This window comes from Sphaeramia orbicularis, chromosome 15 (genome assembly GCF_902148855.1).
Source record: "Sphaeramia orbicularis chromosome 15, fSphaOr1.1, whole genome shotgun sequence".
NCBI lineage: Eukaryota > Metazoa > Chordata > Actinopteri > Kurtiformes > Apogonidae > Sphaeramia > Sphaeramia orbicularis.
Window position 1 is genome coordinate 17,663,908 of NC_043971.1, and position 132,192 is coordinate 17,796,099.

General features: G+C 36.3%; 6 protein-coding genes across 13 annotated transcripts; 3 read left to right on the forward strand and 3 right to left on the reverse strand.

Moving 5' to 3' along the window:
* Positions 1-1,619: 1,619 nt before the first annotated feature.
* LOC115434095 (alpha-internexin-like) lies at positions 1,620-15,890 on the forward strand. 2 transcript variants are annotated; one of them, XM_030155782.1, is made up of 5 exons: positions 1,620-1,954; positions 5,155-5,385; positions 8,942-9,469; positions 13,913-14,037; positions 15,470-15,890. In XM_030155782.1, exons 1-5 carry the CDS (start codon positions 1,658-1,660, stop codon positions 15,678-15,680), a joined length of 1,392 nt encoding a protein of 463 aa, XP_030011642.1. In that variant the 5' UTR covers positions 1,620-1,657; the 3' UTR covers positions 15,681-15,890. The 2 variants fall into 2 exon arrangements, with proteins under 2 accessions (XP_030011642.1, XP_030011643.1); XM_030155783.1 differs by having other exon boundaries at positions 1,621-1,954; positions 15,466-15,890.
* Positions 15,891-18,473: 2,583 nt separating this feature from the next.
* pcgf6 (polycomb group ring finger 6) lies at positions 18,474-28,837 on the reverse strand. 2 transcript variants are annotated; one of them, XM_030155785.1, is made up of 18 exons: positions 28,802-28,837; positions 28,135-28,267; positions 27,981-28,023; positions 27,789-27,947; positions 27,351-27,627; positions 27,060-27,237; positions 26,863-26,939; positions 26,656-26,743; positions 25,426-25,502; positions 24,571-24,670; positions 24,301-24,397; positions 23,911-23,966; positions 23,758-23,817; positions 23,353-23,464; positions 22,628-22,655; positions 21,780-21,878; positions 19,594-19,680; positions 18,474-19,499 (listed from the first exon to the last, which is right to left on the reverse strand). In XM_030155785.1, the coding sequence occupies exons 5-18, from the start codon at positions 27,564-27,566 to the stop codon at positions 19,449-19,451; spliced, it is 1,326 nt and encodes a 441-aa protein (XP_030011645.1). In that variant the 5' UTR covers positions 27,567-27,627; positions 27,789-27,947; positions 27,981-28,023; positions 28,135-28,267; positions 28,802-28,837; the 3' UTR covers positions 18,474-19,448. The 2 variants fall into 2 exon arrangements, with proteins under 2 accessions (XP_030011645.1, XP_030011644.1); XM_030155784.1 differs by having other exon boundaries at positions 27,789-28,023.
* A 2,161-nt stretch (positions 28,838-30,998) lies between these two features.
* Positions 30,999-36,952, reverse strand: LOC115434097 (polycomb group RING finger protein 6-like). The gene is made up of 8 exons (XM_030155786.1): positions 36,577-36,952; positions 34,793-34,871; positions 34,525-34,621; positions 34,133-34,188; positions 33,996-34,055; positions 33,576-33,690; positions 32,822-32,843; positions 30,999-31,604 (listed from the first exon to the last, which is right to left on the reverse strand). The coding sequence occupies exons 1-8, from the start codon at positions 36,727-36,729 to the stop codon at positions 31,515-31,517; spliced, it is 672 nt and encodes a 223-aa protein (XP_030011646.1). The 5' UTR covers positions 36,730-36,952; the 3' UTR covers positions 30,999-31,514.
* Positions 36,953-38,982: 2,030 nt separating this feature from the next.
* LOC115434094 (zinc finger protein 836-like) lies at positions 38,983-41,851 on the forward strand. Its single transcript, XM_030155781.1, has 2 exons — positions 38,983-39,297; positions 40,401-41,851. Exons 1-2 carry the CDS (start codon positions 39,105-39,107, stop codon positions 41,606-41,608), a joined length of 1,401 nt encoding a protein of 466 aa, XP_030011641.1. The 5' UTR covers positions 38,983-39,104; the 3' UTR covers positions 41,609-41,851.
* Positions 41,852-50,084: 8,233 nt separating this feature from the next.
* On the reverse strand, positions 50,085-76,051 carry LOC115434099 (RING finger protein 122-like). 4 transcript variants are annotated; one of them, XM_030155789.1, is made up of 7 exons: positions 75,144-76,051; positions 70,091-70,240; positions 62,795-62,837; positions 62,650-62,691; positions 58,819-58,901; positions 56,271-56,385; positions 50,085-50,630 (listed from the first exon to the last, which is right to left on the reverse strand). In XM_030155789.1, the coding sequence occupies exons 2-6, from the start codon at positions 70,198-70,200 to the stop codon at positions 56,283-56,285; spliced, it is 381 nt and encodes a 126-aa protein (XP_030011649.1). In that variant the 5' UTR covers positions 70,201-70,240; positions 75,144-76,051; the 3' UTR covers positions 50,085-50,630; positions 56,271-56,282. The 4 variants fall into 4 exon arrangements, with proteins under 4 accessions (XP_030011649.1, XP_030011650.1, XP_030011648.1 ...); XM_030155790.1 differs by having other exon boundaries at positions 56,264-56,385; XM_030155788.1 differs by having other exon boundaries at positions 56,251-56,385.
* Positions 76,052-93,024: 16,973 nt separating this feature from the next.
* Positions 93,025-130,797, forward strand: xpo1b (exportin 1 (CRM1 homolog, yeast) b). Of its 3 annotated transcripts, XM_030155774.1 has the most exons (25): positions 93,025-93,413; positions 98,467-98,598; positions 99,046-99,147; positions 102,930-103,002; positions 105,039-105,100; positions 106,359-106,403; positions 110,437-110,618; positions 111,679-111,727; positions 111,847-111,966; positions 112,240-112,368; positions 112,455-112,613; positions 113,418-113,615; positions 114,103-114,241; positions 116,038-116,219; positions 116,337-116,493; positions 117,121-117,284; positions 117,422-117,556; positions 117,909-118,092; positions 119,641-119,747; positions 120,168-120,362; positions 121,982-122,150; positions 123,545-123,679; positions 126,536-126,695; positions 128,215-128,311; positions 129,361-129,507. In XM_030155774.1, exons 2-25 carry the CDS (start codon positions 98,473-98,475, stop codon positions 129,505-129,507), a joined length of 3,216 nt encoding a protein of 1,071 aa, XP_030011634.1. In that variant the 5' UTR covers positions 93,025-93,413; positions 98,467-98,472. The 3 variants fall into 3 exon arrangements, with proteins under 3 accessions (XP_030011634.1, XP_030011635.1, XP_030011636.1); XM_030155775.1 differs by lacking the exon at positions 93,025-93,413 and having other exon boundaries at positions 98,473-98,598; positions 129,361-130,797; XM_030155776.1 differs by lacking the exons at positions 93,025-93,413; positions 98,467-98,598; positions 99,046-99,147 and adding an exon at positions 100,527-100,570 and having other exon boundaries at positions 129,361-130,797.
* The last annotated feature ends 1,395 nt before the right edge of the window (positions 130,798-132,192 follow it).

Consider the following 132,192-nt stretch of genomic DNA (forward strand, 5'->3'; position numbering starts at 1 on the left):
AAATGCTTGACTTTTAAGTGCAGTTTACTCCTAGCACAGGTTTTTGTCATGATAGCGACCCCTTATTATTATTTCTAGTGCAGTGGCAATGACTGAGGAGGGATTATTTTATGTAGTTTGTTGTTTGCTCTGCTTCACCTTTTTTTTTTTTGTTGCTGTTGTTTTTTTTTAACACTTTTCTATGGTGCTAGTTGCGTTTAATTTACACCTATGCTTACCAAAGATTTCTTTAATGACCATTCAGCACTACACTTGTATTATTCTGAGAAAACTTTAATAAAAAGATCTTGATTAAAAAAAGCATCTGAAAAGGACTTTAACCCTTTCATGCACAGTGGTCACTCCAGTGGACAGTTCTTCTCCAGCTGTTCTCTTGTATATTCAGGGTTTTGGTTGTTTTAGTTCCATATCAGCCGACACAGTGGACACTTATGCACCATCCCATAATTCACTGACATTCAGACCATTACTGTAACTTGGCTGTTCTTGATAAACCTGATCTGCAGTGACATGTTTCAGTGTAAATCAATTGCTAATTGTTGTTAGACTGTAACTGACAGGTATTTTTTAAACTTTTTTTTTTTTTTTTTTTTTGCATATTATCTCCATGCAGTGAATAATAACTAGTATTAGAGTATGTTCAAATGTGAGAAAACATCTGATTAGCAGCATTAAAAATGTTTTTATTGCACAGTGTTCCATATCATTTTCTGATATTAGATTTTAAATACATCTTTCTTTGCTTCAAAAATTAAATACATGGTGTCCAGCTGAGTAGAAATTTTTGTAATGTTTTTTTTTTTTTTTTTAATCGATCGCATTGGGTTTTTTGGTTTTTTTTTTTTATGTCTAAAGAGGAATAAAAACACTGCAGAACAATATCTTGACTAAATTTCACATAATTAGTGCATGAAAGGGTTAATTCATGAAAAAATCTAAGGCTGAATATCACTTGATTTGTATTTGATAATTTGTAATGTGGATTACATTTTTATTGTTTTTACTTTAGTTTATGATTTCAGTTATATTGTTGTTTTTTTTTTAATTCTTTTTTTGTGTATTGTTCATTTCGGTGGAGGTATTCATATAAGCCTTCTTTTTTGGCTTCTAACCTCTCCGGCACAATTTTGTTGCTTGTTTGAATGTTATTGTTTTTTCCATTGCTGTTTTTATTTTGTGCAAATAAATAAATAAAAATAAATAAAAATCCGCATGTGTTCAGATGTATTGCCACAATAGTCCAAATACAGTAAAAGTAGTGTTTTATTGTACCACTGTACTCTCTACATCTCTTGGATTTCAATGTGGTACATGCATGTTCTTTGCAGCCTTCCACTAGGTGCTGCTGGAGGGTTCCATCTGCTGGTGTTAAAGGGAAACAGTGACGAGGAGTCATCCATGGACAGTTTTACGCATCGTTTTACGCACGCTATGTACGAGCCATGGACAAATCTGGCAAACTTTTACATTTGCTTTTTGTTTGTTTTTTGTTCACCTCAAACAGTACAAGCTCCTTCAACAATCTACACCTGCACAAACTGATCCTGAACCGTGCTGTGCCATGCGTAAAGTGGTTGGCTCCACCTGCGTCCTGGGGTTTATAAGCCGGTGCAAAGCTGTTTAACTCATCCAGTTTTATCCCTGACTCAGAGCAAAGATGAGCTTCGCGGACCGCTACACCTCCTCGTCCTACCGGAAGATTTTCGGGGATTCGCCCCGGTTTTCCGCCTCTTCCTCCCGTATGAGCAGTGCGTCCGCTCGGGCCTCCCCGGGGCTCAGGGCCGGGGCCGGGTCGCGCGTCAACAGTGCGTCCTCCATGGCCCTGTACAGACGGGCCGGCCGTGCTTCCAACTCTTTCTCTCTGATGCCGACGGACTCTGTGGACTTGGCCCAGACCTCCGTAGCCAATAATGAATTCAAAGTTATTAGAACCAACGAGAAGGAGCAGCTCCAGGTACAGCTACAGTAACAATGGCACCTCTTTACATATTATCAAGACTTTAGACACTGAGGATTAACCCTTTCATGCATGAATTATGATAAAACAAAACAAAAAAAGTACCTAGATTTTGTTTACATTTATTTAATTTCTCAAAATTAGGCTAAAGTTAAAATGTTTTTGAATTTTTTTTAACATATGGTTTTATTTAGTAGATATTTTTCCTCTTCAGACCCAGGAAAGGACCAGTTTGGGCTGTTTTTAAACCTTTCATGTGTGAATTATAAGAACCTTAATCAAGATTTTTTCCCCTGAGTGCTTTAAGTCAACTTTAGGCATGAAAAAAAAAACAAAAAAAAACAATGTGATTGAAATTTTTTATGAACCTATTTTTCATGGGGTTACAAAAAATGTCCCCTTAGCTGGACACCATTTAATTATTTTAATTTTTGAAGCAAAGAAATATGTATTTACTGATATACTGTGTGAAAACTATGAAATAAAAAACATTTTTAATGCCGCTGATCTGATGCTTTCTCACATTTTATGGTAATTATTATTCACTCAAATAAAATGAAAAAAAAAAAAAAAACAACAAAAAAAACTTTTGTTTTAAAAAAAAAAAAAACAAAACATGGTTAATTACAGTCTAATACCAATTAGCACTGATTTACACCCAAATATGATAGTGCAGATCAGGTTTATCAAGAACAGGACAGTTACAGTAATGGTCTGAATGTCAGTGTGTGGGATGGTGTATAAGCGTCCACTGTGCTGGCTGATATAGAACTAAAACAACAAAACCTGTGACTATACAAGAGAACAGCTGGAGAATAACTGTCCACTGTAGTGACCAGTATGCATGAAAGGGTTTATTTATTATTTAAACAGGTCCACCTATGAGAGTTACAACCATGAAGGTGACTTAGACTTTTGATCTCTTAATTCACTAGATTTTAACCTTGAACATGATCCCATGACCCAGCTTGTACTAATACAGTTACCGAAGAACAGCAAAATGAGCAGAAAATTTACCCAAAAAATTCTCTCTCTTTTTGGTTTAAGACATTAGGGTCTCCGTTAGATCAAATTTTTTATCTGCTGTCAAAAAAAAAACAACCTTTTCATTGAGAAGAAAATGTTCAGACTGTAAAGGCTCACTGTAAATATAATGCACATTTGTGATAAAATAGATACATATTGTAAAGTTAATGTTATGCAATAAGTGACTGGAATAATAGGCATGAAATTATGAGAAAAAAAAAATATTTGGATGTTGTTTCTGGTTGAAGGTCTTATTGTTTTTAACTTAAAAAGGGAGCTGCCCAATTCTGTTTATGCCAAAAAGGAACATTTTGGATCCAAACTGGTCAAGAATAACATGAAGAACAGCAACATTTACCTGAATTGAGGTGAAATGGACTAATCAACACTTATTTAACAATATCTTTAATAATGACAAGGGTGATCAGTAGTGACATAACCCTCAAAGACCTAAACATCTACTGATCTCACATGTTTAGAAACTTTAGAAGCACTAATTCTATCAATACATTTAATAATTCAGGTACAATAATGTCTTTGCTTTTCGGCAGAATCAGATGTCTTATTTGGATGGTCAGAGACTCTAATGAAAATAGGACAAACCATTCATTTTATGCAACTTAGACCGATAAAATTAATGTAGTTTGACATATGACAGTGGTTATAGATGATAGTTTTTATGTTCAGTACTTACTATGTTTTAACCTTTGAATTTTTTCTGAGCATTAATAAACATCTAAATCACAGGTGTCAAACATGCGGCCTGGGGGTCAAAACCGGCCCACCAAAGGTTCCAATCCGGCCCGCGGGATGAATTTGCAAAGTGCAAGTTAAGGCATCAAACTCAAAAATAATATAATAACTTATATATAATGACAATACCATTTTTTTCTCTTTGTTTTAGTGCAAAAAGCATTAAATAATGAAAATGTTTACATTAACACACTATCCTTTAACAATAAAATGTGAATAACCCGAAAAAATATGAACAACCTGAGATTTTTAAAGAAAATGAAGTGCAATTTTAACAATATTCTGCCTGTTACTAAAAGTTTTGTGTTTTTGTAGATCTGATCTGTAATGTATATGTATAAATGATAAATCGAGGCATAATATTGATAAAATTGTATTTACATTTCTTAAATTTCTTTTTTTTTTCTGGTTATTCACATCTGTCTTGTTTGGATAGTTTATAAACATAAATATTGGTATAATCGAATGTCATTTTTTGCACTAAAACAATTTGGAGTTGTCATTATTTATTGGCTACCATGGTATTATTTTACTGGTCCGGCCCACTTCAGATTAAATTGGGCTGAATGTGGCCCCCGGAAGAAAATGAGTTTGACACCCCTGATCTAAATGATCAGTAAATTAAATATAGGAAAAAAAAAAAAGATTTTGAAAAAATGCTAAATGCAGAGGATAATATGATAATATGGTGATAAAAAGTGATAAGTTACTTAAGAATGGTTGAGCAATATGGTCATTTTTACACCTAGTCCTCTTCTTTGTTTTGTTTTGTTGTTTTTTTTTTTTTTGTTTGATTTGTTTGTTTTGTTTTTTTGGCTTTTTTTGTTTTTGTTAATGGAGAAGGTTGGTGTACTTTTTCTTGGGTTTATTTGCATATATAAAAAAAAAAGGAAATTGTGCAACAATTTATTTTCAATTGATGTGTCACATATGATAGTGTTTGTATTGTCTAATTTCTACGAAACTCCAAATAAACAAAGGTTGGGAAAAAAAAGGAATAGTTGAGCAAAAATAGAAATTTATTTGGCGGTTGCCATAAAAACAATTGGAGAACTCTAAGGGTTGAGAGAATTATCATTAGTGTCTGTTACTGTTGTTCTGGATTCATAATTTAGATCTTTACAGTTTGATTTATTATCAATACTAGAATCAAAATTGCTTTTAAAGCTGTTCTATACCTGCAGAATTATCCACACAGTGAAGTATGTTGAAGTTAAAGAGCAGGGGTGGAACAAATATTTAGATCCTTTAATTGTGCTCAGAAAATACTCTGATGCTACTAAAAAAAAATATGCCTTGAAAACCTTATTTTTTCTACAAAATTAACATCTTTAGAGGTTTTCACTATAAATTAAAGTTGATTTTATGTTCAAACCTCAGTGAAAAGTTTGTTTTTGTCATGTTTCTGTGTTTTGCAGGGTCTGAACGACCGCTTCGCCATGTTCATAGATAAAGTCCGACACCTGGAGCAGCAGAATAAAGTTCTGGAGTCTGAGCTGGTGACGCTGCGACAGAAGCAGAGCGAACCGTCCAGAGTGGCTCAACTGTACCAACAGGAGATGAGGGAGCTGAGGTCAGAGCTGGAGGAGCTGAACCGGGACAAGAACCGCATCCTGATCGAGAGGAACAACCTGGAGGATGAGCTGCAGGTAAAACTGATGAGGAGGAGATCTGTCACAGAGGAAGAACAATTTACAACTGAACTATAAACTTTTACCTAAAATGAACTTTGGCAGCAGTTGTAGCCTAGAAAGTGACTGAGCAGAGAAACTGTTGGCTGATGTGCCCTTGAGCATCAACCCCCTACATATGCTCTGCTAGTGAAGGGTTAAAAATGCAGGGGGTCAGTTTCAGTGTGAAAATAAATAAATACTAACCAAAAAAAAAAAAAAAAGCTCCTAGTTTCCTACAGAATGAAATACAGACCCCAAGTAACAATAATATAAATGTGATTCTACAATGTAACTTGGAACTGTATTTTTATTAACTGTAACCACACTACAATTACAAGTACAGTTACAACAAACTACAGTCACTTATATTTTGTTCTCCAAATACATGTTTTGTTACTCTCTAAAACTGGTTCTAGGCCAATATTGACTGATAAAGTCTACCACCATATGAGGCTCTACTGAGTGGCTTTAAAATCTGCAAAAAAAAACAAAAACAAAAACAAAAAAAACCTATTGAAAGGTACATAATGTAAGATTTAAGGAGACTTAGAAGAGTCTCATTTCAGAAATAGAATAGAATAGAATAGATTTTATTGTCATTACACAGGTTGTGCAATGAAATTACAGGTGGTCTCTGGCAACAGTGCACTATGTGACTGTATACAACATTTTTTAATACTCCAATTACTACACATATGTTTTTATTAGTGCATAATCACACAAAAGCAAGAAACATTGTGTTTTAGTTACCTTAGAATGAGCCATATTTCTTCTCTAGTACTTCTTCTTTTGCCATTTATAATATATAATACAATAATATAAGCATTAACATATATATTTTTAATAGACTAAATCTCTGTACACATCTACTCACTGTATAAAACTACAATTTGCACTGTACATATTACAAAATAAATCCTCACTGTAAATAATATATACATAAATTTACAGGGTGGGGAAGCAAAATTTACAATGAACATTTAGTTGTTTTTTCTCAGCGGGCACTACGTCAATTGTTTTGAAACCAAACATATATTGATGTCATAATCATACCTAACACTATTATCCATACCTTTTCAGAAACTTTTGCCCATATGAGTAATCAGGAAAGCAAATGTCAAAGAGTGTGTGATTTGCTGAATGCACTCGTCACACCAAAGGAGATTTCAAAAATAGTTGGAGTGTCCATAAAGACTGTTTATAATGGAAAGAAGAGAATGACTATGAGTAAAACTATTACAAGAAAGTCTGGAAGATACTATTAAAGAAGAATGGGAGAAGTTGTCACCCCAATATTTGAGGAACACTTGCGCAAGTTTCAGGAAGCGTGTGAAGGCAGTTATTGAGAAAGAAGGAGGACACATAGAATAAAAACATTTTCTATTATGTACATTTTCTTGTGGCGTGGTGTAGTGTGTAGTTGGAGTGTCCATAAAGACTGTTTATAATGTAAAGAAGAGAATGACTATGAGCAAAACTATTATGAGAAAGTCTGGAAGTGGAGGAAGTAACAAAAAATGTACCAAAGCTTTTATTAAAGCTCTCAAATCCAAAATCCTAAAGGATCCAACCAAATCCATGAGAAAAATGGCAATTGAAGTTGAGGTAGACAACAAGACCGTTAGAAATGCAGTAAAATATGATTTAAAGTTAAAATCTTACACAAGAACACCAAAACACTTGTTGACAACAGCAACAAATCCAACTGTAGCAATTTTTGGGAATCATGTTTATGGCCGCCTTCTAGCCCAGATCTAAACCCTCTGGATTATGCTATTTGGGGCGTTTTAGAACATGCTACCAATAGAACATCACACAGCAATGTCGACTTTCTTAAAGATACTATTAAAGAAGAATGGGAGAAGTTGTCACCCGAATATTTGAGGAACACTTGCACAAGTTTCAGGAAGCGTGTGAAGGCAGTTATTGAGAAAGAAGGAGGACACATAGAATAAAAACATTTTCTATTATGTCAATTTTCTTGTGGCAAATAAATTCTCATGACTTTCAATAAACTAATTGGTCATACACTGTCTTTCAATCCCTGCCTCAAAATATTGTAAATTTTGCTTCCCTACCCTTTATATTGTAACTCTTTAAAACCTATCGTGTCATCGCTGACACACCCTGCTCAGATACATTTTGGATGGCTGTAACTCTTTCGCTGTTTGTGCAAGTGGAAAAATTCCAATGGTTTCTAAAACCTGAGACATTGTGCTTTATAGGCTTTATTGGGTCATTACAGTAATTTCACCCATGCATGTACAAGAAGCTGGAGAATCCATTTTAGCAGGATTATAACATGCCATAAATTGTAAATGACTGCAAGATTTTGAAAGTTCTAAGTGTTCAGGAGACATGGGCAAAAGGACTCATTCACAACATATTGTCTCACCTTTTAATAGTCAAAATAAGAAAAAAAGTCCAGACGGACCATTTCAGGCATAGGGTTTAAAGGGTTAATAGACCAGATCTCTGTACACATCTACCCAGTTATTCATATTTATCTTATACTATTCTCAAACCTTTGTTGTCCTTGTCTCAGGCTGAATGTTTGTTTAGATTAAGTCTATGTTTAAGTGTGTTTGGGTTTATGTTGAAATTGTACGGCGTGAGCTAAGAGAAACTGAAGCCAAATTCCTTGTATATGTTCACATACTTGGACAATAAAGCTGATTCTGATTCATTTCCTAGATGTTGAGGTCCAGTGTTAAATGCAACACCAGTGAGTTATTATCCCCCCGACAAAAAAGCACATGACAGAGATAACAAACCTTGACTAAAACGGTTGTTTTGCTTATTTTGTAGCCACCATAGGGGATGATGAGGTGAAAGCAGAGTGCAATCTGCAGCTTCACCACTAGATGCCACTAGGGGTGTGTATTGGCAAGAATCTGGCTATACGATACAAATCACAATACTAGGATGACGATACGATGAATCATGATATATCATGATACTGTTAAAAAGGCAATTTTTTGTTTTTCTTTTCTTTTAAATGATTATTTCCTTGAAGAATTGAATCACACCCAAAATTTGCACAAACACTTGATACCTTTTTATTTGATCACAACAGGTTCTAATGCTATATCACACAATTTTCCTCTGTTAAAACTTAAATTATGTTTTACAGACATTACAGTTTAAGATCCCGTTCAAATGTTCATATTCTATTTGTTCATAACTAACATCATAACATTATTTTTGTGCAATCCCAACAAAAAACAAACATCTGCCTCTCAGACAGTAAAAAGTGCTTTTAGGATGCTTCAAATAACCATTATATAATAAAATAGTGGTAAACAATAATAAATAAAATATATACTGCATTTGAATAAACCTAAAAATATCGATACAGTAATTTTTGATATCAATACAGTATCGCAAAATGAAATATCGCGAGATATTGCAGAACTGATGTTTTCTTACACCCCTAGATGCCACTAAATATTGTGCAGTAAACCTTTAGGATTCTTTCATAACCGTCTCATCTTTTCACCCTGCAGTTGTTTCTTCATTTCTTACATTTCAGAAGCTCAATGTGAAGCTCGATGAAGAAGTTCGGATGCGGGAGGAGGCCGAGCAGACCTTGAGGGTGTTCAGGAAGGATGTGGACGATGCAGCCACCGTCCGTCTGGACCTGGAGCGTCGAGTGGAATCTCTGATGGATGAAATCTCCTTCCTGAGGAAAGTCCACGATGAAGAAATCCAGGAGCTGAGCAGTATGATGGAGGCCCAGCAGGTCTCTGTGGAGCTGGAGCTCGCCAAGCCGGACCTCACCTCAGCTCTGAAGGAGATCCGGAGTCAGTACGAGTCCATCGCGTCTAAAAACCTGCAGTCGGCGGAGGAGTGGTACAAATCGAAGTTTGTGAGTCTGAGCGACCAGGCCACCAGGAGCAATGAGGCCATGCGGGCCAGCAGGGAGGAGCTCAGCGAGTTCAGGAGGCAACTGCAGTCCAAGACCATCGAGAACGAGAGCCTGAGGGGCGCCAATGAGTCTTTGGAGAGGCAGATCGCAGAGATGGAGGAGGCACACAACGCTGAGGTCACAGCTATGCAGGTAAGAAGAGATTCCAGAGTAGAAGACAAAGACCACAACCCCTGCAGTTCAGTATGATGCTAGAACAGGTTCACCCAAAAGAACTGAAAAGAAGATTTCACCCACACAGAAACACACAGTCTAAGGCAGGGGTATCAAACTCATTACATACAGCCAATTTGAGCTTACTTGAGCCAAACCAGAAAAATAACAGCATAATAAACTATAAATAATGACAAAATTTTTCTCTTTGTTTTTGAGGAAAAAGCAAAATTACAGCATGAAAACCTTTATATTTATATACAGTCCAGTGGCGGCTGCTCGTCTTTCAGACAGGAGAAGTTCATTGTCGGCCTACATAAAAAAAAAAAAAAAAAAGTCAAGTTATTTAAACAAATTCAGCCCTCCATTCCTTTTTAAGAAAATGGTCAGTGACCTTATCGTACCAAGAAAACAAGAAAACGTTGAAATTATGTTAAATTGAAACAAGGAAGTACAATGAGTGTGTTTTATTTACAGTGCAAGAAATGTACAAGTAATTTCGTAGTGGATTCTCTCTCGATTTCACAGCAGAATGTGCGACGGTATTAAACTGAACTCTGTCAAGTGAAGGCGTAGATCTCAAAATAGCTGTCAATCAAATAGGATTCAGCCTTTCAACTGATCCTCCAATCAGCACGTGGAAGCCTGGAGTCCAGCCCAGCCAAGCTCCGCCCACAGCTCCATTCACCCCCAGAGACGCCGAGCGTCCGGGGGCGGGACAACATAATGGCATTTATCCAATTACCGTCCAGTTTTGAGGCAATGAAAAAAACTGTTCCACTCAGTCCCATTGAAGTGCATGGACGCCGGGCTTCAACGGGCAAATGCACTGAGCAGAGATTGAGAAACAGCGCAATGGGAATGTATGAGAAGTGAACAACATCGAGTCTGTTGATTTGTGATAAAGCTGATTCTGAACGAACTCGTCTGTGAGATGAACATGTTCTAACACATTTGTAGTCAATGAAATTTCAACACAACTGTACATATTTAATTATTTAATTTTCGTAATTTTAGGGGAAGCGCAGTCTTTGAGAAATCGCCTCTGATACAATCTTTGACAGTAAATTGTGAACAATCAGAAAAATAAGTGCAATTCCAACTATATTATGCCTCTTCTCATCATTTCCACATGTTCATTACAACTTAGAGATCGCAGTTGGTCGCAGATCATTATTTCAATTTATTTATTCTTGATAATGTGTAACTGCGACTCAGTATGTAATCATTGCATCCGCTTAAAGGTTTTTAAATAGGCACATCCGCGAACAAGCGGATGTTTCATAAGAAAATTAAGTGAAAATTTTAACACTATCATGCCTCGGTTTATCATTTACACATGCACATTATAACTTACAGATCACAATGTATCTACAAAGGCACAAAACATTTAGTAACAGGCATCTGGAACTGAAAAATAAAGTATTTAACTTCATAATCCAAACAACTCAGTGACGCTCTTAACTGTCAATGTCTTTTGTGTAATTTTTGCATTTTGTGAATTCATCTCAGGGGCTGGATTGAACCCTTTGGATTAGTGGTTCTCAAATCCGGTCCTCAAGGTCCCCTATCCTGCATGTTTTAGATATGTCCCTCTTCCAGCACACCTGGAAGCCATCACATCATTATCAGGCTTCTGCAGAGCTTGGTGATGAGCTGATCATGAATTGAACCAGGTGTGCTGGAAGAGGGAAAATATGTAAAACATGCAGGATAGGGATCCTCAAGGACCGGATATTAGAACCATTGCTTTGGATGACCAGTTTTGGTCCATGGGCCATTTGTTTGATGCCCCTGGTCTAAGGCCTTCTTTAGGTGTGATGTTTGAGCAAGATTACATACACATACATTTCTGAATCTCATGTGTAGTTCACATATGTAGACACCAAAACAGTAAAAAAAAAAAAAAAAAAAAAAAAAAAAACATTTCACAAAAACATGTGTACATTTTAAACCAGTGATTTAAATCTACCTTTTTGTCTCTTCACATCTTAGAAAAAACGTCCAGTAGTAGGCTTACATTTTAGGTTTCTCAGAGTTCTTGAATAGTTCCAGCAAATAATAAGTGTTCCCTCTAAAATTCTCATATGGTTTCATTTCATTTTAATTGTCAAATCATCCAATATCTCATCAAAAATCAAAGAAAAATTCCCAAAACTCGCTACTGATTCTTTTATGTTTCTTTCCTTTTTATAGTAACACCATGCAATAACACTGGATCTAAGGACATTATTACATAAGAATCAGTCTGAGGGACCTAACCAGGAAGTCTACTGAAAATATGGCACATGGGAATTTTTATTTAAGTAGGATTTTCCATGCCAAGCCTTTACTTTTGATGGAATATTGTTTTTACGTCATTGAGTTGAAGGGATTATATTTTGCTAAACCCACTTTTAGTTAACTAACCCACTTTGGTACATTTATTTGTGTTTTTGCACTCTAACAGTCCATAAAGTTTGAATTTGAACCCTCTAGATGCTGCAAAGCTATCTTTATATCCATTTTGGCAAAAGTTGAGTGGATTTCCATGACCCGTTTTAATTCCTTCTTAATTTGTTACGTTTATAAATAGTTACATCACGACATTTGCGCATATAAGGTCAAGACTTCCGACAAGTACACCCTAGTTGTTTATCAGCAGCAGCGGTTGTAGTCCATACTGAAAATATGTCCAAACTTTAAGCCAATTACTTAAAATGTTCAGTTGTTGGTTGAATGGGACAGAGCAGCTCAACCAACAACCTGGAGGGGGCGGGGCATGAAGTGGCTCATGTGCATTTAAAGGGCCAGCACTCAAAACGGTCTTTATGGTGTCATTACTCAGAAATAGGGTTGAAGATGGACCTGTGGAGTTCAATTAAGGAAGAATTCAGACCCAAGCAAAGCATTTACAGTTTATCTAGACCACAGGGAAGTGTTTTAAAATGTATAATTCCATTTTAACCCTTTTATGCATACTGGTCACTACAGTGGACAGCTATTCTACAGCTGTTCTCTTGTATATTCATGGATTTTTTTTGTTTTAGTTCCATATCAGCCAACACAGTGGACACTTAGGCATTATCCCATACACTACAATTTATACCATTACTGTAACTTTACTGTTCTTGAAAAACCTCATCTACAGAAACATGTTTGAGTGGAAATCAATTGCTAGTTGTTATTAGATTGTAATTAACAGTTTTCTTAAACAAAAAGATTTTTTGTTTTGCATATTATCTCCATGAAGTTAGTAATAACTAGTACCAGAGTATGCTAAAATGTGAGAAAACATCAGATTAGCTGCAATAAAAACATTTTATTTTGTTGTTTTCGCACAGTATATCACTTTCTGATATTGTGTTTTAAATACATGTTTCTTTGCTTCAAAAATTAAATGCGTGGTTTCCAGCTGAGTGGACATTTTTGAAACTATATTTAAAAAAAAAATAGGTTCATTAAAAAAATTTCAGTCACATTGGTGTTTTTTTGATGCCTAATAAAAACATTCAGGAAATAAATCTTGACAATGGTACTCAAAATTCATGCATCAAAGGGTTAAAAAAAAAAAGCAAAATATCACTCCTTTAATACTTTAACTTTAGATAACTTTAAAATACACTTTCAAGGTCTGTGAACGTTTTAAAGATTGAAACTATTTTCTGATATATTCCTGTTCTTACATCATTTTATTTGTTCAATGAGAAGTGACGGATTTCAAAATCAGCAGCATGTCCATTTAGTGTCAGTAACGCAGACTGTCTGACACAGGTTCAAGGTCATCAGAAGTCACAATATGAACTCTCGCGTGTGGAAATGACTAATGAGTTAAGAGGCACTGACTGAAACAATCCTACAGAAATGACAGTGCGTGACAATCAGATTAACTTCTAACCCGGCTAAATCGGATCATGGAATGCCACCTGCTTTCACTGCCCTTTCAGAGACGGTAAAGAAAGATAGGCCACAAGATTATTGTATCCTTTCCAAAAAAAAAAAACAAAAAAAAAACATGTTAGCTGACAAACGACACTTCAAACAGGCTAATGGGAAATGTTAAACCATCGCACTGGAGGCTTAAAATGATCATTTTTGGAAAAGAATTATGCAGTGTGTAAATGTTGTACTATCCTTATATTTCTGTATTCTATATAAATAGGTTCGTAAAGAGGATATTAGTTGAGGACAGCTGTTCCTATGTGAGTTATGTTCATCATCACACTTTTTTTTTTTTTTTTACTTATACTCTTATTGATGTGTGCTTTTTATAGCTTCGTTTCACGAAAATGATTGCATTTAGAAATTTCACTGTGCAACGTACAATGATGATAAGTATTGTATTGTATTGTATTGTATTCTCCATGCCAAAGTGTTCTTAGGTAATGGAAGTGCACTTAAACCTGGTGATACTATCCTTGTACTCGCTGTCTATTGTAACAGGACACTATTGGCCACCTGGACACTGAGCTGAGGAACCTGAAGGGTGAGATGGCCCAGCATCTGAGAGAGTACCAGGACCTGCTCAATGTCAAGATGGCTCTGGACATCGAAATAGCCGCTTACAGGTGCTGACTGGATTAGTAAAATAAATAAATAAATAAATAAATCACTCATTAATCCAGGGGCCACATACAGTCCAATACGATCTGAAACGGACCAGACCAGTAAGATAATAGGGAAAATACCCTATATATATAATAATAATAATCCAATTTTTTGTCTTTGTTTTAGTGTGAAAAAAGTAAAATTGCATTATGAAAATATGAATAACCTGAACAGCCATGTACAACCTGAAATTTCTCAAGAAAAAGAAGTGCAGTTTTAACAATATTATGCCTCATTTTGTAGATCAGTGGATCTACAGGCATAATGTTGTTAAAATCATATTTTTCTTAAAACAAATCAGGTTGTTCATATTTGTTCAGGTTTTTCATATTTTATTTTGAAAGGATAATTTGTCAGTGTAAATATTTTCGTAGTGTAATTTTACTTTTTTCAAGAAAAGGGTTATCATTTTGTAGGTTATTACGCAATTATTTTACTTGAGTTCACATTATAGTGTATGCATCCCCTGAATTAAAATGAATTCCACACATTTGACTGTTAAAATCTTCTGTGTTAATTTTTGCATTTCGGAAATTCATCCCCCATATTGACCCTTTATAGGTCACTCATAGAAATACTCTGAAATTCAAACTTCAACCATAATGTGCTACTGGAGGACATAACAAGACTTCATTACTTTCGTGAAATTTTTCAAAGTTTTTTATTGTTATGTAGAAAATCAAGGTTAATGAAGTTACCATATTTGGTTCCTTACCCATAAGTGGCAAAAAAAATTAAATACAAGAAGTAAATATAAAAATACAAGAAAAATACATGTAAGGTGTTAGAAACATTTATTTTTTAACATTAGAGCATCACTTTTAGAGCACTAGAAAAGCACTCGGAGAGCACAGACCAAGGTAGATCAGTGCCCCCACCACCACCACCACCACCAAAATTTTATAATTTTTTCCTTGTGCCAGTATCAACATGTCCTGAAATTTTCATCCAAATCCGTCCATAACTTTTTGAGTTATCTTGCACTTGGACAGACAGACAGACAGACAAACCAATGCTGGCAAAAACATAATCTCCTTGGCGGAGGTAATAAGTGCTGACCCAGACCCCTGTCCACATCCACATGATCCCTTTGAACATCATTCCTTACATTAGTACAATTACTTCATGGTACCTAACAAAGCAGGTACACTCACTGTTCATGCAGAGGTGGACCTTACAGACCCTGTAGACCACATTGGACCTGACATTGACTCGCTGTCCTCACTGGAACTGTTGCTTTCACTGTCCTGTAATGTGTGCAGAAATGACCAAAAACAGTCACTTGACCAATAAAGGGTTGATATTTCTTCCAAATGTTTACTGATGTAGAGCTAGTCTTCATTTACACATGTACCCAGTGTGTCATTTGTTTCTTTTGGTCTTATAAGGAAGCTGCTGGAGGGAGAGGAGACCCACTTTAACTCAGGAGTGTCATTCGGAGCCTCCAGCTACAGCTACCAGCCCCGAAGCTCAGGAGGCTCCTCCAGAAGCAGCCAACGGGACAAAGAAAGCACCACGAAGGAGAGCTTCAAGGAGGAAAAAGACCAAGCGGACATCAATTCCAACAACTGAAGACACAGAGATGGAGAAGTCTGGACAGTGACAGATGATGAAATACTGTGTACGTGTAGAGAATATTAGTCACATACTGTACGTGTACTGGATGTTAAAGCACTGACACGACTGTAGGTTTCACCAACGAGCTGTTTTTTGACCATAAATAACGGTTTCAACCAATCAAATTATTGTAAATGAAATAACTGCAACAACAGAAGACATTAAACAGAAAATGTTACAGATAATGATGTGAAAATTGAGTCGGACACACTTAAAATTTTACACAACATGAAATATTTGCAGAAAAATCTTTTTTTGTGTAATTCAATGACTATCGTTACATCTTATACTTGAATCATGTGTTTCTGATTATTCTTATGTTAACCTGAAGACTTGGTTTCTGATCAATTTCCACTTTGCTGCAGATGTACAGTTGCAGAAAAAATTATTAGACCACCCTTGTTTTCTTCAATTTCTTGTTCATTTTAATGCCTGGTACAACTAAATGTACATTTGTTTGGACAAATATAATGATAACAACAAAAATAGCTCATAAATGCACTTCTATGGGGGTTAATTTGACCCGATGGCTGTTTTAGGTATAAATATGCATATTTTTTAATGAAGATAATGTAGATGAGAAATGATTTTTTTTTCAGGTATCTATAAGGAAACTGATAAAAGAAGTAGATGCAATAATGACATGAATATCAATAAGATCTTATTAATTCCATCCCTAGCTTTACCACATACTGTCGCAGAAAACATTATTAGACCACCCTTGTTTTCTTCAATTTCTTGTTCATTTTAATGCCTGGCACAACTAAAGGTACATTTGTTTGGACAAATATAATGATAACAACAAAAATAGCTCATAAGAGTTTAATTTCAGAGCTGATATCTATCCATTTTCCATGGTTTTCTTGATAACAAGCAAAATACTTCAGTTCTTACATTAATATCTATGGCACTGTACTGACACAAACAGTGCTTTTAGGCATTCCATGTTTTTTTTTTCTGTGTGTTTTAGTCACATGATACACACAGGAGTTAGTACATGATTGCATAACCATTGGTTTTTGATGACTTTTGATGGTCTAATAATTCTTTCCGCGACTGTAGACTGTTAATATCTTGAGAGCTAATGTTAGTGCGCTGCCTATTTTTGGTTGTTGTCAGCGTGCCAGAGCTGGACAGTCCGTCAGGGTTTAATCAGTCACCAGATTAACACTCGAGTACATGCTAATCAGTTAAAAAAGGATGACCAACCAGTGTTCATTTTCACTCTGATGCAACAAATACAATTAAATGAATGACTAGTTTCCAGTTTTGAGTCCTCCTTCATAAACATCCATAAATATCCATTCTTAGAAGCTCATACTAATGGGGGGGGGGCTTAATATCAAATACCACATTAGCCCTGATTTTCTGATGCAACAAGATGTTCTAAGCACTCTTGTGTAATTTTTTAGAAATTTTCATCCAACCCCCCCCCCCCCGAAAATTACTTTTTTAACTGTGAAAATCACAACTTTCATAGCTTCTCCACTCATTTGTCCACCACAATGTATAAATATGTTCATGATGGGCTGTTTCATGACCTTGTAAGTGCCATATTGTATTGTAAGAGTACTTTGTACTATGAAAAGTCTAATGTCAAGGACATGTTGTAGGTTAAAGGTCACCAAAATGCCTATTTTTTTTTCAAAAATTCACACCATTCCGACATTTGATCAAATATGTCCTAAGTCCTCTTCGCTCTGGTTTTCTGGTGGGATCCCTCAAGGTCTTTGGCCCTTTCAAAGCCACATTAGAGACTAAATATTGCAACATGTACATTCCATTTGAATTTGCCATCATTAGTGTGTTGGGAAACACTAGCACACATTTTGGCATTCATTCATTTTCTGAACCCGCTTTATCCTCACTAGGGTCACTTGGAGCCTATCCCAGCTACTAATGGGCAAAGGCGGGGTACACCCTGGACATGTCGCCAGTTCATCCCATGGCTGACATATAGAGACAAACAACCACTCTCACATTCACACCTATGGGCAATTTAGATTAACCAATTAACCTGTCAGTGCATGTGTTTGGATGGTGGGAGGAAGCCACAGTACCTGTAGAGAACCCACGCAGACAAGGGGAGAACATGCAAACTCCACACAAAAAGGTCCCACCCCCATTATAGAGGACATTTTTGGGTAAAATTAAGTTTCTTTGTGATAGACACTTGGCATTTCTCCTTAAGTCTGATTAAAGATATTCTCATTCAGGCAAATTGAAACACAGTGCTAATGTTAAAACTTTAAAAACTTTAACCTTGAGTTAAATCACTTTTATGTAGTAAATTTAAAAAATTAAATATGGGATGGCTGCAGGTTTGAGGACTTTTTAAGTCATTTTTCTTCTGTCAAATTTAAGACCTTACATCCACATACATAACAGAACAACTCAAAGATATTGTATTGAACCAGTCTTAAACTATGTTTCAAACCAGGTAATGTTTCATTTCCATTTTTCTATAACTGTTTCTGCTATTGACGTTCAAGCTGCTAAAGCTCACACCTGAACCCCTACACCCATGAATGACTGTTTAAGGCTCCACCCATCCCATTTTTTATGAAAAAACACAAAATATTCTCTACATAGTTAAATTCTTTACAGATATCAAATATGGTGATATAATTTATTATCTGTGGAACTTAATACTTTTGCGTGCCAGATTTAAGGATTGTCAATTTTAAGGATGATATTCAAGACTTTTTTAGGATTTGTGGACATGCAAATAGTAAATGTATTTTGTGACAATATTCAATCACTCACTCTCAGTCTCTGATGATTTGAAACAGATTTTATTAAGACAGTGTCATCGGTTGAAATTGCAGTCTTTACAAATGTTAGCAGCTCTTACATCACACGTATAAACCAGCAACTAAGTGTAGGTTTTAAGTTGTACATAAACAGACCTTTGGTAGTTTCCAGCCCTTTGTTGGTATGAAAAACACACCCAAACTTAAAAAAGTAAATAAATAGAAAAATAAGAAGTCATCCCTGGTTTCTTATCAGTCAGGAGAACCCGACTGATGCAGGCGTTGTGCTGCATTCACAGACAAACAGGTAAAGATTTAAGGAGTTTTAGGTTGACAGTAGTACATCATCATAAGGCTTACCTATAAAAGGTGTTTTCACAGTTTCTATGGTGATTTTCTGTTTTTGCTCATCAAACATGTTTAACAATATGAAAAGTCTTGTTCATTTAGTTGACGCTGGAAATAAAACTTTACAAAAGCTTCTCCACCCAGTTTTAATGCAGCACATTCATTGGCATCTTGAAATATAACAATGACCTTGGCAAGTGAACAGTTAATGCTGCTTTTTTAAGTCCAAAATGCATATTTTCATTCAAGACGAAAAAAGGAAATTTTAACCCACCACTCTATAGTTATATTTAAGTTAACCTTTTGTTATCAACATCCATCGAAAAATTTATATGGCTAGTGTGTGGTATTTATAGCACAGCAGAATTTTTGTCAATAAAATCAAACAAAACACACGTTAGAGAGTTGGCAGTGGCAGCAAAAGTCTGATCAATGAGACAGAAGCAAAAGAACTGTAAATAAAAGGAAACAAACCAATAATTTACACATTCACTCAATTTGTTTCTACGTTTTTCTGCTTCTGTGAGTTTTATAGTCTCACATAGTTTTGTTTGATTATTATCAGCAAAAATCTGATTCCACAGACTTTAAAAAAGAAAGACCCTTATATCCCCCATGTCATGATTTTTTTTTTTTTTTTTTTTTTGTGCGGCTCAGACCTGGGAGGGTAGGACCAGGCCAAAGTGAAGCACCAACAGACCATCCTAGAAGATAATGGAAACAAAATCAAAGTTTTAATAAAATGTCATGATGAAAATAGTACGTTTTTCCTACTGAACATGTGCTCGTAGTGCTTACCTGTAGCGCCTCTTCACCCACTGCCTTTTGTATGTCTTTGAGTGATTGATAGTGATCCAGAAGATGATCTCCACAAACCACATCCACCTGCAGAAATCACAGAATTCAGATCAGACTCCAACACAGGTCAACTGCATATAATCTGAATCAATACCACTCTACAAAACAGAGATAACTGAGTGTGTCCATATTTTCTTAGTGTCAATACAATACAAAGTGCAGGAAAACACTTAACAAGGACTATACAATTAATCAAATCACAATCATATTTGCAATTTCAGCCAGTGCCATTATATCATCACAAGGCTCCAATTTAGAGACAGTGAGTAAAACATGCAAAATCAAAGCCACTTTTTCTGCATTTGTTTAAGTTTGTAGGTTTGAGTTGAAAATAATAATCAATGTATTTTCCATGGTAACCACTGAATAGACTCATACTGCCCACAATAATTATAACATGACTTTTTCACCACATCATGCAGCCGTCTACTAAACCAATAAAGACACTGTAGGTTAGAAAGTAACTAAAAGAAGCAGACTAAAACTGTTAGAATAGTTAAGATACGCAAAAGGGCCCAGCCAAGCGAAAGTGAACATCAGGGTCAATTTCTTTTTTCTCTAAAACAATATTTGTGATTATTCAGTATGAAAGACATATATACCTAGTTTCTAAAATGGTGTTTATTTAATTTGTACCTGAATTACAACTGGATATATAAGAAAATATATGAGAATACAGTGTAAATTAAGAACAGTGAAGGTTGTGAATGAATGTAAACAGCATAAATTCGGAATGCAAATAGCAGTGTGTAAATAAATACGTTCAAAATTTGCCTTTGTCTAATCTTGTATTTCATAATAATCAAATACTATAATGATTTTGAATGTTATTTATGATAAAAAACAGGAAGATGTGCATTAAATATAGTTCTGAAACATATGTGGCCAAAGCAAGATACTTTTATCAGTATCTTAATAAAATCTTTGATTATTATTATGGTGCATTACACAAACACCCCACTCCATTAGTTTTTAGGATTCTCACTCCATTACCATGAATTAATGTCTTTTAAACCTCAAATAAAAATGATATCAGTTTCTTTTTTGGATATAATGTACTTTCATATATTAAGAAAAGTGTGGTATGTAAAATATTTTCGCTTTCCTTCAGGAACAGCATTTTTGGGCATTTTTCCAAACCTTGAATAACTGCTGTATATTTTTCCTCACTCCGTTACTTTGTTAATGATGATAAATTCATGTTTGTATTAAATATTTGGTTATTATTCCTTGATGGCATGTTAAAGTACTTGCTTATACCTACAATTTGAGCTATTACAGTTGCTGCTAAATTAATTTTTAAAAACAGATATGGAATGATTAGTATTGCTGCACAGTGCTTTCTCACTCTGTTACTTGTTTGGCCAGGCCCAAAAGTGATAGAAGAGGTTAAACATCAGTCGTGGCTCAGTCTCTCTGTCCTCTGTAGGTTTGTCCAGACAGGACAGTACACTGCAGCTCTGACAGGAAGTCGGCATAAGCTCCTAATCCTCACCCACGTGTTACTAAAAACAAAATAGACCAAACTCAAACTGACTTCAGCCTGCCCTCTTCAACAGTCTCAATCCACTGAGCTGAGACAGACAGCTGCTATCACTGCACCAATTATTTGACGGTAATCAGATTAAGATCGTCCTCCTTTAGATTTAGAGAGCCTGCTGAGTTTTGACCTGAAGAGCTGAGCCTTCTATGTTGAGCTTTGTGAGTGTTCACCAGTTGTCTGCTTAGAGTCACACACAGGTGAGATGTTGGGAAAGTAAAACAGGAGCAAGTCCAGATGTTTTTATCACCCTGGTCTTCAACAGATAACAGGTTCAGTTCCCCAATCAGAAAATGAATGAGGTCTGTCAGAGTGCCAGTGAAGGGCAGGTGGGTGGCACACCTCTGATCAGAGGGTGTTACTGTTGTTTTTATTTGAATTTCATGACTACATGAGTGCACACTACTCTGTAACACCTGTGTTTCTTGATATATCAGGAGACAGAGCACTTACTTAAACACCATCAGTCTGATTAGTTTCTATTTATGTCTACACTACGGCAGCTTCCTATGCCGACTTTCCCTTAAGTCTGTCTTAAGTGACAGCGGGATCAGGACCAGTTCATCTGAAAACCTGGCGAACTCACCTGGCAGGTGGGGCTGAGCTCCATCTTCCTTCTGATGAACAGCTCCACGTGGCGGATGGTGGCCTCTCCTGATACACGGACGTACCGCCTTTCTAATGGCTAAACAGGGATCACAGGGACCACGATGAAAAGGAGTAAACACATTCACAAGAAATCCATTATTGCAGAATTACAAAAAAATTAAGCATTTATCAACTATACCACTTTAATTAATAACAGAGCAGCTGTCATGTACTGGGTTATCAGTTTGTTAAAACACATACAGTGGTGGCAAAAATTTTGAGAACACCAGACAGTACAAAATATTGATATTTTTTTGCCTATCTTAATGGTCATGAAACATGCAGATATTTGTTCTGAACACAACAAATATGTCTTTTTTTTTTAAATTCACTTTTAACTTTAATATTTACTTAATGAGCAGGATGGGCCTTGCACATTTAACAGAATCACACAGCTGAGTCTAAAGGCTCTTGAATCACCACTAATTTAACTATAATCACACAAAGAATTCGGCTTCTTCTGTGAAGGAACATGATTGTGTGACATTGAATGAAATAAGCTAATACTAGCTTTTTTTTGAGGAAAATTACCTAAATCTTCTAATAATGGCTGCATTCTATAGTTCACAGAGCATAATGATGACTTTGTAGATATTCCATTTGTTTTATGGTTATTTTAATGGCCAATTAACAAAACAAACAGATGAAACCTTAAATATGCCAAGTGTTCTAATAACTTTGGACATCACTATATAGAATTAATGCTGATGTTGTAAAAGACCATGGAATACACTTTGATAAAAAAAAAAAAAAAACATATTTATGAATGTTTTGCTTTTTCATTACCTTGTAGTTATTAATCCCCTCTTCTGCCCTGAAAAGAAAGAAGATGTCAATTCAAGTCCAGCTTTACTCATCTCAAATCAGTAATCAAGGTAAAACAACAGGACCATCTGGTGGCGTGACTCTCCACCTGCATGTTAATATCCTAAACTAACTCTCATCGACAAAACAGATCCGTCAGGAGCCATTCATTTGGTGTGTTCAGTTAGTCGTCAAATTATAATGTCTCACCATCAAGGGATTCTATGAAACACTTCAGCAATGGGATATTTTTTACACTATTATTCTTTACACGAAATTCTAGTCATTAAAATAAAGAACTGATAGAACACAAATAAATTCAGATTGTAAGTGGCTTTTTCATAGGCTGTTTTCTCTGCAGGAAAACCACAGGTAATCCTAACAGCACTAATATAAAAATGCATACAAGACAAGAGTTATGAAGTACTTAATTTAAAAGGGACATATGAAAAGTCACTAGATGACAGTATTACACTGAATCCACAGGGTAACAGATATCCACTGAGAGTCCATGAAGGAATAAGCTGATGATGGATTTTTACCATAAATTAAACCTGCTTACACAAGCTAAAACATAAATTTGAATGAGTGTGAACATAAAGAATTACACTTTCACTTAAGCATTTTCTGCTATAATTTGTCAAAATGTCAACTGTGACAAAGGTGTGTAAAGGTTAATAATCACTGTACTGTACAGAGATGCTCACCCTACAAACTCCAGCAGCAGTGACACATCCAGTTCAGGGGGAATAGTGAATACAGACTGAGGAACAGTGTCCTTCTTCTGCCTCTTCAATACAACTGGAGGAGAAACTATCACTGCATGGGAACAAAAGACAGGAAAATGTTTTAATGCAAACACTGGGAAGAATCCATAATTTTACTAAGAATTTTTAGTTTTATTAGTTGAAAATAAAGAGAAAACAGAGCTGCATCATTTTGGTCCTGATGAATGTACAACCAGAGGACATCTGCAGCTTGTGGATGTCTTTACTGTTTAACATGTTTGTAGTAAATACTCCACAATACAAGGAAATTCTGATCAGAGCACTTCGTTGGCAGCTTTAGTGATTGAAAACTATTGATCACAGAAGATCACAACTTTTTTTTACCTGCTTTAGGCACCTCCAGACCTCTGTCTCTGTAGAACTTGCACATCTGCTCTCTTTCCACTGTATGTTATGAAAACCTTCATTAGAAATTAAATCCCCAAAAAACTGTAATACATTTATCACCTCTGAAATCAATGTATGATATTTACTTACACTCCTCTAAGAAGGGAACCATTTTGTAAACAATATCCTGCAGCTGTCTGTCTGGCCTACACAAAGACACAAAGACAGACTTGAGTACGCCGATTGTTAATTATGGGTTTTATTTTGCGACAGAACAGAAGTGACAGAAGTTTATATTTTTAACTGCCACAAAATACATTCATTAAGAGACATTACACAGATGAATCAAAACCAGACACTTGACAGTGACTTCTTCATGTAAACAAACTTTACTTAGCATTTTCGATAATGTATATGTTCAGGGCTTTGATTGTGATGGGCAATAATAGAAATGGTGAATCTGTAATGTGTGGAAGATTTAATACTGTTTACTACATACAAGTGGTACTGTAAATCTAACAAGAGTACATGGCTACCTACCTGATATTGTAAAGTGGTTGTGTCTGGTGGACTATGATGCTGCATGTGGGACACCTGTTGCTGTGGAAGAAGTGCTTCACAATGCAACTTTTGCAAACTGGTGGAAGGAGAAACACAATTTAAAACCACATTAAAAGCCAAGGAAAAAACCTGGAGCCTGACTAACACATTCCATATTTACTTAACGCTAGTTATAAAAATATCACTTTGATACAAAACTGTCCCAGCTCTACATGTCTTAACCTTAAGTAAATATCTATTGTAACTTACATGTGTGCAGACATTCTGTGATGGTGGTGGCGTCAATGAAGAAGCCGCAGCAGAGGGCACAGCGGATATATGGGTAGAACTGGTTAAGAGGGAGTTTGCACTGCAGAAAAAAGCCACACGAAGCAGAACAGAGTCAAAGGTTATGACATTGTACAAAACAATGCAGTTGAATTCATGCAACATGAATTCCATGGATGCAATATCCTTCTACCATACAATGTATTTATTTGGCTGAACCTCCATTAGCCACTAGAAACATATATTTCCTGGGATTATACAAGTAGTACATTAAGTCCATCTATATGGACAAAAACACTCTAAAATCCCTATCAGTCAATATTGACAGTTTTCATAATAGATGTCATATCATTTAATTCAACACTAGGTTTTTGTCCTGAGTTTTGAAATAATTTTTCGCTTTCAATGTTTCGTCATGGACACAACATGACAAACATTTGCCAAATAGACACTTGAGAAATCTAGAGGTAACTACAACATCCAAAGTCTGTTTTCAGTGATAGGAGCAATGTAAATGGTGGTGATGGTCACAGTTCATAACATATAACACAAAGGACACAACTAACATTCAACCATCATTCTATAACTGTCCATACCTCTTTTTTCTTTTGTCTTTCATTATAGACATTAAATTCAACAACTTTTCCAAAACTGTATACGTTGTTTTCAATGACATGACTATCCTTATACTTTCATGAATGTGGGGTCCATATTAATAGTCGCCATCTATCAATATACAGGCAAAGTTTACAGTTGCAAAATAAAAGTCAGTAATCTAGCATATTTAATTATTAATAATCTGGTAGAAGTTGTTAGATAATCAGTAAACAATCATACCTCGTCCTCGGAGTCACTCCAGTTTGTTGATCCATCTTCACTTCTCTGACCAAACGGAGACGAAGACATTCCCGACCCTTGAAAATAACCGAGAACCTCAACAAACCTCTTATCTGTCGTATTATGTTGTTTGTTCGACGGTACGACTCGCTGAGGTTGTTCTTCCTTGTGTCCGGTTACTTTGTGATGAGTTAGCTAGCTGGCTAATGTTAACTAATTCGATTTACATATAAAACGCATGCGCACTTTTAGTTTGGTTTGATAGTGTTTCGCGTCGTTTCGGTTGGGCTGGCCACGTCTCTGTGTTGCCCCAAAAAAAGGACTTTTCAGCGAAATAAAGTTACTTATAAACTTTGTATTGACACTATTGTATGGCTTTGCATTTCCCTCGCTCGTGCTTCCACCTGACCATGAGCAACAAGTTCTTCTTCTTTTGTTTAAGGCGGGCACTACTTATGGTTTAAACTGCAATAGCGCCTCCTACCGGACCACAGTCAGCCTACATTAGCGCAGTGGTTCTCAATCCTATTCTGTGGGGACCCCCTTTGGAATGATGAAAAATCTCCAGGTCCCCCTCAATCCCAACAACATTGTAACAGCGGTGCAGTTATAACTTTTACTGAAACAAACATCAATACTGTAACAATCCTTTTTGCTTTTCCTTGAATAATTTGTTGTACAAATTAAAAAACACTTTTGAAAGATTTTTTGCTTGAATAATACAAATAAACTCAACCAGACTGCTCCCTGAGATAATATTTTTCCAAATAAAAAATAGGAAATGTGCAATTATCTTACAACTATGACAATAAAGTTACTTTTTTTAGAACAACAAACACATTTTGGTAACAAAGATGAACATTTTAACAATATCAGTGGCTCCAATGAGCCCATTTACATTGCACATCTCAGAACATTAAAGTGCAAACTGTGCAAAAACAGAAACATGGGACATTTTTCTTTTCCAGTCCAATCCTTGTCCATTGTCCAAACCTAAACTCTTTGTCTAGTGACAGATCACCATGGCAGTAAATTTGTTTGTTGTACATCCCTAAAATGAGTCCAAGGTGCTCCAATGCTAAAACATTAGTTTCACCTTTACTTTTTATTTTAATATTTTAAATCACTTTTACAGTGCAGAAACTAAATAAAAAAAAAAAAAAAAAAAAAAAAAACACAGTATAACAAGGGGGGATGCTGTTCCTGATACATTTGACTGCTTTTCCGTACCTGATCTGATATCAAGAATTAGTGTCCTTGAATATGATCCATTTCTCCCATCTTTCTCCATGTAGTAACTACCCCCAACCTCGTTACTCTGCAACCCCCCCACACACAGAAGAAAAAAAAAAAGACATTGTTAGAATGATTGTAATGGATATCTATTTTGTAATTTCACTGAGTAACCTTGTTAAAGATTTAATTCCAAACACCCACCTGAACCAACTGGATGTCAATAACTGTGTTTGTGTTGAGGTCCATCATGGTGTAACTCCCAAACTTTGCAGAGTGTCCTGATAAAAATGTGTTTGAAACATCATATTAGTCATTATACATCAATACTTTTAGACTACAAGGGGCTGCACAAAATCTCAAACACTTATATAAACAGTTCTGCTAAGAATTAGAAATACCTGGAGAGTCAGCCCTCATGTCACCACCAACTATCAATCTGTTCTCCTGACTGAGCCGCTGGAGCATCATATCCTGTGATGTTTTCCAGTGGTGAATGACTGCAGGTTCAATGAAGGATCTGGCATGGCGGCGAAATGTGTTATGCTGAAACAATTGTAGGTCCATTGCCTTGAAGACCTGTTTGCAAAGGAAAAAACGTTTTTTTTATTTTCATAATGCATGTAAATTGATCAGAATAATATCTAGACACATAATTAGAACTGAAGGAAATGCAGTTGCACATCCGTTACCCTTGCAATTTTCAAGAAAGATGCACCACTCAGGTACACAGCTGCAGATAGGTGGATGTTCCCTGCTGGCGTGCTTCCGAGAAAAGGCTGGCTGTTCCAGTGTCTGTAGAACTGGCAATGAGGGCACTGCTGATCCACAGACAGGAATGTCCCCAGCTTCCATGTTTTCACTTCACATTTCAGTGTGCAAACAGGACAGGCAGCAAATAACTCCATAATGGAACTCTTGTAGACGATGTATTTCTTTGTCTTGTGTGGGTGAGTTGATGACTCTTGTCTGTATATATATATATATATATATATATATATATATATATATATATATATATATATATATATAAGGAAAAGACATTGAGTAATTAAACAGCCCAAACTCTCTTCAGTGTGTTATAAAGATACACATTCATTCACACAGACAGGCAGATGTGGATAACTTACGACAAAAATGTTGACTCTGTCAATGTGACAGAATCTGCAGGATCATATGTGGAATCTTGTCCCTTTGACGCTGTCAATGAAGAGGTTCCCTCTAATGGGTCTTCCACCAGCTCCTCTTCAATGTCCAGGCGACGTCTTTTTGAAGGTCTCTTTATTGGTGTTGATGAAAAAGACAAAGGGTCTACACTGGATGTCCCGACACCAAAATCCTTGCAGGACACAGTAGCTTGGACACCTGCAAAGAACAATGTATTCTTAATAAAGAAAGTCTATGTAGACAACAAAAATAAATGTAAATGGGCAAATGATTACAGACATCAAAACACTTTGTTTTGTTTGTACATACCTTCACTTCTCAAGTGGGACTGAAAAGTCCTCAAGGACAGCTGTGTGCCTGCAGTCCTTGTCAGCACTGGCTCAGTTTGGCATGCAGCATCTCTTGATGTTGACACCTCGGTGGATGTGCCTGATGTGCTGCCCTGTATACGTAAAACAAGCTATGCTGTCAATAGTGTCACGTATTCTCCCGCTATATATTAGTAACGAGAATACGCTGAAAAACACGGGACTTATCTGTTCTGAATACACAAGTCACCTGTCTGAAATGCCCCTCTCTCGTCTACAATACACATGTCTCAGACAGAACGTCTTTCCAAACACTGGCTTTCTTTGCCTTGAGGCGTGATTGAGCCCCGACGGAAAACGGCGGTGTTGTGTCGGGTTCGTGGACCTGACACGGAAAGACGCCTGCCGTCACTAATGCAGGCAGCTACTAACAAGCTTGATGCTAACTATACTGATGCCAACCACAAAAGGCCAGTGTTCAAAGTAGTTCTGTTGAATGTCTCTTGATATTATCAGCTCTTGCATGTTAACGGGGACGCAAACGTTAGCAGCAGTAACCGAGCTATGTTAGCTGCCATGCTAACGTTAGACGTACACATCAACAACCACCAGCTTATCCGTAATGTAGGGTTATGCAGTAAAGATACAAAAAAATGATAAGAACTTACATCTCCTACACTTGTACTTGAGTCACGAAGCGTTGGTACTGCGTCCTTCTTGATTCGGAGTCTTTGTGCTAAGCCGGAGCTGTATGGGCCCATGTTCGAAAAACACTCGTCCGTGAAATGCCGCGCACACACATACAAGCGTTTGGGAATGTTGTTTGGTACATGACCATCAAAGATAGAATCCAGCCACTTTTTACGGAGAGGCTCGGAAGTGGGGAGCAAAAATAAACTTACGTGTTGGTGTGTGCAGCCAACAACACCACAATTTGCGTGTCTCGCCTTCGCCATGTTTGTTGTCCAAGAGGTGCTTTCCCAGGGCGGGGTTCACCTTTTCATGCAGGGTGGGGGCACAGTCAGGGGGAGGAGTTAAATCCGTTTATGTCGTCATAAGCGGACCCAACTCAAACTCGGCCGTTTGAGCAGGCATTTTCACAACATGTGGTGTAGCAAGGCAGGGAGGAAACAGACGGTTTTCAAACTCGAACCTCATAATGAGGCTACTGCAACACACACTACTATAAGAAAACTTTCACAAAGTGAGATTTGCATAATATGGGACCTTTAAAAGTTCCCATCTTAATCCTCAGATGAAATGTTAATTTTTCCAGGGTATATATTTCCTCTATTATGTCCACCCATTGTTGTGGTCGAAGAGGGTCACTTTTTAACCAGTTCCTCGTGACAACCTTTTTGCAGGCAAGAATCAACATTTTAAATAAGTGTCTTCTCTTTTAATTACATCTTCAGGTATTTGACCATGGTAGATAGGCTGGGGGTCAATCGGGATTTTATCATTTAAAATACTCTCCATTGTCTGAACAACATGGTTCCAAAACATTTGCATTTTTACACATGCCCAAAAGATATGCGAGTGGTTGGCATTCATGTGACCACATCCTCTCCAGCATTGCTGCTGTTTTCCTAATTGTTTCCTTTTAATATTTGGTGTAATAAAAAAGCAAATGAGGTTTTTCCAGCCAAATTTGCGCCAACCTTTAGAGCTGGTGGATGTTTGCTGCGTTTTACATATAGAATGCCACTCACTTTCAGACAGAGTAATATTCTGATTCCCATTTCGATTTAATGTAAAATGAATTCACACCATTACATTTTTGTAGACCCTGATATAGTTTAGACACAATCTTAGTGGGTGTGTGTTTGTAAGCTCCTGTGAAGACCTTAATCAGTTCACCGCCCTCTGATAAGTTACTCTTTATCTCCCTGTCAAAAAAAATGTTTTACCTGTAAGTAGATATTAAATGTTTTTTTGTTTTTATATTAATTGATGGAACAAATGTGTTCACTGCATGGTTCCCTGTACAAATCTCGCCAACACCAAACATCAACGCATTAGATATGCGCTGATAAAAGAAAAGTATTACTGGACATGAATTTACTTGTGATGTCACTATTTAGCTTTACATTATTGATATATTTGTATTTCTTTGTATTTAGCACATACTTTTTATTTGCATTGCATGTAACCAGCACTTTAATCTCAACAAAAACAAACACACAGAAAACCATATATTACTCATTTTTTAATCAAACTTTTATGTGTCATCTTTTAGTCTGATGGCTTTTAGTGTAGTCTTCATTCATTCACTCACACATTCAACTGCAAATAATGAAATTTGAGGAAGCATTTTACAAAGTAACAGAAACAATACAACTAAAACTGGAAAACTAAAGACTGAAGAACTATATACACTATGTAAGTGACTCCCAACCTTTTTTGGCTCATGACCCCATTTTAACATCAAAAATTTCTGGCAAACCCAGACATTCAAAATGGAGACATTTTCTTCCTAAAATTAAATTGTTTTTGCTTGTGGACACCATACCATACCATACCATACCATACCATACCATACCATACCATACCATACCATACCAGCTGCTTCCCACAGACAGGACAGTTCACCCTCACCTTCCACAGGTGGTAGGGCATCCAGACCATCAGTCCGTGGGTAAAGAAGCGGTCTGGTGTTGGCGTTTGGTGGTAAATCCGCTCCAGGACTGGAGGCTCATACCACAGCCTCAGATCTGGTCGCAGTTTGCCAGAGAGAAAAAGGGTGTTGGAAACCCACCTCTGGTCCTGAACAAGGAGGTTTTTCCTCATTTCTACTGGCAACCAGTATGCAGCTGCAGCCCCAGCATTAGCTGAGTCCAATTCTTCAGGCTTATTCTATTTAGAAGACAGCGATAACATTTTATCTTATTAATACACAACATACTAAGCATAACTAACACAACAGTCGTTGCAATTAATAGACTGCTGTACTTCTATGGGGTTCTGCCCTGCTGGTGTTCGCAGCAGAGCTGGGGGTCAGTTTAATTTACCGTGATGTGGCAGGCACTAAAGATTATCTTACCCCTTACCTTACCTAAAACTTCAGCTCCTGCTAGTTAGCTTAATTACTTACATACACAGAATATTATCACGTCTATAAAGAACCCATGATTCAAGATAAACCCCCTGGTTTTCATTCAACATCTGCAATAATTCTCAAAGAAGGCAACTAGCAATTTTTAGCTAAATTGACTTTAGCAAAAAGAAATACTTCACAACATGATCATGCTGCTATGTGTGAAAGGTTATTGTATTCAGCACATACCTTCTAATTGTAAGAAACATCTTATCAAAATTCACGTACTTTGAGATGCGTTGGATCTCTCACTAATAGCTGTTTGACTGGAAACAATACGGTCACTATGGAAACGCTCTGGACAGTGCATCATCCAATCCACAATGGAAACTAGCACTGCAACTGGCAATGTCAAGCGTCATCTCACAAAACAACTGGATGGAATTCAATGTGACATTGGACAGGAACATATATGAAAGGCGAAAAGATTAGAATAGAAACAGACTATCATGAGTGAAGATATAAGCCAATGTAGAATTATGAGCAAATAAGCATTTACCAACTATAATTAACCAACTTAACCAATAATAGAGTAGCTGCCATATACTGAGTTATCATTATATTAATACACATACAGTGGTGGCCAAATTATAGTATATAAAAAAAAACCCTGACAAACATATAAATATCGACATTTTTTGCTTCAAAAACATGATTTAATTTCATAATGTTCATGAAACATGCAGATGGTTGTTCTGAACACAACAAATATCAGATGAAGTGAGTCCTGCTGTTTTTTATCCAGTTTTAACTTTAATACTAACTTAATAACCAGGATCAGCCCTCTACATTTATCAGAATCACATAGCTGTGTTAAAACTCTTGAATCACCACCAATTTAACTCCGATCACATTTGACAGTGATCATACAAGGAATTTGACTTCTACTGTGAAGGAACATGACTGTGTGACACTGAGTGAAATAGGCCTACTTTAGCTTGTTTTTTGTAAGTAATATGACCTAAATCTCCTTATGATGGTTCTATTCTATAGTTTACAGAGCATAATGATGACTTTGTGGATATTTCATTTGCTTTATGGGTATTTTAATGGCCAATTAAAAAAGAAAACAGATGAAACCTCTTAAATATACCAAGTGTTCTAATAACTTTGGTCACCCCTAGATAGAATTAACACTGATGTGGTAAAAGAACTTGGAATACACTTTGATAAAAAATATACTTATGAATGTTTTTGCCTGTTTCTGCCTGTCTCATCCAGCGGGATGGACCCCCCATGTGTCCACCCTACTGCATCCTTGTAGACTAGAACTACATCTGCAAATGGACGTCCATCAGTCCTGCTGCATCTATAGCCTGTCCGTCCATGGGAGTGGATCTCTCCTTCACTGTGGTTCTCCCCGAGGTTTCTCCCTTTTCCCACTGGGTTTTGAGTTTTTCCTTGCCGAGAAGGAGGGTCTAAGGACGGGGGATGCCCTGGACACTACTCATTTTCTTGCTGTTCATTTGACTGTTGTTTACTCTAACTGACTCTGTAAAGCCCTTTGAGATAACCTTGTTGTGATATTGGGCTATACAAATAAAGTTGAAAATTGAATTGAAATTGAAAATTTTGTTGTTTTTTTTATTACCTTGAAGTTATGCCCTTCTGCCCTGAAAAGAAAGCAAAGGTCAATTCAAGTCCAGCTTTACTCATCTCAAATCAGTAATCAAGGTAAAACAACAGGACCATCTGGTGGTGTGATAGTCCACCTGCATGTTAATATCCTGAACTCACTCTCTCTCATCGACAAAACAGACCTGTCAGGGGTCACTCATTTGATGTGTTCAGTTAGTAGTCAAATTATAATGTCTCACCATCAGGGGATTCTATGAGCTGCTTCAGCAATGGGATATTTTTAACACTATTTTTATTCTTTGCACTGAAATTCTAGTTATTAAAAAATACGAACTAATGGGACAGTCAAAGAAATTCAGATAAGTAGCTTTTTCATAGACTGTTTTCTCTGCAGAAAAGCCACAAAATGAAAGAGACATATGAAAACTCACTAGATGGCAGTATTGGACTGAATCTAAAGGGTTCCAAACATTCCCTCTGACAATCTATGTGGAAATGAGTTTTATAAAGAAAAGTCAAAGTATCTTTTGGTGAACTATAGTAATCACCCACTCAGCATGCAAGGTAATGATGGATTTAACCACAAGGGAAACCTCTGTACACAAACCAAAACCCTTGAACTCATCCACTACAGAGAATGTAGCCAATGTGAACACAAATAATAATACTTTCACTTAAGGATTTTCTGCTATAATTAGTCAAAATGTCAGCTGTGGAAAAGGTGTGTAAAGGTTAATAATTGCTGTACTGTTCCTAGAGATGCTCACCCTACAAACTCCAGCAGTAGCGACACATCCAGTTCAGGGGGAATAGTGAATACAGACTGGGGAACACTGTCCTTCTGCTTCTTCAACACAACTGGGCCTGGAGGAGAATCCATCACTGCATAGGAACAAAAGACACACGGAAGACTTAATTCAGAGAGTGGAAAAAATACATCATTTTGCAAAGTACTTTAAGCTTTGTTAGTTGAAAAAGTAAGAGAAAACAGGGATGCATCATTTTGGTTCTGATGAATGTATAACCAGAGGACACCTGCAGCATGTGGATGTCTTTACTGTTGCGTGTGTTTGAGGTAAATACTCCACAACAATACAGGGACATTTCTGATCAGAGTACTTCCTTGGCAGCCTCAGCGATTGAAAACTTGAAAACTATTGATCACAGAAGATCACAATTGTTTTTACCTGCTTCTGGCACCTCCAGACCTCTGTCTCTGTACAACTTGCACATCTGCTCTCTTTCCACTGTAAGTTGTGAAAAACGTTCTTTAAATTTGTGATATATATATCATCTCTGAAATCAATGTGCAACATTTACTTACACTCCTCTAAGAGGGGAACCATTTTGTAAACAATATCCTGCAGCTGTCTGTCTGGCCTGCACCAAGACACAAAGACAGACTTCAGTACACTGATTATTAATCATGGGTTTTGTTTTTTGACAAAACAGAATTGATAAAAGATTACATTTTTAACTGCTACAAAATACACTTACTAAGAGAAATTACACAGATTAATCAAAAGCAGACACTTGACAGTGACCTCTTCATTTCAACGCACTTTATGTAGCACTTCCGATAATGTATATGTTCAGGGCTTTTATTGTGATGGGTAATAATAGAAATGGTGGATCTGTAATATGTGAAAGAAAATGAATACTGTTTACCATGTACACATGGTACTGTGAATCTACAAAGACTACATGGCTACCTACCTGATATTGTAAAGTGGTTGTGTCTGGTGGACTATGATGCTGCATGTGGGACACCTGTTGCTGTGGAAGAAGTGCTTCACAATGCAACTTTTGCAAACTGGTGGAAGGAGAAACACAATTTAAAACATCATTAAAGCCACAGTAAAAGCTGGAGCCTGACAATCACATTCCATATTTACTTAACATTAGTTATAAAAATATTACTTTGATATAAAACTGTCCCAGCCCTACTTGTCTTAACCTTAAGTACATATCTATTGTAACTTACATGTGTGCAGACATTCTGTGATGGTGGTGGCATCAATGAAGAAGCCGCAGCAGAGGGCACAGCGGATATATGGGTAGAACTGGTTAAGAGGGAGTTTGTAATGCAGAAAAATGCCACAAAAAAGAACAGACAAAGGTTACAACATTGTACAAAGCAATGTAGCAGAATTCATGCGACATGAATTTCATGGATGTAATATCCTACTACAGTGTTATGTATTTATTTGACTGGTTCTCCATAAGACACTACAAATGACTAATTTTCCTAGGATTATGCAAAGTAGTACAGTGGGTCTAAGCTATAAGGACAAAGGCACTTTCATGAAGAAAATTTCCTGTTTGTCAGTATTGGCAGTTTTCAAAATAGATTTCATACCATTTAATTCAACACTAAGTTTCTGAGGCTTTAAATGTTTCTTCGTGGTCAGAACATGACAAACATTTCCTAAATAGGGAAACTTTTCAGCTAAAATTTACTTAGGGGGTCAAATGAGTGGCCATTTTTGTAAAAAAAAAAAAGTTGTAAGAAATGCATAGAACTGTGTTGAAATAATGCTAATATATTTGTGCACAGACTACTGATATTATTTGACAGTGGAAGCTATATTTTCAGAAATATTGGATTTTGAATAGCACGTGTATGTGAAAACTTTTGCTGGTGGATGGATGTGACAGTGGACGGACGTGACATTACCCATGATGATCTGGTCAGTACCAGTACTTTATTAGTAATAAACTTATATACTTACTATTGCTAATTATCCTCTTATTCATAAATGTTAGTATTGTGGATCTAAACCAATAACAGCTGACACAAAAACACAAAATGTGGCAGTGGACGGATGTGACATGGTTGTTCCAGATCCCATCAAACTGATGCTCGGCAGCCATGTCACCGTATCCAGAAATGATCCCTGTGCAAAAACTAGTATCATAATTATTTACTGTATAGTTTATCATCATACTAAAGAGTAAATAACAATACAGAATTGTTATTTCTTTATAAAAATGCTTATTATTAGAAACCTGTTGATTTAAAAAGTGACATGTGACATCCTTAATGTATGTATTGGCGTAACATAAGCAGGATGGATCAGCACCATACTCCATATTGCAACCTGTAAAAATAAAACATGTGATATGTAGTACATAATCTTGTAAGAAAAACTGGGGAATCTAAAAGAATAGAATATTTGTTTTTCAGGTAAATTCAGTTAAAATATAACTTGGCCATTTGTGACATGAAAATATAGCATTAATTGTGATGAAAATGGACATTTTTGACCTGTAAACATAGTTCATATGACCATCAACATGTTGCAACAGAAGTGAAATCCTGTAAATTTGCATAACTTGCATTTACCAACACAAAGTTCCTTTGGGGATTCACTTATATTGATTTATTATGCACAAAGACATAAATAAGCCCTCTAAGCAAATTTTAGCCGTTTTAAGAAATGTAGAGGTAACTACAACATCCAAATATCAGTTGTAATGATAAGAACAATGTAAATGGTGAACACAACTAACATTGAACCGTCATTCTATACTGTCTTCTGTCCATATCTCTCATTATAGACATTAAATTCAACAACTTTTCCAAAACTTTATACGTTGTTTTCAATAACATGACAATCGACTTTCATGAACGTGGGGACCACATCAATAGTCACCATCTATCAATTTATAAGCAAAGTTTATAGTTGCAAAAGACAACTCAGTAATCTAGTATTTAATCATTAATAGTCTGGTAGAAGTTGTTAGATAATCAGTAAACATTCATACCTCGTCCTCGGAGTCACAGCTGTTTGTTGATCCATCCTCAGTCCTGTGACCAAACGGAGACATTACTGCCCCTTGAAAATAACTGAGAACCACAACAAACCTCTTATCTGTCGTATTTTTATGTGTGGCTTTATGCTGTTTGTTCGAAGGCATAACTCGCTGAATTTGTTTTTCTTATGTCCGGTTAATTTGGGATTTCTTTGCTAGCTGGCTAATTCAATTTACATAAAACGCACGCGCACTTTTAGTTTAGTTTGATAGTATTTTGCGTCGTTTCGGTTGGGTTGGCCACGTCTCTGTGTTGCCTCAAAAAAGCACTTTTCAGCGAAATAAAGTTACTGATAAACTTTGCCTTAACACTCCTGGCTGTGTGTACGGTTTTATATTTCCCACGCTCGTGCTTCCACCAGACAATGATCAACAAGTTCTTCTTTTTTTGTTTTATGGTGAGTAGTAACTACGGTTTAAGGTGCAATGGCGCCTCCTACCGGACAACTAATTACGTCATCAATAATGGACTTTTTTTTTATTGCCAATATACAAATATACAAACAACATGGCATCCGTATTAAAGAAAATACAAAGTAACGGGTGCAAATAGGAATACATATGTAGATGTCAACAACCATGAACACTGCAATTTTTTAAGAAAAAGAAAAAAAAAATTAAAATAATTAACAAATAAAACGTCAGCCAATGAGAGTGCAGTGTCACAAAACGTCAGCCAATGAGAGTGCAGCGTCACAGAATGCCAGCAAATCAGAGCGCAGCATCACAGAACGCCAGCCAGTCAGAGCGAAGCGTCACAGAACGCCAGCCAATCAGAGCGGAGCGTCACAGAACGTGAGCCAATGAGAGTGCAGCGTCACAGAATGCCGGCCAATCAGAGCGGAGTGTCACAAAACGTCAGCCAATCAGAGCGGAGCGTCACAGAACGTCAGCCAATGAGAGTGCAGCATCACAAAACGTCAGCCAATCAGAGCGGAGCGTCACAGAACGTCAGCCAATGAGAGTGCAGCATCACAGAACGTCAGCCAGTGAGAGCGCAGCGTCACAGAACGTCAGCTAGTGAGAGCGCAGTGTCACAGAACGCCAGCCAATGAGAGCGCAGCGCCGCAGAATGCCAGCCAATGAGAGCGCAGCGTCACAGAACGCCAGCCAGTGAGAGCGCGGCATCACAAAATGTCAGCCAATGAGAGCGCAGCGTCACAGAACGTCAGCCAATGAGAGCACGGCGTCACAGAATGCCAGCCAATCACAGCGGAGCGTCACAGAACGTCAGCCAATCAGAGCACGGCGTCACAGAACATCAGCCAATGAGAGCACAGCGTCACAGAACGTCAGACAATGAGAGCGCAGCGCTACAGAGTGCCAGCCAATGAGAGCGCAGCATCACAGAACGTCAGCCAATGAGAGCACGGCGTCACAGAATGCCAGCCAATCACAGCGGAGCGTCACAGAACGTCAGCCAATCAGAGCACGGCGTCACAGAACATCAGCCAATGAGAGCACAGCGTCACAGAACGTCAGACAATGAGAGCGCAGCGCCACAGAGTGCCAGCCAATGAGAGCGCAGCATCACAGAACGTCAGCCAATGAGAGCGCAGAATCACAAAACATCAGCAAATGCGAGCACAGCATGACAAAACACCAGCCAATCAGAGCACAGCATCACAGAACGCCAGCCAATGAGAGCAGAGGGTCATACAACCTGAGAGCCTGATCCTTAGTTTTTCTCTTTCCTGTTGGGGTGTTACACAGTTATAGCATACATTTTTGTAATAAATAACTTATATATACAAATGCAATGTAGAACAACATCACTTTCATCCAAGTACATGCAGTACGTTATTATATTAAATTTATGGGCTTCAATTTATATTTTTCTTTTACTTTGTCATGCAACCTATACATTGAACCTTAAATTTCCTCTATGGGGATGAATAAATTCTATTCTATTCTATTCTATTCTATTCTATTCTATTCTATTACACCACATAATACCAATTTCTCTATTCTGCTCATCATGGTTGTGTTCTTACAACATTTTACAACTTGTTACATGCAGATTAAGAAAGGGAGACAAAGGTTTTATATTCAAAATAGAACAAGTAAGGCAATATAACTTTACTAAAATTAAAATACAGTACAATCAGAGATAAAATGCATTGAATCTTACATAATTTGATGAGATGGACTGAAGACAAATAATTAAAAGTGCTGCTTAACTGAAAATAAATTGTTATTACACATGTGTATTGGTCTATGTACATTTTTACAATAGATTTAGAAATCCTCCAGTACGAAGAACCTGGACCAGTGAAAATAAAATACGAGGGTAGGAACCTTCTACGTGTTGCGCGTGTTGTGGAGGGGAACATAAATAAAGACGGACAACGTTCTATTTAGTCGTTCCGTTAGTAAATGGCACAGGACTTCAGGGGTATCGCGTCATGTCTGACTTAAACTACCTGTGGAATAATGTATTTTTCTGTTAATGGTAGGAAAACTTAAATTGTCGGGTGAAAATGTCTAAATTCCACACGCTGAGGTCCTCGGTGGAGCAGAGACTGACCGAAGCCGCTCAGGAGATATTTACCCTGTTCGAAAGAACAATAGCAGAGTACGAACAGGAACTTCGTCTTTCACAAGTGGAAAACGAACGAAAACAGGAACTGCTGGACTCTGTTTTGAAGCCACAAGTGCAGTTGCAAAAAGAGGGTATGTTCTATTGTTTGTTTGTTTTTTGTTTTTTTGTCTTTTCTCTGTAATGCTCTAATTTTCTGCTAGTCAAAATGGACATGCTAGTCTTCCACATAACACTGGTCTAACAGTAAAACTAAATAAATAAATAAAATCTCCAAAATAAAAAATAGTGAAAGTTTGAGTCACTAATCTAGAATTTTTTTTTTTTTTTTTTATCTAAATGTGAAATTCTGAAAACTAATGACAGAATGGGTTTCACTCAAAATTAACGTTTGTCTCAGAGCTACCAGATATACAACAAAACACTGCCTACACATTACAATACATTCACTTTACAGGTTCTTTTTAGTAGATTACTTAAACCAATAGATACGTGTAGTAAAACTTTATTATATACATTAAAAATACCAGATAATTAGCACATTTGCTTACAGTTCATCTTATTAAAGTATGTAAGATTAAGCATATTTAATCAGTGAGGCAGATCATGTCTAAAAGGAAAAAAAAAAGTGTAGTCAGTTTTCCTGGGACAAATGTCCATTCTGCAGTAGAATTCCTACTAGTAAACACAAGATCAAATCCATTTAAATCACTCTTAACACAATTTTAATATCAGATCCAAAATGATGTGTTGTGATATTCTTGAAAATGAATGTAGCTGTTTTTTGAAAAATATGAGACACTTGTTACAAGACAATATCGATTTCTGCCTCATGCGGAAAACAATCCAGCACAGAGAGCATATTTTCTATTTCATTTCTACTGTAAAGGCTTACAATTGGATTACTTGTATCTTTAGGACATATCTAATTTTTAATTTCACCATATGTTAACAGGAATTGGTCTGCTTTCAAATGATTCATATTTTTATTGGTTTCTTTGGTTTTACTGAATTACCTCTTATTGTTTGTTTTTGCTTTTATTGCCATTAAATGCCATTTTCCAGAATGAACTGAGGCTTTCACCGTAATATATCCCAAGATTAAATAAGGGTTCTAATAATTACAATAATAAAAGACAGGAAAGATGGTAAAATCAAAGAGAGGAAAACTGACATCTTACACTTTACAACATGCTGACAGTTTGTGTGTATTACCTGTATATTCTATGTCCTGTAGGTGTCCTGCCTGTATCTGTAGTTAAAGAGGAAGTCCTCCCTGAGCTGCAAGAATGGAACCCCAGTCTGGACCAGGAGGACCCAGAGCTATCCTGCATTAAAGAACAGGAGAAGGAAGTGGAGGAAGTGTGGCCCAGTGAGGAGGGTGAACATCTTCAGGGACTGGAGGAGGTTAACGCCATCAACGTCCAATACACTAATATCTCCGTAAAGACAGAGAATAATGAAAAGAAACTCGAATCATCACAGAGGATCGGAGAGGACACAGATGAAGACTGTGGAGGATCAGAACCAGTCAGCAGCTTCTATCTAGATTCATATTTACTACCAATTAGTAATGAAACAAATGACAGTGACAAGTGGACACAGAGCAGTGAACCTGAATCAGATTTGTTCATAAAGATGAAACCTCCAGCCTTCAGTTCAACCACACAAATGGAAACAGAAGCTGATAAAGCGGACTGTGAAGGACCAGAACCAGACATGAACCTAAACCCCAAAATTGACCATGGACCAGTCTTACCAAGTCAGTTTTCCGAGTCCATGTGTGGAAAAATCTTTGATGGGAAGAGTTCTTTAGAGAGACATAAGGACAATACTATTAGATTTTCTCTGAACACAAACCTTACAGGTCACACATCTTATTTAGTTGAGACAAAAGTTACAACATCACCTAATAATAAAACAAAAATAAATGACTGGGGATGTAAAATGAAACAAAATCACTGCTCTCAATACGGTGAAGCATTTACACAGAAAGTGCCTGCTCACACTGGAGAGACACTGTTCATCTGTCCAGTTTGTAAGAAACATTTTGCACAGAAAAACTCTCTTATGAAACATATGGAAAATCACACAGAAAAACCCTTTAGCTGTTCAGTATGTGGTTTGAGATACGCTTTTGAGTCGGGGTTACGTAGTCACATGAAAGTCCACACAGAAGAGCGACCATTCAGCTGTCCAGTGTGTAAGAAGCAGTTTAAACAGAGCAGTCACGTTAGAGAACACATGGTACTTCACACCGGAGAGAAATATGTTTGTTCAGTCTGTGGTAAAAGATTTTCTCACAACTCAAACTTACATCGTCACATAAGGATCCACACAGGAGAGCAACCATTCAGCTGTACAATTTGTAAGAAACAATTTTCACGTAAAAGTTCTGTTCAGATGCATATGGGAATCCATACGAGAATGAAAATGCTGAATTAAATTAATGTGCTGCTCTGGCCCCGCCCCATGCGCTGTTATTACATGTCCAGTATCTTCTGCACTGGAGTTTGAAGAACAGTAACAAGTACAGTGTGTTATGTGGAGCAGAGTCAAGAATGAATGAATATTTTTATTTTGGTTACGTGCAAAAACACAAGTATGTGTGTGTGTGTGTATATATCAGCCTGACATAGTGATGGTGGATAAGCATTGAAAGACAGCGGTAGTGATAGATGTAGCAATCCCAAGTGATAGCAACATCAGAAAGAAAGAGGACGAGAAGCTCGAGAAATACCAAGGGCTGAAAGAGGAGACAGAGAAAATGTGGGGTGTGAAGGCAACTGTGGTACCTAGTAGTGATCGGGGCACTAGGGGCAGTGACCCCCAAACTGAGAGGATGGCTCCAGCAGATACCAGGAACAACATCAGAGATCTCTGTCCAAAAGAGCGCAATCCTAGGAACAGCTAAGATCCTGCATAGAACCTTCAGACTCCCAGGCCTCTGGTAGAGGATGCAAGTCTGAAGGAGACACTGCCCAGGTGGGCGAGAAAAAGATTTATATTTATATATATATATATATATTTGTATGTATATATATATATATATTTGTATGTATATATATATATATATATATGAATATGATTGTATTATTTTGCACAATGTGCCTGTTTATTGTAAGAAGCAGCACTGTTTTTGGTGCAGTCATCATTTTTCTGCACTATTGCACACATACATGAGCTCCTGCTGTTACATGTAAACAACAGCAAAGGACTTCTGTATAATTACTTGCTGAATATTCGGGGTGTAACGGTATAGAATAATTTAACTTTGTTATGTTTTCGGTACAGGGGTCTTCGGTTCTATACATTTTCAATATGTTTTCGGTACAGTGAAGGAGACCAGTGAAGGGTGGTGGTGGTAGCGGTGGTGGTGGGGGGTATAGAGGGGGTGCGCTCCGTACCTACCAAAAGTGAAACTTAACACGCTTCAAATGTCCGACCCAGCTTCTATGCCTCTGTTATACTCTCTGTTGTCATGTTCACCCCCCCTTATTGGTGCCCCAGCCACAGAATAAAGTGTTTGGGGTTTTTTTTGCAGCGGCGATGAGAATTCAGCAGCGGTGCCGGAAACCCTGTACATGGGTTCTGCTTGCGGCCGTCCTGTTTCCCAAGTGTTTGCGTTCTTCACATAACCTAGACATATTCATTCGATACACCTCCTTTTTGCATCGAAGGCCCCAACTGAAACAGTGTGGTACAAATGAGTGCACCGATATACCTATCAAATATGTATTTTGGTGACAATCTATATTATAAAAGGAAGTGGACACTGTATGTGTGTGTGTTTGTGTGTGTGTGTCTTGGGCATAACACAAAATCTAGAAAGAGGTGGCTGCTACAGTTTGGCATATGTAAGTATCTTTGGTCAAGGAAGAGACTAGCAAAAACAGCAAGTTGATAGGACTAATATTTTGGGAGATTTAAGTAATTTTGGAATACAGTAGCCTTACAATCACATTGCTATGCCCAGAATCACATGAACGCTTTGGCGGTACAGCATGCATGATTACATAACAAATATCTATGCTGGGGGACTGGGATGTTGCCCCTCATGGTCAGGATGTGGATTTTAAAAACACCCCCTCTTTTCGCATCCCACCATCGGTATTGACAATGATAAAGTCCAGGATCTAAAACCCGTGGTTCCCCATGGGTCAACATGCTAATTAATTTTAAATAGTCTTTTTACAGTGTGTTTACATCATTCATGTCATAAAACCTCTCAAGTTTTTCCTTGTGCCTGAGACTCATTACATGGAGGTGGGGGTGTTTATCTTAGTTTTCATGAGGCCAGTACATTCACATACCCTGAAAATTAGATCCAAACAAGCATGAATGACAAACACGATTTAGTGCTTGTCTTGTTAATGTTAAGTTGCTCTAATTTGTCTTCTTTCTTGCTACAACTACATGTCTCTTTTTAACAGTGTTCAATAATATTTGCAAACCTACACAACATACGTCTACAGCTAAAGACATTAATTCTTCAGAATGGAATCGGTCTTAAAAACTCAGCCAGTGTAATTTACACTTGATGCCTGATATGTTGTCTTTCACTCCCAAGGTTCTTTTCCTTGTATCAGACATTCTGCTTCTTGATTGGATCCCTGTTTTGTTGTCTTTAACACTGTCAGCTTCAAGTGGAGCAGAAGCAGGTCATGTTGCATTTGGCATAAGATAAAACTCAGCTTGTTTATTTACTGCTGCAAGGTAAAAGATCAGATACTGACCACTTTGTGCATGTTGACAAAGTGATACAGTGACTAAGAAACCCAGCGGAGACTGGGTATGTGCAAAACGATTAGTCTAACCGGAAACTGCAAAGGAATGAAACTGAAGTCACTGTAGGATTTCACTATTCTTAAAAACATGTTAAAAATGAGAAGTATTTTGTTAGAAGTTAAATTGCAATGTATAGTTTTGGGCCATTTATTAACTCACGAAAGATCTAAATCACCACCTGTGACCAAAAACATCTTATGATCTAAAATGTTTGATAACTTTAGGATCACTACATTCACTAAAACATTTAAAAATCATGTAAAATGCAGTTTCTCAGCTTTTCTCTAGTGTCAGATATGACCAATATAAATGCACTGTCATTTTCTGCAATAGTGATATGTCAGTACAGTGATGTAGTTTGACAATTGGCACCAGTTGTAGATACTTGTTTTGTTTAGCATGTCAGTTTTGCTTCAGTTTTATTTCTTCTGCTATAATAATTTTTTAAGGTTTTATGAAGATCTACATCAGGGGTGTCCAATCCTGGTCCTCGAGAGCTACTATCCTGCATATTATAGATGTTTTCCTCTTCCAACACACCTGACGGTCGTTATCAGGCCTCTGCAGAGCTTGATGATAGGGTTATCATTTGAATCAGGTGTGTTGGAAGAGGGATACATCTAAAACATGCGGGATAGTAGCTCTCGAGGACCATGATTGGACACCCCTGATCTACATAATCAGTAAATTATACACAGCAAAATACCTAATTTTCACAGAACAACACAGAGGATTGTCATGGTGCACTCCTGCGTTGCCACAGACCCCTCCCTCAGACTCATCATTTTCGCCTGCTGGCACCGCACCTGGAGCAGATCACCATTAGGAGCCTTTACAAGTGGCTCCTCTGGTCTGGTGTTGTGCTGGATCATTGCTGCTGTTGGTGTCACTACTCTCCATAGCCTTACCCATGGACTGTTTTTTCCTTGTCACATCTTATTTTTGTTAATAAACACTTTTACTCTACTCTGTCCTGACAAGGATAAAATGATAGTGATAAATTATTTCAAATTTAAATGTAGAGAAAAAAATAATTCTGAAGGTAGCACAAAACAGTCCTAGGCTTAGATGTTTGAATTGATTTTTTAATTCATCTGAACACTGTTACCTGGGACATGATGTTAAATATTTTGGGTGGTTTTCTAGTTGGTGAGTCTACACCAGGGGTGCCCAACCCTGGTCCATGAGAGGTACTATCCTGCATGTTTTAGATGTTTTCCTCTTCCAACACACCTGACAGTCATTATCAGGCTTCTGCAGTGCTTGATGATAGGGTTATCATTTGAATCAGGTGTGTTGGAAGAGGGATACATCTAAAACATGCAGGATAGTAGCTCTCGAGGACCAGGGATGGGCACTCCTGGTGTAAACTCACCAATCAGCCAACACATTCTGACCACTGACAGGAGAAGAGGGAATAAAATTGATGATTCCATTACAATAGTACCTTTCACTGGGATAGCTATATAAGGCAGCAAGTGAACATTTAGTCCTCAAAGCTGATGTGATGGAAGCAAAATGAATATGATAACTGAGTGACTTTGACCAGGTCTATATTGTAATGGTGATGACTAGGGGTGTAAGGAAATATCGGTTCCGCAATATATCGCGATATTTCATTTCACAATACTGTATTGATATTAAAAAGTACTCTATCAATATTTTTAGGTATTTTTTCAAATGCAGATGTTGTGGAGGTTCATTTTGTTTTTCTTTCTTGTTTATATTTTATTCATTATTATTTAACACTCTTATTAAATAATGTTAGTTCCTTTGTTGGTATTGCACAAAAATAATTTTATGAGGTTAGTTCTGAACTAATAGAATATGAACATTTGAACACGATCTTAAACTGTAATGTCTGAAAAACAGAATTTAAGTTTTAACACCTTAAAAATTGGTGATATAGCATCAGATCCTGTTGTGATCAAATAAAAATGTGTTTAATATTTGTGCAGATTTCTGGTGTAATTCAATTCTTCAAGGAAATAATCATAAAAAAAAGAAACAAAAAATTGCCTTTTTAACAGTATCATGATATTTCAGGATATATCATATCATGATCCTAGTATTGTGATTTGTATCGTATCGCCAGATTCTTGCAAATACACAGCCCTAGTGATGACTGGGTCAGAGCATCTCACAACTGCAGGTCTTTTTGGGTGTTCCTGGTGTGCAGTGGCTAGTACTGACCAAAAATGGACTAACGAAGGACATACCAATCTCAGGACATTTGATCATCTGTGGGAGGTGTTGGACAATTAAATCTGATCCATGAAGGTCCACCTCTCTACTTCCAGGACTTCAGGGATCTGCTGCTAATGTCTTGGTCCAGATACCACACACACCTGCAGTGGTCTGGTGGATTCTAGGCCTCAGGTCAGAGCTGTTTATGTGGAAAAAGTCAGACTTAATAATGTTCTACTCCCATAGATGGTGGATTGGTTGAAATCCTGTTTTTGTTCTTTTGATACTTTTGGTAGGTAAAAACTACTTTACATTGAAAATGAACAACATCTGGAGATTCTCTGATCCAGTGATTTGACCTTCACAATTTCATCCCTTTTCAAAGTGTCTCAGATCCCTACTCTTGCCCATTTTGCTGTCTAACAAATCAGCTTTGAGGTCTACATGTTCACTTGCTGCCTAATATATCCACCCACTGACAGGTCCCACTGGAATGAGATAATCGACATTATCACCACTTTTCCTGTCAGTGGTTAGAATGTAATGGAAAATCTGCGGAATGTCTGTGGAAAGAATAATCAGGTTAAGACTGTTGAGATTTCTGCCTTTTCAAGTATTTGTCTTTTCGGTAATCACACCATTAGTCACTGTCATTAATCAAGATCAGTTCCTCTGAATCCTTCCATAACACGCTTCTTGTACAAAGATCCTGATGTCACTGCTTTACAGGGAATTTCCAGACATCTGCTCACAGCGGTAATAGCTTTGAGTGTCTGTAGTGGTACGGGAATCACATCTTGGAGCTATATCAACTTATATTATCTTTTCTTGTGGGAAAGAGGTTAACCCCATTAAAGCCGAAGCATAATTAACCAAAAGTTCATTCTTGGTTCTTTAAGTTATGTGGTAACTGCAGCTCCACTGCCAAGTGGCTTTTAGGGGATTACTTGGAATTCCCAGGAAGGGACAAATGTTACAGGAAGTGTTGGTCTTGTGTAATGATTAAGTGATTAATTAGAAGACTTTATGTTTTTTTTTTAAAGTTCAGAATGAAAAAATAGATACAGAATGACAAATAAGTGGAAACTGGAACAGAGGAAACTACTGTTACAATGATGTATTTGATTTAAAAGTCTCTCTGAAGACTAAAATGTCTTCCATGAGTCTGGTTTGCCCTTTGGAGAAACATTTGAAGGTACCGCATTCATCTGTACAAACAAGAGTAAACAAACACCACAGGACCACACACGCACCATTGAAAACCATGTCTACTAACCCCATGAGATGAACATATTTCAGTGCAGATGGTTCGACATTATCCCAGGAATAAAGATGTTGGAGTTCAAAAAGTACAGCCTCGTATTGACACAGATCTTACCTTTTGGGATAATGTGTCTAACAGCTGTTATAACTGTCAATCAAAGTTCCTAGGATTTGCAGGCGTTCTCTAAGGTGGTCTTGGAATAACCTTCTGAATATTCCAGACCTTTATGTTTTTGTCTCCTTGGGAGTAATTATTTAACTGCAGAGGGTAATTTCTATTCCTAGCTGACTTCTTCTCATGTACTTTTCCTTCTGTTCTCCTGTCATTTCTTTTACATATTGTTTTCTAAATTCAATACCTTTTTTGACATGTTTCAGGTTTTAATTTTGCATGGACTGGTGTGCCTTTCTGGTCAGGTCTGACTCAAAAAAGAGATTTATTCTAGGTTTAATAAATGTTTTCTAGTGAGATGGGATAAAATGGAGGAAAAAGGAGAAAGCCTTATAACCCCAAAGTAGAGCATCCAGGCTGTAAAATGTCATATTGCACAGTTGTTTTGTTGCAGAAGAAAGGGTGCACCTCATAAAAGCGATGGCACCGTGAAGTAGAAGAATTATGTGGCTATTTCGGAACACTATCTGAAGACTTCAGCCAGTGGCAAATGCTTTTTTTTGTTTGTTTGTTTTGTTTTGTTTTGTTTTTTTGAGCAGGACAATAGTAAGTGTAGCTCCAAAATAGTACCAATGTGGCTTAAGGTCAACAAAGTTTTGGAACAGCCATCACAAAGCTCTGACCCTAATCCAAAAGAACATTTGTGGCTCAGTTGCACAAGTTCTGCAAGAGTGTTGTATGAAGTTTGTGGTAAACAAAGAATGTTTGATTCAAGTAGGACAAAGTAAAAGCAATGCCACTGATTTTTGAAGTTTTGACTGGTCGCCTAAAACTGATTTTGATTTGAATGTAGGGGAGGTTTATATAAGCATTTAGCTTCTATAGCCTATTCATTCTCAACATAATTCAGTCAACTGAGTTAAAATTAGCCTTATTATTTTTATTTTATGTATTACGGATGATGACTGAATAAACCTAAACCTGAAACTACTGACTTAAACAAAATGCATGTAAATGTTTGACCCCGTGGGAAGGTGATGAAATGAATGAAAACTCCAAATTCTCTCTCCTATTATTAGAAAATTCACATCATTGTGACATAAGGACAATATAATTGGGGTTATTTAGCCAACAGAGGAAAAAAAAAATTAAGAAATGAGGGAAATAAAAGCTTGAATTCAGGTGGATGACCTCTGTACTAAATTCTATACTCATTTATAAGTAATGTCTCAAAATACTTAACTATTATCCAGAAACCTCATGGTGGTAATTTAGAAAATAAGGAGTTGAGAAACGCAACAGGGATCATTTTGAATTTTTGGAAAAAATATCATGTATCCCAAAAACATCTGGTTAATAACATTAGTGGGTAGTATTACACCTTCCTTTTTACAGCCTGCATTTGATATGAAAGAGCAACTTATTTTTTATTTGAGGATAAACACCTTTTGTTTCAGGCACATTCATATCAGATCAGATGTAGCAAACCCTCCCAGCTGAACACATAAAACACACCATAAATATGGGTCAGACAGCACAATGGTAAACCTTTGCATATATTAAATAACCTTATATAAAACAGCAACTGCAAAACTAGAAAAAAAGACCTTACGTAACACTTTAAAGTCAGGAATATTTAAAACATTTACAATTTACACTGTACTTAACCCTCCGGTATCCCATCCAGCAAGGCCCTTACTAAGCACCAAGTGTGACTATTTGGCACACTTGTGGAATAATGTCAAAAAAATTTTCATACAGTTTGTTTTTAATTCTTTTACACTTTTTTCTATTTCATCAACTTCAGCCGTAAATAAAAATACCAAATACTCAATAATTGTCATATTTTTTAACCCTTTAAATGCTGTGTTTGTAATCTAAACAAACCATTTTTTTGGATGCAAAAAACACACAAAAATATTTTTTTTCAATATACTACATAAAAAGTGGATTACATATTATTTGATTTTTGCAGCCTGGCATATGTCAATGATTAACAGCTACATCGGTTAATTTGCATTATTATTATTGGCGCTAGGTCAAATGTTCAAAAATACTAGCATCCACCACCAAGCGTACGTAAAATGCACACCTATAAATCAAACTATTCAATATTATATAGTGATTTATTTTTCTGCTCTAATTTGATTTTATTTTTGTGAATCAAGGTCAGCCCTAATCATACATATCAAATGGAAGAAATAGTGCATTTTAGGCACACTTGGGAGACAGATGCTAGTCTTGTAATTTTCTTTTGTTTCCAATGTGCAAATTTTAGTTGGTGGCCAGAATTTTAAAGATCATGCAAAAATGAACAACCTTTGAATTCTAACCTTATTTAAATTGTGAAAAATAATTTGAAGTTTTTTAAAATGAAATGCAAAGTGTGCCTAAAAGGTGCACCTGGATACCGGAGGGTTAACACATGATAAATACATCCTTGTTTTGCACCTCATTAAGAAGCTGTCTCAAACAGGCTCTTTGTATAAGTGCAGATTATAGAACAGTTAAATTTCATTGAAGGACAGTCGAAATGTTAGATCTGACAAATGACAAGTGTTTAAGCATCACTAACACACTAAACCTTTTATTGAAAGCCAGTTAAGATACAAAACAATTCCTTAGAAATAACTTAAAACCATGTATAAACATTTTTGATTTTAGTAACTGAGTCACTTTAGCAGGTATGTGACAACATGTGTTTTTTTCTATCTGGTGTCCACATGGTTCGGTCCTCTCACAGACTCCCAGCTTGGCAACATGTTCACATGGAGTTGGGTGACTGCTGTGAAGGAAGATTACAGCCAAAACACACACCATCTCTGTTCCTGCTTACTTCTAAATTGCTCCTTTTATTTGGATGTGTTCTCGTCCCCATTGCACAGCTTTATTTGAAGTCTACTTTTGCCCCCGTGTCAGGGGTGGTGGTGCAGAGCTGAAGGAGGTTCTCATCTCTTCATAGCCGACGTTCTGGTGGAGTCTTGTTTCCAAGCTCTGGGCTCTTATCATGATCGTATCATATCATATTCACATGGAGCCGTTTGTCACTTTTGGGCAAAGTGCAAACAAGCAGATTGTTGTGTTGTCCTACAAACACTTCTAAGAGGCAGAGCAGTTCTGGAGGCTGAAATGATCTCATTAGCACCAACGCTGCACATTAACATTATCAATAATGTGAGTAGTGCAAGTAACTGTTTGGATTATCCCAATGTGGGTGATATTAGTAAGATGAGACCCTGTCTTACATGCATTTTATTTGTGGGGTTTTTCTACTATTTCCTTCTTGGATAAAGGTTTTTGTTTTTTTTTTGGAGCCATCTACGGCTCTTATTAAAATTAAAGCTGTGCGAGGCAGAAATCAGGGGTAAACATTAACCCTTTCATGCATAGTGGTCACTACAGTAGACAGCTATTCTACAGCTTTTCTCTCGTATTTTCATGGATTTTGTTGTTTTAGTTCTATATCAGCAAATACAGTGGATGCCTATGCATCATCCTATACACTACAATTCATACCATTACTGTAACTTTGCTGTTCCAGATAAACGTGATCTGCACTAACATGTTTGAGTGTAAAAAAAAATTGATAATTGTGATTAGACTGTAATTAACAGGTTTTTTTTTTTTTTTTTTTTTTTTTTTTTTTAGTTTTTGGGTTTTTTTTGCATATCATCTCCATGAAGTGAGTAATAACTAGTGTTAGAGTATGTTAAAATGTGAGAAAACATCAGATTAGCAGCATTAAAAATGTTTTTATTTCATAGTTCTCACACAGTAATTCAATAAATTCATGTTTCTTTGCGTCTAAAATTAAATGCATGATGTCCAGCTGAGTGGACATTTTTGTAACTCCATGAAAAATAAGTTAATAAAAAAATTCATTCACTTTTTTCACGCCTACGGTGGAATAAAAACACTCAGGAAAAAAAATCTTGATTATGGTTCTCATAATTCATGCAGGAAAGGGTTAAAATACACACCGTCTTCCTTCTGCAGTTGTTTTCTGCCCATATCAGTTGACTAAATATTAAGCCACAAACCCAGCCACAGGTTTTTGCTGCTATGAAAACGTGAAGCCAAAATACCACCTTTACTGAAGTAGAGACATACACAAAAATGTAACAATGATCAATAATTCACCCATAAAGACCCAGTGTGACTTTTCTGTCAGTTCCCAAATACATTTTTCTCTCTATTTAACCTTTCCTAAATGATTTATCACTATTTTATGATAATATTATCGTCAGCATTTTGCATTTTTTCAGTGAAAATCATCTATTTTCCTATATTTGATTGATTGATCATGTAGATCAGGGGTGTCAAACTCATTTGAGTTCAGGGGCGTACGGTTTGAGTACAGACTAATATGTTATAAAGTGGGACAGACCAGTAAAATAATATAAATAATAGGATAAGAACTGATAAATAATGTCGACACCAAAGTTTTCTCTATGTTTTTGAGTGAAAAAAGTCAAATTCCATAATGAAAATGTTTACATCTACAAACTCTACTTGAACATAACATGAACAAAAATGAACAAACTGAAAATTCTTAAGAAAAATAAGTGCAGCTTTAGCAATATTACACTTAAGTTTATCATTTATACGTGTGCATCATAACTTACAGATCACAGTGGATCTATAGATACACAAAACATGTAGTAACAGGCAGAATATTGGTAAAATTCTACATACTTCTCTTAAGACATTTCAGGTTATTGAAATTTTTTGTAAAAGGCTAGTCTGTAAATGTAAACATTTTTGTGTAATTTTACCTTTTTTACACTAAAACAAAGAGAGAAATTTGTGGTTTTCTTTATTTATAGGTTATTATGATAGTGTTTTATTGGTCTGACCCATTTTAGATTGAATTGACCTAAAATGATTTTAACACCATTGATTGTTGATATCTTCATTGTACTTTTTGCATTTCATAAATTCATCCTACGGGCCAGATTGGACCCTTTGGTGGGCCGGTTTTGGCCCCCAGGCCGCATGTTTGACACCTGTGATGTAGATGTTCCCCCAAGTTCAAATTAAAGTTGAGGGTTGTTCTATCAAAAACAGAAAAAAACTGAAGAAAAAGTGGCTTTATCAGCAGAAACTCTCATTAACTGAACATAAACCAAGTGTGTCCATCCACTGTCATTGATCCAACTCCATGGGTTTTACTGTTGAATCAATGTTGTAGAAAATGATGACGTTTCCACATTCAATACGGAGCCTCTGAACGTCCAAATGAGTCATATCTGATGACTATGAAAAAATGACAAACTGCATTTTACACCAATTATTTACATGCATTGATAGGATTAGTGGATGAACAGTTATTAAACAGTTTAGATCAGTAGGTGCTGTTGGTCGACAGTGGATATTTGGGTCTTTTTGGGTTAAAGTTGTCAATCACATATTTTATCCCTTATCTGTATAATTTCGCCAAACGCTTCCATTGCAGCTGACATTTCATACAGCCTCTAAACGAAATAAAAAGTAGGTGCTGAGGTCTCTCTTCCTGTTAGACTCCTTAAATTACAGTATATTGATTGGTGTTGATTGAGAAAAAAGTTCTGTACACTGACGTTTTTAAGGCCCTTCCAGTCATTTTGCGTCTAACTGAGCTACATTTCATAATTAGACCACATACATTCTAGTGTCAAACATGTTATAATTGCCTTAACGAAGTGACATTTATTAATTTTCATTGCTACAACACTGACATTGTACTTGTTTTCACTATCTAACAAGGCTTCTACCACTGCAGCCTGAGTTCAACTCCAACCCAGACACTTTACTGAATGTCACACAAACACTAAAAATTCCAAAAATATACTGTATAATTGTGCATCTATGCGGCCGAAAATATCCAGTAACAAGAAAACATGACAACAATGCTAGCTGCAGTGACTATAAAATGAAAAATGTAGGCCGCAAACCCCAGAATTATGCATCAACAATCAACTTCCTCCTACACAACAAGGCTTTAGATTCCAGGAATGCCATATGTTTGACGCTGTATGTACGAGAACCACTGTCTCCCAGCAGAGCAGCATGTCTGAGGGTAAATGTTTGAAGTTATAATAACATTGGCGCTACACAGGCAGATTTACAGTAGCACATTGTTCCTTTGACCAAGAAAACCTAAAAGAAACGAATTGTTATATGAATAATCCCAAATATAAATATAAACGGACCAGTAAGGCTTTTATTCACTTGCCTTTTTCGACTGTTTCAACACGGTTTTCCGACGGGATCAACATTTTCTTTTATTTATTTCTATAGGAATTTTACTTAAGCTACCTCCCTACTTTTCAGACCTGCTCTCCTGAAATACCAGTGACCATAACCATAACCATCGTACCCACTCACAGTTGCTGCTCACTTCACATAAACCAAAGATATGTACTGAGTTATGAAGGTCTACTTTTAGTCACTATGCACCATATACTCAAAACTTGGATTCAGGAATCCATTACATTATCCTCATTAATGCCACTGGGACACTTTAAAGGGTTAATTACTAATTTTATATGTTTAAATTTTAGTCATTTTAATTTTATTTTAATTAATTATTTAATTTATTCATTTAATTATTGTTGTTTTTTTTTTTAACCTTTTATCTTATGGAAACTTTTGTAATTGTTATTCCAATGTCTTGTTTCATGTTCTTACTATTTTATTTTATTTTATTTTATTTTATGTACCTTAGACCATTGAAAATGAAGGTTTCCCCCAGTGTGTTTTCTGAGATTTTAAATAAATAAATGATGGCAATGACAATGATGCTGATGAACCTTTTTTTTCCACAAAGAAAATTGATCAGGAAACTGATAAAACACATAGAATCAACTAACTAGTATTATAAAATCTTACTAATTCCACCCCTTTCCTTAACTGATACAACCACTTATATAAGTCTACTTGCTCTGCTGGTCATTACAAGCTGATCTCTTTTTCAAGTATCCCTACTACTGAATTTGCATAAATGGCAATTCAAATCAGTCTAAAATTACAGTGAAAATGGGCATTAGAAGAAAATATTTGCATGTTCGTTTGGCTTATAAACTATCTCTGTCTGTCAACAAATGCTTCTAAAAAGGCAGAATTTTTAAACATAAATGGTGTGAAAATTGATGCACTTCTATGGGGGTTAGTTTGACCCGATGGCTGTTATAAGTATAAATATGCATATTTTTAATGAAGATGATGTGGATGATGAACCATTTTTTTCAGGTATCTATAAGGGAATTGATTAAAACAAGTAGACGCAATAATGGCATAAATATCAGTAAAATCTTATTAATTCCATCCTTAGCTTTGTCACATACAGTCGTGGAAAAAATTATCAGACCACCCTTTTTTTCTTCAATTTCTTGTTCATTTTCATGCCTGGTACAACTAAAGGTACATTTGTTTGGACAAATATTATGATAAGAACAAAAATAGCTCATCAGTTTAATTTCAGAGCTGATATTTATCCATTTTTCATGTTTTCTTGGTAATAACCAAAATCACTTCAGTTCTTACATCAGTATCTATGGCATTGTTCTGACAAAAACAGTGCTTTTAGGCATTCCATATTTTCTTTTCTGTCTGTTTTAGTCACATGATACACACAGGAGTTAGTACTTGATTGCATAACCACTGTAACTGATGACTTTTGATGGTCTAATAATTTTTTTCATGACTGTATATCCACTTGTATGAGTATGCTATAGTGATGTGACGTTCACGAACGAATCGAATGTTTTGAACACCTTTGAAATGAACGATGGGAACCAAGTCTTTGTAAAGAGCCGTTCTTTTTTTTTTTTTTTTTTTTTTTTTTTTAAGGAGGGAGTGTCCGATTGCCTGTCAATTTAGCGTCACTGGGGAGGCATTGACTTTATATACAGAGTAGAAGTGAGAGAACTCCTGATGTGGTATCATTTTGATATTTACATTAGAGATATCAGGTATTTTGCAATGCTACTTGAAGTATTTTATTTGCACTACAGTTTTTTAGGTATTTAAGTACTGTAATTGCAGTGATTAATCACTGTTGTGTTTTGTGCAATTTTTTCCGTATGTTTACACACATTTATTGTTCTTGTTTTGAGGAGAATAAAATGTTATTTCATGAGAAAATGTTTTATTTTCTTCTTCATTTTTAGGCTACAGACTAGTCCACATAATGTACTGTAATGTTTTTTGTCAAATTCCAGCATTTGCCTAATGTCACCTCTCATGTCATGTATTTAGCCCACACATTTGAACTAACTATTCTTTTTTATGGTAAGATAATATTTACTGCCGCACCAATTAAACACCTTTAAAATGTAATGTCAATCTTCACATATAGCCTATTTAGTCATTAAAACATTGGTGTTTCAAAATAATGCAAAAAAAACATAAAAGAGCCAGTGTTTTGAACGGCTCTTTTCAGCGAACGGCTCCTGATAGAACGGCTCCCTTCAAAGAGCCAAAAGTCCCATCACTAATGGTCATGTGACACTAATCTATCCTCAGCATCCATTTTTCACAGTGTATAAGTCACAGGGAGCAAGAACTTCAAAATGAAAATACTGCTTTATTGTTTTAATTTAAATCCCACAGATCTCTAGCCATACATTTTGCCTACAAAGCAGCTCTGCCTCAGAAAAGGTTCGCTTCGCTAAAACATCATTTAGTCGACCATGAAACTAGACCCTCTATGGTGAAGGTTGTTAATCAGCTGGAGTGTTGGGTGCTGTGGACATACAGTACATTCCCCCCTCAGACCTCCAGGAGACTCTACGGCTGCTCAGGGTCTGGTGGGGGGTCGGGCTGGAGACGACAAATGGGCTTGTTGCACATGGGACACACGCTCCTAATTTCTAACCATTTTAGCAGACACCTGAGGGAAGAAGACGAGAGGAAAACAATGTTATCCAGAGAGAAACAGACAAGATACAACAGCACAATCCAGGCATGTGAAAAGCTGAAATGAAGCTGTAAAACAGGACGGGTCTGACAGACTATTTATACACCTCTATTGGTGATACAGGTTAAGAAATGTCAGTGAGAGAGACAAGCAATTTGGTCTAACAAGCACTGTTGTCATTGTCACGCCTAAGCTGCAGGGAAAAAACAGGATTCCGGTGCGTGCATCACACGTGTTTTAACATGCACTGGTTTAGATTATCAGGAATTTTCTCTAAGGCACTCAAGGAAAAAAAATACTGAACACATTTTCCTCACTTCACTGATGTCTTTCAGTGTGAATAGAAATGGAAAAAGTCATTATGAAAAGGAATTTGTTATTTCTATGGACTGGTGTATCAAGATTTATGTATCACCTGAAGCTGTTGTATCCTCAAAACAGCCAAATGGGCCAAATATACTCATAATCAGAATCAGTTTATTTGCCATTTGCTGAAAAACTGCATTGGAAATGAGCTGCAAGAGCTCAGCATAAAAATACATGAAAGACAGTAACATGAGAAAAGGTAAAAAAAAACAAAAAAACCAATGAAAAATTACATAAATAAGAGTATGCCATTCATGTTCCATTTTTAGTCCACAGAAATGTCCTTTGTCATTATAAGTCACTCTCTTCACTACCTTGAATGTCTCATGTCATTACATGAGTTTGTTTATTCATCTCCTGTCATTTATAATTCACTATCCTGTTTTGTATTTAAAGTAACACTAATCAATTTGCATAGACGCCAATATAAATCGGTCTAAAATTAACCCATAAAGACCCAAACAACCACTGGTGACCAAAATTATTTACCAGTATAAAATATTTGATAACTTCTGATCCGTTAAACCCATCAATACACACAAATAATTGATGTAAAACACAGTTTATCATCTTTTCATGGTCATCAGATATGAGACCCATTTGGATGTTCAGAGGCTCCGTAGTTACCATGGAAACACCATCATCTTCTACAACACTGATTCACCAGTAAAACCCATGGAGTTGAATCAATGACAGTGGATGGAGACACTTCATCATGTTCATGTTCAGTAAATGATAAATTTTGTTGAAAAAGCCCCATTTTTTTTTCATTTTTCTCTGCTTCTGATATTATGACAATTAACTTTAATCTGAGCTTTTATGAACATCTACATGATCAGTCAATTAAATCTGAGAAAATACCTGATTTTTATTGGAGAAACTTAAAATACAGAGGATAATATTATAATAAATGGTGATAAATTGCTTCAGAAAGGTTAAATAGAGATGAAAATTTATTTGGGAACTCACGGAAAAGTAGCACTGGGTCTTTATGGGTTAAAGCGAAAATGAGTATGAGAAGAAAATATTTGCATGCTAGTTTTGTTTATAAAACTGTTTCTATCGCTTTTTTCATTGTAAACTGTGACAAAATGATAAATCATACATATGTAACAAATGCTGTTTGCTCAAAATGTTTAACCCATTAAGACCCAAATAGCCCTGCCGATCAAAAGCATCTACTGATGTAAATGTTTAATAACTTCTGAACCATTAATCTTATCAATATGTTGAAATAATTCGTATAAAAGGCAGTTTGTCATCTTTTCATGGTTATCAGATATGACCCATTTGGATGTTCAGAGGCTTCGTAGTGAACGTGGAAACACCATCATCTTCTACAACATTGATTCACCAGTAAAACCCATGGAGTTGGATTAATGACAGTGGATGAAGACACTTGGTTTATGTTCAGTTAATGAAATATTTGACGAAAAAGTCACTTCTTCTTCAGTTTCCTCTGTTTTTGATATAATAACCCACAACTTTAATCTGAGCTTTCATGAACTTCTACATGATCAGTAAAATTCAAAATAAAAGTCAAAATAAAATAAAAGAAAGAAATAAAATTACTACTACGACTACTACTACTACTACTACTACTACTACTAATACTAATAATAATAATAATAATAATAAATAATAGTAATAAAGAAAATAAAATAAATTTTACAAAATAAAATTCAGGAAAATACCAGATTTTCACTGAAAAAATGTAAAATGCAGAGGATAGTATTATCATAAATGGTGATAAATCACTTAAGAAACTGCCACAAAAGTAGCACTGGGTCTTTATGGGTTAAACATAAATGGTTTAAAAATCAATGCATTTCTATGGGGGTTAGTTTAACTCTGTGGCTGTTACAGTGATACATGTGCATATGTTTAATACATTTATCTTGACTGTATTTAACAATTGGGAATGTGGCACAACAAAAATTCTGGGAAAAGTAAAAAATGAAGTCAATTAGTTATTGCTGCAGTAGCTAATAGAAGTCATTGTGTTTGTTTTTATGTATCAGTCTGAACAAAAGAACTTACTTCTTGTGAAAAGCGTGGGAACATGGACACACTCCGAGCTCATCCCTGCTGCGAAACTCTTCTAAACACACTGCACATGTTTGCTGCAGACAGACAATAAAAGTCAGCTTACATGTTTTTAATTAATGAATGCCTGTGACAAAGGCAATTTCAAAGCTCTTCATTCAGCTTTATGACCAGATTCTATCACTGGGATATATGAATGTACTTCAATAATGTAATTAGGTTATAAATAAACAGACATCCACCAAGGCAACAGTCCACTCATCTTCTCTTTCCACAACATTATTAAACCTTCCTTCATTCGTCATTTGGTGCCACTGGACAGTTTATTATTTAACTGTATTTCTTAGTCAGCCTGTAGCTTCCCGATGTTAAATAACGTTAAAAACAAAGCTACGTGTTGGAGCTATTCCAACACTTAAACCACTTCAGTTTTTTTAATAATCCTGTAGCACATGAAATTCTACACGACACACAAACTGGAGTCATTGCATGCACTATATGGACAAAAATATGAGACATGTAACATACCATAACCATTCACATTAACCCCTTAACGCTTGAATTTATATACAAGTATATTCTTTTTAAAAAAAATTATTTGTGTTTTTGCTTTCTAGTAGATGCTAAATTAAGTGAAGATTGTTAATTTGACTATAGCACATAAAATAGTTAGTTTTGTGTATGTTGCATATTTGAGACAACAGGCAATAAAGGTTAAAAAAATCAAACAAACACATTTTCTGGTCTCAGGCATGGAGATGAGATATTGATGCTACTTTATTTTCAGTGTCCTGACCGTAACACCAACTGTTTTAATTATTATTATCCAAACAAACAGAGCTCAAGGTCAGAACATGATAAATATTTCACAAATCTGGAGGCTGTAAATGTTTTAAATCAGTGGTTCTCACCCTTATTGTTGCTGCTGTTTTAGAAGACAATGTAAATACATCCCACCACATGATAAAATAAAAACATTTAGCTTGATAATATTTATCATGATATTAAATTATATCATGACATTTGATATTAACATTTTGTAATCCAGGTCCCTGTTCGAAATCAAACACCTGAATTTAATATATCCTGATACTTTTGTTCATATTGTGTAGACTGAACATGCAACAAGGAAAAACAACTTTAACAAAACATCTGTTGATAACTTTTTTTATTTTTTTATTTTTTTATCTTTGATGAAAATATTAGCTTTTTACTAATGTTGAAATTTCCTGTCACTACTGCTCTTACAATGCAATGGGAGTTAGTCCCATTGTTTCCTATATGGTTGCGATAACACTAATAATTCACTATTATTCTGAATATGATAATACTCTGAATTTGATACAGGTCTCTCAAACACATCATTCTTTTTGGATTTTGCGAATTAGGCCTCATTTTCTATAAGTGGTGTGTGATATGCTGATACCATTTTGGTTTTAGGATTATTCTTATATTTACTTGACTTTCTGGACTTAAATGGAGTTCTGTTGGAATATGCAGGTAGTATGTAGTCTGTGTCACGTGTTTACATTCAACTCTGTATGTTGAAACACAAACTGTGCAGTACTTTTTCAGGCTTGAGAACAGATGCATGAGAAAAAAAATAGCAAAGCCCACACCTACTTTAAGCATTATGAAAGAGTCAACAGGAGTTTTTGATATGCAGAAATCCTGGAAATGTTTCAAGGAGGCAGTTGACAGATTGATAAATGGAGGATGTGTTCGCTTAGGGGATATTAATGCAATATTCATTTTCAGCCATGCAAACAACTTACTTGGAATATTATCTTTTTGGTGCTCGTTAACATATTGTAGTAGTCGAATATCAAATCTAACCTTTTCAGAATGTGACAAAAAAGACACTGTAAGATGACCGGAGCACAATGTTGCTTAGTCTAATTTCATTAAAATGCATGAAGTTGAAGTGACATTTGAAGAACCACCCTTGTTTTCTTCAATTTCTTGTTCATTTTAATGCCTGGTACAACTGAAGGTACATTTGTTTGGGCAAATATAATGATAACAACAAAATTAGCACATAAGAGTTTAATTTCAGAGCTGATATCTAGCCATTTTCCATGGTTTTTTGATAATAACCAAAATCACTTCAGTTCTTACATCAATAGCTAGGGCATTGTACTGCCAAAAACAGTGCTTTTATGTACTCCATGTTTTCTGTTACGATTCATACCAGTGTTGACCGGCTCCTCCCTCTCCTCAATTATTCTGGATCAGAACCACCTGCTGAGCATCGCACGGCTGCAGCACATCATTATGTAGCCTTTGTAAGGCTTGGTGTTGTAGCCGTGTGACTCTGGTCCATTGCATCTCCTCCACCTTTTCCATAACCCGGACATTTGCTCACTCAGGACTCTGACCCAGGTTTTTGTTTGTTCCATGTTTTCGTGGATATTTATTGTAATAAACGCATTTTTCTCCCTTCAGCACTGTGCTTTTGAGTTGACTTCTTTCCACCTACGTGTCATTTTCTTTTCTGTCTGTTTTAGTCACATGATACACACAGGAGTTGGTACTTGATTGCGTAACTATTGTTTTTGATGACTTTTGACGGTCTAATAATTTTTTCTGCGACTGTATTTGTAATTGGAAATTTTCACCCCAGGTTCACTTAGATATACAGGAGCTAATATGAAATATTGTTTTTCAGGCTTGATTACAAATGCATGAGAAAAAAAACAGTCCACACCTACTTTAAACATTATGAAAGAGTTGACAGGTTTTATTGATATGCACTGATGTTGGCAAACTTTTAAGGAGGCAGTTGAAGGATTGATAGATGAAGGCTGTGTTTACCATTAATATTAATGAGACCCCCCCCCCGAAGGGAAGGCAAGGGGTATTGTTTTTGGTTCAGTTTGTTTGTTTCTTTATTGGTTTTTTAACACTTTAGTAGCAAAACTATTGGTTGAATTCATACCAGACTGGGTTTGTAGATTGCCAGTGAGCCAGAATAGATGTCAATACATTTTGGGAGATGCAGGTCAAAGTTTAAAATCTTTTTATGATTTTTTCAAGACTTCCCATTTATTTATAATAAGCGAAATACATGCGAAGGATGGGGTTTGTTGTGCCTGGCACCAATTGTTTATTATTTTTCATATAATATTATCTTTTTGTGCATTAGCATATTATAGTAATTAATCAAATGTAGAAAATGAATGGACAGATTATAAAAAGGTGGGGGTGCAATGTTGTGTTGTCAAATGTCATTAAGATGCATGGAGTTAAAGTGACATAAATTTACATTTTAGAAAAAGAACAAACAGATATATTCCTATATGGAAATCTCCGGCTAAACTTCATGTAGATAGAGCTAATACCCATGAAGCACAGACTTCTCTGTTGTTAATCTAACATATGAATGGGATTAATGGTGTTTACTCAGCTGTCAGTGAATTATTCATTGTCATAAAGGGATAATTACTGTTTACTGAGTCTTTGAACTTAATGGCATCGGATGGTCTAAAACATGTTTGATTGGGTGGTTGAGCTTCAATAAGGTTTTTTTCCTAGACAATGGCGTGGCTCTTTAAGTTAATTACAAGGGCAGCATTTAATGCTATAATTTAACAACTTTTCCAACAGTAATGAAAAGGTTTCTTGTTTTTTTAGATAATTACAGATTAAGCTTAAAATATGTTGCTATAATTACAGTATTACTACAATTTGTAACATTTTAAACACATGAATCATTAAACTATAATAGTTTCCACATTATTTCCTCGTTCAGCCATGTCATTGTGTGTTTGTATATGGTTTGTCATTTGTCATTTGTCCATCCCATTCATACAGTATTAAACTTACTCCAAGAAGGCTCATTTTTTTCCCCGCTCCTTTCAAAACAACCTATAGACAAGAAAAAAATGTATGATGATATGCATATAAAATCACAGAAACAAGTATAAACATTAGGTCTGAATAAGACACAGGTCAAAGATGTAGATGTTACCTCATTGTAGACGTACTGTCCTCTCGCAGCTTTTCTTCTTACTCTGCAAAAGTACAGACAAAACAAACTTATTTGGTGGCAATGTAGATCCATAACAATTCTATAATGTACTTGTTGGCAACATATCTTTCTTCACTGGGACATGTCCTGTCATGCAGTATGAATAAGTCAGGATCCTTCTTCAGGCACTTCTGGAATTCACGCGTCACATTCAAGTAACAGCCTGTGCAACTCAAGCTTCCTTTATGACTCAAAATGGGCTGATCTACTGTATAGTATCTTTATATACAGCTCTGGAAAAAAACATAAGAGGCCATTGCAATTTCAACTGAAATCAGCATGTCTGCATGTTTGACAGCCATTCCATTCCTGTGTCTGTTCAATTCCAACACAAGCAAATCTTATTCTACTTAATAAACACCTGATCCATGTCGTATTTAACCCATACAGACCAAAACATCCACCGGTAACCAATAGTATGTACTGATGTAAACTGTTTAATACCTGTTGATCCACTAATCCTATCAGTACATGTAAATAATTGCTGTAAAACACACTTTGTCTTCTTTTCACAGTCATCAGATATGACCCATTTGGATGTTCAGAGACTCTGTAGTGAACGTGGAAACACCGCCATCTTCTACAACATTAATTCACCTGTAAAATCTGTTGAGTTTGATGAATGACAGTGGCTGGAAACACTTGGTTTATGCTCAGTTAATTACATTTTTTTGTTGAAAAAGTCCTGTTTTCTTCATTTTTCTTGGTTCCTGATATATTATGACAGTCAACTTTAATCTGAGCTTTATTTATGAACTGCCACAAAAGTAGCACTGGGTCTTTATGGGTTACGAAGGAGAAGTATAAAAACCACTACTGTGGCCATCACTATCTTCTTACAAAAGGTCTGGCTGGGTGGCAAAAACAGTGCTATTAGTAATGCAAAAGTAATTGGAATCAAAAAATAACTATTGAAAACTACTGGACTTCTGCTCTGACAATGTTCCCAAACTTTGAGGACTGGTTTTTCTATCAGGACAATGCTCCTGGCCTTAGCTAGGTCAATAAAGGTGTGGATTACGGACCACCAGATGAAGACCCTGTCATGGCCAGCCCAATCTTCAGACCTGAACCCACTTTGAAAACTTCTGGGGGAAGATGGATGGACACAAGCCATGGAACATTGCTGAGCTTCTTGAATTTCTCTGCCAGGAGCTGCATAGTCATCCAACAGCCAAGACATATGAAAGTTGTCATTGAAAATCAGGGCTATTCCAACAAATATTGATGTGTGAACTTTTAGGTTCAAGTTACAACATTAGCTATGTGTTGTTGAGAAATGAAGATGAACTGGTTTTCTTTGCATCATTTGAGGTCTGAAAACACTGCATCTTTTTGTTATTTTGACCAAGTCTCATGTTCTGCAAATACATGCTCTAAATAGCAATATATGTATTTGGAATTTGGAAGAAATAGTATTGCTAGTTTAGAGCAGCAACCTTTTTGAGCCATGGCACATATTTTACATTAGAAAAATCACAAGGGACACCACCAAAAAAAATGTCACAAAAAGTATATTTATTGAAATATTGTGGCATGTTTGTTGCAGTGCATTATGGGTAGTGGGTATTTTGTTGTAAATATGTTATTTTTATGTGCAAGAATTCAGCAGGGTTGTTGTGTTAGTACTAGTTTTGACTTAGTATGTGTATGGCAATGTTTATTGGCCTTTCTGTGTATTTTTTTTGTATTTTTGTAATTTCTAAAGTTGCACCCTGAGTGAGAGCCATAGGCAGAGCAATGGCTATCCTGTTACAATAATTCTCATTTGAACACATATGCTTATTGAATTAAAAGCATATCTGCGATTTGCACACCACACAGAGTTAAATTCTTGAGAAGCTTCAACCTGAATAATAATACAATGCAAGTTTTGTCCCAGTTTAGTCACTCAAAATGCAACCTGGGCCTGTTTACTTGAACACAAAGCTGATGTTCTTGCAGGAAATGAAGAAAGACAAACTAATCATCCTCAACTACTCTGAGTCTCTGTCTTTTTTGGGGGGGCCGGGCATTTGGAAAGTTTGGAACAAGAAAGCTTAGAGGGGTGAGTCAACGACCCCTCGGACGGACCCCCGAGGTCCACTGTATAATAGTATGGGAGGCACCCACCCCAACCCGATACTTGGGGTTTGTGGGTAACTCGCTGATCCATGCATCACTAGTGAGGGGAGCTTCATTAACAGAACATACCGCATCATGGCCAGTTCACTTTCACTTTTATTTTGCAAAGGGAAACAGGAGACTGTTGTTTTACAGTGGATCATTAGTGCATGCTGTCATATGTATCTATATCACACTGCTCACTTACAGTACCAGTCAGGTGTAATTGGATAATTTTCCACGGCACACCTGATGATTTCTCACAGCACACTGGTTGGGAAACACTGGTTTAGAGAATAAAACAAAAACGTTCATTTAGCTCAAACACATACCCATAAATGGTAAAATCAGAGAAAGAGGTTATTTTGCAGTGGTCTCTAATTTTTTTTCTAGAGCTGTATGTACTAAGCTCCTGTGTAAGAAATCTTGATAAAATTATTCTTTACTTAGTTGAGGTTTCTATTGTAAAAGTCCAATATATGACTTAAGTAACCATTAGCAGAGAAGTTTTACCAACACAGGAAGACAGTAGGAGGTATGATCTAAAAATACACGCTCTTACTCATCACGATTGGGGCCAAGCACTTTAACCATTGCATTTATTTTTACATGTATGGCTTGAGTTTTCTCAACTCATGACCTAAAAGTGGGTAGTGGACACACTCTGAGTGGGTCACTATCTTATTTTGGGCTGTTATTTTGGCAAATGTGCAGGGTGTTGGAAAAACGACAAGCTTAGATGACATTTTTTAGGTAGTGCAAATATGACCCTGGGTAGAGTATGTTAAGTGTAGATGTATAAGCACTGACAATAAAAAAGAACAGGTCAAAACTTAGATTTAATTTTAATCCAATTCTCAAGGTTTTATTTTATTTTTAATGCATACATGGTTATGTTAATATCATCATGTAATGTGCTCTGACTGTGGGAATGCAAATGTATACTGATTTAAAGCCTTACAATAGCATAGATACTTACATATATACCTATAGAGTTGGAATAATTTTGTATTCTGGCACATTCCTGTTTTTTTTTCGTATTTATACACCTTTGACCATGTGCAATGATTACACACTGAGTCCCAGTTACACTTTATATATCCAGAATAAATCATATTTTAAAAATCATTTTATGTGACAAAGTAAAAATATTTAATTTCAACTTTATTTGTAATAGCATATGTTCTTGGAAAATATATATCTGCTACTCTACATATTAAACTCTATTAAAAGTAGGTCATGATTTAATGAGCACAAGAAAATTTGGGTCCAGAACTGTGACCTGTTGAATCGGTATGTTCCCAGGTCTTAAATCAGAATAAGTCAGATTAATGTGATTGAATCCATTTCTCCAATAACATTGTCTTCGTTCTCACATTCCTAATAACAGTCATAATATGATGATGACTGAGGTTTTTCTGCCACTTCTCTGCTTGTTTACAGCAACAACAGTGTGTTATGCCAACTACAGTTCACTTAGAAATCCAGTCAGCAAACTCCCAGCACAACAGTGATGCTCCTGAGATAAGAAGTATTGAAAATTAACCATGCAACTTTACAGATCAGCAATAACAGTTTGTCTATAATGACCTTATCAACTTTCTGATACATTTAACCCATTTGTATCCGTTTCCATATGATTTTTTCCCCTATATTTAACCTTTCTTAAGTGATTTATCACCATTTATTGTAATATTATCCTCTTTAGTTTGAGTTTTTTCAGTGTAAATCATGTATTTTCCAATATTCAATTCACTGATCATGTAGACTTTAATTAAAGCGCAGAGTAAATTTGAAGGTTATTTTATTACAAACAGAGAAAACTGAAGAAATAGTGATTTTTTCAGCAAAATCTATTATTAGCTGAACATAAAGAAAGTGGAACATGAATGTTGGAGAAGATGATGGCATTTCCGCTGTAACTATGGAACTTCTGAACATCCAAATGGGTCATATCTGATGACCATGAAAAAAATGATAAACTGCATTTTACACCAATTATTTACGAGTTTTAGTGGATCAACAGGGATTAAACAGTTTCAGGAGATGATTTTGGTAGATGCTTGGGACTTCATGGACTACTTAATTAAGTTTCATGACAAATATTCAGCTTTGGACACTTGATACTAGCTAAAAAAAAATCCCTTTACTGAGATACTGATAAGTGTCATTTATCAAAGGTAGCTCTTTGTCCTGAGTAAAAAGCAGTTCAACATTCCTACAAATGGCCTGTAATGTTGTATGCAGTTGGTTTGTACTGCTCAAACATTAGGTATAATACTGAGATAGTTATGTATAATACTTAATGACATCTCACATTAGACTCCCCATGGTGGTTACAAGAAAATACCATCCTGGGCATTTACATTAAGCAGATAATATCTCAGGTCGACATTCAGAACATAGTAGGAGACAATAATATACCTTAACACTGTAATAAGACACTCGTAAATCACTGCAAACTGGACCCCCCACCACCACCTCGTGTTTGATATAAAAAAGTTGTCTTTTCCTTAACCCTACCACGGGAACCTAGGGATGATATCATCATATCGCTGCAGGCTATGCAGTGTACTTTAAACGACCCAAAGTCCATTTAAGGTTCTTGAAATGCCCTGCTGACAGTAAAAAAAAAAAAAAAAAAAAAAAAGAACACAACATAACCTCCTGTATAAGCAAAACTTGAACAGGTTTTTCTAGATAACATGGAGGTTCCACACTGATACAGTCCCAACCAGTATCTAAAGGCTTATTTCTTTGAGTCTTTGTGTTTTTCTGTGCATTTTTTATTTTTTTTTATTTGTCTTTTTATGAGCAGTTTTTCTGTGCATTTACAGATGATAAGAAGCCATGGTATGTAGGCACTAATACAGTGGTTCCCAACCTTTTTTGGCTCGTGACCCCATTTTAACATCACACATTTCTGGCGACCCCACACATTCAAAACGGAGACACTTTTTTGCTAAAATGAATTTGTTTCTGATCATGTAATAGTTTGCTATACTTTGTTGCAAATAAACGTTAATTTTAGACAACATTTAGTCTATATAATGTATATTATTATGGACGGAGGCAGAAAAGCCAGGTGTAGATTACTGCACAAAGGGAGAATTTGATTTGCCGTGGTCAGGATATGTACAGTCAGTCTAGCTTGGATTTACAAGGCTGACAATTAATACTGAACAAACAAGAACTCAAACTATGAATTATGAAAGAGCTGCAGCATCTGAAACCGACCACAATGAACATTTGACAGATAAACAGAACTACAATGCTTCGGTTTCAGACTCTCAGTTTGTCACGTCTTTCATGTATTGGGATTGTCTCTCTCAACTCTATATTTTTTATTAGTAATTTTATTTTTATTTTTATCAATTACTAGAAATTTCAGGCAACCCCATTTGAATTCCAGGGGACCCCACGTGGGGTCCCCAAGGTTGAAAAACGCTGCACTAATATGAATATGTTGTTGGCTACATGATGAATATTATGAGATATGCAGTATATACCATAAATTCAGTGTTTTATATTGTTTTTATTACTACTACTGATTTACTGTAAATGATTTTGTTGTTCTCATCTTACTCATTTTTATCTTATGTATGGTATCTTAACTAACTCTCTTAACTAACTAACTAACTAACTAAATGAATTAATGAATTAATGAAGAAATGAACAAGCAAACAAATTAATAAATAAATAAACATGTATTATGTGAAATTTCAGTTTCAGTGAAAATGCATATGATTTTATGTAACTGGTACAAATCTGACTGCCTTCCGATACCAAATGATTAAATTTGTGTCAAGATTAGCAGCAAATCTAACACCCACTTGCTTCTAAAAACTGAGACTGTGGACTTAAGTTTTGTGTCATGGGTGGAAAGTATTCTCCACATGTTGAACTCAATAAATTCCTGTCTCATGCAAAAAAAACCCAACAAAACAAAACACTGCAGTATATTGAATACAGAGGAAAAAACAAATTTAGACCCTGAAACAGGAAGTGGTGTCATATTTTTTCTACCAGGTCAGTTGATGTAGATGGTGTTTTCACTAAATTAGTGTTAGCTTAAAGGAGAGATATTTTGCTTTTTTAAATGGAATTATGCATTTTAAAACATTTCCCTGTGGTCTACATAAACTGTAAATGCTATCCTTGGGTCTGAATTCTTCATTAATTCAACTCCACAGGTCCATCTTCAATACTATTTCTGAGTAATGACACCAGAAAGGTCATTTTGAGCACTGGCCCTTTAAATGCAAATGAGCCACTTCACGCCCCACCCCTGCAGGTTGTTGATTCATGCTGCTCTGTCTTGTTCAGCCACTTCTGTTTGTTAATACAACCAACAACTGAACATTTTAGGTAATCGGCTCGAAATTTGGACGTAATTTCAGTATGAACTACAATCGCTGCTGCTGAAAAACAATTATGTCGTACTCTGAGAAATGTTTGTCGGAAGTCTTGACCTTATATGTACAAATCTCGTGACGTAACTAAATATAGATGGAACAAATTAAGAAGGAATTAAAACAGGTTGTAGAAATCCACTTGATTTTTGCCAGAATGAATATAAAGATAGCTTTGCAGCACCTGGAGGGTTCAAATTCAAACTTTAGGAATAGGGTCCAAATACACAAACAAATGTACCAAAGACTAATAAAAGTAGGTTTAGTAAAATATGACCCCTTTAACTCCTCACTAGCTTTCTCACCAATCAAATTATTTCTCAAAATGGAAGATGGCGACCATCAAGAAGTTGTGTCTTCAAGAACCTCACATCACAGTGGCTTGGTACAATATTTCTATGCAGTCTATATTTTGTGCTTTGATGTTTCATTCTAGCAATCCTCACAACCTCCGTCCTCATGCAAGCACAAAGCCACATCGAAGTCTAGGCTCATAAATATTAATATCCAAAATGGCTTTTTTTGTGCAGCCGACAGCATAAGTGAAAGGTAAACTCAGGTAACGAGTTCAATACAGGAGGAACTTTGCTTTGAGGCTGGGCGGGGCAGCTAGAAATTCAGGTTTATGTTGAATCTGTTGGATGGACTATTTTAAGAACAGGCTGATGTGGGTTAACTGGGAGCTGCTTTTCAGTTTTATGCATATCCGCCCTGTTTGTACCTGATGAAACAGCAGCAGAAGATGAGACAGGGCATGACGAGGAAGAGGCTGATGCCGACGACGATGATGTAGACATTGAGCGGCAGCTGGAAGATCTCTTCGGACACCATGTTGGAGTCGTAGTTATGGAATCCAACGGCACATAGAAACCTTGAGGTGATGCACAAGAAAGAAAGAAAAAAAAATATTTTATGGAAAAACTAGCGAGAGTGATGTCCCACCTACTGATATGTGAAATGTTTTTGTGTTTTGACCGTCTGGGCCACCGTAGACATGAGGTACAATGTGTCTCTGTGTTCAACAAGTGACTTCAGTTGCATTGACATAACACGAACTTAAGAGAGAATATGGTATAAATATGGATAGTGCCTTCTTATGCTAGTGTACCTCATACATATTTAACCCACAGACTCAGTGCTACTTTTGTATCAGTTTCCCAATTTATTTTTCTCAATATTTACCCTTTCTTAAGAGATTCATCATGAATTATTATGTCATTATCCTCAGTAGGTATTTTCTCAGGTATTTTCCTTTTTATAATTTTGTGATCATGTAGATGTTCATAAAAGCTCAGATTGAAGTTGAGGGTTATTAAATCAGAAACAGAGAAAAATGAAGAAAAAGTGACTTTTTTTAGTCAAATCTTTCATTAACTGAGTGTAAACCAAGTGTGTCCATCCACTGTCACTGATCCAACTCTATGGGTTTTACTGGTGAATCGATGTTGTAGAAGACGATGGAGTTTCCACGTTCACTACGGAGCCTCTGACTGTCCAAATGGGTAAAATCTATAGACCATGAAAAGATGACAAACTGTATTTTACACCAATTATTTAGATTTATTGATAGGATTAGTGGATCAGAAGTTATTAAACATTTCAGATCCATAGATGGTTTTGGTCTTTGATGGCTGTTTGGGTCTTTATTGGTTAATTGCTAACTATATGTTTTTAATACAAAACAACTTATGGAATGTATGACATTTACTAACGCGAGTAACTGAATTACACAGAGCTTCACTCTGTTAATTAGTTTTGTGGCATTTACAGAACGTCTGCCTGTCCTCAAAAACTATAAAAACTGCAAATCACAGCACTGTTGAAATGTTACCATATACTTATTCATGCAGTCTATCGAAATTTGGAGGTGATGCATGAAAAAGAGGCAAGAGGCTGGAGTTGTTTTTCACTTTTTTTTTTTTTTTTTTCTCATTAAAGAACAACAGGCTAGTCAATTAAACCAGAGATCCAGCTAAACTCTTCATAAGGAAATCAGAGGCTGTTATGTTTGAATGCAGACCTATTTTCTGAAAACAGTGTGTTGAACAGTTTGTTTTATTAATGATTATTAACATATTAACCGTAGACTGGCAAAGTTTAAGAGTATAGAAGCCAAGAAGCCAATCTCAGGCACTTTTTCAACAAAAGCTTTCAGTCCATAAAGCTGAAAAATCCCACACCATCAATATGAGCTGTTTTACAGTAGCAACGACTATAGACACAGATAAAACTGTGGTGTTGGGAAATTCTCTTGCAATTGAACAATCACTTGGCTTTCAGTTCTCGGCAATAAACAGTTTTTAATCAAGTTCACCTGATAAGATCAGAAACACGCAAAATGAATAACATGAGTAACAGCTTGAAATGTTACAACATGTGGAACCCATTTACACCAGTTCTGCAGTCTGTTATGTAGGTGAACACATGCACTTTTGTGTCTTTTCTTTATGTCGATTAAAAAGTAGCTTAGTACATTAAGCACGTCAGGAATCTACAGCCGCAGCTCAGACATCTGCTCTGGTATATCACAAGGAACTATTGTAAACGTTACACAGAACACTGGGCGATACCATTGGTTTACTGTGATGCATGTGTCTAAATTTGTAATATAATTAACTGCAGGTTAGCAGTTGTGTTTTGAATAATGTCAAAATGGCCGAGTTAGTTCAGCCGGAACATCTTTGGTCAAACTAACTGATAAGAAATAACTGATAAGAGGGGACACTGGTCATTATTTGTGGTTTAATAATATATGGGATAAAAAAAAACAAAAAAAAACAGATTATTGGACTTTATCTTTTCTATTATGATTTCACAAACTTGTCACGCCTGACAGTTCACATCATCTCATCATCATCACAAACCAATCAAAATGGTGGTTCTTACAAATATTATCCTTACAGGCCAAAGCTTAAAATTATGAGTTCTGACTTTAAGGTAGGTACAGTACATAGCTCTGATAAAGGACACATTTACATATTTGTTTTTCCAAGTCTGTCCAGTATCGTCAGGTGTCCCATTATGGTAGAAACAGGTTTTACTTGCTGTAACTGGATGCCGTCAATGTATGTGATGGTGGACAAATTCTGCAAAAATGTACCGAGAAGGGTGCAGGAGTCTTTCAAAATAACACTAGTTTCACTCTTATCTTGTCTTGACTCAGAAACCTCAAATTATCTTATGAAGAACTTTGGATATATTGAATTTTGCAACCTCCCACCATCACTTACACTAATGTTATAATGAGGGGCTGAGTGAATACAGAAAAACGCAGTGTGACTGGACTCATTTCTGATGCAAACTTGACAGTGATTGGTCAATACAGTCAATTACCCATGTTACATCACCAAAAAAAATGGCTGATAAGATGGATTTCAATGTTAACACAAACCTCCCTGACTAACACAAATCGCCTTCTGGAAATGTGTGAACTTTCATTTCCTGTGAAAATGTATTAGTCTACCCAGCAACTGATTCCTCAGACAGATAGTGAGACAGGTTTGGGTGAATCCAAAACTTCATTCTGCTATAGTTTGACTGTAAACAAGCCAGAGCTGTGCCAGCGTGTCCTCACAGGCCTTTATATCAAACATTAACTCACCATGCATCAGTGTCTCTGCGTGGCAACACCGCACTGTGCCTGTGTGTGTGTCCACCCCCCCACAGTGGGGATGTGGGGTTGGATTTTGTTGGTGTAACTTGTAAGGCCTGGCACACATTCCCCACACTGAGTCTGGAAAGCTTCTTGTTTCAAAGTGCAATGTAATACTGCTCACACTGTAAGGATTGATGAGCTGCAAAAAGTTTTTGAGCTTGTATGAAAGAGTAGATAGAAGTCCAAAGGGGTAAATTTGGATGTACTTGTATTTTAACTAAGTACTTCCATTTTCTTCTACTCCACTACATCTCAAAGATAAATATTGTACTTTTTGCTGCACTGCATATGTCTGAAAACAGGGGTACAAACTTTGCTGGTATTCAATGTGATATCAATTATAATGTGAGAATACTCTCTTTTTAAAATATCATGGGTTGGAATAAAAATGCATTACTACCAAAGTGAGAATAAGCCTATTTCTGAGCTCTTATTTTTAGATAAATGGCTCTCACAGGAACCGATGACACTGATGAAATTACTGAACGTTGAATATGTTCCATCAAAGTGGATTAAACTACCAAAAAGTCTATAAAGTAGTTCAGAGCTTTAGAAACAATACAAGATGCTCGTGACATACATTTGATCTTATACAGTGTAAAATATCTTCATGCTTGCTTTAACTGCAGAGAACTTGTTTTACACATATTTTAAAAATGCATAGGTCCTGCAATAAAAAAAAAAACAGGTCACTCTCATTTTACTGCACTTTTACTGCCAACATTACGTCACATAGGAATGTGTTCCACTTGCGTCTTGACCCTTTCTCGTCAGTTTGGGCAGACACAAGTCCCACCATGGCACTTTTCATACCACAGACGACACACTTTACCCTTACACTACGATAGTTAGCGAGGTCAAATGTACAGAACTTATGCCACTGTTGCAAGCTCCCAGTTCAGAGATCATTCTCTAATAGGCAGAGGTCAGGGCAAACAGGAGGCTGCAGGCTCGGTGTACAGTGGGGGGAGATTTGAGAAGGGCTTTACATGAGGTTTAGGGGGAACGAGAAGGCTGCTGTAATCTTAGCACAATGTTAGTAAATGATTGATAGAGGAGCGCTAAAAGGGAGGCCAGTGAGCAAATGCATGCAGTCTGGATGACATGAATACTCCTAAACCAACAAAAAACTACGTAAATAGATGTAGGTTTAAAAGAAATTTGAGGTTAGGTCATGACAGAAGAACACAAAGAATGAAAAGTAGACGTTCAAATGGAAGCAAATGCACCAGTGGTGGATTTTCTTCTCATCCTTTATACATACATATATACGTATACATACATATACATATATATATATATATATATATATATATATATATATATATATATATATATATATATATATATACAGGGTGTCCCATAAGTCTCCATACATAGGAAAAATAAACGTTTCTTGACATAAACCATTTTTATTTATATAATATGCTCTATATGACTGCCATTTTGTCGGGAACACATTTCAATGCATGTCTGCTGAAGAACTATAAAGAAGAAATATAAAGAAATACATGTTAGAACCATATATGTATGGAATGTATCTCCTATGTATGGAGACTTATGGGACACCCTGTATAAGTAAACTTTAATTAAATATAATGTATTTCCAGCCAAATGTGCTTAAAGTATAAAAAGTCATGTGGTCCCTGTCAATATCAGATATCAGTGATGGGTTTGGATTGGTTTTACTGCTGCATTTATGTGCATGTTGCATATTACTGCTGTACATGTGTAAGGCTGAGCTCAGTTGAACTATTTTACTTAGCGTTTGGTTGTTAAATCACCCGCAGTGCAATGTATTTTACATGATCAGGTCAGACAAAGAGGCCTGTTTTTAATTTTTGTGTGAATTTTCCAGTAAATCTGAGAAGGTTTTTTCAAAGTTTATTTGGCTTTCAAAGAAGGGAAATTTACTTAACCTATAAAATGACATTTAACCTTTCAGTTTATCACAAATCTTAACACTTACAGTTGGGGGATGTGTGGTTTTCAGCGGGCAGGAAGAGGGTGAAAAACTGTCACACAAACTGAGTAAAAAGTACAATATTTTCTAATGAGATGAGACAGAATGTGTGTAAAAGTAACTTGCCACATTCTATCACTTCACAAAAACACCTACCTTTATACCATTGAAGAGGTTGCTTCAAATGTGTGGTTGTTTAGATGGAAAACTCAAGGGAGACATGGGGATCACAGCCTCTCCAGTGTCATGATCTCATGTCCACTTGTTTGTCTGGGGCTAAAACGGATGTGCTGTAGCCTGGTGTATCCTTTATAGCGCTGAGAACAGATACAGTGGTTTAAGTCCTTGTTGTGGTGGAGAAAAGCAGACCTGATTAAAGACTCCGAGTTACCCCGAGAAGACATCAGACAGCCCTGCTCATCTGAGAAGTGTGATTTACAGCCAATAACATGAGACAAAACTACTGATTCAATCCAGATTTATCCTCCAAAACAATCAGAGAAAAGAGATTTAGGAAGATCTCTGTGTTCCCTCTGCATGACACAGACAAAACTGATGAGAGGGCGTAAATGTCACTGGGAAATAAACTCCAAATCTGATCCAGTGCTGAGGTTTGTAAACCTCTGGCCAAGTGCTTTGTCTCCACTTCAAATCATTGTCACAGGGCTGTCCTTGCTTTCTTCTCCTGTCCAGACCTCCACGTTGAATTCCCTCCTCTCTGGCTGGGAAAACCTGCCAATTATGGAGAGACAAAGGGGAAGGACATGGATGGGTTCCCCCCCGGCAGCTTCGGCCAGGGAGTCAGCCTTCAGCGCTGCTCTGGAAAGCAGCTCCTCATCTCCTCCCCTGTCCTCCTGCTCACACAACACAAGAGTGGGGGGGATAAATATAACACAGGGAGATAAAAGGGATAACAATGTGAACACAGATCCACTCTGACACGTTCCTCCTAATCTTGTGTTTTCTTTCTCTCACATTCACTCCCCTCTCCTTGTCCTTCCTCCTCGTCTCTCAGTCCCTTCTCCACTTTTCGTCCTCAGCCTTCAGTTTGTAAACAGATCCCTGCTCATGTGATTCGCTGTCTGCATCACAGCTCTGCTTTCACCGCCCCCTCCTTCCTTCTTCCTCCCACCTCCCACTCTCTCTCTCTACTTCTCTTTCTTTCTCTCTCTCTCTCTCTCTCTCTCTCTCTCTCTCTGCCTTTACCCCTTACATTTTGGGTTTTTTGTCTTCTACCAACCCCTTCCTTCCTTTGCAGCTGCAAACTATTACTGAAGTAGCAACAGAGCAGATGGCAGACAGGCAGATGTGGAGGCAGACACAGGGCATCTGTCATATCAAACAGTTTGATTGATTACATCTATTAGTGGAACTGATCACTACTGACAATGTTCATGGGGAAATCACTGGTTGCTTCAAAGAGGTGATGCCCAATGTTCTAGATCAGGGGTGTCAAACTCATTTTCTTCCAGGGGCCATATTCAGCCCAGTTTGATGACCAGTAAAATAATAGCATAATAACCTATAAATAATGACAACTCCAAATGTTTTAATGCAAAAAATAACATTAAGTGATGAAACTATTTCTATCCAAAACAAAAAAGATTTGAATAACTGGAAAAAAGAAAAAAAAAAGAAATTTCTGAAGAAAAATAAGTATAATTTTATCAATATTATGCCTCAACTTATGATTTATACATGTGCATTCCAGATCAGATCTACCAAGGCACAAAATAGGCAGAATATTGTTAAAATTACACTTATTTTTCTTTAGACATTTCAGGTTATTCATATTTGTTCAGGTTATTGACATTTTATTGTTAAAGGATATCAGAATTTAATGTTCTTTGCAATAAATTGGTGTTGCCATTATTTAGAGGCATAATATCATATTACTTTTCTCACATTAAACCAAGAACCAAGATTATTTCTAGGTTATGCTGTTATTTTTGAGTTTGATGCCCTTGACTGTTAATATCTTCAGGGTAATTTTTGCATTTTGCACTTTGTAAATTCCTCTTGCGGGCCAGATTGGAACCTTTAGCAGGCCGGTTTTGGCCCCCGGGCCGCATGTTTGACACCTGTGTTCTAGATCAGTTAAATGTATTTAAAAAGGTGTTGGATTTAGTTTGTGTCTTAATATTTCACAAATATCAATTTAGAGTCACCAAGTTTGTAGATATTTCTATATCTCTAGATAATTTATCACATTTTCAGTTTGTTAATCCTTTCATGCATAGCAGTCACTACAGTGGACAGTTATTCTACAACTGTTCTCTTGTATATTCATGGGTTTTGTTGTTTTAGTTCCATATCATCCAACACAGTGGACACTTATGCACTATACCATACACTGCAATCCATACCATTACAGTAACTTTTCTGTTCTTGATAAACCTGATCTGCAGCAACATGTTTTAGTGTAAATCAATTACTAATTGTTATTAGACGGTAATTAATCGTTTTCTTACACAAAAAGTAGGTTTTTTTGCATATTATCTCCCTGAAGTGAGTAAAACCTAGTATTAGTGTATGTTAAAATGTAAGAAAACATCAGATTAGCAGCATTAAATATGTTTTTATTGCATAGTTTTCACACAGTATATCACTTTCTGATGATGTGTTTTAAACACATGTTTCTTTGCTTCAAAAATTAAATGTATGGTGTCGATCTGAGTGGACATTTTTGTAACTCCATGAAAAATAGGTTCATTAAATAAATCTCAATTGCATTTTTTTTTTCACATGCTTAAAGAGAAATAAAATCACTCAAGAAAAAATATTGACTAAGGTTCTCATAATTCATGCATGAAAGGGTTAAATTACAACATGTAATAGTCAAGTAGTCAAAGTAACAGTCAGTATTGTGTTTGTTGAGTAAAATATGTTTATGGTAGTTCTGAGTGTATGCGTATATTCAGTATCTGCATTTTCTTTTTTATTAGGATGGATTAAATGCAGTGAGAGAAGGAAGTTAGCCGTAACCTTTACTATATGTATGTAGTGTATGTGTATGTGTATTTGTATGTGTATGTGTATGTGCAGATATGTAGCTATAAATATAAAATAAATTATTAGAACACTTGTCATATTTAGGAGGTTTCATTTTTTAACTTGACCTTTAACCCATAAAGACCCAGTGAAACTTTTGTGACTATTACAAAATATTTTTTTCTCTATATTTAACTTTTCTTAAGAGACTGATCTCATCTTATGCTGACATAATCCTCTGTATTTTGTGTTTTTACAGTGAACATCAGGTATTTTCCTATATTGAATTTGCTGATCAAGTAGATGTTTATAAAAGCTCAGGTGAAATTCAAAGGTTATTAAATCTAAACAGAGAAAACTGAAGTAAAAGTGACTTTTTCAGCAAAATATATCATTAACTGACATAAAGCAAGTGTCTCCATCCGCTGTCATTGATCCAACTCCATGGATTTTACTGGTGAATCAATTTGTAGAAGATGAAGGTGTTTCTACATTCACTACGGAGCCTCTGAACGTCCAAATGGGTCATATCTGCTGACCATGAAAAGATGACAAACTGCATTTTACACCAATTATTTACATGTATTGATAGAATTAGAGGATCAGCAGGTATTAAACCGTTTAGATCAGTAGATATTTTTGGCCGCTGGTGGCTGTTTGGGTCTTTATGGGTTAAAATACTCATAAAACAAATGAAATATCTACAAAGTTGTCATTTTGTTCTATAGACCATAGAACAGAGCCGTCATAAGGAGATTTAGGTCATTTTTCTGACAAAAACAAGCTAGCATAGGTCTATTTCACTGTCAATGTCACACAATCCTGTTCCTTCACAGAAGAAGCTAAATTCCTTGTGTGATCATTGTCAGATGTGATTGTGGTTAAATTGGTGGTGATGGTGAGTCTTGGGACTCAGCTGTGTGATTCTGTTGAAGGTACAAGGCCGATCCTGCTCATTAAGTAAATATTAAAAACAGTAGGACTCACTTCATCCAATAACTGTTGTACTCAAAATAACCATCCGCATGTTTCATGAACATTATGCAATTAGATGTTGTGGAAGGAAAAAAAAAAAGTATTTTATTGTATATCAGTATTTTCAGTTAGGTGTTCTCATAATTTTGGCCACCACTGTATATGCGTGTGTATATACATGTACATACACATATATGTACAATTATTATTACTATTTTTTCTTTCTATTTAACTATTTTAGATTCATTAACCTTTTTTTTTTTTTTTTTAAATCTTTTTTCTGTTTTCACATGCTTGAAATAAATGATCAATCAAGTCAATTAACTTGAATTTTTCATTTAAAACGTTTATAAACAATTTTAGGAGAAATCATCGAACATTAAGAAGACTTTTGTTGATAGCAAAAATGTCTACCACCTGGTTTCAGTACATTCATTCATTTATACACAGCTTTTCTTTTTAGTTTTTTTTTTTCCCGACATGCTCCTGAAGTAAACTGAAGAACAATTATAAGCATTTTCTAAGTTTCAAGGACTTTGTAGTTGGCAAAGGTTCATTTTGTATCACTGCCAAAACCTAAGGTCACAACCATATGATGTTCTATTTACAATATTTATGTAAATCTTGTGACCAATGAGAGATCTCATGGAAATAAATTCAATGTGGTAACACAGTTTATTTAATGATAACGTAACTTTAAACGTTGCTTCCAGGTCTCTGTCATGTCACATCTGTCACAGCCCTAAGTTGGTAATTTCTTGTTGAAATACAACCCATATTGAGCATTTTATATATTCTGATTTAATGTTGTGAGAACCAGCATATGTTAACTCACATGAGTGTTTTTGCCGTGTTGCATCGCGCTATCTTGTTTTCACAGTTTTGAATTTTCTCCAATTTTTATTGTCTTACATGTTGCGCTGTTGTTCCATCCACTTTTATAATATTCATATTTTCTTTAATTTGTTGCAGTAGTTCACATTTCATGTGTTGTTTCATTTGTTTGTTTGTTTGTTTCACCTCTCTGTGTTTACTTTTACCACCTATTGCATTAGTTTTAGGTCCTTCCTCCTTTTTTTTTTTTTTTTTTTTTTTTTGCTTTTATTATCTATGTTTATGATGTGATGTCATTGTTTATCATACTTTTATTGGGATTGGATGTTGACCTTATTGATTTTTGTTCATTTGTTCATTATTATCTGTTGTTTGTAAATGTGCTATATAAATAACCCTATAATGCCAAATGTATCGTATTTGATACAGTATCAGTGCAATATTTTTTCTTGAAAAACCTGATGTATACGATTGGATACATGCAATACACGGATAATCCACTGGGGGGGAGGAATTTATTCACTAGAGGCCTTTCCAGTAACACTACAAGATTGTGATTAATAAGGAAGGAGGCAGAACTTTGCCAATTTTGAAAAGGAATTAGCTATTTGTTTGACATGTTTGTGTTATATTATGTTTTTTTATGTTCAAAAATAATGTATTTTTGAGCTTTGAGACCCGATGTATCAAATATGATCCAAAATTGAAAGACATTCATGGAAATTGATATTTGAAAAAAAAAAAAGTTTTGGTTGTTTAGATAGATAGATAGATAGATAGATAGATAGATAGATAGATAGATAGATAGATAGATAGATAGATAGATAGATAGATAGATAGATAGATAGATAGATAGATAGATAGATAGATAGATAGATAGATAGATAGATAGATAGATAGATAGATAGATAACTTTATTGTCAGTTCCAAATAAAAACAGAAATTCATCTTTTGTGTGGTTTTAACTAAACATAGAGAATCAGTGTTCAGTTTCTATGCTCTGGAACATTCTATATCTGGAACAAACTACCAGAAAATACCAGGTCTGCTGAGAGTCTGAGTTCTATTAAGTCAAGGTTAAAGTCTCACCTGTTCACTGCTGCCTTTGACTTAAAGGCTTTTTACTTTTTAAATTTCATATTCTCTTTCGAAACTCTGCACTGCGACTTACTTTAATTTTTTTGGGTTTTATGTGTTGTTTTCTTACTTGCTGTTTTTAATCATCTTTTACATGTTTCTTTTATAGTGTTTTAAATGTGTTTCTTTTTCCTTGTCGTTGGATTTCAATGTCCTGTGTGAAGCACCTTGAATTGCCTTGTTGCTGAAATGTGCTATACAAATAAACTTCCCTCGCCTTGCCTTTAATGGTTCAGAATTTATAGGGTTAAAGATGATGATGACGATTACAATCATATCAATGGTCAATGAACAATAATCTTAGAGCATATTGTACCTCTAAACTGGTGCCAACGTGGATACAGGTCAACAAAGTGTGTCCAACGGAAAGCCCTGACCTTAATCCAACAGAAAATGTGTTGGCTGAACTGAAAAAAAGCGGGTTCATGCCAGTCCACGATATATCTATCTGACAGACATGTTTGCAGGTAGGAGACAGGATCAAGATGACATCTATGATAAATGTACTGCTCAGATAAATAAATCATCTGCCCGGAGAGATATGAGTTGACATAAAACATGACGTTTCCCGTCTCTTGTCCAATTTACGCTTCAGCTTCTGTGATGAGCGTATTGACACTCACCTTTCCAGCTGTCTGTTATGTGTTATGTTTTGTGTCTTCATTTCAGTTGCCCTCACCTAAGTAAACGAACCAAGCCAAAGCAGCAAAAGCTCCTTAAACCAAATCACATAACAGAAAAAAAAAAAAAATGCAGCTCTTTAGTCTGGCTGAATGAGGATTAATTCAACTAAACAATTTATTTCGTCATTCATAGCTGCTTTAGCACATTGAGCTCAATGTACCACCAGCACAGATACTCTTATTTCAGCTCACCTTAATACATATATTTAATAGAACAGGTTTTTTTTTAGGATTATTAATTATATTTTTTGATACAGTATGAACTTTGAATGGAAACTGAATGAAAATATGCAGTATAAGAGAAATAAACGTGTGGTAATTACAGTAAGACACCCAATATTCATATATGCTCAGTTCAGCAAATCACCTAATATTTGTTAATAAACCTAATATTGTTGCCCAAAAAATTGGTATAATTCCCTTTTCAGACACATTTTTCTTTTTATTCTTATTTTTACATATCAGTCATCACCTTTGACTAGGTCCAATGATTACACAAGTCACAGTTACACTTTACTGATCAAGAATAAATCACACTGTTACAATCATTTCATGTGAAGACGTAAAAATATGTTATTCCTCCTTTATGGGTAACAGTGTATGCTTATGTTGTGAATTCTTCAGAATGTAGAAATTGACGGAGAAATTGAGTCTGCGTAAAAGATTTTCTGTACTGTATATCTAGCCATAATGGACACAAATCAGTTCTTTGCATAAATGTGTTTTATTTGGCTGTAAAAGTCTTTTAAACTTATAAATAGTTAATTGTTCTTCAGTTTACCTCAGCAACACATGGAAAAAGCAACAGCTCTTCCAAAATTCTTGGTCATGTCTGTGTATTAGCTGCCCTTGTTTGGGTTAAATAGCAAAATTAAAGTGTTTTCACTGAACTTTCACTGGGTTTCACGCTTTTCTATCACTGTGTGTCATGTCTTATTGTTTTATGTACTTTTATAGTATTTGATTAAACTGTTGTTATCTTGTAATTTTAATCATGTTTTTAGATGTAAAACACTTCGGTCTTCTTTGTGTTGTTGTAAAGTGCTATATAAATAAACTTTGATTGATTAGGCTTACAACAGAAGCAGTGTAAGGCCAAAATACAAGTATTCGACGTCCTTTGAAAGGAACGTCGTCTTCCAGTTTCTATGTTTGCACAGCAAACATATCAGTTCACAGCAGTTCAACCATGACTCACATGTGCCCCTAACCCTTAAGTGGACTTAGCAGATGTTAAAAGGTTACAGTGCCAGCAGTTTCTGGGGAAACGAAATACAGAAGTGGAAAAAAGTTTTCGGACAGCCTTAAAATTTCACACAATCTCAAGTATTATTATGAAGTATTTGTATAAAAATCTTTCTTGTGTTTCAAAAGGGGTGGCTGCATCAGACAAACACAAACAAATGCAATTTTCATATATATATAGTTGTTTAATATTGGTTTATTGTTTATTGTTAACAAGAAAAAAAGTGACAAAACTAAATTCTTGACAGTTTTAACATATTATGCCCTGGGTGTGTTTCATTATTTTGCTGAAACACCCAGTTTGGACTTCGATGGAACAGAACATGGGCAGAAGGGAGCATGTGAGTTTGGAGAATGGACCAAAACTTAGCAGAGTTCAATGACTTAAGAGTGATTCTTAAAGTAATATATGACAAATACATTGGGTGACCAAAACCTTTTTCCACCACTGGTCATTCAAAGCCGTGGTAACCGAGATGATAGACATATATAATAACTAGACCTTTATACTAACCATAGAAAAGCATAATTATACTTGTACAGAAGCCATTGGATCAGAAATGGTTAGTGATCCATGATTCAAGCCATAGCAAGAAGCATCACGTTTACTGATTTTTAAATTTTTTTTATTTACCAAGGTTGGTCCAATTATATCACTTTTTCAAGGGAGGCCTGGCCAAGACAGCAGCAATACAGTCCCGTAATTATAGTTTTACAATGATAAAAGCATTTTCAAACACAGAAACACACAATCAGTTGAAACATTTGCAGACTGACAATCTTAATTTCAGAGTTTTAACGCTCTCTTTAAAATCAAAGGAATCAGTGATTGTAGATGGAGCTCAAGCTGAAGCTTGTAACAGGCATCAGGAGCCATAAAAGATTTTTTATCCTAATTCAGTCCTTATCTTTGGAACAAACCTTTTCAAAGTCTTCATTGAGCAGAGACTGTAACTTCCATGATTCCATGTCAACAGTGAGCATAAATAATATATCTTTAATAGTAACTCTAAGTCATTTAGAGGAAAGACAGAATGATTCCATGTGTTTATGAGTTTTAAAATATATTAGAAGGGCAGAAATGGCACTTTCATTTTACATAAATATTTTATTAATTAGGGGAGGCAAGGGGTATTGTTTTTGGTTCAGTTTGTTTGGTTCTTTGTTTGTTTGTTAACACTCTAGCAGCAAATCTATTGGTTGAATTCATACCAAATTGGGTTTATATATTGCCAGTGACCCAGAATAGATATGATTACATTTTGGGAACAGTAGGTCAAACTTCAAATTTTTTATGAATTTTTTTTTGTTTTTTCTCCCATTTACTTCTAATGGTCAAAATTTCAAATGTCTATAAAAACATCAATTTTGTTTCAATTTACTACAAACTATATACACACATATAGAGGCAATTGATATGCTGACATCACCACCACACATAGACATGACATCAGCTGAATCAATGCCACAATAAGCTACAATACACGCAAGGTGCGGGGTTTGTTGTGCCTGGCACCACTTGTTTATTTTTGTTATCAGTGGACCAGAAGCCCAAGCTGGTTGATTTGCCCTTAGTGTTGATTCCATGGCTACAGCCTTGGATTAATATTTTGAGCAGCTGAAATAATAAGGGCCAGTAATTAGCGAATAGTATCCATAAATAGGCTCATTTTCTGCTTAATAGGATTATGTTTCAGTCATAATAACCACATGAGTGAGTGGTCAGACTTAAATGTATTCACCTGCTTCATTGGTGGTGGTGGTAATGTGGAAAATAATCCAATCCTTACCTGTCAATCAGTCTTCACAAAGCCTTTTCCCTATGTATACATGTTCTAAACAGCAGCAGAGGTGTCTGAAGCTACACAGGACTATATATAATGTGCAGCATTCATAGAAATTATGTGAATTATTAGAGGAGATGCATTAAAACTTGTCAAAATTGTTGTAAACAGTTTCCACTAAATACCGTGTTAATGTTAAAAAAGTAGATTACTTTATATTTTGAATATTATTGGGACCAAATTATTTTGCTTCACTGTCATGCTGTTGTAATTTATTGATCTTCTGTTGTGACAGCACCATCTAGTGGACATATTCAGTATATTTTATTAAAATCAACAAGTGTCAGTGTAAGGAGATGGTATTTGAGACATTTCTGTCAAAGGTGGAAATGAATAGAAACATTTTAATGAGACTTCTTTGCCCCGTATCCACTGAAAAAGTCATTTTACAGACACAATCTTTAAATCTGTTGGGTATTTGTGGAAATCTTTATTTTCAAACCATTATACATCTCTGGAAAAAAACAATATGCTTCAATGTTTTGTTGTTCTACTGAATTTAACTTTTTAAAAATGTGTACACCAGCTTTTGCAGCATTAATTAAAAGTTAAAAAAAAACCCAAAACAAACAAACAAACAAAAAAAACAGCAAAATAAACACTAAATCTAACACTGGAGGGGTTTTTTTGGTTTGTTGTGATGTGATTGATTTTTTTTTTCCTTGATATTTTTGTTTTGTGTGATATCTTAGAGGATGGTAAACAAATAACCTGACTTCTTCAGTTTGCACCCCTGACCAAATATCAGCCCTTAACAATAAGATCAAATAATAATTTGACATTTATCATGATAATTGTTGACTCATGTGAACATATTTAGCCTTATCGAAAAAAAAAAAAAAAAAGTATTACATTTTTTCTCAAGATGTTCCAATACAAAACAACAGAAGTGCAATCAAAAGAAGTAAAATAGATTAAATCTGAATTCTTTAAGTGCCAGGGCTCTGTACATTTACTGCATAGTCCAGGTTTATTTTTGTTCATCTGATTAAATGATTAACTAAGCAAATTTCAGCATAACTAGACCTATATCTAAGCATCCAAAATGCTGAAGCCATAGACCCATTTCCCAAAACTCTAAACAGTTTTCACACATGAATCTGAATTTTGACAGATACTGACATTCAATATACTTCACTCCAGTCATCACAGCTCAGTTCATTGATGCAATATTTGTATAGAATTTCAAACTTATATATAATATATGTATTGATATTATACTATATGTGTATTGATAAGTGCACATTATTCACTGAAGACTCAATATAGACTCAGTGTGTTTACTTCAAATAGAAATTTACATGGTTTTGAGTGGTTTGATTTGTCAAGATGAATGTGTAGTTGTGATCATATGTTTAAAGTTTTGGGAAACTAAGAATGATTTTGAGACATAGGTCTTGAAAATAAAAAAAGAATAACTTAAATCAAGGTACAAGTCAGACTACATAAACAAAGCCTTACTGAACCAGTGTTTATAAAATGAAAAACTGAAAGTAAAGCAGAGTGTGTTTACTTGGTAAAAGCATTAGCTCTATAATATGTTTTCAGAAATAGGGATTCAAGAATCATTAGACCAACAACAAGGAAAATAGAAGTTAAATAAGTTAGAAAGAGTGTAATTTCCCAGCAACTCTAGTCTGCGCTCATACAAAAACATACAAAAAGTTATTTCACTGAATCCGTGGGTTGCTTCTCATTTCTTCAAAATTAATTTGCTAGCATAAAACATAAAGATTGTACAAGCCCCAAAATTATCAGACTCATAGTTGTTGTGAAAGAGTGATTCAGGGAGCACAAGATATCATTTCAACACATGGACCAGACCAGAACCCCATTGAGAAGATCTGGAATGTGGTGGAGAAGACTTTAAACCACAGGTGTTAAATATGCGGCCCGGGGGCCAAATCTGGCCCGCCAAAGGTTACATTCCGTCCCCGCAGGATGAAAGTGCAAAAATTAACCTGAACAGTCAAGGTTGTCCAAATCATTTTGGTTCAGGTTCCACATACAGACCAATGTGATCTACAGTAAAAATAACAACACAATAACCCATAAATAATGATAACTACAAATTTTCTTTGTGAAAAATTATGTGGAAAAAATTTAAGTGAAAAAAATAACATTACACTGTGAAAATATTTACATTTACAAAACTATTCTTTCACAATAAAATGCAAATAAATACATAAATTAAAAAAAAAAAAGATGAGCAACCCAAAATGTGTAATTTTAACAATACTCTGCCTGTTACTAAATGTTTGGTGCATTTATAGATCCACTGTGATCTGGAGTTGTGTTAATATAAGATGTAATATTGTACAAATTGTTCAAATTTTAGTTCCAAACTCCAAAATTTTAACAATATTCTGCCTGTTACCAAATGTTTATGTAACATTGTGTGTAATGTACATGTATTTATAACTCAATGCATAATATTTTTTAAAATTGCACAAATTTTTAAAATGAAATTTGTTTGTTTTTATTCAGATTATTCACATCTTTTTTGTAAAATGTAAATATTTTCAAAATTTAATTGGGTTTTTTGCACTAAAACAAAAAGAAAAACTTGTATTTATCATTATTTATAGGTTATTAAGTTATTATTTTACTGGTCTGGCCCGCTTGAGATCAAATTGGGCTAAATATGGCCCCTGAACCAAAATGAGTTTGACACCTCTGCTTTAAACAGTGGTCTGACTCCCGATCACCGATACAAGATCATCGGGACAAAAAATGCAACTATGGATGGAAATATTTGTGTCATTTAGTCTAACACTGCATGATCCTTCTTTTTGACAAGGCAGTATATTTGTATCACATCTTCTGAACTTTTTATGTTCCTAATACTAAACGGTGTATATTTGGCAATTAACCACAAGACTAAATTCAAACAGACAAAACAGGGAAGTAACTGACAAACACATAACTTGACAGTAGGGGTTTTACCTCTCTAGTTTAATATCAGTAAAGAAGAGTGTAAAATATGCAAGATAATCTACCTTTAATTATAGACCCTTCATCTCTGACAAGGCATGCATTACTTTGAATTAAACATTGCAACATTTATCTGTGTAAATAGAATATTTTTAAACCCTATTCTATTCTATTCTATTCTATTCCTGTTATCTGTTATATTAGAAGCACAATGGAAAAAACCTGTACCGCTCAGTTTCATAACCTCTGCAGTTCATCCGTGTTCATAACAGATGCTCAGTGTACACGATCATTCACACATCATGCTCCTCTTGCAAAATATCTGTCTCACTTTTTGTCACCATGTCTGAGGTTTGGTTAATCTTCACGTCCAAGTTCCCTTTATTGTCAACTCTGTCATTGTTCAGAGCACACAGTGAGACAAAACTGAGTCTTTCCAGGATGTAGGTGTGACATGCAAACAGACGACATGTAATGCGAGAAGTAAGACAAAGAATAAACCTGCAGAGAAGACAGTGTTGAGTAAATGGACAGTGAACCAGTGACAGAATAACAGTGACAACAGCAGAATATTCATAAATGTTCAATATGTATTTATGTAGCTCAGTAAACTGTAATTTTTTATTACCTCCCCCCCAACACACACACACACACACACCCCACCCAGTTTGTTGGTTTGTTAACGCTCTAGCAACAAAATTATCAGTTGAATTCATGCCAAATTGGGTTTATAGATTTCCAGTGACCCAGAATAGATCTCATTACATTTTGGGAAAAGTAGGTCAAAGTTTAAATTTTCTATGAATTTTTAAAATTAAAATCTTTTTTTCCCCATTTACTTATAATGGGCGAAATTTCAAATGTGTGTAGCAGCAAAACTATTGGGTGAATTCATACCAAATTTGGTTTATAGATTGCCAGTGACCCAAAATAGATGCCATTACATTTTTGGGAAAAGTAGGTCTCAGTTCCAATTTTTTATGAATCTTTTAATTCTTTTTTTTTTTTCTCCCTCCCATGTACTTATAATGGGCAAAATTTCAAATGTCTATAAAAACATCAATTTTGATTCAATTTACTTCAGACTTGGCACATATATAGAGGCAGTTAATATGATGTCATTTCATTTGGGAAGAGTAGGTTAAAGTTTAAATTTTTAATGATTTTTTATTTTTATTTTTTTTAACTTTTTTACCCCATTTACTTATAATGGGCGAAAATTCACATGTCTGTAGCAGCAAAACTATTGGTTGAATTCACACCAAACTGACCTTATAGATTACCAGTGACCCAGAATGGATCTCATTACATTTTGTGAAGAGTAGGTCAAAGTTCAAATCTTTTAATGAATTTTTAAAATCTTCCCATTTACTTATATTGGGTGAAATGTGTGAAAGGGGGGGTTTTGTTGTGCCTGGCACCACTTGTTTGTTTTCATTCTGAGTCAAAAAGTACAACTTCATATCAGTACTAACTTAAATATGTTTATGGCACAGTCAAAACTGCTGAGATACCAAAGAGTATTGAACAAAAAATAAATATATTTTCTAAATCTCATCAGTGCCACTGTGTGGAGTATGTAAAGCTTTAATACATTTCTATTCATATAATAAATACAAAAATCCAAATGTCAGTACACAAATCAAGTTTTATGCTGTAAAATTATGCTGTAGAAAAATGCAAATAAGTGGAAAAAAATAATTAAAAACTGTAATATAATGTGTACTGTAATTTATTTAATGTTAAAATTGGAAAGTAGCACCTGAAAAACTAACTGGTATTGGTCAAAGGTGAAGAATACCCAGCCTATGAATGTGTGTTTTGTTCTCTAATTGCTAGTTTTTATTTTTATTTGCTCAGTTACAATTATTAAAGCTGGTGTGTTACTATTCAGCTTATAAAAACACATGAAATGTCTGTGATTTTCCCAGCAGAGGGCGTTACTGGATCACAAATGAGATATAGTAAAGCGACGCACTTAAGCAGCAGAAGATGGCGCTGTTATTTGTTTATATAATGTCCTGAATGAAACACGGACCAGAGTATCAGGTTAATGAAAAATCACTTGTGTATTTTTGGCCTGGATTAGCCTGCAAATAACTATTACCAAGAATAAACATGATTTACATGACTCAAGCAGCAAAGAAGAACCACGTGACTGTCATGTTGTTATTACTATTACTATTATTATTAATAATATTATTGTATTATACTACCATCGAAATCTTGCTTTCATTTCTGCTTTTCCTGTCATGGGTTCATGTTGCAGAGCTGAACACTGAGCCAACTGGACAAGAGCAGCAAGAGCCAGCACAACAAATTACAAGTTTTTTTGGAGATTGCCACATGGAGGTCAGCCCCCTAGTGTGGTGCAATGATAATATATGTAAATGGCCTGCCTTGCCCCGACCAGACAGAACAAGATTTAACCAGTCTACCAGGCTGACTGTGGTTGCTTACCTCCAAACTTCACACATGTGTAACAATAAATTCCAGCACTGCACTAAGACAGAAGCTCAGTTGTGTTGACAGTGAGCGCCTGCAGGCAGCTGAATATTGTGAACTAAATAACTCAATGTAAATTTGCTTTACTGGGGAAAAAAAGGTACCAGCAAAACTATGGTATTACTTTTATTTCAATTCCAGTGATAATAAACAATTGCTTTTGTTAAAATTCTCACAAAAAAAGTGCTACTTACTCTGTGCATTTACCACACAGAATTCTAGGAAACATCCTGCATGCTTATTTGTTAACAAATCATATCTCACAATCTAAATCAAGTGAACAACAGAATGGATGTAAATGATAAACCACAGTAGTTTGAAAGGCCAACAGTCACGAGACAGATTGTATATGAAGACCTCTGTTCATATATACAATAAGTTGAACTTCAGACTCCTCTAAGACTATTGTTTTCCTCAAAAGTGGGCTGACCTGTTTGGGTCTAAAATGTGTGCAGTCTCTTTTTCTTTTGAGTGTAAGGACTCTAGGAATGTGACAGCATGCAGGGCAAACCAAAGGGTGCTCGTGAATCAACACATAGATAATAGGCTTTGAAATCTTGTTTGTTAATAACAAAGGCTCGGATATAGGCCAACTGTCTGGGGTGTGAGGCTGATCCAAGGACACTGACACACTAGCAGCGGTCAGTTAAATACCTGATCTACAGTAGCAGATAACTTAACTATATTAAACTCTGCAGGCATAAAGACATGTGTATCTTACTTTAGGCTGCAATTTATTGGAAGGATGCTGTGAATCCCTTATAAGTGTGCGTAAACTTGATACCTGTGTTATTATTAGAAATCCACCTGCCATGTAAAACATTATGACATATTGCATTTGCTGTATGCTCAATTATTTATGGTGCACTTGTGTTAATAGAAAGAGTAAGGTTATCTTAAGTTACAAAAAGACGCATGCAATATATAAATACAAGCAATATTAACTTAAAATTACTCTAAAACATATGTAGAAGACTATATCTATGTTATGACACAAATTCCATATTTAAATGATCAGAAATTTTTAAATCTAAAACTAACATAAGCTGAAAACATGAAAGATCATTTTAGCATGAGGCTACTTCAGATAAGAACATGCCACTAATGTTTACATGTCACTAAAAACATGATACCTTTATTATAGATATAATTAGAAATCAATATGCCAGGTAATGTTTAAGACTTAAATGATATAAAAGAATATTGGTGCTGAGATATTTTATACAAAATGAAGTCTACATGTTCCTAAGCGTCACTGAAATTTAAGTAGCAGACCTGCCATATGTACATTACAATTAGAAATCCACCTGCTGTGTAATGCATTGTGATGTACTGTGGGCCTATAAGCCAGTTCATATTAAAACTAAGGTTTCACCCCAGAAATTTCACCCAGTGAATTAATCTAAAACATAGCTTTATACCACCTGAATTTCACCACATTGCTGCAACATAAATAGCACACTTGATACCTATGTTTTAAGTATCCACCTCCTGTGTAAAGTACCTACCTATGACTTATGTGGGCTGATTTAATATATATATTACAACTTAATTGAACAAAAGTCAATATTCAAATGAGATATGAACTTAAAACATAGTCTAAAAAGAGACTTTCCACAAACAGAATTGCAAACCAAGCTATTTCAAATACAGCTCCATGTTTCTATGGGTCACAGAGACATAAATAACAAACTTGATACTTGTTATATGTAGAAATCCACCTGTCCTGCAATTTGGTATACTGTGGGATTATAGACTTATTCTAATGACAAAAATCAAACAAGATTAAGGTGCATCCATTAAAACGTCACATTAATTTGTTGAAAGGGGACCTGTTTTTAATTCTAAAGGCAATATGAACTTGAAAATAGTATGAAACATGACTTTGCACTTTGCACAAATACTATTTCAACCTCAGACCACTTCAAATAACCAGTATGTGTTCCGGATGGTCGCCGAGACATAAAGAAATGAGTGGTAGTCAGTGTTGCTGGGTAAAGACTCAAACGCCCTTCGAAAAATCCTCCCTGAATGACTTTACTGGGTTGTGTACTGTCTCCACTACACACCAAATCCAGTATTTTTCCATCAAGTAGCGCGTGGACCACGTGACCACAGAGGAGAAAAAAAAAAAAACGCTGTCATGTTTGCATCCTCAATTGACAGCAGTGCATACCCGATACGGCTCCCAATTAACAAAATACACATTAATAGACTGCATTTCCCCTCTTCGCTGATGTTGTCACTTCATATTTATAAAGTCCAGCCTTCACTTTGATACTGTTGCCCCCGTTCGAGAAACAAAATCTTCTCCAGGTCGTTTTTCTAACCCCGTGCGTTCATGATCATGTAACCACTCCCACTCGTGGCTGGTGGAAAATTACCAGCTTACAAGCAACAGGCAAATGAATGGTACTTGCGGTGTGTCACATCATTCAAGCAGACAGTGTACCTGCTAGAAACACTCACTGTCCTTTACGGATATATTAAAGTAGCAGAACCTGGAAAAGAAGAGTCTGAGCAACTACAAGGGCTTTATTTATATTGTCGCGTGCCGTTCTATCCACGTGCAGCGACGTTTAAAAGGCATTTATGTCAATAAAGATAACACATCACATAACCCTGAAGAGCAATTATAAAACAGTGCTGGCTAAGTTATTCGCTATTCTGATAAGCGGAGTCATCGAGAAGTCCATTCTGCATGGGAGTCTGCCCTCTTTTTCTCTCCGGGCGGAGTAGTCGCGTGGGCGCTTGAGCGAATTGAAATAGACCGACAGGCGAATCAACCAATGGCACCCAAACTACGAAGTCTCCGCCAACGCCGCGGCCAATCCGATCACGACGTGGGAGTTACCATGGTCCAAACTTTACGCGGCGCCATCGGCTGAAAACTAAACCGAGATGGAATCTCCCAGTCTGAACCGGTTTCAACCGGTTGCGAGTTAGTTGCTTGAGAGAGGAGAGGAGGCGCAGGCACACAACCTCTATACCGCCCCGCTGGAAATTATCAGAGTAACGAATTAAATAGTAAATTAATGTTTGCTTTGTTTCGTAAGATGTACCGGAGTGACATATTCCTGAGTTTGCCGTAATAGTAGTTTTGGAATCCACAACACCGGTTCTTACTAGCCAGACATCACTCACTGCTGGAGCTGGAGATAGAGTCAACGCTGCAGAAATACGAATTATTTTCTTATCAAGTGATACTGAAGTGCTGACTGTATCTTGTAGTTTCTTGGGCAAACGCCACTCTTTTCAGTCAGAGCCTTGGACTTTAGGTAGGTACCGTAACTGGGGATAAGTGCAATCCTGCCATGCTGTGATTACAATGTCTTGGATTTACCTGTATAGGCTGTAAAATGCATTTTCGTGTGGGTGTTAACTTCTTTTACCTTATAGTTTACGTTGTCTGTCATTGGAGCTTGTTAAAAAGACAGTAATTTATGAAGTTATCTGAATGGCTTTCGATTTCCTGCAGGCTAGTATTGACTACTTCACAAGGATTAGCTACTGATGACTGTTAAAGTGCTGTAAGTTCACCTAGCTAACTAATGCACAACTAACGGGACTTGAGCTTGTATGAATAAGTAACCAGCCTCTGTATGATTAAATCCGTGCCTCAACCAACACAGCAGCATCACTCGTGTGCTGTGATGGGAGCGGATGTCAACCTGATGTTGCTAGGTTTTTAGCGGTAGCCGACGTTAAGTTTAAGCTCCTGTGAAGCGAAAATACAACACCAAGCAGCCTTGTCAAACTCTGTCATCAGTAAAGGTAGCAACGATATAAAGCGATAACTTGCAATGCCATAAATGTATGATATAATAAGTGAAATGAATGTGCTCTGTGCCTGGTATTCTTGGTGGGAGTGGTTGGAGTTACCAATGAAGAACCACATGTCAAGTGTTTGTGCGACACCCTTGTTAGCATGCTAGGGGGAGTAGTTAGTTAGCTTTAAGGCCAGCTAAAACGTTAGCAGTTTGACTGAGTGGTGTTTACATTATCTACGTAACACGCAACGATAGGCACTGTCAACATGATTGTAGGCTGCATTCATTATTCACATTTTTGAAACCACAAACTGCTTGCTACTCGAGTTACGGTCAGTGTTTATTTGAGTGAGATCCATCACTTACAGATGTAAACAAATTGACGTAGACTAGTACATCCGGCACGTGGCCCAGTTAACCTTCTTAATATGGTCATGCAAACATTATTTAACAACTTTTTTAATCCCACCAGTGTTAATGAAGTTATGAAAGCTGACTGTTTTCATAGTGGAATAAGAACAACAGTAGCAAAGCAAGGGGAGAGAAAAATGTAGTTTTAATTAAATCTATTTAGAAAAAGTAATGATCAAATTGACAATAAGATTATAAATAAAATAGTCTTAAAGAGTAACGTGGTAGAAAAACAAGTCACTCGTCTTTTTGCATCATATTATTTGAAAGATAATCCGGGTAAAGTTTTCACAACATTTATTGATTTCACTCAGTCAGTGACTGCATTAGAGGTAGTGGCCAAAAATGTGTTATGCAATGTAGAATCTCTGATTTATTTTTACATATAAAACTACTACTCTACAAAACAGAAGATACTGTTGAGAAAACAGCAGCAATAAAATGCCTACACATTATTTATTTTGAAGTTGGCCAACTAACTAAAGATGATTGTTGTATTAAAGAAGTTGATAGAGTTGTAATCCCGTGTTCTGGTAGGCAATAAATATGCAACCGGAAGAATTACATGTCTCAGAAAAATCACAGGTGTTCCTGAACAGTCAGTAATGCACATCATGACCAAGAACTCCCTAAAGATCTCAAGGCCAAAATTATTACCCTTCATAAAGTTGGCCAAGGATACAAGAAAATCAGCACATCTTTGAAAATAAATTGCAACACTGTGGCCAAGGTCATTCATAGGTTCATTGAGAATGAGACGATACTGAATCACACAGTCACAGAGGGAGACTTGGATAAGTAATTGCTTGTATTGCTGAAGAGATTTCCATAGCATTTGGCCAGACTGAGTGTGCAAGCCACATGTTCACACTCCACCAGGTAAGTTTATTGCATGGACATGGTTCAAGGATTACTGTATATTCTATTGGGAAAAAAAAAATTACACAATGTTTGCTAACATTCTGTGATTTCTTTGGATTCTTTAAAACACTGACAACAAAAAAATATATAATAGAGTCACTTAGAATCGGAGTTCACCAGAGTTGCACAGGCCAGGGATGTTCTTCCACTCTGTGATGACACCTGATGTTGGACACCCAGCATTCCTTCACCATGCATTTCAAGAGGCAAGTGTATGATTGGATTCAGATTAGGAAATTTGCAAGGTCTTTCCAACACTTTGACTTTAAACTCCCTCAGTCAAGCAGTGGTCTACTTGGAGTGGTCATTGTCGTTCCAAAATACAGCTCTTTTACCAGGTTTTTTCAAGTCTATGTACTCACTTTTGTGAGCAACTATAATGGAATCTTTAAATTTGGCAATAAATTTGCCATCACTCATGCAACCCCACACCATGATGCTACCATCACTGTGTTTGACCTGAGGCAAGATACTTTTCTTGGTGCTGTTGATCCGCTCTTCAGTTTGGGTAAATGGGGTTCAGTAGACTGAGCCTTCTAGTGGACTTCAGGTATGTTTTATGCATATAATGCTCATTTAAACTGACCTGGTGGAGTGTGCAGTGTGGTGTGCACACTTGCAGTCAGATCAGATTTTGTGGAAATCTCTTCGGTGCTACCGGTGACAGTTTTATGTCTATCCTGTAGTGCTAACTTACAAAGTTATTGATCAGTTTGTGCAGTCTTTTTTTCTAAGCCTGCTTTTTTGACTCTGATTCACTGTTGTATGGTTCATAGAGAAACTCTGAATGACCTTGGCCACAGTTTTGCAGTTTATTTTCAAAGATGTACTGATCTTCTTGCATCCTTGCCCAACTTTATGAACAGCAATCATTTTGTCCCTGAGATCTTAAGAGAGTTCTTGGCCATGAGGTGCCATACTGACTAGCTGAACTATTCAGTAACTTCTCGTGTGATGTTTACTGAGACATGTAATTCTTCTGGTTGAATATTTATAGCTTACCAGCACATGGGATTACAACTCCTTAACAACTAGTTACATTTCATACAACAACTATCTTTCTATATTTGGTCAACTTGAGTTAAAACAAATGTAATGATGCAATAATTTTATCTTCAAGATCTTTAGAGAGTTCTCAGCCGTGAGGTGCCGTGCCGATTTCTAAATGCTTTATGCATGTTGGAAAATCTAGAGAAATATATTTCACTCAATTAGAAATTGGATAGCTGTTGAAGTGAACTTCCAAATCTTAGTAACAAATAGCTACATAAATATGTCTGAATCACAGAACATTAAAGTCATAGTCAGTCAGGAAATATGAAACTGAACATTAGACCAACTGTAAAAAAGACAAAAAAAAATCTAGATTGGAGAGATTTTTATCTTCTCCCTCAAATTCAGAATCTCAGTTCAGAGGACTGCTAGTAACTACTGTTCACTGTTGATGATGGCTTCTGCTGATACAGATAGTATGTAAAACATCCCATTTCTACCTTTGTGAGATCCTGTAAAAGGGACATGGCAGTCTGTAAATGAGTGTTTGAATGCATTTGTTTAAGCTAATGGAAGTCTGTGGAGTGTACCACATGGCAAAAAGTGAAACTGTTGATTTAAACAATACGAACAATCAGTCATGATGGTTTCTGTTTTCTGATAGAACTAGCTGTTGTGCATATTCTTCAGTTTTCCGAGCAGTGCCAAACAGATATTTTTGTGTTTGATCCTAAGAGAATAATAAGAGCAGATGAAAGGGAAAGTGTGCAAAATCACTACAAATAAATCTAGCAGAGAAAAAAAAAATCTAATGGGTCTGTTTTACTCAACAGTTTTATGACATCTGACAGTCAGGCTGCAACTTGCACCTTTTTAAACAGGTCAAGGTCAAGTGAGTAGCAGCTGCTTGATGGTCAGATGAAAAGGGTGGGGCTCATTTGCAGTGATTTAATTACAGTACTGAATGCAAAGGTAAAATGAAAATCCATAAATTTTCTTTTATGGCCTGTAGTTATTTTTACGTTCACTCAATTAAATGAAGTTTAGATGCAGGCAAGTTACAGCAGAATGTGTTGAATTTCTCTAACTCTTGGCTAGTTGAAATGTGTTTGGAGCACACTGTTGTACACAAAACACAGTCACACACAATCAAATAAAAGCTAAGACTGATTGTAAAAATCTAGAAAATATGTAATCAAGCAATATTGCTAGGCCAGATAAATTTCATAAAGTAATAAGAAAGATCAGTTCACAGTGAAAAGGTATAAAGTGCTGAACAGTTGCTGACAGTGAACTGATTGTGAAATAAGTATCTTTAAGTTGAATGTAAACCAAGGAGATGTATTGAATTTGACCTATTGTTGGGTAGGATACTGTGCTACCATTGGAGTACTTCCTCACCAGCTGTGGTGTAGGAAGTTCTCAAATATTTTACTTGAGCATAAGTGACATTGTCACAGTGTAAAAATACTGTTACAAGTAAAAGTCATGGTTAAATCAGAAGAACTGGAATCAAAATAGACTTAAAGTACTAAAAGAAAATGTCAGAATGACCCGTTTCAGAGTAAACTTGAATATTGGATCATTGTTGATGATTAAATGTGTTTGTTTTCTCCAGCTAGTGACGGGTGAGCTCATTTCAGTTACTCTGTACTGCGAATTAACTTAATCTGTTGAAATACATTATTTAGGAGTTTATTTTACTTTTATGTGTAGTAGTAGAAGTAGAGGTGCAAAGTAGAAAATTAATACCTTAGAAATAACTGTCCCACTTTAACCTCAGTACAAATAAAAGTACTAATTTATAGTACACCATTGTATCAAGAGCTCTCCCATCACCCATAAAAATAAGTTTATGTTAGATTTAGAGACATTTTTACAGTAACATTAAGTATTACCAACCACCAGACTGTAGTTATTCAATCCTTCTTCTCCCTATAAATTAATTCTGATTTCTGGGGTAACCTTGAACCTATCATGCACCTATGTTTTGTTACTCAGTCTAATAGAAGAAAAAAATGAAAAGCTTTCATTCACATTATACAGTTTTGAAGCGCTGACAGCCTTGTGACACTAAGAGCTAAACTACTTAAAGTGACGGCTCACTGGTGGGTCCAGGGATGTTTGTTCCAGGGTCAGCTGTTTGAAATTGTTTCTAAACACACAGTTCACATGACTTTGCCCGTTGAATGTGTTCTGAGCTTTCACGACCCTCCCTCTGTTGTCCTTGTTACAGAGCTCTATGCCAGCAATTATGACAATGTTAGCAGACCATGCAGCTCAGCAGCTGCTGGACTTCAACCAGAAACTGGATATCAACCTGCTGGATAATGTGGTGAACTGTCTATATCATGGAGTTGGACCACAGGTAAGTTTGAGACAAACAGAAATGTTTTTAATGCAGGAAACCGACACACCTGACCAAAAATGTATGACCAACTGAGACAAACCTATCTAGCACAGACCATGTTTACAACACCTCACTCATGGTCTATCATATGCATCTAAGGTGTCCAGCAGACCACTTGGCTTAAAATTTTGTAACAACCCATGCTACTTTCACTTTACAGTTAGTGTGAGCACCATGATTTGCACTATAAAAACTCTAATATTACAAGATATTTATAATTTTACCGCGTATAGCACCATCCATTTGTAATCCAGTCACCCAAGACACACTTTCAAACTAACTGTAAATAGAGTTTATATTCACATACCTTTATTGATGCTTATATATACTTACAAATACCCTCCCCCCACCACCTTCATACACGTTTATGTTAAAATCTAAATGTTATTCTTTTGTGTTTTACAGCAAAGAATGGCACAGGAAGTTTTGACACATTTAAAAGAACACCCAGATGCATGGACAAGAGTGGACACCATCCTTGAGTTCTCCCAGAACATGAACACCAAAGTAAGCCAGCTCTAATCCAGAAAGCACTGCTGGAAAGACTTTTACTTGTGCTTTGAGGAAGAAGTGTATGCTATCGATATAAAATGTGAGGAAAAATGACCCCTATTCTGGGTCAGAGTGTGGTTTTCAGATAGTAAATGTATTCATTTGTTGGGAGTAACTTTTTGTACTGTGAGTGCATATTACGGGTGCCCAGGGACCCAGCAGAAGTTGAATATTTAGTTCTTATGCATTTGTATCATGCCGTAACTGAGCTATGCAGGACGTCTATCTCTATCTAAAAATGAATTTTCATCTATCTGAAATTGCCTGAACACTTGGATCAGGATTTAGCAAGTCTTGCTGCAGATACATTCTCAATGCTAAATACGCTATCAGGCTCCCTATTAATGTAATCTTACCAGCTGCATGTATCATGTCAGTATAAGTTTTACTGTCAACTTTACCACAGCTTTGAAGCAGTTTCCTTGATCAGCTGATTGGGCTGTTTAGCAGGTCAGGTAAACGACAGCTGTAGATGAGAAACTGTGAAAGAGCTGCAGGCAACACTTGTTTACACAAAGCCTCAGCACGTCACTGAATTAGCAAATTTTTACAGGTCTACTATTTTAATATTAAAAAAAAACCCTTGTCCATAAAGTGTCTTCTGATAAGTAAACAGTTTTATAGGCTTTGGAGCAAATGTCCATCTGCGCATATGTAACCAATTTCCTAGGATGCACAAATGCTGCAAGTTGCATATTGTTGATTTAACGTTTTTATCATAGTTATACTTGTAAATTTTATATATATATATATATATATATATATATATATATATATATATATATAAAATAACTGTTTTGTATATTTGGGAAAAGAAACCTCTTAACAGTGATCCTGAGTTTAGAGACATTGAAGTATTTAAAGATTTGACTATGGTATATATGATGATCACCTTAATTTTATGTTTTAATACAATAAAACAAGTTGAACAAGTTAGGTGCTTTGCATTCAGAACTTCCTCAAAGTATTAGTGATGTTTGCCTTTTCTTTTTGCTTGCCTATAAGATTGCTTTTAACACAGATGTTCATTACTAATGTCTGAGTTGATGTATCATCAGTACTTTTATAGCTTTAAATTTTTAATTTGCCAAAACAATGGGGACATTAGAGGAAAAGAGAAAACAAAAGGTAAACACCTCTTGAATTCTGCATTAATCTTGTTTCTTTTGTTAAAAAAGTGCATTTTTCAAAGCACATTAAACATTTGGCTTTTCTTAATTACAGTTATTATTATAATGAAATGTAATGAATTCAAGCTGTGACTATTTGATATTAATCACAATGTTCCATTATGTTTATGGCTTGTAATAGGAAGAAAAGGGGTGTGTCATCCTGTGCTTCATGACACAGCTAGGCTTTGACGGCAGGCCTCCACAAGGTCTACCCTTTTTAAATTCCCTTTGACTGAATTCTGTTCATCCGTTTCTATTGCATCTGTTTCATTGGACAGAGGGAGGGTGCAGGCTACAGTCAGTAGGATCCATTATAGACACACAATCAGTTGATGACTTAATTTCACCTGTAGGGATCATGGCTCTGTACCCACTCCACCTTCCTTCCCTTTTCTCCTCTCCTGTCCTCTCTGTTCCCCCCAGTGAATACGCTCACATGCACATTTATATTAAACTTTTATTCTGGATATGACAATATTCCAAATTTGATACAAGTTGCCTTACAATCATTTAATGTCCTGAATTAGGCCTTATTCCATATGTAGCATTTTCCTATTAAGATCTGGGATGTGCTAATGGATAGTATTTACAGAGCACATTCAGAATGTGACTCAATGAGGGTTTTTTTTAACTACAGTTTTTGACACACAACCTTTTTCTTGTTTATGGTCAGCTTTGTGCATTGACTTGAATAGATGCAAATTTTTCAAAGCTGACCCTTTCAACAAGATGACTGAAGGAATGAAAGACGGAGGCTGCAGTTGCACAACTGGACAAGTCTGCCAGCAGTGGAAAGCGTTGAAAAAATATTTTTGGCACAAAGAAACAAAATGGCATAAGTTAATTGGAGTGTGCATGACTAGATGTAAATGTTAAAGGAATATTATTTTTCATTAGCTATTTAAATATCTTAGTTGGAATATTGTCATTTTCAGAATATGAGTAAGAACAGGAATATTTTGTGCATGTAAACATGGTCAATTCATCAGCCAAAACCCTTCAACGATGTGCTTTTGCCAGCAAAAAAATCTGGCAGTTTTCCTGCATGTAATTAATCTTGGTTGTGGTTTGTACATAGTGACAGTTAAAGATGAAACAAAACATGACATAAATATGCACAGCCCTTCAGCTGACACCTGTCCACCTACTAGTGGTGAGGAGATTTTACCTTTAATCCTCCCTGCATCGTTGTCTGCAGCACATTGCTAATCTTACTTTAATTTCCTTCTGTACTACATATCATTCATTTTTACAAAGTCATTTTTTCCCTTGAATTGATGATCCCTACAGCTGAAACAGTCAGTTAAAGTAACCCTAGATCAATAACTAACTGTTAATAAAAATATTTTTGGTTTTGTCTTCATGCTTCACTATAGAGCTCCAAAAATTAATACAGGGCATAACCTGTGGTTGGTCTTGCTGTTCCTTATGACACACCAGTTTAGGGGCCTTAATTAAGGCTCACTTTATGTTGGAGTCGATTTAGATTGAATCTGTGTGTACTTGTTAGGAAAATTGAGTCACAGGCTCAGGGTTAGGTATTTGTGATGTGTTTTTGTTTGGATTTTGCTTTTTGATACTGGTTTTAATTAAGTGCTTGATTGTTGGCATCCTATTTAAGTAATAAAATAAATTGAATTAAATTAAATGAAGGCAAAACACCTCTATTTTCAGACCATTTGCATTAAATTAAGTTAATAAGCTGCAAAGCAAGAAAAAAATTATATGGATCTCTGGCCTTATTTAGCTGGACACAGTCCAAAAGAGTATGTGTAGCTCTTAAGACTTACTGATCTTATTTTTTCCTGTTAGTCTTAAAGGTAACTTTTTTTTTACATGCACTTTATGCTGAATTACTGTCAGCATTAGCTGTGCATCAAATGAAGTAAATGTTTTAGCATGAGAGATAGCTTTCCACCATGGTGTTAAAATATTTGTGTCTATTGTACTCTCTTAACAATCTCTGTCTAATTATCTATGCCTTTTCTGAAACTACACTTCATTATAAGCTTCTGTCCAGTATAAATGTTATAAACAGAAAACAACAGCTGATGGTGAAACAAGGTCAAGTTTTTTTTTTCTCTAGACACTGAATAACAAAATCAAAAAGCACTTTCTGAACAAAGCTCCAGTTTTCAGTTGGATCTCTTTCCTGTCTGAACTGGATTTCAGTACCAACCCTGCATGGCTTCTGCAGCCTTGGTAAAGAAATGAAACATTTGACATAGATGATGTATCATGCATCCTTGACCATAAGCAATCAGAGCCAAAGCTGCTGCTGTGTTTTACTGTCTGGTGTGATGCTGCGAGAAACAGCAGGACTTCTGCAGTGTTCCAGCTTAATGCTTGTAGAGATTTAAAAACCAAACTAAATGTGAATGTTTTGCATTCTACAAAATCTGCATGAACGATGTGGTTCAGTCCAATCCAGTTTAGAAATGCGAGTTATTCCAGGCTGGTCCACTTCATACTGTTTTTGGTTTGTATTAAAATTACACAGTGTTTGATATTGAGTGTGATTGTAAAGCTTTGTCCTAATGCTGCCCCCCTCCTGGCCTGTTACAGTACTATGCTCTTCAGATTCTGGAAACGGTTATCAAAACAAGATGGAAGATTCTTCCCAGGAATCAGTGTGAAGGTAATTGTCTACTGTTTGCTATATTTACGTTTATACCCCTCAAACTGTCTGAACACCCTCAGTGGTAGTGGCTTTTTAAATGTTGTGACGTGTGGTTGCCAAGTTGAGGAGTGTTTCCTCACTAAGCATTTTGGTTTGTTTTCTGCCCAACTGGCTCACTCTGGTTGGTACAAAATGGTCGGATTCTGGACCATAGCAGCTGTTTTTAGAGAAGAAGCGACTTTAACGCCCTAGAACTAAAGCTTTGTGAGGGCATCTTTGAAGAATTAAGAGAACTAAACAGTGCTGCAGTGTTAATCTGCTGACTTCTACTGATTGAAAGTCCACATCTTAACTTTTTGTGTGATAGTAGGGTCAGTGGATGGAGGTTTTTGTAAAATGCAGAGAGCCCCCGTAAAAAAAAAATTATGCTATCTGTGTCCACATGGGAGAAAGAAAAGTAATGTTGTGACCAACAATCTGCCAGTGTGTTTTTTTGATCCTACTGCGATCAAAAATTATAGATCTCAACACATAGGAGAAATTTTGAGTGTTAGAGTGAGGTTGTATGAACCTCTTATCCACGTTGTTGCTGGTCTGCCAATGAATTTTGTTTGGATTAAATCTAATTGTTGTCACAACAAAACAAACCAGCAAACTGATGGAGGCAGTGGTGTTATGGAAGGAAGGATTATTAGGGATGCACAGATGTATCAGATGAAAATTGACTGACAGCAACAAAAGATGAATGACTTTAAAACAGTTCAGGAGTTTGTGTAAAAGGGGGACTTCTTTACTTCCCTAGAAACATAAAGTTTTTTAGATCATGGCCAGTTTGACCCTAAGAATGTTGCTATTTTTTGTCAATGTGCTCTGGCTTCACTTCCCCATCACCTTTTTTGGGCCTTTTGTAAGTGGCCAAAATATAAGTCTACATCAGTAGATTATTTTTGCTTCAGTGTTGGTACTCATGTCTGACTTTCCAAACTGAGGGCTTACTGACTGCCAGCTACTGTAGATAATACACTGACTATGGATAAATACCTCACACAACCCCACTTTAAAACCCTAATCCTTTTATTGAATGTTGACCTCAGAAACATTTTAGGTTGCCATGTATATTATGTGTTGTTGAACCGAACCAAACCAAACATCCTAAACTTAATTTGTTTCTTCAAGATCTGATCAAGTGTCAAAGGCTGATAAGTGTTGGAACAGTTAAGAGTTTAATTGTTGCTTAATTGCCTGACCTGGTTAAGACTGTCACTGGCTTTTTTTTTATTATTCAGTTGGTTGTCCTTGTTATCACTTTCTCATTAAAGCAGTTTTTTTATTTTAGTATTCTAAGATGGAGTAGGTAAATTTTTTTGTAAAAAAAAATTTTTGTTTGGGGAAAAAAAATAATGATGAAATAAAAGGAATAATCATGTTCAAATCAGTTGATTCTGCCTCCCTCCATTTTTATATAATTTTGCTCAAAATTTATTTTTCCATTGACCTAAGACTTCCCTACTTCTGACCGTAGATGCCTGAATTTTGTTCAAGTGGCAAACCAAGTGCAGGGCGACCGGCAAGTATGTCTTTTCCCCCTTGTGTCAGAGTATTGCCTTGTTTTCAGCTCCGCTCTCTGCACCCCACCACATTGAAAGAGAATTCAGTACAGCTAGAGCCTAGTCTCAAATGCGACGGAGCTGAAAACACATATTTTTTTAAGATGCTCTGCTCACATTGACAATCTTAAACTGTCTATGAAAACACTTTGGGTCAGTAACTACCACTGAACTCACCAATGGCTTTTTGGAAGTCTGTCGCCTACAGGTTCAGTGGAAGTTGCAGCCCACATCGATGTGGTTACCAACTGAAGTTTGTTAATGGAAGGACACACCTTTTTTAAAGTGCAGATGTACTGGAAGAATAGTGGCGGTTTAGCCAGTTACTAGCTGTGTTAGGGCCCCAGAGTAGCGTGCCCAGGCAACTCGACGTGTCAGGATATGTTTGGACATATAAAATGTTTGCTGAAAGCTAACGGTCTTCTGACATCTTTGTGTACTTACCAGGTATAAAAAAGTATGTTGTTGGTCTCATTATCAAGACGTCATCAGATGCATCAAATGTGGAGGTAAGTAAGACTTGGAATGTTTAGCTAAAGTGTTATGCTGGATCAGATAAAAATGGCAAAAAAAATAAAGTTCCTTTTGAAGTAGAGCAGGGCCCAGTGGATGAATTGTCAGCATTTTGTAAACAAGAGACCAAAGATGTTGAATTAGCACCTTTTTAAAAAGGTTTTCAGCCAACATGACTACTCAAACAGAGGGGCTTCATTGAGAAAGACTGAAATTCCAAAGATAGCGTCTTGTCTTGCCATTTTTATAATCCAATGTGTGCAACCTACTACCTAATAACAGACTGAAATACATCCACATAGATCTGGGTGACATCAGTGGCAACGGAAAATGTACTCACTAGTTTCAATGAAATGCGTATCACTATGAATGTACATAAACAATATGCAATGTCTGGTTGCATGATGCAGTGCTATGTGCAATGACATATTAGTGATGAGGCCTTTGGTAAATGTACTTAAATTACCTGTGTGCTTATATATTCAGCTATATTGCACTGCCTGAGATCTTTATTAGTAATTTCTTACAATTTGACTGTGTTTGGTTTATAAATAACAATCTGTGAACATGCTCCACTTGTGTAATTGTGTACTGCAATATAGTGCAAAAAAGAAAAAAAAAAGATTTTTCAGACACTTTTAGAAAGTCAACACACATAATGTGGTTATCACTCTGCTGTATAACTTTGTAAAGACATGACATGAGAAGACGAAACCCTTATAGTGGTAATAATACATTGTTATTATGGACTGTGGAGTGCAGTTAAACCTTAGGAGGCAAACATTCATTAGCTTTGGACAAAGTATAGATTTGGTCAAGGCAGTATTGACAGAGTGCTGTCGTCAGCTCAAATCTGATCACCATCTACCCATGACTGATATGCCTCCACTCAGCTGTTAGTAGATAATAACTAACCAGGTGCTGAGTTAGCAACTTTCAGCCATGTTTCTGCTGTTTGCATCATCTTAAAGTATGTCACCCTGCAAACAGTACACATGAAACCCTACTTTTCAGACTTATCCATGGTTATTTTACATGCTTGAACCACTCAGGTTGACCAGAGTGTTTTGTACAAATTATATTTCACTTAACATAAATGGCTAAATTTACCTTAAACATAAAGATTGATTACGTGTTAATTATTTGTTAAGTTTTATTTAAACTACTTACTGAGTTTGATCATGTCTCCAGTGATAAAATGAAAATAACTAGAATATTGTACATTAATTTGTCTTTTTGTTTTTAACTTTGTAGAAAGAAAAAGTGTACATTGGAAAGCTGAACATGATCCTTGTTCAGGTAAGTCTTTTACAAATGTCACAAATTTACATGTAGATTTTATGTGTACAGGTGAATAAACCAGACTGTATGTTTGTTTGTTTTTTAACTTCTTGGTTTTGCATTGTCAAGACCCATTTCTTACTTTAGCTGTGAAAACTATGGCATGTGGTTTAGTGCAGCCTGTAGGGTCTTAAGTCTGACCCTGCTGTTGGGAGTTTTTTTAATGTTGTCTTTGAAAATTCTCTCTGAAACTGTTTTTATTGTGAAATGATACCAGATTAACACTATAAAACAAAGCATTTGATTAGTGTCCCTTGACTCATATTCAGACTCTAAGTTTAGATTTCAACTGCTGTAGTTGCTTTTAAACTGTTGTTATTCTAATAAGTATAAAATCCCACAGTCCTTTTAGTGGAGGAAATGGTAGATTATGTTGCCTGTATAAGACTTGACAAACATCATTGTCTCCAGATGTTAGAACCACCTCTTTGTGCTCTGTGCAAAACATCGCGGCCTTTTCCTAATCTACTGTACATAGTTGTATGTGAGTGAAGGTACTGAACAGTGTCAGTGAAGATATCCACACTGACAGTTCGAGTACAGCTGAGCAGGGAATTCATGCATCTTACTCAAAGCCCAGAACTGCTAAGTACAGTGTGCAAGAATATGACCAGAAGTCCAGCTGAAGCTGAAGTGGTCAGTTTGATTCATCTATGTGAGTGTGATGACTGTATGAAGCAGAGGTGGAGGTATAAATGTAAAGTTATAACCTAAAACGGAAACTTTACTCAAGTCTGCACTGAGCAATCCAGTGACTAATGGGCCATTCCGCTAGTTTCTATTTACCAAACAGTGTTGAGTTTGCAGCCATCAATTGAATGACAAATAACATCCACAAATGGTGAAAACGTGTCTTTGCTGTTCGACAATCAGAGGTGACGGTTTTATATTGCTTGTTTTGAATTAACAAATTTATTCAGTTTATTGTGTTTACTGTCCCATAAACAGATATTTGAAGCGTATAAGAACAGTATTTGGTATACACGCTCAGAAATTTGCTCAGCAGTTCTGCTTATATGGGGTTGTAAGAGATTTGCTTTTTCATTAAGTTTCCATTTTTATTTAGTTTTGGCTTCATGGTTTCAATTTCATTTCTGTTTGAAATGTGTTTTTGTTACTAAATGCTTAGTTTTGTTTAGCTCTGTTAGTTTTAACTTGTTAGTGATCATGTTACCTCTGTCCTCAGTTATGCGAGAAATACAGTAATCTACAACAATTAATTTACAGTTGGATTTTATTTGTATAAAAAGTCTTATTTAGGCTCATTTAATAGTGCATCTTTAATTGAAACACCCTTTGCTGCAGAATCAGATCAGGCTAAATCTATTAGGATTTTTATTGTATATATTATGCCTCACACTGTACTTTAATTTCACAATTTGATATTGTATCATTTAATTTTTATATATTGGATATTTTAAAAGTTTTCATTTTAGGCCAAGTGCACAAGTTCTGTGCTTTAAGCATTCTTTTAGTGTTCTGAGCAAATGAATACTTCTCTTTTCCCCATTGTCTGATCTGAATAGTGGTCTGATCTGTGACTTACAATATTGACCACCCTTCTGCTATAGATACAATACAACTCTGTGATAAAACACTGTGTCTAAGTGCTTCGGAGATGAGATACAGGAAAACATGAAAAAAAAACAACTATAGATGTTTCGGTTTTTCAGAAAACAAAAGGCATTTTTTTCATAATTTATTTAGTCATGTAGACATACAAAACATTCATTCACACAACACACTTTTCATTTATTACTTCTTATGAAGCTGGATCTTTACTTTTATTTCAGCTAATGAAACAGTTTTTTAAACTAGTTTTCTGTCTCATCTTAATCGGTACATACAAACATGAGTAAATCAGCCTAACTTCTGTTTTGGTCTTAAAAAGCAGATTGCTCTTAAGTATCCAGACATTGGTTTAAGTTAGATTTCTCTCTTATGTAGTGATATTTTCCAGCCTGAAGATGTCACTCTTAATTGGTTCTTTTGACTCTGAATCTCAGCTGACAGGTGACTTAATCTTTATTGATATTTTTCAATCAGTAAAGTGACTTTCAACAACCAGTCATAATATTAAATAAATAGTGTCACGATAATTGCAGTCCAGGAAGACAAGACATTGAATCCTGCCATCACTGAGCTGTGGAAATTGGCTGGTAGCTTCCTTCTTCTGTCTCATCAACAAATTAGTGCTGACCAGATTGAAGGAGTTATTGAGATCTTTATCAGAAAGGCGTTGAGACCCTGACAGAATGTGGCGTAGACTGGAACAATAGCAGCCTCAGTGCCTGTCACAGAGTTAGACCGGGTTGAAGTGGTTTGTTTTTTTAAGCACAGACAAATTGGACCAGAGCGACTTATTCACTGTGCACATTTTAATTTCTGCCCCTTGATCTAAAGCTATTTGAGACCACCACCTCCTCATGTGTGTGTTTGATGTACATTCCCTAAAGTGAGAAGGAGAGATTGGCTCACTGGCTACACAAGTGACTTTGCATTAATGTCAGTGGGAGTGAGTCACTGCTTACGTCAGCTGAGCTAACATTGTTTTGGCCTTCAGGGCTGTGGAGCTCCAGATTCTACGCTCGTGCTTGGGAGGTTGTGTTTAAAACCTCTTTTCATATACAGACAAATTAAAGGAAAAACCAACTTGAAGTGCCTTAGTGCAGTGTTAGGCTGCCACGTGCCTCCAGACCAGCCTCAGTGTGCCTTGGCATTCACTCTACATTTTGAACTCCCTTGGAGGGATAAACACCATTCTTGTAAAAGTGTTATTTTTTTATTTGATGCTTTGATGATGGTGGCAGAGACTGCTTTCTAGAAAATCCACCATGGGTGTCTAATTGGGCATAGGGTTTCCACAATATTAAAATTTAAGAGTAATTGCAATACAAATAACAATGTAATGCTACTACTATATGTAAGCTTAATAATAGTAATAATAAGCAAAATAACTGAGGAAGAAGAAGCATTCATTGGTCTTGAAAACTGGAATATATACATATCACATCACACATTCCTGTCTGTAAATGAACATTGTGCAGAGCAGATGTGACACTAATCATAACGTAAATATATTACTGAAATTAGGGCAGCACTGTTACAGGAGTAGATAATAAGCAGACTGCACACAGAATACGATGTCATGGTCTTACGTGCATATTTTTAATCTCTGTGAACATATAATTCCAGAGACTGATGACAAATTACCAAGAAATTATGGCCAAAGAGTAGAAGATAAGCACCACAAGATAAACAGATGATGGCGCTCATTCTCTACTCCACTCCAATTAAATTCAGCTGGATAAGGGATGGAATGATATGACATTGACAAAAGAGCACCAGTGCATTGAAAGAATGATGGGAATGTGACATTTTGTTTGTTTGAACCAACTGTTTTTTCACCAGTTAATGGAAACAATGGTGTAAAATAACTGAAATCAACTAATGGTGTAACTAGAAGTACACTCAGGCAGTGTAGACCTTGTCTACCTTTAATGGAGCTGCTTGAAAATTTAAGGTCGTCCTTGGCCCATGCCCTACCCTTCCACCAAGTTTCATGAAAACTGTCGCAGTTGAATTTACATGAGCCCTCTGATGATGTGGAGTGATCACATAACCACTTTGGTGGAGATAATAATTGTGACAGGCCTGATCAGGTTGTAGTCTGGTAGCTGTGAAAGTCGTAGAATGTAATTTGCATAATTTTCATACTCATCCAACTATTCAGTGATCCACTTACCCTATGGATGGAGGTGATGTCATTCTGAAAAGGACCCCTCCATCAGTTTTTTTCATTAATTTGTCACTGAGCTCAAATTTAAATGCCTTGAATTTACAGAGCACAAATAGGTTGTGGAAACATCCCATTATAAAAAGGGATATTATTTTTAGCAAGAGTCCCAGATTAATCCTCTTTTTGTTCCCTGTCAGAACTACTTTTTATTGAGAAAATATTTGAACAGCTGTGTGTTGTGTTTGTGTGTAGATCTTGAAGCAGGAGTGGCCCAAGCACTGGCCCACCTTTATCAGTGACATTGTCGGGGCAAGTCGTACCAGCGAGAGCCTTTGTCAGAACAACATGGTCATCCTGAAGCTGCTCAGTGAAGAGGTTTTTGACTTCTCCAGTGGTCAGATGACGCAAGTGAAGGCCAAGCATCTAAAAGACAGGTCAGCATGTGGTGTCATGTTGTTCTCATTTAGTTTCAGTGAATATGTTTCGGTTGTAAACCTACAGTGAAGTCTGTCTAATTCTGTCGGTAAATACTTTTAACATTTTCTTAATGAGCCTTTTTCAGCCCATATTTTGTATGACTTAATAACATGAGTTGTAGTAACTTTAATTATGTATATTATTCCATAACTTTAGGGCATCAAAAATATGATCTCACTTTGCTGACATCTGAAAATTATGAGGCAGGCAGTGAATCCACTGATGTAATGTTGTGATATATATCAGGCACCGTTCACTGCACGTTTGCCTATTAATTTTGATGTTTTTATTGCAACAAAGCAAGATTCAAAAGCCCAGTCACTGAAATAACCAATGTAGAGTTAGCATTCTCTGTGTTATCTAAATCAAAGGCAGTTTCTTTGATTTAATACAACACAGTAGAAAAAAAAAATACAGCACAGTAGAGGATACTTGAACTATTCTGGTGCCTGTTAAGCCTTGCAGCTTAGCAAACATGTAAACAGATACAAATACATAAGTAGTTTGAGACTAGATGGCAAAGTTGAATAAACATTGCATCTATTATGCCCTCGTACCCTGGCACAGTTATTACTCTTGAAGGACTTTTGTTGTTTCAATACATCATCCATTTGTTCAAGTATAGTAACAATGTGGTGGTAAAATCTTTTTTTGTGCTTTTCTAAGTTTACATAGTACTGACAGTGCTTGTACATCTGCTATATCCTTTCAAAACTATGAGCAATGGCAAGTGTCTGCTGAATATAGTCAAATTTCAGCCTTCTTTTACTCCCACTGATCTTCATACACCACCAAATAATTTGAGCCGTGTACCTGTACTATCCTGCTTTGCATGTTGAATAAAGAGCAAGGTAGTAAAGATACTACCCTCATATATTGGCCTAAGGTTTTTACAGTTTTAAAGCATACCTGTCTAAAATAAAGAACATCTATTAAAAAAACAGTAAATGAAAAAAATCATAAGAAATAAAATATGAATCTGCACTGATATGCACTATGTTCCTTTTTCTCTTTCAGCATGTGCAATGAATTTTCTCAGATATTCCAGCTTTGCCAGTTTGTTATGGTACGTGAATACGTATTTTGCTTACTTCAACGTATCATTTTGTATTCTTTTATAGTCAGAGTTACGTACATACCAGGATTTGTCCATCAGCTGTTTTCTTCTTATTGGTCTTACACTAGGAGAACTCCCAGAATGCCCCCCTGGTCCATGCCACTCTGGAGACACTTCTACGTTTCCTTAACTGGATTCCTCTGGGTTACATCTTTGAAACCAAACTGATTAGCACATTAGTGTATAAGGTAAGCATACACAAACATGCACAAGACACCTAAACAAATTTAATTCCATTTAAATGGTATAAAAACACTACTTTAAACATTAGGTGGCAGTTCATGGTTACCTGTAAAATAGGACTTTTGAATTAATTGTTTGCAAAAACAAAGCATTGCACATGGATTTATTGACAACGGTCAGAAAGCCACAAGGTTAGAGAAGTTCTAAAGGACCTGGTTTGAGGAAGAATGAATCAAGCAGAGTATTTTATATTAAGTTTCATTTTGTGTCCTTTTCAGTTCTTGAACGTGCCCATGTTCCGCAATGTGACACTGAAGTGCCTGACAGAGATCGCTGGTGTAAGTGTTAGTCAGTATGAGGAGCAGTTCGTCACACTCTTCACCCTGACCATGTGTCAGCTCAAACAGGTGAGATGAACAGCAGTTATAAATCCAACCACACCACTGTGCATGTTGATGTCTGTTGATGTCTGACCTGATCTGTTTGTATCCAGATGCTGCCCCTGAACACCAACATACGGTTGGCCTATGCCAATGGGAAGGATGATGAGCAGAACTTCATCCAAAACCTCAGTCTGTTCCTCTGCACATTCCTCAAAGAGCACGGTCAGCTCATCGAGAAGAGACTAAACCTCAGAGAGACATTGATGGAGGTGAGAAATAATATGACAACTCATCAAAATCCAATGTTCTGTTTATTCAGGTGGTAGTTTACTTTACAAAAGCTTCACCAAGAAAGTTACAACAAATGAGGCTATGTTACACCAACATATATTCATTACGAAACCCAAACAAATGATGGTTCCACTTAACAAACTTCTTTTCCAGCTCCATTTAGTTTTTACACCAAACCTAGAATGAACAAAAACTTCAGTTTAAAATGTATTTGACTTGGACGTTATTGATTTTAACTTGTAAAATGGCTGCCTTTTCAAGACGGATTGAGCGCAGTAGTCAAGAAGAAAGATACAGACTGAACCTGAAAGTGTTTTGCTCTATTGAATTACTGTAATGGTACCAGTTCAACACAAAAAGAGCTGTTGGTTAACTTCATTGCAGCTGTTAGTATATACTTTAAAATTATTTCATATTTTTTTGTAGTTTGGATAAGTGAGCGCCTCTATTTTGAACTCAGATGTGATTTGCGTCTACTTTCTCAGATGAAAAATCTACACATTACTGATTTTGATATGTTTATTTTTTTCTAACTCAAACATACAATCATGCTTCTGTAATTTCACAGGCTGACACTCTAGCTCTACTAAACAGATTAGTTTGTAATTGTGCAATGGAACACTGCTGAATTTTAAAACTGGATGCACTCATTTTAAACCTAGGATTGCTAAATTCTGATTGGAATTAATATTAGATGAAAGCTTTTTTGCAATCCGGTCTGTTTACAAACAGAAACAGAAGGTGTCACTGCATGGATTTATCACTCTCTCGCTCTTCTTCAGGCTCTCCACTACATGCTGTTGGTGTCAGAGGTGGAAGAGACTGAGATCTTCAAAATCTGCCTGGAGTATTGGAACCACTTGGCTGCTGAACTCTACAGAGAGAGCCCATTCTCAACATCCACCTCCCCTCTACTCTCTGGCAACCAGCACTTTGACGTGCCGCCACGCAGACAGCTCTATCTGCCTGTGCTGTCCAAGGTACAGCACAGAAATGCTTCACCAAAATCTAGAACCCAAAATCTCTGTTATGGTTTAACAGTGCAGTGATTAAAATTAAGAATATGTTTTAGTTTCTAGGTAAATGTGTCAGGGCAGATTGATGATAAGGGCTGTTTTCAGTTTAAGGAGCCTATGAAGTATTATATCACAGACATGCTAGAATCAGCTGGCACCAGTTTAGCAACAGGTGGTTGCTAAACTGCTGCCACAAGAGTTGCTGGTTACATTGATACTGAAATTTAGCAGCTGGCAAAGCAACATAACAACAGATTAAGTTGTTTCTCTTGGTTAACCAACTAAAGGGTGTAATATGTTTGCATAGCCATAAAACAAACATCTCATTGTAGGGGATACTTTAATATTGATGTTCACATACGCTTTATGGTGATGTATGAGAGTGCAAGTGTGAGACCAGTAAGTTTGTTAATGTGTGAATGTGCTGACTGGCGTTTATATCTTGTGACAGGTGCGTCTACTGATGGTAAGTCGGATGGCCAAGCCAGAGGAGGTGTTGGTGGTGGAGAATGACCAGGGAGAGGTAGTCAGAGAGTTCATGAAGGACACCGATTCCATCAACCTCTACAAGAACATGAGAGAAACACTTGGTATGAATTGGAAATGAATGTGCACATCTATTGTAATCAGATGCATTTACCTGGACCCTTGTATTTCACTAACAATGAGGAAAAATAGCACAGTTGGAATAAACATGTAAGCTTTGATGGTTGAAAGTCTCGCAAAAAACATCTTGTCAAAGATGTGTGAAGCCAGAATTCACTGAACCATCGGCCAAATCAAAAACTACTGGGGAAGTTCGAGAAAGAAAAACTAATATTATTCATGTAAATACAGCAGTTGTCTTGAGAATGCTTTATTATTCATAATTTGACACTATTTTCAATGCTTATAATTTGTGCATCCATTCAGTAATGATTTTAATTGATAGCTGCGCTGCTTATATACACACACAGATCATACATGTCAAACAAAAAAACTGCTGCTGTATTCAATTATTGTTAGAAATTGTTAGAATATCAGGTAGCATGGTCCCTCTGTGGTTTCCACGGTCACCTCACAGCAGGAACATCCTGAGTTTAAATCTGCTAGCTGGCCAGGGTTGAGTCTGGAATTCACCCAATGTCTGCCATGGGTTTCCTGTAGGGGCTTTACTTCTCTTCAATAGCCCAGAGACCTGCAGGTTAGATGAATTGTTAACAGATAACTGGTGATCTCTCTGGGGTTTAACTACTGGGCTCAAACCCAACTCCCTAAGTAGTGAGCTGCTTATGCAATGGATAGATATACGCTTTAGTATTGGCTGCTGGTAATGATGGCTATTTCCAGTTTAATGATGTTGATCACTGCAGGGTCATTAGGTACTGTAACAGTGTTAAGAGGACATATTGATCAGTGTTAGCTACCATGTCCTCTGTCATGTGCCTTTTGTTAGTTTCATTTTTAGTCTCGCTGGCTAATACTACAGGTCAGGGATAGATAAGGTTTCCCTCCAGAGGACCAAACATTGTTGAATTGAAACATGAAATGCATGGTGTTGAATCATGAAAATGACACGACAGATAGCTTTACAGTAGGCTGTTTTTCACTTTGGAAAATCAACGTCCTTGTCTCTGAAAGGAACTTACTGTTGATAAATGCTGACATGAGCAATGTGTTTTAGAACTGTATGTGTCAGTGTGCTGCACTCTGAGGTTACAATGACAAGACTAACCCGCTTAAATGCACTTTCAACTTTTAAATGGACCTACATCTTGGCACATGTGAGACAAGGACCACTATATATGTGTGTCAGGGTACTTGCGCAGGTCTTGAAAGTCTTAAAAAGTATGAGATTTTGAAATGCTGCTTTCCAGACCTTGAAAAGTCTGGAATTTTGTGTTGAAGTCTTAATAAAGTATGGAAAAAGTTTCTTTCATAGTCAAATTTTAGAATATGTTCAAAGGCACATAAGCTTGTAAGGTAAGAAATACATGAGGAAACATAAAAAGTAGATATGATTTAACTAACTGGTTAGTACTGGAATGATTCTAGTGAAACTTGTTTGTATGATATCCATGCCATGGGGGTGGGGGGGCAGTTTTGAAAAAGTCTTGAATTTTAATTTGGATAAAGAGCAAGCACCCTGGTATGTTTTGTGTAATGAATATGGACAGCTTTTAAGAATTCACCATCAGAAACAGGCTTGCTCTCTTTTGTCAGCTGTGTGACAACATGTAGCTGGCTTGGATGGTCGACTGCTCTGTAGTTGGATGTTAATTTCATAGCCTGTTCTCATCTTTTTGGCAATGACAACTTTGTGGCATAGTAAGCCAAAAATCGGCACTTGGCCCACAATTTTCCCATGTGTGCTATAAATGAACTTTTGCACTTCTTTGTCCTACAGTGTACCTGACTCACTTGGACTATGCAGACACAGAACGTATAATGACAGAGAAGCTTCACAATCAGGTGAACGGCACTGAATGGTCCTGGAAGAACCTGAACACACTGTGCTGGGCCATCGGGTCCATCAGTGGAGCCATGCATGAGGAAGATGAGAAGAGGTTCCTGGTCACGGTCATCAAGGTACTATTAAATCCTGAACAGTCACAAGAGCACCAGTGGAAATAGTACCTAACACATACCTGTACGTATGTGAAAATAATCCTGAACTTAGATTGCGTATCTGCTTGTTTGTTTCAGGATCTGCTGGGTCTGTGTGAGCAGAAGAGGGGAAAGGACAACAAGGCCATCATTGCTTCCAACATCATGTACATTGTAGGACAGTATCCTCGCTTTCTCAGAGCCCACTGGAAGTTCCTCAAAACTGTAGTCAACAAGCTCTTTGAGTTTATGCACGGTAAGAAGTGGTTATTTATTTTGGGTTCTTCAGAGTAGAAATAAAATGTGAAATATCTGTGACGTCGACAACATTGTTCTATATTCAGATAATGATGTGGCTTGTGATAATTAAACTGACCCTGCAGTTGCCACAAAATTTACACTGCTTAGTCAGAGGTAAGTTAATGGCTAGCTGATTGGAAAAAGCATTAGACTGCATTGCCCATGTGTCTTTGCTCCATTTGATAGGTCAAATGTTTGCATGCAAGTGTGAACAACATGGGAAAAAAAAAAAGAAGTAGAACTGATGATTTTCTGTCAATCTTATAATTTTTTCTTCCTTTCCTCTTTCTGTCTTTCTTTGCCCCAGAAGAAATAACTCTTGTGAATGATAGCACCATACTAAATCAAAATATGTGTGTCATTCAAACCTCTGTGCTGAGGTTTCTGACATGCGTCAGTGTCATTTTGGCAGCAGCGATGCTGTTTTTATGACTTGTTAGTTTTAATGAGGAGGTATCATTGGAGAGTATTAGATAGAGCAGCACAAATGTCACCCCAGGAAGTTTCACGTCCTTGTATTCAGATGTCTTTCTGTTTTGAGATGATGTGCGTTTGATCATCCATGTGCCCTCTTAACCTTCAGAAACCCATGATGGTGTCCAGGACATGGCATGTGACACTTTCATCAAGATTGCCCAGAAGTGCCGGCGCCACTTCATCCAGGTTCAGGTGGGAGAAGTGATGCCCTTCATCGATGAGATCCTCAACAACATTAACACCATCATCTGTGACCTCCAACCACAGCAGGTCAGCCAACAAAGACTTAAAGAAAACTTCATGTTTCACATATGAATGCAGGGAGATTTTTTTTCCAGAATTCTATTAGTCTGCACATTTGCTTTTATCAAGTATGAATGCTGACATGTTTTTCTGCTTGTATCCAGGTGCACACATTCTATGAGGCAGTAGGTTATATGATCGGAGCCCAGACAGACCAGGCTGTTCAGGAGCACCTGATAGAGAAATATATGCTGTTACCCAATCAGGTGTGGGACAGCATCATCCAGCAGGCCACCAAGGTAAGACTCCTTGTAGATTAATACAGACTTCACTTGTGTATTAGTCTTCTCCTAAAGATACAAAGTAGTACTTGAAATGACATAACATTGCAACTATGATATGGTTTCATGCGCTTATTTTTGCTGGATTAATCTGTACTTGACAGAAAGGACATATTAATACAAAAAGAGGTGTCGCAATGTACTAATACAGTACATATTCAAGTTAGTGCTTTATACTGAAATATTTTTAAGAAGAAGATATGCAATACGTTTGTGAATGTACTAATGCAGTAATATGTATTTAAAAGAACAATGTTTGAATGGTTTTTCTGCTTCATCCCTTCTGCTGCTTCTTTTGTGGCCACATCAGAATGTTGACATCTTGAAGGACCCAGAGACTGTAAAACAGCTGGGCAGCATCCTCAAGACCAATGTCAGAGCCTGTAAAGCTGTGGGGCATCCCTTTGTCATCCAGCTGGGACGGATTTACCTTGACATGCTCAATGTCTACAAGTGCCTCAGCGAGAATATTTCTGCTGCCATTCAGACAAACGGTAAGGCCAGTGTGTTGATGGTCAGGTTTGTAACTTTATCCTGATTTGAGATGTTTAATATTACACAGAATCCAAAGTTTGTCCCATTTTGGAATCAATAAGAATCAGGATACCCAACCCTGTGCGCCAGGTTAGAGGGACTTGTACAATTTACAGAATTATTTCCTCTAGGCTCTCTTAAATATCAGTATTTAGTTTAGTTTATTTATCTCAAACTTTGAAGAAAAAAACCCCAAAACAAAACAATAAAAGCAAGAAACATATGCACCCATCAACGGTCATTAATCCCAAAAAAGTAATGAAATACAATAATATATTGTAACTTAAATATCCCCATACGGAATCAATATTTTCTTATTTCAAAAGCTGAAGTAAAATTAGGACTTTGAGAATTTTGATGAAATCAATCAATGAAATCAGTGGCAATAACCAGCTAAAAACAAGGATGAGGATTGGGTTCATACTCAGTAAAGCCAATAACAATTAAAAAATGTTGTGACATGCTTTGATTCTGAAGTTTAATCAAGACATCCCAATGATTGATATCACATGACACACCTAACAGCTTTTAGGATCATTATTTAAGTGACTGATTGCGTATGTCATCAGCTGGACAAGGATGCTTGGATGGTAGCGTGAGCAGCTGATATAAGCTGTCTTTGTATGTATGAATTATAGAAATAGTGGCTTTGGAATCAAGACATTTTGTTCACCTCATTTCATCTATGCTGTTTGCAGGATGACTGTTGAAATGTATTTATTTTATTTCCATTTGGCCAGCTTGTCTGTTTTTTCATGTACTTTCAATATTTGGTGACTCGCCTCTGTGCTTGTCTGTATCTAAATGGAAACAGAGGTGCCATAAACAGTACACCGAAGATGTTTTATTCTTTGGGTTAAAAAATTGTGAACTGTGTTCCAGTCTAGAGATGCGAATAATTATTTAACTTTATATTTGTGTTTTTCAAAGTTAGAAGACAGTATTTAAAATCAGTACTGAGGTTGTTTTATGTATGAAAGAATAAGACCAATCTGTTCTACATAGTGAAGCATATTTCCTGTTAATTAAACACTGTTTGGGAATTAGAATCAGAACTGAGGATATTAGATTGATGCATCCCTCAACTCATGTTCATTAGCTTGAATGTAGTATATGTTACTTGAATAGGCTACAAAAGAATACATTTTTCTCTATAAACATCAAAATTGCAATTCAATTCTAACACTCAGTTTTATGGTATTCTCTTAAACTTCACATATTGGCCCATATTTTGCACATTGCTCTAGCTGTACTTTTTTTGGCAGGTGTTTGGCAGTTGGCTCACTAAAATATGCAGCTAATCAATGTTTATCTGATGTCCAGATGTTCAGTTATTTAAGGAACAGGAGGTGCAGGATGGTGAAGGTGATGTTGTGTTTTAGGGGAAGTCTAAAAAATCTTAACTATACCTAAGTTTTATGGGAATAGTGAAGTTTAATGACCTTATGTTTATTCAAAGATATATTTTGTCATTTCCCACCCTAATATGTGTTGTCATTTTGTTGCAGGTGAGATGGTGACAAAACAGCCCTTAATCCGAAGCATGCGAACAGTGAAACGCGAAACACTGAAACTGATCTCTGGTTGGGTCAGCCGGTCGAATGATCCGCAGATGGTGAGAAATAGTTCTGAAATGTAATGAAATGAAGTACTTCACTGTTAAAGGATAGCACACCTGGTTTTGAAACTGATCTTTTTGTAGTTAGTCGTACACATTTTATGCTGTAAATGCATATTAACAGATTGAAACACTGTATTAGAATGTAATGTATGAGCAACAGTAATGATGTAGTTTTACTGATGTGTTCTTAAGTGAAACAGCCAGCAGTTGAAATGATGTCAAGCCAATCCAGCTGGTATTTTTAGATCAAACCCACAAAGATGTCATTTTCTGTGGTAGATTGAGTTCTATTATTAATATTCATGGTGTGTCTGTACACTTGCAGACTGATCATCTCTTAGAGAGTCTTCAGATGTGCACAAGTCTTAGAGTGCCGTGTTAATGCGTTTCTCCGTCATTCCTGTTGTTTTCCAGGTTGGCGAGAACTTTGTTCCTCCACTGCTGGACGCTGTCCTTATTGACTACCAGCGCAACGTCCCCGCAGCCCGCGAGCCCGAGGTCCTCAGTACCATGGCAACCATCGTAAACAAGTTAGGAGGGCACATCACCAGTGAGATACCGCAGATCTTTGATGCCGTCTTCGAATGCACGCTTAACATGATCAACAAGGTGAGGCGCATTCAGAGTGAACACAAGTAATTGGCTGATCATTATTTCAGCTTTCAACACAACTAAGTGATTCCATCTGGTTCTTCGAATTAAGATATAATTGGTGCATTTCCATTCAGATGTTTTCATTTAAAATATACCTCAAATTATTGCAAAAAAAGTTGCTTGGAATAGATAGGAAAATTAAAACTGAATAATTTAAATATAGATAAATATGGAGATGTACAGTTGTGGAAAAAATTATTAGACTACCCTTGTTTTCTTCAATTTCTTGTTCATTTTAATGCCTGGTACAACTGAAGGTACATTTGTTTGGACAAATATAATGATAGCAACAAAAATAGCTCATAAGAGTTTAATTTAAGAGCTGATACTAGCCATTTTCCATGGTTTTCTTAATAATAACCAAAATATCTTACGTTCCTACATCAATAGCCATGGCATTGTACTGCCAAAAACGGTGCTTTTAGGCATTCCATGTTTTCTTTTCTGTCTGTTTTAGTCACATGATACACACAAGAGTTAGTACTTTATTGCATAACCATTGTTTTTGATGACTTTTGATGGTCTAATAATTTTTTCCATGACTGTATGTAACAAATTATAATGCGTGTGTGGACTGATAAGACTGCAAATGCCATATCTGATGGAAACACTAAAGAAGCACCACCGTGTACATATAAGAGCTGCAGAAACAAATGTTGCAAAAAGACTGATAAACACGAAAGTTTTAAACATCAATATAGCACCCAGACAGCTTTGTGGTTTTGTCAGGGTATGTCTCTGCTCTGTCAGCTCCTCAATCTGCAGATCAGTAAGCGTATTACTGTGTGAAATATTATATATAATGAGTAAAGTTTTAGACCATGAAGAACCAACAATGATTAAGAACCAGCTCTTTAATCTTCTCATAACAGTATTCAGTGGAAACATACATTAAGTTGCATCTTCTGTTGCTGTTTTTCAATACAAAATTGTGGTGTACATCTGCAGCTCATTTACTGTTAGCAGCTGCGGTGAGTGACTATTATTCATTTAACATCTTTACGGCCTCATTTGCAATTTTACCAACAGTTTGAGTCCTTAAGAAGCTCTGACATTTGCATTAGCAGGGTTTATTTGCACACGATAAGCTGTATTTGACATGTGAAGTCATTAGTTTACCACAGTGTAGTTGTAGATTGATGGTTGTGGTGCACTTCAGTGTGACATGTGACTGTCAGTAGAATAATCAGATGGACAGATAAGATGTAAGCAGTGGCTGTTGGTTACACACTGAACTGTTCAGATACTGATAATTTTACTACAATACCGGTTCCCAAACTGTTGACTGAACACGTTCAATCTGCAGATGAGTCATCAGAGTAAAGAATCATTTGGATTATGTCACTTCAGCTCTGGGAATTGTAATGGAATAAAAGATAAATTATGAAAATCACCAGCTTTCATAATACAGTTGCATTTGACTGAAACGTATTTGTATTGATGTACAAAGTTATGAGACAGACTAGTCCGAGCCTGCAGCTTACTGACGAGTTCCCATGCCTCTTTTTGTTATGCTGTACTTTAGCTTTTACCAATCAGTGTTTAACAGCCTGCCATTTGTGTTTCCCATCCAGAACTTTGAGGAGTATCCAGAGCACAGGACCCACTTCTTCTACTTGCTCCAAGCTGTAAACTCCCACTGCTTCCCAGCATTCCTCGCCATCCCCCCTGCCCAGTTCAAACTGGTGCTGGACTCTATCATCTGGGCCTTCAAACACACCATGAGGAATGTGGCTGACACTGGTGAGTCTGCTGGGACACACACACACACACACACACACACACACACACACCTATTTCACAGCATTTTTACTTCATATTGAGCAATAGTGCCCAAAGCATGGATGAGGTGATGTGTCTTATCTTGTCACGAGAAGAATGAAGTATGTTTTTTCAAACACTCTGGAGAGATCATTGTGCCAAAATCTGAAGATACCAATGTTTCTTTTTTATGTATTGCTGCACATTATACGTAATTTATTTATTGATTACTGCTGGAGCTGCTTGAGAGCTTTATAAAATACTACATTACAAGACTCAGGACATATAATTTGTCTGAGAAGATTTAGAGACATGGCAATTTCTTTCCAAGGAGCATGAGAAAGATGAAAAGAGATGCTTTCAACACATCACATTTCTCCCCCTCACATTCATCCTTTCTGGAAATTCTACAGGACCTTTTTGGTTCTCTCTACAAACTTTGCCCATTTTTGGTTTCCTTTACAGGGTTTCTGCGTTTCATTAAAAAGCATTAAAAGTCATTAAATAGATTTTGTGAAAATTAAGGCCTTAAATGGCATTAAATTTGATGTCCAGAGGCATTAAAAAGTTAAATACACTTAATGGGGAAAAAAACATTATTATTCACAATTTATTTTGATTATATAAACGTCTAATAATTTTGATGGAAAGTATAGTGTGATGATTGACAGGCGGAACCCTTTAATTGGCTATTGTTTACGGCCAGTGCACAAAGTCACAACACCAGATGCTTGGAATGCAGCGTGCTCATGCCGTAGCGAAAGAGCGGAGGGAATATTAGCAAATGTTCGAAAAATGGGAAAATGCAAGTTTCAGCAGAACTGGTTGGAGGAGGAACTATTTAGAACCTGGTTAAAGCCTGTCAACAGTAAACCGTTGTGAAAAAAAAAATATATATATATATATACATACACACACACACACACACAGTATCTGCAGTTGGACATGGGCATTAAATTTGTCTAAAGTGGCATTTAAAAGGGCATTAAAAAGCATTAAATTAGATTTGCGGATACCTGCAGAAACCCTGTTTTATCTTGTCTCTGAGTGGAGTTGATATAAAGACTGTCAATACATTCTCTCCTTCAAAATAAGAGCGCATACTGTTAAAGCTGCAGATTAAGATCTTACAAAATGTGCTCATTATCACTAGTCACAAAATGTTTTATTAAATTCATACAGAATTATACAAGTAAACATAATAGAGAGAGAGAGACCAGTATGGAGCTGTGTAATGTCACACTGTAATCATGCTCCCTTCATTTTAAACATCATGTATTAAAGTAAAGCAGAAATGCTGCACAATAAAGGATTCAAATGCTTTCTTAAGATGGAGACAAATCTGTTTAAACTGGTGTGTGTTTACACTCGTCCAGGTTTGCAGATTCTCTACACGATGCTGCAGAACGTGGCCCAGGAGGAAGCAGCAGCTCAGAGTTTCTATCAGACCTATTTCTGTGATATCCTGCAACACATCTTCTCTGTGGTCACAGACACATCGCACACTGCTGGTGAGTTGATTCAGATATGCACTGAAGTGATGCCCATTGAAAGGAGATGTCTTCAAAATAAACGCTCTGATCCATAGGATGTGGGGGTTAGTTTGTTGTTCACAGGCATCTATATTTGAATTCACTAATGTAACAAGAACAGACTTCATAGAGTGCAGACATCCAACAGGGCCAATACTCCACTCTTCTTCTTCTTTTATGAAACCTAAATTTATGACCTCTGTTTTCCTCCTTTTTGCCGTATCATGACACCAGTTAGTTACCATGGTAACACCGGTCTTATTCCTAAAGGTCTTAACACACCAGAGGTGTTTTTACAATGTGATTCATTTGCATGTCGAGGTATTTCTTAATGTTTTTTGTCATGAGTACATTCATACAGGATGCACGTATTACATGGCAAGGATATAATCTTTTTTTAGAAAAACAGGGTCAGTTTTTCTTTTCATTTGCACTACGTTACATCACCTGTTGGTTTGTGTCTGCCTTGTTTAGTGTGAAAAGTGATAATGAGGAGGTTCTCCAATATGAACTTCATATTAATCACATCCAGTTTGCACTATATGTATATGGGTCCGATCAAGCAGTAACACATGGACACATTTCGTGTTCAGCAGTCACTGTCACGTAAGCAGAGTAACTTATATGCATGTGTTATCCATATTTGAGTAGGTATTTATAAGCACTAACATTATGTATGACAAAATTTGGGGAGATAAAATTTTTAGGTGGAAAATATGAAATTACTGTTCGGTAACACATGAACTTGAAACGGACATCAATTTTTTAAGCTTTACGCAAACATTCAAAACATGCAGTTCTCGACAGAAATTGATATGAAGTAGGACAAAACCTTTTAGATATTATGTTCAACTATGCTGAAAATAACTTCTGAAGGAAAGTATTGAAAAGTCTTTGTTTTATTGACATGAGAATGTGGTAACATGTGGACAGGCTGCCATAGTAACACGTGGACAACTCTCTACCAATTTATGCATCACCCAAAATGTTGACTTATTTTTTAGAACAACAAGCTAGATGTAATCACAATGCTTTATTTAAGGTATATAATACTAACACAGTGTTATTTACAACTTGTGGTGGTCCATACTGATATAGGTAAATTACAAATAAAGAGTCATTTCTCTGTAACAGTTCACCAATAGTCTTAAATGTGACAGATTGAATACATTTTCAGATTTTTTAGACATAATTTTTAGCGTAAAATTTGAGCTATATTTTAATGTCTGAGGCATGGCTATGGTGTAAAAAGTACAATCAATAAAATCGGTTGCAACTTCTTCTACAAGTGGTATTATAAAAAGGATAACAGTTCCATAAAATAGATCTTTATCTAAAAAATAGGCCCACTTGATAAATGATGTGTGCAAATGTACTTTTTCATGTTGATGTTCGCTTTCGCCTGATCAGACCCATATATAAACACTGCATATAGACCTGAAGGAACAGAAGACACTGGCTCAACATGCTGTCAAATCCATTATTATTTCTGAAGAATGAGCCAGTGTGAATCTATTCAGAGCTCTTTATTGAACACAAATATGAATAGATTTGATGTCAAATATTTGTGTTGTTGCTTTGTTCACAGTACACAGGAGTGCTCCATTGCATTTTCATTTTTGTGTTGTTTATTTGTCACTTCACCCATGTGCGAAAGACTTAATTAACCTGCAGGTAAACCAGTCTCCAATATTACAAAAACTATATGTCAACCTCTTTTTATATAGTAGGTCTCCTCCTACTTAAAACAAACTGTTAGAATTCATTTTTAAATTTCTGTGTATGAGTGGCCAAAAAGGCTGAAAGTGCTCATTTGGGCCGACATGTCAGACAGCACTTTCCACCTCATTGACAAAACACCAATTAAGGGACCATCTTTGTTAAAATGTTGTTCATTTTTCCATTAGGGTTCACACAGTCACTGCCAAGGAGCATTGAAGCTGTTCCAACACCTCAGATAACATATTTTATATTGGTTTGTCCTCTAATATGTACATGGGTGCTTCTATGAAACTGGTCCCTGAAAACAGGACATGGGGGCTAAAAATTCAAACAAGATGTAGACTAATGTTATGGAGCAAGTTTGGAAGCACTTTGGGTCTATTTTAAAAATAAATATTTACTGAGATAAAAGAGAAACTATTTTCCAGATAAAATGCATTTTTATATTAGTTTTGTACAAAAATCTTTGTGTAACACAGTAAAAAGGACACAAATTACGTGCTGCTATTTTTTCAAATATCCTTTTATTCTCTCACAGGTACATTTTGGGAATCAAATTAATTATGCAAGGCAGAGTGTTTCACAAAAATGACTGCTGTTGCAAATTTATTTGTGTTTAACTGGGCAGGTTCTGCATATAACGCAAGTGAACACAATGGGTTACACATGAAACCTGGAATGAGACTGCAGATTCATGAAAAACCCACATGTCTGGATTAGAAAAACCACTAGGATCATCAAATTTAACACAGTGTCTTTATTTATAGCGATATATAAGGCCATTTCAAGCCATGTTTTCAAGATAAAATGCACTGACACCTAGGTAGCTTTTCCTGTCCTATTTTTGGCCCCAATATTTTATTAAAAATTCATTAATTTTGGGATGGCTCACAGCAAGAGTATAATTTTTTTGCATTTATCTGAGGTCATCATTAGGCACATTGTGGGGAGAAATGTGTCTAAATTTGTCTTTTATTATAGGGTCTAAAAAAGTTGGCAAAGTGCCAGGTACCAAAATGAACCCAGTTTCATAGAGGCACCCACATCTGCCTCCCTGTAACCCACACATTTGGATGTAAAATAAATGTTTGTGTGTTACTGTGTTTTCTGCAGGCCTGACGATGCATGCATCCATCTTGGCCTACATGTTCAACCTGGTGGAGGAGGGAAAGATCACCACAGCACTGAACCCTGCCAGCCCCGCCAACAACCAGGTCTTCATCCAGGAGTACGTGGCCAACCTGCTGAAGACCGCCTTCCCCCACCTACAAGAGTGAGTAGGAACAAACACACATTTACTCTGCTGCAGCGCATTACGCATCACAGGGTCCCCGTGGTCACGAAGAACCTGGAAAAGTCCCGAAATTGGGTAAAACTGAAATCTTGGAGAAGTAACGGGATCTAATTTATTGTCTGTTAATATTCAAAAAACTTGAGAGAGGGAGAAAGTCATAATTAGAAAAAACACACTGAACTGAAGAAAACAGAAAGCGTGAAAAACATTCTCTCAGCCTTACGCCAAACAACTCAGAATAACTGGAAAAACAGGTGAAATATGCTATTTGATTAGTTATGTCACATCTCAGACAAAAGAGCACTTCTTATTAAAAGTTTTTGGATTTAAGGAAAATATTTTTCTGTTATTTCTTTCTGCTCTTTTTCTGTTAAATGTACTGTCAGACTTTGCTTCAGGGCTTCTGGACGTACTTAAAGTGTAAAATCCGCCAATATTTCAACCAGTGAATCAATTTACGCCTTGAAATGTCTGATTATGACAGGGCTCAAAAAGTGGATTGGATTATTTTATTACTGTTTTTATAAAGTAGAATTACCTCCAGTCTTTTTAATAAAATTTTTTTTAGGCATAAAGGTGTAAAATATAATCAGTAAATAATATCACAAAAGCCAAAACATTACAATGAGCTTTGGTAGAGACTGTGCAGATATGACATGAAATGCTGGGGGAAAATAAATAATTAAATAAATTGTGTTTAAGTATTTCTGGAGCTCCACATCCAAGCATTTTCTCTACAATTATAAGACTTGGATGCTCCTCCCAAGGCATTCTAGGAAGCAACTGCATCAAAACTAACTTGACTTTTTAACAGACATTTGTATTGAAGTCTTTTGTGTGTTAATTATCTGATCTAGCGTCTTCCTTTTTTTAAAAAAATATACATTTGATAAGAATAGTCCATAGTTTTGTGTTTATATTGTAAAATGTTTGTTAAGGCGGGACACTCAAACTTACTAGCTGTCAGCTGAACTCTTTTACAAACTAGAGGAAAAATCTATAATGTTAACAACAGTGAAACCCAGAGGAAATTATGATATCGCTTGCACTTTTTTTTTTTTTTTGACAGTATGGATTTACATATAATAAAACAGTAATAAAACTAGAAAAGCACTTGGAGAGTGCAGACCTCCGCCAAGGCAGATCAGTGCGCCCCCCCCTCCACCAAAATGTAATCATTTGTTCCTTGTGCCAGTATCAACATTTCCTGAAATTTTCATCCAAATCTGTCCGTAACTTTTTGAGTTATCTTGCACACGGACAGACAGACAAACCAACACCAGCAAAAACATAACCTCCAAAGGTCTTAAAATGTCACCGTAAATATTTAAAACCAGTAGAAACCCTGGGTTATACAAATTTCCCATAAATGACTGAATTGTTATTGGAATTCTAGCACTGATCCCTGAAGTGTTCTAATTCTGTGTGCGGGAACCCTGATTATGCATTATTGTCTTTGTTTTCCTTTTCTAACCTGCTGTGTTTGGTTCTGTTTCAGCGCTCAGGTGAAGGTGTTTGTGACCGGCTTGTTCAGCTTAAACCAGGACATTCCTGCCTTCAAGGAGCACCTTAGGGACTTCCTGGTCCAGATAAAGGTGAGGACTTAATGAAGATAACTTAATGGACTATATTTGACCTGTCCAGAGGTGGCATTAGAGTACACCTTCCTGCTTTCGGTGTTTGGTTTCTTTATTTGCTCATAAGCTGAACCAAATTCAGCGCGGGGGGTTCATGGGCAGCCCTGCATACCTCCGGCTTTTCTGTCTGTTGTTTCTGGCCTCGTCTCTTCTCACAGAGGTTATCAGTGACTACATAGCTCCCCACTTAGCTGTTGTTTCCATAAATAACATTTTCCTACATGGCCAGGTTGTCCTTTTAAGTCTATGGAACTGTTGTGGCTGCTGTGCCAGCGTATTGTTGGAAATTAAAAAAAAAAAAAAAAAAAAAAACCTGTATCACAGTGGCACAAATGACAAGTATAGTTGACATACGCCAGCTTCTGAGAAGTTCTGCTCATGAGTTTGGCTGCAGTAATTGTTTTCAGATGTATTTCATCTGTCAGACCCAGTTTATTCTGCAGGGTAATAATTACTAATCATCGGTGATCCATCACAGAACACAGTGTTCCTCATCATGAGCTCATGTTCTTGATTGTTATCTCTGAAATACACTAACATGCAGGCACACTGAAATATTGGATGGTTTCCAAATTTGACATTATGTACTCCATGTATCATTATAATGGTGTAAAATGATGATTAATACCTAAGTTTATTGGCTCATCAAGTGCTAATTAATGGCAGTAACTTCATAATAGAATGGTAAAAATGATTATTCTAAAAGGATCATAATCACAATATAATGGCAGAAGGTACAACATCAGGTCCATTGTGTGAAATTTTCTATTCAATGACACCTTAGACAACTTGAAAGTGATATAATATCATATAATCAAGCAAATAGATCACAAATTAAAATGTTGCCAGTAGTCAGCATATGAGCTTTTACACACACTAAGCGTTTTTTAACGTATTGGAGCTTAAATCTGTACAAAGCCACTAAATGGTTCTTAAATCCCCAGTGTTCCGTCTGTGCGTCCATCAGCCTCTGACCACACTGTGTCCACTGTCCTCTGTCCTTCCAGGAGTTTGCAGGTGAAGACACCTCAGACTTGTTCCTGGAGGAGAGGGAGGCGTCGCTCCGTCAGGCCCAGGAGGAGAAACACAAGATCCAGATGTCGGTCCCAGGAATCCTGAACCCCCATGAGATCCCAGAGGAGATGTGTGACTGAGCTGCTCCTCCTCCAAACTGTACAGTACTCCAAGCTCCAAACAAACAAGCAAATAAACCCTAACCACAGCAAACACAACAAAACCCAAGAGAGGCACATGAGTGTGATGAGAGGCTCCGCCCACTCGGCAGGGTGGGCCGTCCCATCGGATGTTTGTTGACCAAAACAATGCCAATAATATGTAAATGATTACCGCGTCACCCTGTGGCCCTTTTTACATAATATGCGTTTTCTATGGAGACTTTTTGTGTAATATCTTTCCAGAACTGTTAATCTGAGCTTATGTTTGTCGGTCTCTGGCCCAACCCAAACCTGCATGATGAGGTTGTAACAATTAGGACAAGTTAACCATCTTGTTTTTGTTTTGTTCCCTCCATTGTTTGCCCTTTTTTTCCCATATACTTGTTTATATATAAATATATTATATATAGAGTCTGAGCAGGGTTTTTTGTGAAAAACGGCCTATGTGTCAAGTCAGCATAGTGGCTTCTAGACCTTTGATGTGACAGACGGTAAGCGGCGAGGTCTTTTAGAGGCATATGCACCACTTGTTTGGTGCCCCACGGCATTGTGGGAGAATGTGAATCTAACGGATTATGAATGAAGGCTTCTGAGGGATGCTGCTCACGTATCAGCATCTGATGCTCATAAGTTGCGCTTCACCTAAAAAGTGTCTGGAGATTTTTAGGGAAAGCAAAACCGAATATGTGCATATCATCCCAATTGTATAGCATCTTTAATACCATGGGAACATTTTTTTCCTTTTATTCTATTGTTTCTTTTTGTTGTGGGTGTGTGCGCGTGTGTGCTGTCGCTCAGTCGACATCAGTGTTTTGTTTTCCTCTAAGAGGATTGTTGCTCATTTGTGAGCCTTCATTAATGGGACGTTTCGAGGAAGTGGCGGAAGTATTTATGGGTTCTTGGTTGGTTGCATCTTTTTAACAACTCCTGTTTAACTCAGATGGCTTTCAAGGTTATGAATTGTACTAATTTAGATTGTTTACCATGCAGTAGTGCTTCAAAGACACTACCTTTAGAGCAAAATGAAAATAAAACTGGGTTTACATTTAATTTTGTATTTTTGCATTTTTCATTTGTACCTGTTTGAGTTCTGTCCAAATAAACGAAAGGCTTTTTGTCCAGCGAGCGAATGAATTGCAACGAGTTTAATTAGGAAAATGTATAAATCCAAATAAGTACCCGATCTATAATGGCAGATTTCCCTTCTCAAGGTGTTACATTTGTTGTGAACTTTTTGAACTGATTAAAGTTGAGAATTTTATAACCCTGCCTTTGCTCCGATGTCTTTATTCCACAAGTCACATGCCAAATTGCTAGCTAGCTAGTGAAATGCTTAATAGCTATTGTATTGAATGCTTTCATTTGTATATTTTATATTTATTTCTAAATGTATAATTGGATGCTAAAGACACTAAACATCTGTTCAATAGATTAAATGATCTGAATTGACCTGAAATATAAAGTAACTGTAGAATCAAGTCTGTATCAGGAATCATGTTGATAAACAGTGCTGTGTCATTGTAGTTTTCTTAAGATATGGAGTTATTTAGTTTAGTCCTGGGAACAAAACAGTGGTGTTTAATGGAACATTCTCTTATTTAACATAAAACTAGATGTTTCTTTACTGTCTTTACCGCAGACGGTCTTTCTTGACTTGTAAATGTATCTTCTATGTTGACTAACGTCGTGTGTAAATGGTGACACAGTTCAAACAGTATTAACTTACTCATCTTTTTCCATTCCACTGTACATACTTCATCTGCAGTTATCTCCCATGGTGCACAGCGGAGGAGACAGGATTTTGTTTTCTGTTGGATCCATTTGGACATAACATTTGTGTCCTGTTGGAGGGTCATTACATTATAACAATCCAGTTTTTCCCTGTGCGTCTATTTTACTTCATCATCATGGGTCGTGTAAAATGAGGCTAACGTTGCTAATGGATTCATCATCTCGTCGCCTGCAGTAATAAAGTGACGTCCTATTACTGTTTTCACTGAAATTAAGAGCGTTTCTCTGCACCCAAAAATGAGCTAATTAATTTTGCAGCTGAAAAAGACCAACCGCAAAAATTGCATCAAACACCAAATTGTGCAGAAAGTCACAAAATCACATCTAATGAGGATGCAATAATGGCACATTTCAGACAAAACTATGAATATTGTAGAAGCTTTGTGGGATCATTTGGACAGGAAATAATAACAGACCATGAAGCCTCTGGGACATTCGGATGACATGTAATATAACACAAGATTATTTAAAGGGGTCATGTTTTGCTATACCCACTTTTATTAGTCTTTGGTTCATTTATTTGTGTATTTGGACCCTAATAGTTCAAAAAGTTTGAATTTGAACCCTCCAGGTGCTGCAAAGCTATCTTTATATTCATTTTGACAAGAATTGGGTGGATTTCTACAACCCGTTTTAATTTCTTCTTCATTTGTTACGTCTATAACTAGTTATATCATGACATTTGCACTTCTGACGAACATTTCTCCGAGTACGACGTAAATGTTTGTCAGCAGCAGTGGTTCTAGTAAAAACTGAAAATATGTCCAAACTTTGAGCTGATTACCTAAAATGTTCAGTTGTTGATTGTATTAACGAACACAAGTGGCTGAACGGGACAGAGCAGCACAGTCACCAACCTGGAGGGGGTGGGGC

Excerpts from the sequence above, each read along its gene's own strand:
- pcgf6 (XM_030155785.1), bottom strand. The coding sequence starts at position 27,566 with ATGGAGTTATTTGCTGCCTGTCCTGTTTGCACACTGAAATGTGAAGTG. Across the intron at positions 24,398-24,570 it reads CACAGAATGTCTGCACACAT|TTTGCAAAAGTTGCATTGTG; the intron begins GTAAGTTACAAT and ends TCCTTCCACCAG. Across the intron at positions 19,681-21,779 it reads AGCTCAGCCCCACCTGCCAG|GTGGATGTGGTTTGTGGAGA; the intron begins GTGAGTTCGCCA and ends TGATTTCTGCAG.
- LOC115434094 (XM_030155781.1), top strand. The coding sequence starts at position 39,105 with ATGTCTAAATTCCACACGCTGAGGTCCTCGGTGGAGCAGAGACTGACC. Across the intron at positions 39,298-40,400 it reads AGTGCAGTTGCAAAAAGAGG|GTGTCCTGCCTGTATCTGTA; the intron begins GTATGTTCTATT and ends TATGTCCTGTAG.
- LOC115434099 (XM_030155789.1), bottom strand. The coding sequence starts at position 70,200 with ATGGTGTCCGAAGAGATCTTCCAGCTGCCGCTCAATGTCTACATCATC. Across the intron at positions 62,692-62,794 it reads GACAGTACGTCTACAATGAG|GTTGTTTTGAAAGGAGCGGG; the intron begins GTAACATCTACA and ends TCTTGTCTATAG. Across the intron at positions 56,386-58,818 it reads TCCCACGCTTTTCACAAGAA|GTGTCTGCTAAAATGGTTAG; the intron begins GTAAGTTCTTTT and ends TTCTTCCCTCAG.
- xpo1b (XM_030155774.1), top strand. The coding sequence starts at position 98,473 with ATGCCAGCAATTATGACAATGTTAGCAGACCATGCAGCTCAGCAGCTG. Across the intron at positions 116,494-117,120 it reads GCTCTTTGAGTTTATGCACG|AAACCCATGATGGTGTCCAG; the intron begins GTAAGAAGTGGT and ends CTTAACCTTCAG. Across the intron at positions 122,151-123,544 it reads GAGGAATGTGGCTGACACTG|GTTTGCAGATTCTCTACACG; the intron begins GTGAGTCTGCTG and ends ACACTCGTCCAG.
- LOC115434097 (XM_030155786.1), bottom strand. The coding sequence starts at position 36,729 with ATGCCTTCGAACAAACAGCATAAAGCCACACATAAAAATACGACAGAT. Across the intron at positions 34,622-34,792 it reads CACAGAATGTCTGCACACAT|TTTGCAAAAGTTGCATTGTG; the intron begins GTAAGTTACAAT and ends TCCTTCCACCAG. Across the intron at positions 34,189-34,524 it reads CAACCACTTTACAATATCAG|GCCAGACAGACAGCTGCAGG; the intron begins GTAGGTAGCCAT and ends GTCTTGGTGCAG.
- LOC115434095 (XM_030155782.1), top strand. The coding sequence starts at position 1,658 with ATGAGCTTCGCGGACCGCTACACCTCCTCGTCCTACCGGAAGATTTTC. Across the intron at positions 5,386-8,941 it reads ACCTGGAGGATGAGCTGCAG|AAGCTCAATGTGAAGCTCGA; the intron begins GTAAAACTGATG and ends CTTACATTTCAG. Across the intron at positions 9,470-13,912 it reads CTGAGGTCACAGCTATGCAG|GACACTATTGGCCACCTGGA; the intron begins GTAAGAAGAGAT and ends CTATTGTAACAG.